Source organism: Nelumbo nucifera, chromosome 1 (genome assembly GCF_055504915.1).
Source record: "Nelumbo nucifera cultivar China Antique chromosome 1, China Antique-T2T, whole genome shotgun sequence".
Lineage (NCBI taxonomy): Eukaryota > Viridiplantae > Streptophyta > Magnoliopsida > Proteales > Nelumbonaceae > Nelumbo > Nelumbo nucifera.
Window position 1 is genome coordinate 103751311 of NC_142649.1, and position 144179 is coordinate 103895489.

A 144179-nucleotide genomic window follows, 5' to 3' on the forward strand; every position below is an offset into this window, starting at 1 on the left:
CTTATTTTTTAATTTAATTAATAAAGTCATAATAAATATGTCTTTTTTTCTATATTTTTATAATTTTCTATATTTATTTCTATTTAACAAATTTTATTACCTAAGTATGACTTTAGGCTCCATTTAGTTTGTGGGATAGGGATGATAAAAAAAGGAATATTCTAAAAACATTCCTTTTTTCTTTGTTTGTTTTGAAGGAAATAGGAGAATGGGATGGAAAAAACGTGGGATGCGGAATCCCAAAAATAAGAATGCGGGGTCGCACTAAATCAATGCAACCTCAATGAGAAAAGGAAAGTCGAGGACCTTTGTGGGAAAAATTATCGAGGCTTGTCAAACACAAAGCTCCTTCGTTTCTCCATCTACTTACTTCAGACATGTTCCAACATTCATATCTCCGGTCACTTTTCCGGCGTTTTTGAGTGGTGGTAAGACCACACTCATTTTCTACATGGCCGATCAGACGATGGGGCCATCAAGATTGATGGCTCGTTGCTTGAATTGCGTTGAACAATCTCAGTACCAAGAGCGACGTCTTCCATTTTGGGATCCTACTGTTGGAAATTATCAGAGGCAGGAACGTCATTGACGTGAACTACAACCCGCCTTCTATTGTTGATTGAGCCCTGCCACTTATCAAGCAATTTGAGTTCACTCCTCTGTTCGATCCCTGGATCGGGCTGCCAGAGGACCCGTCGGTAATGCATCAGTTGAAGGTGCTGGCGGATCAGTGTGTTGGGAAGATTGCCAAGAAGAGGCTGTTGATGGTAAAGGTGGTTGACCTCGAAGAAAGTTTCCTTTGCAATTTGGAACCTGTTGGTACTCGTTATTCAATCTCAACTAGTTCGGCTACTGCAACGAAAATTGGCTCTACCACAAGCTGCAATGCCCGTGTTGCTGTTTTGTCTTTTTTTCCCAAGACCCTCTCGAAGAGACACCTCCCATCTCCATTTGAGGAGCAATCAATATTCAATAATGGCCAAGCTCAGCCAAAGTGATGATACCTTCCTCTTGACTCTTCTTGCTTTGCCATCCCTCTGGTTGAACTTTTGCTCCTCCTCTTCTTCCAGGACCAGGAGGGTTAGGGCTTCTACCACCATAAGCCAATTGCAAAGAGCGGGTATTGTTTAGATCTCAAGTCTAGCAATGAGAATGCATGTTGTTAGATTGTTGAACAAATCCAAGTCTCTGGGTGTGTTGAAAACCACATCGTTGATGCAAAGTAGTGAAAGAGGATTCATGTTTCAGCTGGTGAAAAATCCTCAATTCAAAGGATTGAGCATGCCTTGATGGGTGGTAAGTGTGGAGAAAGGTTTCCAAAAGAAAATACTGGATTGTGGATAGGGAACGATCAACAGCTGCATCTGTAGAATTTAAATGAAAGCAAGAAAATTGATCAGGTAATTAAATTCCCTCAGGGAGAAGTGCTTAGGGATTCTGGTGACAATGTAATTCTCAGTTATTCAGGGCCATCTGGGTTTGGAAATTCTCTAGGGCAGAACTGTTGACTTTAATTCAAGGCTTTGAACTGATAGGCCAGTAGGGATTTATCGAATATGGTGGTTGAGGGGGATTGTCAAGCAGTCATTTTTTGGATGAATTCTCAAGAACAAATACCTTGGCAGTTTAGACAGTTAATGAGATTGGATCACTCCTAACGTGTCAGCTTGAACATCTCATTCATCTGGGCACTCAGTAGTGCAAATATGCTAGTTGATTCCCTCGCAAGATTGTAATTTGTAAAAGGTTATTATATTCTATTGTTTTTGTGCTTTCTTTGGCCTGTGCTGAGAATCTATTGTAATTTCTCCTACCTGCTTTGGTTCTGAGCAAGTGTGGTTTCTTTTCTTATTTAATGAAATTCACCCTGTTGCTTATTGAAAAAAATGACTCTAAAACTTAAAACACAACTAATAAAACACTTGGGCTGAAACCTGCAGAAAATTAAATAACTGAAATACCCCCTAGGCCCTATTATGTAAAAATTCACAAAATTCAAGTTTTGACTTTAGACTTGTTTGTTTTACTTTATACATATGTAGCATTAGATTTGACCTGCATATGAAGGGAAAGAGAAAAATGGCAGTTCTGAACTTTTCCATAAGAAAAGAAAAAAAATGGTAGTTCTTGTAGAAGGCCTCCAAGATTATGATTATAATCAATAGTACCAGGAGAGATTGTGTTAGGGATTGATCTTCATTTAAATTGATAGGTCTTTGGAAGCTCACACATTTAGGGGTCAAAATAAGTAACTAGAGCTATGAAGTACCAGATGATGCAAATTTAGAATATGCATAAGCTTGGCAGGAAAGGAATAAGTTAACCATTAACACCACATTTGTGCTTCTTTTTTAGTATGTCAGGCATTTAAATAAATATATTTCATTCTTTGTTTTTTTGGTAGAAAATATATGTCATTCTAATAAAGTCTTTTATTCTACCATACTATCAAAATAACAATGATAATGATGTTTGAAAATTTATTCTGGGATCTGGTTTCAGTTTATGGACTTCTAGCTTCCCTTCATGGCCGTTCTTAGCACCTTTGTTTATTTAGCCTTTATTATGCCAATTACTTGAATCATTAATTTTTTCTATATGTATTTTATTGTAAATGGTTCATCCAAAGTTGTTTTTTTTTGGCATATGGCAAAGGTGACTATGTAAATAGAGAGAGAAAGAGTTCTACAAGGATGGAAATCTTAAAACAAAAAAGGCAAACTAGGGGAAAAAAGACAGAAGGTGACAAAAAAATTCGAATCTACCTCTGATTATTTTCCCACAAGAAAACATGGGAAAATGAATTTTCTCATTATTTTCCCTTGTATAACCAAACGGTAGAAAGTGAAATTTGCACACTTTCTCATCCCATCCAAATTTTCCCGCAAACCAAACGGAGCCTTATATGTTAATCAACTTGATTCGGATGGTTGAATTGCTTAGCCACTACGTGGATAAAGAATGATTTTGTTTTTGAGTCAGTTTTAAAATATATAGGTTTATATTGTTAAAAATATTGACATAGATCTAATTAGTAGTATTTATTAGTGAAAAATAACTTAAATATATGATTTAATAAGAGAAAATCAGAGTTAATACATTAAGTATAAGACATAATGAAGGGGGATTTAATGAGGTGGAAAGTAATGATTGAAGTTACATTTTCAACCCTTACAAATAGATGGTAATTTTAGTCCAGAAAAACTTTCTCTTAATCCACACTTTTATATGTAGTATAGAGTTTTAAGCATTTATTATTTAACTAGGAGACCATTGATTGACCCATTTGATTCAAATAGTTGAACTATGTATATATATACCACAAATACAAACAAATAGTTTAGTTTTCATGTTAGGTTTGAACACATCGGTTTTGTATTGTTAAAATTATGTGGCATAGATTTAATTAGTAGAATTTATTAGTAAAAAAAAAAAAACTTCAACTAAAAGATCTAGGGAGGAAAATGAGTTTCAATACCATGAGAGGGAATTGAATGAAGTGAAAAGTAATAGTTTAAGGTGGCGTTTGATAAATCTAAAAAATCAGATTTGAAAAGTTAAAAGATATTAAATGTCTGAAATTTGAAAAGAGGCATAGATGCTTTTCTACTTTTTAGAGGATCTGAATCCATAAGTTTGTTTGTGTTGGATCAACCCTTTACCATATGAAATTTACTGATTTTACTATTTTACCCCTAAAACATACTATTTGGAAATGTTGAATTCAGTTTGCATTATCTCATAAAAACTAATTTTCAACCTCAAAATAATATTGAAACAATACAAATAAAAAAATAATAAATTAATAATTTACACAAATAAAATTAAAATAATTTTTAAAAATTAATGAAATAATTAAAAATTACTAGTTAATAAAAATAATTAATAATTAATAAATAATAAATAACACAGGTAAGTTTAATAAAAAATATTAAAATAATTAATAATTAATAAAAATACTTTATAATTAATAATTAATAAAAATATTATTATTATTCATCGAATCACTACTACTGCATGTTGCAATGGCGGTGGTGGTGGTCGGAAGACAGGGGAGAGAGAGAGAAAGAGAGAGAGAGAGAGAGAGAGAGAGAGAGAAAGAGAAAGAGAGAGAGAGCAAGAGAATATAGGGGAGAGAGAGTCGCTGCTGCAAGTTGTAGCAGCAATGGCGGGAAGACAGAGCGAAGAGAGAGAGAGAGAGCAAGAGAGAGAGAGAGAGAGAGCAAGAGAGAGAGAGAGAGAGAGCAAGAGAGAGAGAGAGAGAGAGCAAGAGAGAGAGAGAGAGAGAGCAAGAGAAGATAGGGGAGAGAGAGTCGCTGCTACAAGTTGCAATAGCGATGGCGGGAAGACAGAGCGAAGAGAGAGAGAGAGAGAGAGAGAGAGTTGCCGCTGCAACTTGTAGCGGTAGTAGTGGGAAGACAGGGCTGATAGATAGAGAGAGCGAGAGAGAAAAAGAGGTCGAATGTTTAGGTTTCCTGGGTTTGGGGTTATCAGGGGTAACTCACGTCATTTCCAAAATATTGTAAAGATATTTTGGACTACGCACCAGCTCTGAAATGCGTTTGAGCACGTTAAGAGCCAACCCAAGGTCTACTACTTTCAAATTTGAAAATAAGATTCAGACCAATTTTAAGTGGTAAAAGCAAACAAGAGGTGAGGTCTGAAAAGTAGCATTTTTAGATTCAGACCTCTAAAAAGTGCAATCAAACGACACCTAAGTTATACTTTTTGTCCTCATGGCAAGAGAAGGACCAAATTAAAAAGCAAGGGTGTTTTAATCAAGAAAAGTCCACAAAACTCATTTATTTAATGTGTAGTACATATAGGATTTAGGCGATGTTCAGCACCATGTTCATTTCGTGGACGAAACCCACGGGATGAACACCTATTTGGTTGGCTGTGGACGGGATCGGTCCACGCTATATCGTGGACCGGTCCCGTCCACACCCCAATTTCTCATCCATGACAAAAACTCGTGGTTAAGGCCCGCCCACAATCTATTTTTGATCCCTTCACACTCTCCCTGAAAGGATGAAACCCTATTGTCTGTTTCACATTTTAATATTTTTGTTAATAAAATATTAATTATTTTACCTAATTTTTTTTAATTTTATCAATAAAATAATATATTTAAATATTTTTTAAAATTTTAATTATTTTACTATTGTTTTTATAAAAAAATAATATTTTATTGGTTAATATTAATTCATTGATGCATTTTTCAATATATTTATCATATAAAATGCAAAAATTAGATATTTATGGTTAATTGTGTAGATCATTCATAAAATGTATATGAGATACATTAAAGCAAAAAGTGTGGGTGTGGATTGGTCCACACCATGCCTATAGAACGCCACAGTAGGTGTGGACGGGTCCAATCCACACAGTTTGTCCATAGTTCAGAACAATTGTAGACTGTGGTGTGATGTGGATTGGTCCCTGCCACAGGGTGTGGTGTGGACCATTCCACACTCACCAATTTCTCATCCACACTACAAAACACCCTCTTAATGAGAATGATAGAAGTTAATACTTTAAATGTAAGACTTAATAAGAGGGAATTGAATAAATTTAATATAAATAGTAGCTAAAATTATATATTTTTACCCTTATAATAAAAGGACCAAATTCAACAATGGTAGTATAGATATAGATAGCGGTGAACAAATCTCTGGGGACCAGAAGAACATGAAATTTAATTGAATTGCACGTCAGTACACTATTGCCTTAGTTGTAGTGATCTTTTAACTATTTATTTATTTTGTAAGCACTCCTTCAGCAATCACCATGTTGTTATCTTAGCTTGCAATGAAGACCTTAGGGTTCCAAAGAGGAGGCAGAGGTCCGATTCATTGAAAAAGCAACAATTTATTGAGTTTTATTTATGGTTATGGGAATACAAGTCAATTTGGTCCAATGAAATCCATGCTCTGTTTGGAACGAGTACAAATACAAATATGTATAGTACAAAAAACAAATACATTGATCAAAATATTTGAACATATAAAAAAAAGCACAATGGTGTAAATTTACTTTTATTTTCATGGTTTTAAAAACCAGCCCAAAAATAAAACTAGTTTGCCCACTGATTCTCAGGTCAAATAGTACCGATTGGTCTGAACTCCTGTCAAACGGTTTTTACTATGATCCAAATGCTAAACCACAAGATTTCAGAAAGCAATTCTTCCATACCAAAATTAATGTACGTTATTGGCTTCCTCATTATTGGATTCTCTGAATTTGCATATTTGGAGTCACTTCAGAAGTATATAAGATGAAATGATCAGATGGTTGGGACGAAAATTCATTATTCACCATTATTTCTCAACAAGACATACGACATTGGTAGAAGAAAAGAAGAAAACAAAGTTAAAAGGGCGAATTTGGTGCTCAATTTAAAAAGAGTAAAAATATAAAAATATTAGTGCAAATACATGTTTTGAAGTTCGGGGATTGACTTGACATAATTTTTGATTTTAATAAATTGATATTTTATAAACTGATGAAATAAATAATTTATCAAATCCATATTTGTATAAAAATATGACTTTTGATCTCAATAAATTTATATAAAATGTATTAATAATAGAATAATTATTTTAGTACTTAAAATTTATAAATCTGCACATAATAAGTATCTTAAAATTTTTTATATACTTTTATAAATTATAAACTATTATTTTAATTTAAATAAAATAATATATTTATTATTTACAAAAATAAAAATATTATTTACAAAATACTCAAGAATATAATATTAAATTGATCTATCAAATCCAATAACCTATATTTACATCAGAAAATGGTTTTTATTTTAGAAAAATTATAGAATAAAAATATTAATAATGGAATAATTGTTTTAATAATTAAAAATTATGAATTTGCATATAATTATTTTAACTTTAAATTTAATATAATTAATTTATTTGTGAAATTTGTATGTATTTTCTTAACATATCCACATGCTGGGTCTATCAAACCATTTGACCCAAGAACTGTTTTAGCCATTCTTTTGAATTTTTTAAAATTTTTAAATTTTTTTATCAGGACAAGCTATCCATTCAAATCAGACAATCAGACCGTTTGACACGGGAACCGGACCCAGAACGGTTCCCCGTCCCGTCCGATTTTAAAAACCTTGGGGTGTCACTTCCCCTAAACGAGGGGCAGAGAAAGGGGTGGTGGTCTTGAGGGGAGTCGTGGTTCCCCTATGCCTTAAAATCTCCACCCCTCACCTGCAGATTGCCATCTAAAATTCTTCGAATTCGCTTTCTGGAATTATCATTTACTACTCCAAAACATGAGACAACTGAGAGGGAGTATATTCAATATTATTTTATAAATGAACTCTCTATTAAAACATGAATTGCCGTCTTAGCTCAGTCGGTAGAGCGCATGGCTTTTAACCATGTGGTCGTGGGTTCGAATCCCACAGACGGCGTTTGGGTCTTTTGGCATCTTCAGCCCTTTACAATGAATTGAAGTTTCAAATCCCTGCCAAAATTCTCATGTGTGATGCTCTGCTGCTTTTTCTTAAAAACCCTGCGCCAGTACATTACTAACCGTTTTTTCTTTCTTTTATTTTCATGCACAAGCTAGCATATCGATCGGTCTGTGTAAGCCATGCTTTTAGATGGTGGGACTTCATCAGCTGTAATCAACAGCGCCACTGAGTTAGGGGTGCTCACGACGGATCAACGTCGGTGAGAAAACACCGAAAGACCTTCAGGCGATGGCTGGATTTTGGATTAGGGATGTCTCATTTACCTTCACTCTTACTTAAATTAGTTTGCAGTAAGCTTCACCCTTTTGCTTTTTTAACTGTTTTCGTTTTTATTCATTTCTCTCGCTTCTTTGCATGGGTTGGTTTGCAGGTGGAGTTGTTTGGATTCTGATAATTTGTATTCCTCTTTGAACGGCCCTTGCGTGATATGGGTATCAAGCTAGGGCAACAAAAAAAAAAAAAAAAAGAAAAGAAAAGAATTCGCCAGCTTAACAATATTGTTTTATCTAATTAAGATCTTCTCAGTTGTGGCTAGGACCTCTGCCCTAGCCTCCTCAATGGTTGAAACTACAATTCTCAACATCTTGCTGATAGTAAGAACGTAACTGCAGTTCGGCCAAGATGCGTGCATGGTGGAACCTCTTTGTTCTAGTACTTCTACTGCTCCCTAGCTTAATTGAGCTGATCAGGGAGGAAGAAGAAGTCGAGGTCTGGCCTCCGTACGTGGTTTGCCTCAAATTCTCTCAAGAAATATCTTCAATACAAAGGTGGTGCTTGGGCTGCTGTGCAGTTCCAAAACAACATATATATTCCTCCCTGCAAGCACTCAGCTTCAAAAAGCACTTCATCTTCCCTCTCGACTGGTCAGGGTGACGATGAAGGCTGTCTTGGCGAGGTGGGGTCTGTCCATATGACAGATTCCGTTTTGCCGCTCAGAAGACTATTTGCTCTTATGTTTATTGGATCAAGACTGGAAGTAGTATTTTATACGATCGAAATACTGAAACTGAAGCTGGTATTAATGATGATAGCGCATGCACTGAAAGGAAAGATCAATCCTTCCATTTATCACTCGAACCCCCCATTCTATTTCTTACTACCGATGAATGTATGCCATGCGCATGGGAGTACTAAGTACGCAATTCATGCATGCATGCGCATGCGAGTACTTTGGCAAAAGTATTTTTTTATAAATTTACTTTTATAAAAGTGGTTTTATAAAAGTGTTTTCATTTAAAAGTACTTTTATTAAAGTATTTTTATATAAAGTATTTTCATGTAAAAGTATTTCAGTAAAAGTACTTTCGCAAAAGTAAACATCTATGGCAACAGTTTTGTAGGCAGAATTTCCTTGGAGAATGAAAATGAGCAAGATGGGGCATGATTATTTTTATTCTACAGGCTACTCAATTTTTGTGATGTGGGGCTAATTTTTCTTCTAAAATGAATGTAGCCTATGCCAAAAATTTTGTAACCAAACACTAATATTATTCATTTTTGTCCATTCTTGCATAAAATGAGCAAAAATTAAAAGATTGAGGCCCAAAGCAATGAACCAAACATGGCCTTAAATTCTGAATTCGGGAAGGGATTAAAGTTTCCAACGGGGCAGAGTTTAGAGTGCTATTATTTCACTCGGGATTTCCTACCCACTCTATGGGAGAGATGTGTGGCTCCAATTCACAACGGGTAGAGAGTGGGTAGAAAAAGCGAGTGGGAAATCTGGGCTCCTATTATTTAGTCTAACATTGCTGACAAGGCAATCCTTAAAGCTTTTAAAATTGGTTACTTTGATTACCAAAGGGAGCAGCAGAGTGGGAGATAGAAGAAGTTATTAGAAGGCTGCAAGAACTAATATATAACACTAATTGCATGCATGAAGCAACTCCGGATCTCCTATCCACGAGAACTCTGCCCATGTTTACCCACAACATGCCAGATTAAGTACTGCCCATGAGAACTCTGCCCTCATTTCTAGTATAAGTATAGAGTTCCAGAGGAAATTAAGCCAAGAAGTTACTAATGAGGAAATCTTTAATACTCTACTCTCCATGAAGAATTTGAAAGCTCCGATGGGTTAAATGTTCTTTTCTTTAAGAAATTCTGGAATATTATTGGAGATTCTGTTTGTTTGACTATCAAAGCTTTGTTTGATTCGGGGAAACTGAATCGAAATGTAAATAAAACATTCATCTCTCTTATTCCTAAAACTGAAAACCCATCAGTTTCTGATCCTCTCTCTCTCTGGAGAAGCCTTGAGAACATATTTCTGATCTGATTCAAGAAACAATGGAAGTCCACTCTGACTCAGAGAAATCAAAAGTCGAGCTTTTACTTCAGTCCCCAAGAAAGTTGAAGACCCCTACTGTGGATGATATGGGCTTTTACCAGACAAAGAAAATAGTGGATTCCTCTCGAAAACCAGATCGGTTATCCACTTTGAAGGAACTTAAACAATCCAAATCTATACTGGACAAAAGATTGAAGAAAAAATGTTTTGATACTCTGCTGGTGGTAGATCCAACAGGAACTTCGTGTAGTCTCTCTGATGATGAAAGGCAAGCCAGGGGTGGTTTTTGGACATAGGTCACAACAAAGAAGAAGAGAAATAGGAAAATATACCCTACAGATGGTCCGAGGCCCTTCACTAGATCACAAGCTGATCCAGGTAAGAAAATCTCAACCAGTTCCTCATGAATGGAATTTTCTAAAATATTAGAGGGATTAACAATCCCTCCTTAATTCATAGATTGAAGAGAATTACACTACAACGGTGATTTAGAGCCGGCGGTCATTGTGACCGCCGCTATAGAGATGTTTAAGGTGGCGCACTTCCAAAGACCGCCGCCTACATCGGTTTTAAAGGCTGATGCAGCAGTCTATATTAATACCTTCGGTGGATTTTATAATTAAATCGGAAATAAACCAGTCTAAATTCCGGTTCCATAGACCAAATGCGGGGAGGCAAAAAATTCTTTCTCCCGCGCGAAGGCTCCTATTCGACAAGGCAGAAGTCTTTCCAGCATAGAACCTTGCAGAGGAAGAGGAATTTTGAAGAAGAGAGAAAGGTTAACGAGCAAGATAAATTGCAGAAAGGTTTACGATCAAGCGATTGACTCTTCGCATCTTCTCCAAGCCAAGGGTTTCTGCTCGTTTCAAAAGAGAGTGAAAGAACTAAGAGGGAGCCGCACGGTTGAGTGAAAGAGCCAAGGGTTTCTGCTCGTTTCAAAATAGAGGGTTTCTGCTCGTTTCAAAATAGAGGGTTTCTGCTCGTTTCAAAATCTCCGCTCAGGATGTTGAGGAGAACATCTGCACATTTGTGAAGAAGGGTTTGGATTCAGATTCAGAGTTTGAGGAGCCGAATGCAGATGCAGTACAGTCCACTCCCAACTCCCAAGTCCCACCAGAAGGAAGCCACTAGCAAGAGGCAAATAAATAGAGTGGCCGAAGCTGTGAATTGATCATAGACGGGAGTTCCTAGCCTTGGCCGACGGCGAAGCATTCACAGTGAGTCTTTAGCTCTTTCCGTAGAATTCTATGATATCTCCTCGTTTTCGATTAAAAAGTCTTATATAGGCGTTTGATTATTTCTTGATAATCCTGTTACGTCGTTGGCTCTTCAATTCGAATCAAATAACCGTTTTCTCCTGTTATTTCCCCAAAGTGTTATTGTAAATAGTTTATAGAAATTGAACGTTAAAGCACCAACTGTAGCTTCTCGTTGACTTTGGTGTTTCCACTTCCTCAGATTTTAACCCCTTGCATCTACTCATCTGCTTGTTTAAATGGTCGTACGTAGTTTGGTTCATACTCCCATTCTTTGTTCAATTATGTCCAAATAACTATGCCAGTATTTTTTTGAGGTTCTGTTTACCTATTATCGATGTTTTGTTCCCGGTTTAATTATGTAAATCCTTGGTCTTAGTTGGATGTTGCATTGTTGATTGACTTGATTTTCTCTTATGTCACTGTTATTCCATCTGAATTTTGAATAATAATATCTAATGCCATCTTTGCAATTTGTAGATTGTGAGCAAGATCTAATTCTTATTGAATTAGAATAACTTCTTTTCTCTTTTGCTATTGTTATCCCATATTCCCATCTTAATCAGATTGGTTAGAAAGAAATGATGATAATAAATGGTATTGATATTTGGGTGATCATAGAATAAAGTATCGTTGTTTTGAGGTACATAATTTTCAAGAAAGATCGAAAGAATCCATGGTTAGCATATTGCAAATGTCGATTGATGTTTTCATTTCATTTCTTTTGAAATCTTACTGGATCGTAGAAAACAATTTCCACTTATTTGAATTCATATCCTAGGAGAGTGATATTCTGTATCTGTCACCTAGTAATTCCCCTACTTAGAAATGGAGAAGGAACAAGAACTAGAGTGGCTCGAAGCACAGAAGATTGTCGTAAGTGAAGACCTCATAGCAGCAGCTAAACAACAGCTGGAATTTCTAGCAACTCTTGATAGGAACCGATGTCTCTATGACGGTCCTGTTCTGTACTATGCTATTTACAAGTATGTAGATTAACAAGTTGTTTTATCAATACTTTTTGATTCATGGTTTTCATTTGGCATGTATCTTGGTACATCATGGACTTAATTTCCTTTTCTTTTCTTTGTGATGTTTTCAAATTGTCAGGTGTTGGTAATAGGGATGGAAATTTTCCTGTCCCCGTCGAATACCCGGCTTCCCTAATTCAATGGGGTCAGAGATGGAGATTGCCTTGGCGGGGACGGGGATTGATAGTGATACCCGACCGGGTATGAGGAGTGAATTCACTGCCCCACCCCAAGGGGATCGGGGATGGAGAGTCATTTTTATCCCCAACAGGGATTGGGGTTGGGAGACATGGAGTATGGTCCTCATCCCGTTTCCATTCCTAGTTGGTGACAACCACCTTTGACCTTTGGAGATATGCAGTTTGTATGTGTCCTATTTTAAAGTGTTAGGGACAAGTGGAAAAGGCCATTGCCCAATGTTGGTCCCAGCTATATTTAGGGACTTCAGAAGAAAGAATTGGGTACAGACCTAACTTCCAGCATTTTTAGCTTGTACATGGCTGGTCATAGATTGGAGCTCTGTTTTCAGGGTTGTTAGCCTGAGATTTTACCCTCACATTAAGCAATGGTCCCTACTTAAAGAAAACTATATAAGTTAAATACTGGTTTATAAGATCTACTATGGGAAGATGATGCAATCATGTTATAAGGAATATCGACTGGGCCTTAAAATGTGTCTTAAGCAATTTATAATGATGATGATTACAGTAATTACTAGCTATTTGTTGATTGGAGAAGCAGACAAGGTTTTATCCCTGTTACATAGTTGGACTTGGGCAGTACCATTCATGAAACCCTAATTGCACCCTGCCTACAAATGTGAAAGAAAAGGAAAGAAAGTTCTTCAGTAGATGCAGACCTCAACTGTTGAACCTTCAATATAAATATTGGTTATTCTCAATCTCCACTGTTGATTACTATTTTTACTTCATTCTAGGAAGATAGATTATGTGAATACTGCAATTGCATGTTTGACCCCTATGACTGAATTCTGATGTGTAAAATTTCAGGTACAAGGCTTGCTGGCTTCCCTTGCTTGCAAAACAAGATGAGCCTTGGATTTCAGAAGGCCCTTTGGTTGTGCCTCTTGATTGTGAATGGATCTGGCACTGTCATAGGCTCAACCCAGTATATCTTTGCAAGATAATTTTTCCCTTTTTTTTCCTTTTAAAATTGTGTATAATAAAATTTTCAAATCTGGCTTCATTGGTTTTGTTACTCAGGTCCAGTACAAAGCAGACTGTGAGGAATTTTATGGGAGGATCCTTGACAATTGTAATGTTGTGTCAACCATTCAAGGTGCTTCCACAAAGAAAACTAAAGAAATTTGGAACAGACTGTATCCTGAAGAGCCATACAAGCTTGACTTAGGCATCTCTTTATCAAAAAATATTGATGAAAAGTTTTCAGAGGCTCTTAGATGCACAAAATATGATTTGATTTCAGCTGTTAAAAGGCAGAGCCCTTTCTTTTACCAGGTAATTATGAGGATTTCATGCCTGTTTATTGCACATGCTGATGGACATATTGTATAATTAATTTATTATCTTACAGTACTGAAGATTTAAAACAGTTCTATGGAATTCTTTGTTAGACTTTACCAAGTACACATATTTCCTTTGCATTTATTTCTGTGGTAGGCTACATGAGCATGGAGAGAACTTTCTTATGAAGTGCAATTCTAAAAGAGCTCATTCGTATTCTGCAAGAGGGAATGTATGCGATTCTATCATATTCTGACACTAACTTTTGCATGTTTGCCACTAAATTAATAAATCTAATTGATTACCGTTGTTGATAAAAAGTGAAATATGAATTTTTTCCACCAAGTCTGTCTTTAGATTATAATGGAAATGAAAATTGAGGATAGAAAAGGATTCTTGAATCCAATACCTTTCATGTTCTGTTGTTCAGATCTGAAAAGGGGAAGCAGAATATGTGAAGTAGTGGATGCTGTGCTGCATTTTTTGTCAGTTCATTTTATAATAGAATGAATTGGACGTAGATGTCTTTACATTATTCGTAGAACCATGGAATCCATTCCACTATTTGACTTCTGCACCTCAATCCAAACACAATCATAGTTATTCAAAGACCTATACATGATTGCCATACCATGGCAAGAACTTCAATCTTAGTCCGATTTTCTAACCTGATATCTTGTCCACTTATGTCCAAACATATCCAGGCATCACAGACTTTGATGACTATGAGATAACCTTTAAGTAAGTGAAGTTTGAAGGATAAATATGTGAAAGGAAAATGTTGGGTTTAAAATGTGAATTCAAACAATTTGAAAGAAGAAAATAAATCATATGGGCTATGGGAGCTAGGGTTTCTTAGAAAAAAGAGGAAAGTGGCATAACTTTGTTCTCTTTTTCAAATGGTTTGTACCCACATGCATGGAGGGTGGGGTTCCAACTGATTCAGTTTATAAGGTCCCTGGTTGGTTGTAGCAGAGACTTGGGATCCTGCCACCTTCACTGTGGTCGGGGGCTTATGAGGTTTGGGGGATGGGATATCCTCCCTTTTGTGTAGCCCCATTGAATGCAACCGACTAATTAGATCGTTCAAATTTTGTATTTGTTTTGTAGTTTGACTTGGATACCTTTTCTAATTAGATTTCAGCAACTATTTTTCTGAATTAAGAGCAGTAGGGCAATGCATAGTAGTCATGAATCGCTAGTTGTGTGTCAAAGAAATATATGATACTGTCCCCTCCACAGAAACAGTAAAGAAAAAAGAGAAAATAAATTTCCCATAGAAATGACTTAAGAAACCTTTAAAATTTATGGCATTTAGTAATTTGTAGCAAGTAGGAAATGTATCCAGATGGTGAGACTCATTCTTTGCATATATCACATGATTCACATCTTTTTGCTTGGGTTGTATGTAATCTTCTTCCTGACATTGCCATTTTTTCTAGCACACCCCTGGGTCAGAGAAGGGGGAGATGCCTCAGAGATCCCTGTGGATATATCAGTGCTATCTAATATGCGGCAATTTGTGAAGTACAGCCGGTTGAAGCAGTTTGCACTAAGGGTAAGAAGTGATTTTCTTGGTTGGAAACTTGGAGCTCATTGTCTCAAGGACCAAATATCTTCACCATGACTTGCACTTAAAGAGCTCAATTATTCTTATGTCTGCATTTATTTCATCTTGCAGGCCTTGGCTAGCACACTTGATGAAGAGGAGCTTGCTGATCTTAAAGATCAATTTGATGCAATTGATGTGGACAAAAATGGTTCTATTATCTTGAAGAAATGAGACGGGCATGTTTTCTTTCGTATTCTAGAAACTTGATTAGCAGGAATTCAGCTCCTTTTGTTTGTCATAACGTTGCCTGTTTGTATGCAGGCCCTTGCAAAAGATCTTCCTTGGAGACTGAAGGAGCCACGTGTTGTTGAGATTCTTCAAGTGGTAAGCTAAAGAGAAGCATTGGCTAGCCAACAATATATTGGGATTAGCATTTTGCATTCAGGTCTACTTCAAAGATATCAACACTTGCGTTCTTCTTAGTTTTAACTCCCCCCCCCTTCAAATGCTTATTTGATTTTGTTCCCTTTCATTTCAGGTTCTCCAACACTTGTCTTACTGCACATGGACATGACTATTCACACCCATTAAGTGCCTTAACACTCAATATCAACACAACTTAAGAGAGTTTGAGCTTGCAAGCCGTATATTCACTTCCTACATGGAAACCTCCTCTTCTATGATTACATGGAAAATGGACATTGTATTGTTGAGAATTTTATTTTTTTTAATCTTTTCTATTTGAACAATTGGGCATTGTATTTGAACAATTTATTTTGGATATTATAAAATAATTGCCAAAATTTGTACTAAGTTGGCTTCTCTAGAACAAGGTGCCTCTATTAAAGGGAAGAATACTGTGGATAATATATCTATTGTTCAGGAACTTGTGGCTGATACTGATAGAAAAGTGCAGGGAGGAAATGTGGTTTTAAAATTGGACACAACAAAGGCTTATGATCGATTAAACTGGTTTTCCTTCAAAATGGGTGCTTCTTAGATTTGTTGTTAGTGCAAAATGGGTGGAGCTCATCATGAAAACAGTTCAAAACTGTTGGTTTTCTATATTATGGAATGGAGTGGTGATTGGTTTCTTTAAATCTACTAGAGGGGTGCGGCAAGGAGATCCTCTCTCCCCTTACCTCTTCATATTGGCTGAGGAAGTTCTGAATCAAGCTCTGATTAGATGTGGGAATTAATGAAATGATAGAGAACTGCTATGTTTCCTCTCGAGGCTGCCCTTTGGTCACTCATTGTTTGTACACAGACGACACCATAGTCTTCACCAAGGAAAAGAAAGGGCTCTGGAGAGAGGAATGGAAGTGCTTCACATATATGAAAAGTGCTATAGTCAGCTTATAAACAAAAGGAAGAGCTGCTTCTTCACATTAGCAAAAGCTTCACTAGCCTAGATTCAGATAATTAATAGAGGGAATTACAGGTTTTACTTGTAACAAACTCCCTTTTACATACTTGGGAGTCCCAATTAGTAAGGGAAGACTGAAGTCCATTCAATTTGAGGAATTAACCTCAAAGATTTATACGAAGACGACAGGATGGAAAAGTAGGCTTCTCTCCGCTAGAGGGAAAATGATTCTTATCCGACATGTGCTCTCCAGGATTCCTATTCATATGTTAATTGCTGTAGTAGCCACACCAATGGGAGTACTAGGGTGTATAGAGAAGATTTTTTTCGGAGTTTCTTTGGTTGGATCGGCTGGGAAGCAAGACAAATGACATATATGGGTTAAATGGCAGAATCTGTCTTACCCATTCAAGGAAGGAGGGTTACAGGTTCAAAATTAAGTTAGTTGATATCCACCATTCCCTCACGCTTAAGGCTTTGTGGAGAACGTTATTTCAGCACTCTCTATGGGCTTCGTTCTTTAAAGCCAAATATCTAAAACATCAACACTTCTACATTTCTTCTTACCCCCTATGAGCAACTTGGACCTGGAAAGTTAATTTTGGGTTCATTGAAGAAGTGGTGAAAGGTTCTAAGTGGCTACTTATAGGCACTGGATATGTTAATCTTTGGTTAGATAAGTGGCTAGATATGGGACCTTTGATTGATATGGTTTCCAGAATGGACAAAATAGATACTCAGGTTCAAGTTCAAAACGTTCTAGATGAGAATGAAGACTGGTAATTACAAAATCTCGGGCCGAATGACGAAATGATTAATTTAACTAGAGGCTCTAGGATTCGATTATCCAACAGACAAGACAAATTGATCTAGATAGCTAGCAATGATGGTGTTCACTACCAAGTCAACTTGGAATTTGGTCTGAAATAGATAAGGAGAGGTCGCCTGGGGGGAGGCCATTTAGAGCCATATGATACCCTTGAAGATTAGCTTCTTTACTCGGTGGCTGATGAAAGCAAAAGTCACAAAGTCAGGGTTGACCTTGACATTCAGACTCTAGGGATCTCCATGGTGTCGAAATGCTGCTATTGTAAAATTCTCAAATTGAGGATATGGATCACTTATTTGTTTGAAGTTGCTTGGCGAAGAAAATTTTGGTCTCATTTTAGTACTTTGTTGGCAATTGACTTCTTTCCTCATAAGCCCACTGGGGTAGTGATAAATAGCTGGATATCAGCATGCATCTAGAAATGCACATAATCAATTAATTGGCTAGAACGGTGAAGTCTTTATCCTGTTTGATTCCTTGGGAAATCTGGAAAGAGCGATGCCGGAGGCGGATGGAAGGGAATTTTACATGTTCCCAATAGGTGATTTGGAAAATAGAATGTTGGGTTTAGGAAATTGCAGACCTGGGTAAGGAAACCTCTTTCCTTTCCCCAATATAGAGGCTGTCCCTAAATGGTTTGGGTATTAAAATTCCACCATTGAAGTGCTCTAGATTAAATGTGCTATTACATCCAACCAGCCCCAATGGATTTCTTTAGAGCGGATCTTCATTCTTCAAGAGTAAATCCAGGTTCGAGTGGAGGGGAGGAATAATTCAAGATGGTAGGAACAACTTTGTAGTGGCTTTTCAAAACTGGTATGGAACAATGCGAAGCTTAAATGCTGAGGTGAAAGCTATGCTTGAAGGAGTTGAAATAGCTTGATCCATGGGAATTACAAATCAGTGGATTGAAATGGATTCAAAAATCTAACATGATGTGGTCATGAAGTGTTGTACAACACCTTGGCAGCTATGGTATTGGATGGGCATCATGGAGAACTACTAGGTAGATATGGATTTACAATTTGTACATATTTACAGAGAAGTGAATCAGATCGTAGATAATCTTTTCGAGAGGGGCAACAGTTCAACTAGCAATCTGATTTATAACTCCGTCGAGGATCTTCCAGTTGACACTCAAAAGACTTCTACAACATGATGGTCGTGGTATTCCCTTTTTGTGGTTTAGTTAGGGTTTGTTTTGGCTTATTTTGGAGATAATCTAATCTTATGTGTAGTTAATGTTTATAATACTAATGATCTCTATGTAAATAGATTTTCTCGAGGGGTAAGGCTTTTACGTCTCCCCTCCTAGGTTTCTATTCTTTGAGTAAAGTTTGAGGATTAAAAGGTGGCCTCCCTCCACCAGGAGTAAAGTTTGAGGATTAAAAAAGGTGTGAACAACATCTCTAATTGTTCAAGTTTTGCAGTTGGCAACGGAAATCCAGTTTAATATATATATATATATATATATATATATATATATATATATATATATATATATATGTATAAGACTTTCAGGATACAGCCTCCACCATTCAGACATGTGGCGTTTTAAATTTAGACACAGCATTTTTATGAGAAGTTGCTGCTAAAGTCTATAGCCTATTACCACCATTCAGACAAGTGGCCTTTTCATTTTCTAGAAAGATAGACACGTGACAATTTTTGAGAAATTCCTACTAAAGCCTACAACCCACTATCAAGTTATAACCCCCCACCATTTAGACACACGACCTTCTCATTTTTCTGAAAAGCTAGGCACGTGGCATTTTCTGAGAAGTTGCTGTTAAAGTCTACAACCCACTACCACCATTTTCAATCCATTCATAAAAAATGCATAAAATGTAAAAGTGGTTATCCACAATCACTTCTACCTAGGTTTTATCAATCTCAATTAATCATTAACCCTCTATGTATCATAACAAAAGAAAACTATCCATATTCTAATAATTATTGAAAAACTATTTTTTGAAATAAATATTTCTTAAAATTTAATAATTATTAAAGTATTAATAAATATAAATTTAACATTATTGATTCCATTATGTAAATTTAACATTACTGATTCCTCGTAGTTAGTACGGGGTCATTCACTTAGTTTTGGCATGATAAGAAGCATGAGTCAAGCTTAATTTTTCTTTTCTGGATATTTACTTGGATTCCCAACGTTGTACGTTGGATTCCCATAATCGGTCTTCACGTTTTAAATCAAGCTCATAGATTTTGAGGGTGTTTGACAAGTCTTTCTAGGTAGATCTTTCAACAACATAATAGACGAGAAGACACTAAAATTTTGGGGTCTTGTCTTTAAAGACCAAGACTATTTGGTTCGCATTGTGGTCTATCGGGCTATTAAAAACAACTAGAAAGGCTATTTTCAATGTAGAAAGACCAACAACTTCATTTGAAGCTTCCCGATTTTTTACTTTTTCAGTCTTTCCATGCACTCATTTTCGAGTCTTTTGGTTTATGTGATACCAAGTGGGAAAAGAAAAGTTTTTGGTCTTTTGTGCTTCTTGTAGACTGAAAGACATTTCAAAAAGGCGTGCCAAACACCACCTTTGTTTATATATAGGGTTAATCTCTTAAACTATCCCTAAGTTTTAGGAAATTAATGTTCTCATCCCTATTATTTAGAAATTCCCTTAAAATACCCCAAGTTTTCTAATAATTGACTATATCCTCCTTTGTCGTTAGTATCTATTAACAGAAAGGAGGAAAAGATTATTTCACCCATTATTCTTCTTTAAATTTTCAAAATGAAACATTTGAATAAACCTACAACATTTGAATAATACCTTACTGGTATTGATTTGACAATAACACCTTGTTGGTCTTCTCCATGACAAACTTTCTCCGTTGGCAAAGCTTTTCAACAGATAGAGATATCCAGTGAAACCATCTACAACCCAAAAACAAGATGAGATCATCTCCCTTCTTTGTTGCTACAAAGACCTGTTAAATAGGTGAATAGGAGGGATCATCCATCTCCCATCAAAAACTAGATTTTGAGGATACCATCTTAGCCATTAGCTCTTACTAGTTCCATGTCCATTTGCTTCAATATCACAAGAAATGATGGGGAAATTCCCTTCTGTGTTCTTGACCTTTAACCAAAGAATTTGTTTTTACCCACAAGGTGGATGTTGAGTTTTATTTGAAAATTTGAAGAATAATGGAGGGCAAAATTGACCACAAAGACTAATATTGGGTTTTAAAAAAATTCTATACATTACATAGTGTCACATGGGAATAGATTGTGATGGAATGCTAACACGCACTAACAGTAGGGAGGATTTAGTAAATTGTCAGAAAACTCGGGATACTTTAAGGCAATTTTTAAATAATAGGGTAGAGTTAGTCATTTTCCTATAACTTTAGGATATTTTAAGAGATTTACCCTCATCTGTAGTACATATTCTGATCTGATTAAAGAGATTAGTATTGCATGATCGTTAATTGCTTATTTTTATGAACAAAAAATTGGTAATTTGCCTGCTTATTTAAAGGATGAAATTGGCACAAGAAAAGTGTTTACCTTTTCTATCTAAAAATATAATGATGGGGGCAGTAGAAATTTCATCGTATCTGTCACTTCAAACAGAAGGGATCTGTTCGTACAATTTCCCCGAAACGTTGAGGGAGTTTTTTGAAAGGCCGTAGTGTAGGGGGAGGTTAGAGCATTCGTGAGACACAGGAAGGGATTAAGTAATTTACCCTTCAACAAATACTGTTGTGACTAGTGTCATATGGTGGTAAGGTTCTTATGCACTTAGCCACTAATTTGAGTACATCTGACACCAAGAAATTTAATTACTTAGTGCATGTTGGCCATCGTGGCTTGCTATTTTCTATTTCATCCTTCAACTACATGTTTGAAAATCAATGTAGAAGAGAAATCTCAAATTTACATCAAGGACAGAACCTGTACATCACCACCTCTGATTTCAGCCCAGGGGCTCAACAAGCAACCTTAAGGTTCCTAAGCGAACCCTAAAGCAACAAATTTGACTTCTTGTCATTCCTGTCCTTTCTAAACAAATGATAGCTGACAAAAACACATATAGTCACCTTATCTATACAAATGATGCAAAACATGTAGCGAGGGAAGAAGGCATATACAGGAGAGGTCACAATTTAGTAATTTTCTGTACATGTCAGACCTTGCATTATCTGGGATTGGTTTTAGGTGGACCAAGCGGTTGACCTTCTGATCCTTGACTCTTTTCCAGAATTTTAAGTTCATTTGCAATCTGGATACGCCTTTCCTTCAAGAAGTTGAGCCGTGTTGTCAGCTTTGTCAGAGCATTGGATGCAGGCACAATTACCTGTTGTAACTAGTAACCATAAGATACAGAGTCAGCGCAACTTTATTTGATTCTGATCAACCAATCCAGGAGATATTGAGGGAGCCTTCGCAATGTAGAGTTAGCTTATGCCATTTTTAATAAGAAAATCCTACTTATTGCCTGAAATACTAAAACATCTTGAGGTGTTGCTTACAAAACAACAATGGGACTAGCATCCTGATTTAATGAAGAGACTTACCTCACCCCTTGCACCAGACTTCTTAGCATTTGAAGCAATTGATCCAATTACATCCCCAATAGATGAACCAAAGGCTCCTATAGATTTGATACTGTTTTGAATTGTTGTATCCAACTGATGCTTTTGAGGCTGCTGCTTGTTTGAAGAAGACGGTAAATCCTGCGACTTCATGTTGTCACAGTCTTCTCCAACCATGTTAATGTTCTGTTGAACATAGAAAATCCCTAGAGTTAGACCATCCAATTGGCAATTGATCTGTTTTCGTTTATGTAAAGAAGCTTGAATTAGAAAAGTCTTTTCATGACATCGACAAAAACATGCTTCAGAAATATCAGTTCTTTGCATAGGCGAGGCTAGCAGAAACAGATGCACAATAAAGAGTGAATTGTAACCCTATCATATCACAAATTAGATAGGTCTTACAAAACAAAGAAAACGGAGAGGATAAAAAGGAAAGGAAAATAAAGGAAGAAAACCTGATGAAACATACTATAAAAGATTGATTACCTAAATTTGGTGCATGCTCTAAAATTTACCATTGTTATATGATATAAGAATAAAATACATGAATATAAAATTGTGTAAGAACTGTTTACTCTTGTTCTCTTAATTTCTTCAAACAACTAACAGGATTGGGCAAAACACACATCAAAGAATAGGTAATTTGACCCCAGTGTTGGGATTGACTTCATTAATCCTGTTTTTCTCATATCTGTTCTTAAGCAATGCCTTACACGAATACATAGACATGTAAATCTTGTAAACTGCAACTGCTTCAACCAGCATCCTTTTTCAGAACCCCCTGATCTGAACACCCAATCTGCAGCAATGTAGTCCCTTGTGGTTCTACTGATGGTTTGTTTGCACATGATCAAACCATCTAAAAATTGTAGATTTATTTTGTCATCATTTAGAGGCATTCCTAGTCAATCTGACATTTTTTTTTCTACTTTTCTCTTCCTTTAAAAGTATTGAACAACCAATATAAATATATTGAAGGAACTTGTAATACAGTACTATCTACCTCAAAAGCCTTGAGGCAACGAGAAATCATACCAGGAACTTAAAAACCAAATTACTGGGTTCATCTTCCAGAGGAATACAACTGGAAGACTAGAGAAAAAACAATAAGCTACCTCATCATTGGCTCTGGACTTCTTGGGGTTAGATGAAGCTGCATTTCCAGCTACATGTGGCCCAATAGTAGATGAAGTGGAAGGGACCCCTACAGATTTGGTATTGCTAGAACTTGCGGAATCCAGTTTTACCATCTGAGGCAGTTGTTTGTTTGTTACGGATGGTAATCCTTGAATCTTCATATTTGAACTGTCTGTTCTGACCAAATCAGTATCCTGTTGTTACATTGAAGGTGTTCATCCCTGGGGTTAGTATGGACGATGAGCATTTCAGATACACATTTCTAAATGGCAATTGGAATTTATTATTAGAAAATTTATCTATGATATTGATATGTTATTTTGTTATTTATATCCAAAATCAAAGGGATGAACAAGAGTATTTACTGTTAGGGACTGTTTGGAAATCATAAACTTGGACCCGTAGGGGATAAAACTGCAGGTTTGGATCTCAAAATTCTGTCCTTTTGTAAGGTATAACCCAGAGGTAACGTGCTATAAGGAGTTACAGAAACAAACAGTAAAGCAGGACCTAAGAATGTAAACTAAGAGTTTCTAAACTAGATCAAACAATGAGAAACAACCAAGATACATTTAAAAAATAAGTAGGAGGATAAAATAAGGTCAGTAAGTCTGGTCATACCACAAGTAGGAGACAGCCTAATTCTCATTAATGAAATTCCTATTAAGCTAAAGATCTCTATGTCTAAATACTGCATTATCTATATTAAAAACGAGAAGCTCTTTCCTAACTTTGTAGTTATTTCAACCGTTCTGTTTTCACAAAGCATTGTAGGACTGGTTTTCTTAGTTGGTTCCTGATATAGAAAAATGAAAGGACAGGATTCCTGTAGCCAACCACAAATGGTTGGGATGGCTAAGTTGATAGTAGATTTAATTTTCTTAATTGAAATTTATTGTATGTCCTGATTGAGTTTTCCGTTTTTTTTTTTTTTTTTTTTTTTTTTTTTTTTTTTTTAATTTTCTTGATCATCTCTTTGTGCAAGGAAGAGATGATCAAGGGTAGATCCCTAGGGGAGTGCCTTTAGGCGATGAGTTTTTCAAAATAAAAAAAATTGTAAATCCTAGGGTAGATCCCTAGGTTTTATAGTAATAAGTAGTGATCTTTAACTAACAATCACCATAGTTCTCATGAAATAAGTATAAACCCCATAGCAATAGATATAAAGTGAACATATTTATGAGTAGAAAAATAAGGAAAGAAACATAGAAAACATAAGGGTTGAGCCCTTGTTTTGGTCCTAGGAAGAAGAAGAAGTCCTATTGATTATTCTTGTGTGCCAATTGGATAAACTCTTCAAGTTATTTTTTACTTATCAATCCAGGTTTTAAAGTCCTAATGGGTTCAAGACCATGTCACTGACTTGTGTCTCAATAAGAAAATAACGAAAAGAAACTAGTATAAGAATAACGATATTAACACTATAAACCCAATATATGATTAGTTTAGTCTAATAATATCTATTGCACTACTATTAGCAACATAAATAAAAATAAAATATTGTATGGTGTCTTACATATATGTGGGCGTTTTGGTGAGACGACCCTCCAAGAAGAGACCTGTATTGATTCTTATGTACAACTATGCTAAGCTGTTGTATTTATTTTTATGTACAAGGCTAGATGTATACATATACTATAAGAGACCTGTGCGATGCACAGGCTGGTGTTAAAAGATGCCTATGTTTTTTCTTTTTTTTTTCCGGTTTTAAAAGATGCCCATGTTTGGTTTTGGGAACTGAATTGATTGTGGGCTAATTTAAATAGATCCTTTTACCAAAAAAATAAATAGTCCCATGTTTGATTTTTTTTATTATTTTAATTAAAAAAACCACAAAATTCTAAGGGTGTTGGGAAGCAATGTGAAGTAAGAAAACATAGACAACTGCAATTATAAGTATATAGTATAGATAGATGCATTTTCTGTTTTGATAAATTTATTACAAAGTATAAACCGGATTTAACTTGTATTATAAAAGATTAGGATATTAAATAAACAATAAGCCAGAATAATGAAGGCATACCTCACTTTTTGTTGACCTTTCATGAAGGTGTTCTGTTTCTTGCATTTCAGCATCTTTCTGTCTTCCAGTTCTGTATCAAGGAAATATTTTAGAAAGTTTGTGGAGGTACAATCCACCAAAAAAAGAGAAAATAGATAAGGGTTAGAAAAGTCAACTCATCCACACTTGAATTCCTAATTATAAGTAGGTACATACTGAAGGATAAATCAAAGAAGGCAACTTGAATACTATTCATGCAAGCATTCTAATTTTAAAGTGATAAATATTTAAAACAGACTTCAGGTGCGTATGGCTCTTCAAGGGCCACAAATACATCTAAAGAGCATTACAGTATTATCTCAATGTGTTTGGAGGGTGGATAGAGTAAACATACATCAGCGAATGGAATTCTCCCTGATATATTAACAAATAAAATAGTGCTTCTGAATTGATCTCATCCTTTACTGTTTCACTTTTTTTTTATGTAATTACTTAACATTTCAACAAAATACCTATTGTATCAACAGACAATTCAATACGTCAGCTGTCTCAATTTCTGTTGGTGCTTCCTACCTTCCTAGAAAGGCTAGAACATTACTTGAGATCCTAACAAGCAGGGATTTGCATGGTCTAAAGAAAACAGGGAAGATAGCCTGGAAAGCCATCCCTTCAGCAATAATATGGATAATGGACAGTATGAAAGGAAAGGATTGATATTCTTTGAGAGTACAGTTTCTTAAGATGACTGAGTTCTTCAAACAGCAATAGCAATGGAAATTTGGTTGTCTGTGGAAAAGATGTTTCAGGGAAATCCCTCCAAATTCTCACTTTTCAGTGGCTACCTTTTTTTTGAATGCAGTGTTTTTATCATTTTTGTATGTAAGGTGGTTTTGTAAAGTCTCTCACTGTATTTAAGCTGACATTTTGTTTGTTCTCTCTTAGTTATTCAACTTTTTACAAAAAAGAAGTTTAAAACATGTCCCAGTTTAGAAAAAAAAGGGTGAAGACAGCAGAAAGGGACAAAAGAGAAGTAACTTACAAGGAAGCTTGATGATTAGAAGCGAGTTGGTGTTCATAGCATGAGCCACTCACAGACCCATGATTTTGTTCTTGTTGATTAAGTTGAACAAGGGGATCAGCAACTTTCTGCTTCAAATCAACAACATATTGTTCTGTCAGAGCAATTTCCTCAAGTTTTGCCTTTGTCTTTAGCACACTTAAAATTATAAATCTGGTGTGCATATGAAATAAAGATCAATATGGGGGAGAAATTCTGATTGATTTCTAGACTAACCATCTTATCTAAGTTGACTGAAACATTTGAGTGCCCCATTGGCTTATCGAGCCCAGCTTCCAAAGATGCTCTGAGATCTCTTTCTCTTTGCAACTGCTCCTGCAGCCTTGCCACCTATTATCACAATAAGCACTTCTCATGTTATAACCTCAAGGATAGTAAATGTCAAAATAAGATGAAAATATCCAGTTTATATGAAACTGTAATGGATTGGTTACTTGGAATTGAGTGAAAAGGAGACAATGCTAGCTACACTATTCTGTGAAGTTAAGTTCAAGCATGGCCACGGTAGAGACCACAAGTGACAGCCCACATCTACAGTTACTAGCTGATGATGTTGTTAGAAGCATGGGGAAAGGCCATTATGCTCAGGTATTTATAATAAATACCCAGAACCTTGGCTTTGTTTGACATATTAATTACAATGCTTTTTAATGAACAAGCTTGTTTCATTATCTATAATCCTGAAAAATCCAACAAGGCAAAGTCTCTCATACTCATGGGTGATGGAAAATGAACTCCTTGTCCCTACCCACTCTTGCAGTAGGTGACTCATCAATAGGAACATTCTTATTAATGCCACCTTCTACTATGGCATGATTAGCCTAAGAAGAGGGTGGGCCATGCAAATCGTAACAAAAATTAATAACTCAGTTTAGCTGAACACTTTAACTGCGTAGCAGGCAGTGGAACCAATGATAGCGCCCCAAACCAGTGTTTTAAATACATGGGGCCCACAATGAGGGGTTGAATGTTTGTGGGTCCCATGTATTTTATCAAGGTGTGGAGCACTATTTTTGGTTCCACAGCCTGCTGAACAACTATTGTGTTCAGCTAATCCTATCTCAAAAATTAACTGTATGATCTAGTCCCAAATGGGCACTCTCGGACTTGACCATGCCCACTACTGTTCCTACCACCACCTCTTGCTTCCCTACTAGCACCACTAGGGGTGCAACTTGGGCGGGTGCAACTTGATCCCAAACCAACCCAACCCGCAATTTTACATGGCTTGAGCTTGGATTTTCGGTCCTCGAGCTAGGCTTGGGCCCAAAAGTTTGGACTTTTTTATTTTTCAGGCCAGGCCCAAGCCTAACACTAAGGTAGCCTGAACTCAGCCCAAGCCTGACCTGTCTATGTACATAAATATATGCATATTTTCTTTTGATAAACCATACATATATGCATACATGCATACATATATACATATATTTATATTAAACTTTAGTGTGGGCTGATTTACAAACGTGAGCCTGGCTCGGAGTTGAGCCTAAACAGAATGCATCAAATTTTAGTTTGAGCTTAGGCCAGGCTTGAGACTTAAGTCCAATTCTTAGGGTTGGGCTTGGATTGAGCTTAAACCCAGCCCAACCCACCTGACTTGCACCCCTAAGCACCATGACCGCCCCTAAAGCCATGACCAACACCTCTAACTATACCCCTTCCACAAAAGCCTTCACCATCACCACCACCACCTCTGGTAACTGCTAAGGCTGATTTATCTTACATAGTGGTGTGCTCACTACGTGGGGTGGATTCAATGTGAGAAAACACCTCTGAAAGAGAAGGAAGGTCATTACTTCCTAAAATTTGAGCTTTCATTGGCTCAAACTCAGATCTCGACCCTAAAAAAAATTTAGCATCATCCAAATGTTTTCCCTGCCCTTGTTGTACCTTCAAGTCTATAGAGAAAGGCTGATAAACATTCAATTCATTCCCTAAACTCTTCAAAGAAGCATAGTACTCTTCCACACTTTTATCTCACTGTTGGAGAGTAAAGTAATCCTAATATAATTGCTAAACTCTCGGGCATTGTCCTATCCGGAATACAATTGCCTAGCATGCTCCCAAATTTCTTTTGTAGTATCCATAAACATAAGACACATTTATGTGATTCTTCATACTCTTCCATAATGAAGTCATAATTTGTGCATTTTCTTGCATCCATTCACTGTGCCCTTTAGATCTACTCTTTGGTTGGTCTTCCATAATGTAATTCAGTTTGCCCCTTCCAATCAAAGAAACTTCCATCGATTTGGTCCATGGTACATTATTTGTGCCATTGATCTTAATAGTAGTCAGTTGGACATACATTAGGTCTAATTGTACTACCACTGCTGATTTAGAAGTTAGAACCACTAGCGGAAGAAGCCATTGAGAGAGGAATCACAAGCAATTAGGAAAGTAAACTATAGTCATCCATAACAAGGAAACAAACCTGTTACACTACGTCTCAGCACCGAAAAGAAACAAGGAACCACACAGCCACTTGGTGATGGAGACCGCTTTGAGACTGAAGTGTCACATAGAATTCATACTTATTTTAGGCATAGACAAACATTAGTTTAGAGATTACTTTGATTAATGCAAAATTTGGATTTAATTGTAAAATTTCTTCTTAGCAGGGGGTTATTTGTAATTTTCATATTTGGTAGGGATTTAATTGTAACTTTTAGTTTCTAGGTTTCTTATAAATTTACATTATATGTTAGGGTTATATTATGTTATGTTTTGAAGAATAGAAACTTTTGAAATTTCTTCTTCAACTTGTCCTCTCTCTCTCTTCTTCCTCCTGTTTCTTCTTCTTTTGTTCTAACAGGTGGTGCTGCATCAGTTTGGTACTAGAGCCTGACCCACGCCTCCATTGTTTGCTCCTTTGTCTTCCCCAACTCTTGGCTGAACCAGGTAGCAGCTCACCACCACTCCCTCACTCTCTTAGTCTCTTCCGCTACCTCTCTCTCTTGTTCTCCCACTCTCTTCTTATCTTCTTCCTCTTCTTCCACTCTCTTAGTCTATTCTTCTTTTTCTCTTCTCCCAGTCCTATTTTCTGCAACCAAACCTTGCAACAGTCATTGCCTCACTTTCTCTCTCTCTGCCTCTTTTCTTTCTTTCTCTTGTTTCCTTCCCCAATTCTGTTTTCAGCAACAGAGCCTTAACAATACCTGTCTCACTCCAATGGTTTTTCCTCTCTTGTTGTTCCCCTCTCTGTTCTCCCACTGCCTCTTTCTTTCCCACTTTCCTTTGTTTCTTCTTGTGTTTCTTCTTCTCTTTCTTTTTTCCCCTTTCCTGCTGTTACAGATAGTAAGCACTGCCCTTATATCCTTTCTTCATTCTCCGCTTCCTTTTTCCTCTCTTTTTCCCCCTTCCTTCTCTCTTTTTCGTTTTCCCTGCCGCTGCAACAAAGCAACAAATGCCACTGTCCACAACTATTCTCTCTCCCTTTCTGTAGTGATTGAATTGACCACTTTCATCCGTCTCCCATGGTGTTATCACTCTATAACAGCAGCCTCTTCTCTTGGTAATTCCATCATCTTTACTTCATAGCACATGTAACCATACGAGACTTTGGAATGAGCTTGTTGTAGCTGAGTTCAGAAAAGCTAGAGGTCACTAGACCGAAGGATTGATTATTCAATTCTGGCTGGAGTTTTAAAAACACATCACAGTTGATTATTCAATTCTCTTCCATTTGGGTTTTGGATTAATTCCTCTATCTATTGAGTAAGCTGGTCATTACTATCAAGTCCTTAGAAATTTTGTAAAAGCCGAAAATACATACATAACCATCTTACCATCAGTAACTTGCATATTATTGTGTGCCTCATCTTTCTTTCATTCAAAAAAAGGCAGGCCTCTTATTTCTATAGTTATTTACCATATATATCTTACACCTATATTCTTGTGTGAGCCTAGCATAATTTTTTTTTTTAATTTTAGATTTTCCAAGAGTGCCTTGCATTAGTTTAGAATTTTAATTACTTATTTGTGATATTTTGTCTGTATTGGTATTGCACCCTTTTACTTTCATCCTATTATCCTTACCTTAATACCCTATCATCATGGTACTTTCTACTAGAGAAGCCTTGACCAAAGTCCAAGAAGAAACAAAAGCAATTTTTGAAGAAGAGATACAAACCCTTAGTTCAGATATAAATGCCCTTAAAGAGTCTATGGCTGAATTAATGAAACAGATATTTGTATCCATGGGAAATCACCTTGTTGAAGACTCAAGGAATGACCCCCAAGAGTTTACCATTGGGCATAATTATCGAAATGGTCAACCCATAGGTTCTAGTGCTCAACAACTGGGTGTTCTCCCAACCCCAACTACTAGGATCCATCAACCACAAATGAATATGGGTAGGGAGAGTCAAGTTCCAAACTTGGGACATACATGCAATCACATAGGATGTTAGGCCGTGGGTACCGTACCAACAACCCACAAGAATTAGATGATTAGGACGGATTTCTGGAGAGTGACTTTGAGGATCACCCTAGACATAGGCAATATCACAATAGACATCAGGATAGATTCCCTCCACATCATCAAGGCCAGATTCAAGATGACCAAAGAGATTTCCGTGAGGATGGTGAAATCACAAAGGTCAAAGTGGATGCCTCTAGCTATGGTGGTAGATTAGATCCAAGTGCTTTCCTAGATTGGTTAGCAAATATGGAAGACTACTTTGACTGGTATAACATGTTTGATACCCAATGCATTCGCTTTACCAAGATAAAGTTAGTAGGGTCTCCCAAGCGTTAATGGCAAGAAGTCCAATGGGACATTCAGCGTCTAGGTGAGGCACCCATCACTTTTTGGGCTGAAATGAAAACTGAAATGAAAGAAAAATATATTCCCACATATCATAAAAGGCAATTATTGGAGCAATGGATGAACTTGAAACAAGGGTCGTTAAGTGTGCCTGATTATCTTAACCGATTTGAGGACTTGTCTATGAAATGTGATATAAGGGAAGAACAATAGGTGACCCTCACCAAAACAAGGGTCGTTAAGTGTGCCTGATTATCTTAACCGATTTGAGGACTTGTCTATGAAATGTGATATAAGGGAAGAACAATAGGTGACCCTCACCAAGTTCATTAATGAATTAAGACTTGAATTGAAAAGAGAACTGAATCTACATTCTCTTAAGACCATAGAAGAGGCTTACCATAAGGCCTTAGAGCTTGAAAATTTCCAAAAGCTTTCTGCCTTTCAGTGTTTGTCTTCCCAAACTGGGGAGACCCAAGCACCCAAAACCAACACTGTCTACTAGTACTAAATCCTATTCAAAGAGCCAACACTAACACTACTTCTAGTTCATTATATAAAGGGTCTGACATTCAGTATTTTAGTTGTGTAAAGGACATGTAACTTCATGTTGTCCGAATCGAACTTTAACCATAGGCATAGATGTAGAAGAGTCTTTTGAGGTGAAGATGTTGATAAAGTTGTTGAGTCTTTAGCCCTTTGAGACTGAATTTGAAGAGGACCAAGGTTGTGTCGGTGATCACCACCTTAATGTTATGAGGTGCATCTTGTCCACTCCTATTGAGACAAATGACTGGAGGTGTACTAGCATTTTTTAAGCCTATTAAATGTGGGTATGCTATGTGCAAAGTCGTCATCGATGGAGGCAGCTCCATGAATGTCGTATCCAAATCTGCCATATTTGGTAGACAATGTATGCTCTTAGCTCCAATCAGATTGATCTATACTAACATTTATGTTTAAATAATAAGAGTACATTATTGTTTTATGTTCAGATTGGTGTGTTTTTGTGAATTACTCCTTAAACTGGGCAATTATGAGACTTGTGTTAGTTTAGAATGTTATCAGCCATTGGATAGACTTGGGGAGTTTGTCCTAACAAGGCTGACATTGGTGTGCTGCTGAATTAGTGGACCAACTTGTCTCAGCTGCTAGGGTTAGACCCCAAGCACAATCAGTTGGTGTTTGGAAGAAGTACTAAACCTGGACTAATTTTCAGTTATGTACTGGGCCTTGGAGATAGATGGGCAAAACTAGAAAATTGCACTTAAACCTAGACTTGATTATGATACTACACTAAGTCTTGGACTGAGCTACTTTTGATATGCCAACCAATGAGATCCATCAAGGGACAAATACTTGGCCATGTTCGTAGTTTAGGACATTACTTGAGTGGGTGATCAAATTGATAGGATCAACTCCTTTGCCAGACAAAGTGAATATCAGGGTTTACACTCTTTCTCCGATGAAAACCTAAAACTGTCGGTAGTAGATTTCAATAGTATTTGAAATTGTATTTGCAAAATGTATTTATACATATTGTTGACAGGTGTATTATATGTACTATACGCAGGTTTAGTGCCCGCAGGGGTATTTTTGTAATTTTGTAGACCTCTTGTGTTGTACGGCAAGTATAGTATAAATACAAATGCTTCACTCGACTGAAGCTGTTCTTTTGAGGCCTTAACTCAGTAGCCTCTTCTTTCTTCTTCTTCTTCTTCTTCTTCTTCTTCCTTCTTTCCCTTCTTCTTCTCCTTCTTCTCCTGCTCAACATGGTATCAGAGCAGGACCGTCCAGGTTTGGAAAACAACCGGCTGAGGTCTCTCTCCACTGCTGCGTAGAAGCTATAGTCCTGATGCTCGAAGACAAGGAAGAGGAAGCATTCTCTAGTGCTGCGGTTAGTCTCCACTGCCGAGTAGGGTTCTGCTACAAGAAAGCTGACTGTTCAACTCTCTAGCGCAGAAAAGGGTTCTGCTACAAGTTTTTTTCTTCTTCATCTTTCATCCTTCAGCCCAAGGTGTTGGTAACTGGAGTTGCTCGGCTAAGAAGACTGTAGAAAACCATCCAAGATGTACGAAGGAGGGTTCTGACCTGAAGAGAAGTTTGAGTCCATGAATGTACTACCTACTCACAGTTCGGGTGACCTAGGTACTGAACTGAATTTTTTCTGTTTATGGTTCTCTTCTTGCACTCTTTCGATGGACTGTTAATGTCCCAAAATCTGAGTAGGGACTGCCCCCCTTCCTCCGATTGTGTGTTGCTCTATTCAGCTCTCTAAGGGATTGTTGATGAACCCTAAACCCTAAGTGACTGTTCGGCTGCCTTGGAAAGTGGATATCAGCCGATTAGGTGTGGTGAACCACCACTCGTATTGCTGTTCCTACTGAAATGTTTTTTAGCTGAGAAGCTGCAATAAAGTTGTAAAACTGTAGGTCATTCAGACCTGGTTACACTGCAAGTGCAGTTCGTATATTGTTCTATGGACTCCTACACAGTGTAGGTCATACAACCTAGTACTGCAGCTGCAGTGTTTGTGCTTGGTTCTCTGTGAAACCGAAAATCAACAAGTTCCTAGTTGTGGACTGTAGCAGCTCTGTAAGGCGGTGTTTTGAACCTAGAAGCATGAATAGTGAAGATTCAGCTACATCCAGAATCTCTACAATGCTGAATGGAATGAGTGGGAGCAGTGACCTATCCTTCCCTATGGCTGTTGTTCCTCTTGATGGGTTAAACTACCTAGAGTGGTCAAGGGGGATCAAGCTATACATAATTGCAAGGGGAAAAATAGGCTACATAAATGGAAGAATCAAAGAACCACCTTCTGGAAATGCAGAACATGATAGATGGGATCAGGAGAACAATATGGTTATGCCATGGATTTTGATCTCCATGCAACCGCAAATAAGGAAGAATTTCATGTGGCTGAAACTGCAAATGGGATCTGGGAACAGGCAAAATCCACATATTCTGAACTTTGACACTATGCCAAGATTTATCAACTACAAGCAGCTTCATCTACTTGTAAACAGGGGGAGAGGAGTTTATCAGTTTATTACTCTAACTTGACCATTGTTTGGAAGGAGTTGGACCATTACCAGAATATTGATTGGAAGTGTGATGAAGATGCAAAATTGTATAAGAAACTTGTCTCACAACAAAGAGTGTTTGCTTTTTTACATGGTCTCAATCCTATCTATGAATCCATCAGAGTACAGATTCTAAGTTCTAAGGATCTTCCTTCAATTCCGGAGTTCTATGCTCTTGTCCAGTCTGAAGAGAGTAGGAGGAACTTGATGAACAGCACCGGAGTGGCACGGGGTTTACTACTCCACATGAATGTTCCCAAACGATTTTGGCTTGAGGCCGTCCTTTGTTCTACATACCTCATTAACCGAATGCCCTCTCGTTGGTTGGAGTACAAAGCCCCACATCAGCTTCTCTTTCCTAAGGCCCCTCTTCTTTCTATTCCTCCTCATGTTTTTGGTTGTCAGTGCTTTATCCAAAACCTATCTCCCACCCGGGGAAAATTGGACTCTCGTGCTATCCCGTGCATATTTCTTGGCTACTCATTCTCTCAGAAAGGGTATCGTTGCTTTGATCATTTTTCTCGAAAATTCTATGTCTCCATGGATGTTGCTTTCTTTGAAGATGAACCCTTCTTTCCTGTTTCTCCTCAGGGGGAGTGTAGGCATGAGGAGAAACTGGTTCAACTTCCTCCTCTTCCTACTCCTTCTCCTTCTCCCCCTTCTCATTCTGATCCTCCACCTTTCCGTGTTTTTTCTCGTCGTCATAAAGGCCAACCAAGTTCAAGAGCTATGGAGAATCTAGAAGCCGTACCTCAAGTGCCATCAAATTCCTTGGGGGAAGATCATACTCACTCAGGTAACTTGACTCCCAACCTCCCTGTTGCTAATGATCTTGACCTTCCTATTGCCCACAGGAAAGGTGTTAGGTCATGCACCACTAAACACCCCATTTTCAACTTTGTTTCCTATGAGAACATCTCACCTTCATTTCGTGCTTTTCTTACCTCCATTGACAGTATCTCTATTCCCAAGAATGTGGCAGAAGCTCTCTCAATACAGAATGGACAAAGGCCATGAAGGAAAAAAATTGATGCCCTTCATAAGAATGGCACGTGGGAATTTGTTGATCTCCCTAAGGGAAAGGATCCAGTTGGATGTAAATGGGTGTTCACTGTTAAGCATGGGGCTGGTGGAACCATGGAGAGGTATAAAGCTTGTTTAGTGGCAAAGGGTTTTACTCAAGTATATGGAGTTGATTATGCAGAAACCTTTGCCCTTGTTTCCAAAATGAACTCTATTAGAGTACTTTTCTCTCTTGCTTCCAATTTGAATTGGGATCTACATTAGCTCGACATCAAGAATGCCTTCTTGAATGGTGACCTTGAAGAGGAAGTTTATATGGTTCAACCCCCCGGTTTTTTGGCTCAAGGAAGTGAACAAAAAGTGTGCAAGTTAAAGAAGTCTTTATATGGGCTGAAGCAATCACCAAGAGCTTGGTTCAGTAGATTTCATACTGTAGTTCAGCAAAGGGGATACAAGCAATGTCAGTCAGATCACACACTATTTGTAAAAAGAGTATAAGGTAAAATGGCTGCCCTAATAGTATATGTGGATGACATAATTGTTACTGGTGACTGGAAGGATGAAATTCAAATTTTGAAGGGCTTCCTTGCCACTCAGTTCAAAGTGAAAGATCTAGGACCCGCCAAATACTTCATTGGAATTGAGGTTGCCTGATCAAAAAAGGGTATCTTCATTTTCCAAAGGAAATATGTCCTAAATTTGCTTAAGGACACTGGAAAGATTGGGGTTAAACCAATTGACTCTCCCATTGACCCCAACCATAAGTTAAGTGACAACCAAGGTGAACCTCTTAAGGATGTGAAGCAATTTCAGAGGCTTGTAGGGAGATTGTTGTACCTCTCTATGACTCGTCCAGACATAGCATATGCTGTTGGTGTCCTCAGCCAGTTCATGCATGCTCCTAGGTCCACTCATCTTGAAGCAGCGGAGAGAATACTGCGGTATCTTAAGAAGTTCCCAGGTGCTGGTTTATTATTCCAGAAACATGGACATTTGAGAGTTGAAATTTACACAAATGCGGATTGGGCTGGATCTCAAAGTGACAGAAGGTCTACTAGTGGTTACTGCACCTTTGTAGGAGGGAACCTTGTTACTTGGAGGAGTAAGAAGCAAACCGTGGTAGCTAGATCCAGTGCTGAAGCTGAGTACCGTGCAATGGCACACGGAGTAGCCGAAGGTACTACATGATAAAACAAAGCACATTGAAGTTGACAAGCACTTTATCAGAGAGAAAATCATCACAGGCGAAGTATGCACTCCATACATCAGCTCTGAAGACCAACTAGTAGACATCTTTACAAAAGGGCTAAACCATTCCAGACACCAAGGTCTCTGTGACAAGTTGGGTATGATTGATATCTATGCCCCAACTTGAGGGGGAGTGTTGACAAGTGTATTATATGTACTGTACACAGGTTTAGTGCCTGCAGGGGTATTTTTGTAATTTTGTAGACCTCTTGTGTTGTACGGCCAGTATTGTATAAATACAAATGCTTCCTTCTTTCCTTTCTTCTTCTCCTTCTCCTACTCAACACATATATTATGATATTTTCTAAAAAAGGTTTACAAACGGTTTTAATCCCAGGATCTATCTAAGTAGGGGGTATGACTGCATTTTGCAGTCAGGGAAGAGGTCCTTCCTTTTGAGCAGTGTTTTGATTATTAAGGGATGAGAGGTCCTTCCTTTAGGGCAAGAGACCATTAGAGGACTGATAACTTAATGGGCTTTATCTCATATCAGTTCATCATCCTTGGATTTCATAGGGTAGCTGAACCCGAGAATCACTTATACTTATGTGTTGGGCCCAAATTGAGCCCAACTTGTTTGGCTCAGGGGTCACTGTCCTCGTGCAGTGAATTTGGCCTGTCTCTTTCTAAACATAAACCAAACCCATATGGACTTGTGTGAGACCTTTGTAGGTCCCACGTCATACAATAATCAGGCTTAAGAGGTCATGCAATGCCTATGCATGTGAACTATTAAAGAAAATGGGCCTTAGGCTCATTACTAGTATGACTGGTTAAAGAGGTCACATGACAACTTGTCATGTGATATGGGTCGAATTTGGGTACGGAAATGGCTATGAAGCTCCATTCTTATGAGCGGATTAAGTCCTAACACAAATCTGATTTGGGTTAAGATCTAATCCAATTAGGATAGAGATCTATATAAGGGATTAGAGAGGGAGGGCAAACCATGCATTCTCACTTCCCTCTCTTGCTCTCTTTCTCTTCTCCCTTGCACCCAAAAGCCCTTCAAACCGACCATAGTGAGGGCTGATTCCCATCAGTCCTCCGCTATGTTTTTGAAGAAAAACATCAGAGAATATCAGGTTCACATAGCTGCATCAAGCCCAAGCTAGTTGGAGCTCAATTTGTCTGGAAAGGTGTTGCTCAATCGATTTCACACATACAACTACGCCATCTTCAGTTGGAGGTCGATTTGGGTTTGATATGGGTGTGAACCACCACTTTGGGAGCTGCATATTGTGGACTTTGTATCAGGTATTTTTAGTTATAAATTAGGGTTTCAAATCTGGTCCAAGTTTGGTGCAAGATTGATCCAAAAAATCAGATTTCAAAACACCGAAAAATCGATTCTCGGGTTGGGTTGGATTTTATTTTTTATTTTTTTAATTTCGGTCAGCAACCGTGACTGGTTCGACCATGTTTAATCAAGCTTTCAGTCCTTAGAATATCAAGAATGAAACTCAAACCTGAACCACACCCACAACCATATAGAGTAGCTTGGGTAGATAAAACTTCTTTACCCATAACCTAGAGGTGTTTGGTTTCCATCCAAACTGGTGATTATTCAGACAAGATATGGTGTGATGTTCTACCTATGGATGTTGCTCATGTCTTATTGGGGCATCCATGGTTATTTGATATGAATATTACCCATTATGGATGACCAAATACATACATCATCAAACTCGATGGGAAATCTATCCTTGTGAAACCAACTAAACCATCTGAGAAGGATAGATACAAAGAAGATGCTAGGTTTGCTACTATAAAGTTAGCTATAAATTCACTTGAGATCACAACCCTATTGAAAGAATTCCAGGATGTAGCCCCAAAAGAGTTGCCTAACCTCCCACATTATAGGATGAATCTAAAGGAGCATATTGAATTGTAACGACAAGTGGATGAACTTTTAGAAAGAGCTTTCATTCATGAGAGTTTAAGTCCATGTGTTGTGCCAGCCCTATTAACCCCTAAGAAATATGGAACTTGGAGAATGTATACTGACAGTCGTGCAACCAATAAGGTCATAATTAAATATAGATTCCCAATACCTAGACTTGATGATATGTTGGATCTCATGGTTGGCGCACAATGATTTTATAAGATTGATCTTTGAAGTGAGTATCACCAAATTTGTATTAAAATTGGTGATGAATAGAAGACTGCTTTTAAAACAAAGGATGGGCTTTATGAGTGACTAGTCATGCCCTTTGGCTTGACTAGTGCGCCTAGTACTTTTATTTGATTTATGACTCAAATTTTCTGGCCCTTTTTTGGAAAATTCTTGGTGGTCTATTTTGATGACATTTTAATCTACGATCATTCTAAAGAAGAACATCTCCATCACCTTATTGAAGTTCTTGGAACATATCAAGCTGAAAATCTATATATGAATTTGAAGAAATGTCTTTCCAATACACCTTGGAAAGACACCTTGCATTTCTAAAGAAGAACATCTCTTAAAATTGTCTTTCCAATACACGTCGCATTTCTGACACTTTGAACCTTGGCTGCAAGCACTCCGATTAAATAGATTGAATTTATTCAAGAATACAAAATTGTCCTAAAACATTGTGCGAGTGTTGAGAGTAAACTTGCAGATGCCCTCAATCGTGTACTCATTGTCCTCCAAACCATGAGCATCAATGTGATAGGTTTTGAAAAGTTGAAAGACGAGTATCCTTCTGGCCCAAATTTTGGTCTCATTTTCCATGATGTGCAAAGTGGCAATCGACACAATTATCATTTCCCATTGCAGAATTTTCTTATAACAATTCAGTCAATTGATCAACTAGAAAAACACCTTTTGAGATTGTCCATGGCTTTACTCCTTTGTACACCTACTGACCTTGTTCCTTTACCTCTTGATGCTCGTACTTTTTCTTTTGTGGATTCTTTTGCCCAACATCTCCATGATTTGCATGCCAGTATAAGACGAAAAATTGCTTTAAGTAATGAGAACTATAGATTTGCTGCACATCGTAGAAATCAAGAATTCAATGAAGGATATTATGTCATGGTTTGTGTACATCTTGAGCGTTACCCAAACTACTCCTAAAGTTATATGCCTGAGCCAATGGCCCATTTCACATCATCTGAAAGATAGGACCTAATGCAAATGAACTTGACTTGCCTTTGGACATGGGATTTAGCTCAACTTTCAATGTGGAGGATTTGTTTCCGAATTGAGGCACCATCGAGCCTCCTACTCTACCTGCAAGTGTGCCCACAACCACTACTTCACCTTCGGTACCTGTACCTGTTCTGCCCCGAGTATGGTCTTCACATATCGAGCAGATCAAGAGTATTCTCCAAGATGAGATTACCACTTCTAGACTAGGTGGTTATCAGCATTGTCTTGTGAAATGGAAAGGTCATCCTGATACCGATGCTACTTGGATTTTAGAAGAGGAACTTCGTCACCTAGACCTAGATCCATTGGAGCAGTATTATTCCCTTATCTCTCCTGAGGAAAGTTCTTTTCTGTCGAGGAGAATTGGTGGAGATCACTTTGAGACCAAAGCGCCACATAGAATTCATACTTACTTCAGGCATAGACGACATTAGTTTAGAGTTTACTTTTGATTAATGAAAAATTTGGGTTTAATTGTAAAATTTCTTCTTAGTAGGGGTTTTTGTAATTTTCATATTTGGTAGGGATTTAATTGTAATTTTCAGTTTCTAGGTTTCTTATAAATTTACATTATATGTTAGGGTTGTATTATGTTATGTTTTGAAGAATAGAAAATTTTGAACTCTCTTTTTCCTTCAACTTGTCCTCTCTCTCTTTCTCCCTCTTTTCTTCTAACAAGTGGTGCTGCACCACTTGGAGCACTAAGCACTTAACACACTCATAGTTGAGTTACTGCCACACCACAGCACACCTCATGCACCAAACAGTCACACATTCCAACTCTCCCTCTTAGTGTTGTGGCAAGGAGGGAGCTCAGGAAACCACCAAGAATACAATAACTGTCACCACTTGAGGCTTTAAAGCCTCCTTTACTAAAGGGTGATCAGTCCTTTCAAGGTCTTTTCCTTTCTAAAAGGAACAAATGGAGTTCTGTCATCCTAGGGCACACAATAGGCATGAAAAGCAACGAGGTCAACCCCTACAGCTCTAATACCATACTATAGAAAGAACAGTTAAAAAAAGAGAAGAAAAAGGTGAGAAAACAACAGTAGAAAAGTTCAGTTGAGAGAAAGTAAGAGAAAAGAAGAGAAAATGAGATGAAAAAGGGTTTTCAAAAGAGAAGAATTGAACATTTTCTCTCTATCTGTCGACCCAAGGAATGCTCAGCTTCTAATATATTGACCGAAATTACAATACTACCCTCAGTAAGACATCTATAACAAATAGACTAGAAACAAAGGAAAACACTGATAAAACTGCCCCTATTGACTATAACAGGGTGAAGAGCAACTTTTTTGTTTTTCTTTTTTTGGGATCAAAGATATGAAAGTGGTATTGACTCCCAATTAGATAGCTCCCCTATTGTAAAATTCACCACCAGACCTCTATTAAGCAATCTTTTATGATGTCCCAAACATAAATGTTTGTATCTCAATATCAATATAACATGAAACAATTGACAAGAAATAGACTTGAGAAAAGAATGTAGGTGGAACATTTAAAGAGGAAATTATTAAGAGTTTTCTATTATTGGAAAATTACCAGCTTCGCTACCAATTTCAAAGAGCAGAAAGAGTATATACGAAACCATTGATTTGATGCACAAGAAAGAAAAATATGCATATCAGCTATCAAAGAGGCATATCTGTTCAGGAATATTATTTAGCTGGAAATTGCTGTTTCTAAACAAAACCAAAAGGAAAAAAGGATCTACTATCTAATATATACATCTTGCTCCAAAGCTAAACGGCGTTCATGCAAAGCCTTCTTTCGTCTTTCCAGACTTTCTTGAAGAATAGCATTCTCTTTTGCCTAGAATGGAAATAGATGGATATTAGAACAATATTCCACAAGTAACATCCTACAACTTTGAAAGAACTATGAACTGTAGAAGGACCAACCTCTTTGGCAATTTTATTTTGCAGTTCAGTTTTAGTGTCCTCAAGCCTCTGAATTACAATCCTAGATGATTTTCAACAATCAGATGAACAGAATAAATAGGGTTATGTGGTAGAATCAAATTTAAGAAAGACTAATCTTATAAAGTGATAGTCCCAAATAGATTCTAATGATGCCACAAACAAATCTAATACAAAGATGACAGTTATGAATTCAAAGAAACACACACAGCATTAACAATATTAGTGACAGAACTCATCTGACATATGGTTCCTAGGTTGACAGTTATGAATTCAATCATTTGTCTTTGTAGAGAAGATGGGCCAAATGGCCCATAACCCACAGCTTATGTTTATGTTTTATGTTATGTTTAGTTTTATGTTTGTCTTATTCTGTTAATGGGCCTTCTCTTTATGGGCCTGTTAACATTAGTTTATGTTTATGTAATTAGCTGCCGCACAACTAAGGGCTGTACGAACAACTCATCTCTCTAAACCCTTCTCGCATCTGACTTCTTCTTCTTCTTCTTCTTCTTCTCCTTGCTGTTTTCTCTTTTTTATTTCACAATTCTTTAATCAGTCCTCTCATTCTTTTGGGACTGTTTTTCTTCTTGGTATCAGAGCAGGTCCCTTTTTTCTTCCTTTCTCCTTTTTCTTTTTTTTCCCATACACAGTGTGTATGGAGAGCTGAATCGAATGAGTGATTGAAGAAAGTATTCAGCCCAGTTGGTCGTGGTTTTTTGGAGAAAAGGAAGATGTCTAGTTCATTATTCTGATAGTCTTTGGAGTTTTTTGCCCAAAACCCTAATCAACTGGAGAGTTCTGATTGCAGGTCCCATAGGGAGCTTCTTCACCTTGGCGCTCAGTGACTAAAGGGGTCCCATTTCATTTTCTTGAAGATCAATCCATACCTAGTACAGTTCAGTGAAGCCTACAGGGAGCGGCTGCAGTTTTCCTATTTCTCATGGGTTCCGGGTGAGACACAGCTGGCGGCTAGGGTTTCGTAAAGGTTGATACTTGGTGTCTATTTTTTCTGTCTTCATTATTTCCCATTTGAAGTTGTTCGAAGTTGTTTTTGAGGAAAATGGATGTCTTTGGAATGGAGAACAAGTTGGGCTCAGAGTCCAGACAGGTTCCAGTAGCACCTGGAGATTCTTTATTGACTGTGACCACAGTCAAGCTTGATGGGACTAACTATCGAGCATGGTCACAATCAGTAAAGATAAATGTTTGTAGTAGAGGCAAGTGGGGATACATTTCTAGGAGCAAGAAAGCACCTCAGGAAGATGAACCATTGTATGAGAAATGGTTGCAAGAGAATTACACTGTTATTGGGTGGTTAGTGAATTCGATGCAACAACAAATTAGTCAGCACTATTTGTGGATGAATTCATCTATGGAAATTTGGGATAGTGTTGCTGAAACCTATTCACAAAAACTTAATGTGGCCAGGGCATATAAGCTAAGAAGTGATGTGAATAATCTAAGGCAGGGGGAGAGACCTTTAGCAGTATACTTCTCAATACTGAAATCCTTGTGGCAAGAAATAGATCTCATGGAAACAGTTGTCTGGGAAGTACAAATGATGCTGAGACATACAAAAAATTAGTTGAGAGGAATAGGGTTTTTGAATTCCTGACGGGGTTGAATCTAGAGTTCGATATTACTAGACAAAATATCCTAGCTAAGGATAATGTATCCTTGTCTCAAGCTTATGCCATGGTGAGCAGTAAAGAGAGAAAGAGGATGGTCCAGGTTCAAGGGACTATTCCGGGTGACCACTTTGCTAATATGGGGCTGAAACCTAAGGTGACTACAAGTGGTACAGGGAAGAAGGAGGTTATATGTGAGTACTGTAAGTAACCCTGACATACAAAAGATAAATGCTGGAGCTGCATCCAGATCTTATTCCACCTCATTTTCAAAAGAAGGTTGACAATGGGAAGACTGGAAGTGCCAATACAGCCACAATTTCAGACAATGACAGGTGTTCTACAGATGAGAGGGCTGCTAGTGAGGCTGTGATGAAGGCAGAATATGAGAAATATGGGAGGATGATTAGCCACCTTGAGAGTGTAGCCACTTCCTCCAACTCTTCATCCAATCCAACTACATCTGCATTTGCTCATTTAGGTATACGTGCTACCGCCAATCATACAACCATCTCAGGTAATCGTAGGATCCCTTGGATTATTGACTTTGGTGCTTCTGATCATATGACCAACATTTCCACTCTATTTAGCTCTTATGATTTGCTTTCTGGCCGTGATAAGATTACCCTAGCCGATGGCTCTCTTGCTTCTATCTCTGGCAAGGGAGTCATTAAGGCTACATATTCCCTTTCTCTTTCTTCTATCCTTCATGTCCCTAGACTGCATAATAATTTGATGTCCATGGGTAGCCTAACTAAATCCTTAAACTACATTGTAACCTTCTTCCCTTCTTATTGTGTTTTTCAGGACCTGAAGTCTCAGAAAGTGATTGGGAGTGGCCATGAGGCGAATGGAATATATCTGTTGAATACTCCTGGACAAAGCCAAGGGCAGCCTGAGAGAGTTGCTTTTGGGTCTACTTCTTCAGAGTCTTCTAGTCGTGTCATGTTATGTCATTTTCGTTTGGGTCATTTATCCTTTTCTGCTTTGAGTCATTTATTCCCATAATTGTTGAAGGGGATTAACTTGTCTAGTCTTTTTTGTGAGTCTTGTGAATTATCAAAACATTGTAGAAGCAATTATCCTTTGAGTAATAAAAGGCCCACCTTTCCTTTTCATATTGTACACTTTGATGTGTGGGGGCCATACCACTTACCTTCTATGGGTGGCTATTGATACTTTATTTTGTTCATTGATGATTTCTCCCAGTATACTTGGTTATTTTTTATGAGATCTCGTGATGAAGTTCCCAAGCTTGTAAGACATTTTCATGAATTTGTTCTTACCCAATTTGATACAAGGATCAAAATATTCAGATCCGATAATGCAAAAGAATATTTTGAAAAGAAAACCTCTTATCTTACTGGCTTTGGGGTCATCCACCAGAGCTCTTGTGTTCGTACTCCAGAACAAAATGGAGTAGCTGAAAGAAAGAACCATCATATAGTTGAAGTTGCAAGAAGCATCTTGTTTGCCTCACATGTTCCTACAAAGTTCTAGGGGATGTTGTTCTCACTACAACCTACCTAATCAACCGTATGTCATCCAGAGTTTTGGGCTTTAAGTCTCCTTTTAACCTTCTTTACCCAGATAAAGACCTTTTTTCTCTTCCTCTTCATATCTTTGGCTGCACTTGTTATGTACGCATTTCTAGTACCCAGAAACACAAATTTGAACCCAAGGCCCATAAGTGCATCTTCCTTGGTTATGCCTCCACACAAAAGGGTTATTGTTGCTTTGATCCTAGTATTGACACTCGATATATCTCAATGGATGTTACCTTTGCTAAGTCCACTCTTTTCTATGGTTCACCTCAGGAGGAGCATCGTTCCCAGGGGGAGTATTTGTCTCAGTTGTTTGCATTTCCTCTTCCTATTCTTATTGAGTCTCCTTCTATTCCTAATGAGTCAAGTTCCAATGTTCCTAATCCTCCTCCATTACCTCCTCGTCCTCTTTTTAATCCCAGGTTGTACCAACGACAAAGGACCAGGAGTGAGCAGATTGTTTCCTTTACATCACATGAGCCTCCTACACTTCCAGTTGTTGAAGAGACAATAGGTACTGATACCACCACATTGCAGCCTCCCTTCCCAGATCTTGATGTCCCTATTGCTATTAGAAAAGGTAAACGGAAGTATACTACACATTGCATTTCCAAACATCTTTCCTATGGCCTTCTTTCTCCTTCATATTATGCCTTCCTTTCTTCTGTTGCTTCTAACCCTATACCCAGGTCTGCATCAGAAGCTCTTACTACACCAGAATGGAGGGATGCTATGAGAACTAAGATAGAGGCTCTGCACAAGAATGACACATGGGAAGTGGTTGATTTGCTTGAAGGGAAGGAGCCAATGGGTTGTAAGTGGGTGTATACCATCAAATATCATGCTGATGGATATATTGAGAGGTACAAAGCTAGATTGGTTGCAAAAGGCTATACACAAACTTATGGGATTGACTATCTGGAAACTTTTGCTCCTATTGCAAAGATGACATCTGTACAGGTTCTGTTATCCTTGGTAGCTCATTCAGACTAGCCTCTTTATCAAATGGATGTGAAAAATGCATTCTTGAATGGAGAACTACATGAGGAAGTTTATATGTCCCTCCCACCAGGGATGTATGGTACAAATATGAAGGGAAAAGTGTGCAAGCTGAAGAAGTCTCTCTATGGGCTCAAACAATCACCTAGAGCCTAGTTTGAGAGGTTTAGGGCTGCTCTTGTACACTTTGGTTACACACACTCAGTCTGACCATACCCTCTTTGTGAAGAGGAGAGGTTCATTGGTAGTATACCTTATAGTCTATGTGGATGATATTGTAGTGACTGGCACTAATGTAACAAGGATTGATGAACTCAAATCCTTCCTTCATATAGAGTTTGCGATCAAAGACCTAGGAGAGTTGAGGTACTTCCTAGGTATTGAAGTGGCTCGATCTAAGGATGGAATCTTTATTTCTCAATGCAAGTATGTGCTAGACTTGCTCACTGAAATATGAAAATTGGGTGCAAGACTAATGGCTACTCCTATTGATATGAGTCACAAACTTTCTGCCACTAATGGAGAACTGTTGAAGGATAAGGGAGTGTTTCAAAGGTTACTAGGGAAACTACTATATTTGTGTATGACTCGCCCTGACATTGCATATGCTGTTAGCTGCATTAGCCAGTTCATGCATGCTCCCAGAGATTCATTCACATATGGCAGCAACAGAGAGGGTTCTACGTTACTTGAAGAGTACTTCGGGGAAAGGCATTCTTTTTTCCAAACATGGTCATCTACAGCTAGAAGCCTATACAGATGCTGACTGGGCAGGTAACATTGATGATAGGAGGTCAACTTCGGAATACTGTAGTATGGTGGCAGGTAATATTGCTTCTTGGAGAAGCAAGAAACAATATGTGGTTGCTAGATCTTCAGCTGAGGCAGAATATAGGGCTATGGCCCATGGAGTTTCTGAGTTACTTTGTCTCCGATCTTTGATGAAGGAACTAGGTGTTAAGTATGATAAACCACTAATGTTGTATTGTGATAATCAGGCCGCCATTAACATTGCCCACAATCCAGTGCAACATGATAGAACTAAACACATTGAAGTTGATAGGCACTTCATCAAGGAAAGAGTGACTTCTGGAGAAGTTTGTCTACCATTCTTCTGAATAACAGTTGGCTGACATTCTTACCAAGGGAATTTCAAAGGCCAAGCTTCAACATGACACAGGCAAGCTGGGCATGATTGACATCTATGCTCAGCTTGAGGGGGAGTGTAGAGAAGAGGGGCCGAATGGCCCATAACCCACAGCTTATGTTTATGTTTTCTGTTATGTTTAGTTTTATGTTTATGTTTTATTCTGTTAATGGGCCTTCACTTTATGGGCCTGTTAACATTAGTTTATGTTTATGTAATTAGCTGCCACCCAACTAAGGGCTAACTTGTAAATTACTTAAAGTTAGTGATTAAGTTAATGAAGTAGATTAGGGAAAGGAGAGAGCTGTACAAACAACTCATCTCTCTAAACCCTTCTCACATCCGACTTCTTCTTCTTCTCCTTGCTGTTTTCTCTTTTTTATTTCACAATTCTTTAATCAGTCCTCTCATTCTTTTGGGACTGTTTTTCTCCTGTCTTGTAGATCTGCTTCTCCCTAATGTTTTGTTCCATCAATGCATCACAAGCATACTACAAAGCTAGCAGTCTAAGCAGGAAAAGTCACATTTTAAGTACTAAGTTCTGAGATGGAATCACAAGTTGCTATACAAACAAGATGCAAGAAAACCAAGGACACTTGCTTTATGCATGTAAACAAACACTTTAGGCAAGTCATTGATGCATCACTTACTCCTCATCTTCAATAACATAGTCAAAGGATTCCATGGAAACGTTCTTTCTAGCCTGGAAAATCAAATAGATATAAGAATGTCAATTACCAATTGCACATGGTAGGTTATATAGTTACATTAGAAAAATATAAAAATAATAATAGAAAAGTAGTAAAGCCATATTCAAATCAAATCTAAGGGATGGGTATAGAAACATCAGAAATACAACCTCACATCACGAATACTGGGAAATATAAATACTCACAGGGGTACGTCCAAAAAGAGTTCGACGTTTGGAACCAAGCACTGTTTCATTCTGTTTATTTTGGGTTTTTGTAATGGAGGAGTGACTATGATCAATTGACTCATTGATAGCATTTAAGGCAGGGATATCCTCCAATGATTCACTATCAGCATGCACCACTGCACTAGTGTTACTTGAATTTTGCAAATTGTCACTACTTTGTACATTATCGTGCTTTGGCAATGAATCTTGAGGTCCATTTGATGTCTTCTGTTGAACTTCAAGATATTCACTGGATAAAGAAGGCTTAGAGTGTAACTCAGAACCTTCAGAAACCTGTATCCAAAATAGGAAATTTTGTAAATATGGCATGAGAAGAGGCAAAAGAAAAGCAGCAAATAGAATGAAATAGAAGAAAATCCAAAGATGGACCAAGCTCCAAATTTCAGTTGACAGTAAATGCGGGATAGCAGGTGTTCATTCAGCTTTGGATTCCTTTATTGCAACCAAACTTGATCAACAGAAAGATCAAGTTCTGTTCTAATGATCCCAAAATAATAAAATTCAATATTGGAAGTGACATTTTCATGAGGGTGAGCAGTTTTGGAAACTACGAAAATTGATTAAACTCTTGTTGTTTGAACTGATATTTTTAAGGTTACATGTCACCCCATTAGAAACAGGTTATGTTTAAAATTTCCTGAATATGAAGTATCTTGGGTGGAAGTATTTAGAAAGGCTGCAAACAGTTAACGTGAAAAGCAGCTATTAATTGTTTCATCAACAAAATTAGTAGCCCCATTTCCGCTTCTTCCTCTGTTTTACTTTGGTTGCACTCAAGAGCTAGTAAAAATCCTACTCAGTGCTCTAGAGTTCTGTGGTTTTATATCATATTTTGATTCAATATATAAATCAAAACAAGATTAGACACATTAATTAGCACCCCTTTGCAAATTGGATAGTCAGGAAAGAGATCAGTCATTTGAAACCAATCAATTGGAGGCTCATGAATAAAAAGAGAAAATTCGTCAATATTCATTATGTTAACTAAAAACCCTCCAGTATTAATGAGCACCAAATGAATGTTATGGGCAGTAAAAATATGTCAGAACAAACACGGCCAAAAGATTCCAATTATTGATGAGTTAATATCACCATCTTAATATGTCAAGGTGTCCATGTTAAGTATAGGAACGAGCCTTATCATCTCCATTGCTACTGTGTTCACTGCTGGTTTCACTTGATGCATGTTCAGGATCATCTTCCCTATTCCCATGTTGTGAATCATGGAACCCACCATCTTCAACTGTCCCATCGTCATCACTTTGCTCCTCATAATCACTGCCATCCTCCATATCAGAATATAATTCTGAAGAAATTGAACCATCTTCCAATTGGTCATCCTGCAAATGCTTTCATTTTTTCACATATTACAAATACACTGAAGGTAAAAACACAACATTGAAATTATAAAAAGATTAATCATTGGAATAATTTATCAAGAAATTAAAAAATTATAGGAACAGAACTTTTTTGTCTTAAAATATCAATTTCTAAACAACTTTATATTCTTTTGGGAAAGCTTCAGTAGCCATCTACTACACTAGATATTATCTTTGTGCTTTTCAAAATATTATAACAAAAATACACCAATTCCCAAGAGTCTGTAGTGATAGAATAAAAAAGTTTTCTAAGTGATGGCGAAAACAAATATCAGCAATTACAGATATTTGTCATTCTTCCTGATAATATCAGCAATTAGTTGATAAATTCTCTGTTTGTTGATAAATTCTAATTGCTGATATCAACTAATATCAACTAATTGCTGATATTAGTTGATAAATTCTAAGAATGGCTCCTAAGGTTTGTCATTCTTCCTGATAATGAAACGGCAACCACCTAAACAGAGAATTTATCAACTAATATCAGCAATTACTTTATGCAGTAACTTACCTCAAATATGTTGTCATACTCCTCTAGAAGAGTTATTACTATGGCTTGAGCATGGTTAGCTGCTGCAGCAGCCTGCATAAGTTGAACAGAACCATCACCACCTAAACTAAAATCACTTTCAAGCTCACAATCTCCTGCCAGAAGGGGACGAAGAAGCAAAGGTGCCATGCAAGCTGCCACAGCAGATAAGCTCATCCTATTCTCAGATTTGTGAGAAGCTACTCTTTGCATCATCGTCAGAATTCTGAACCCAAAAGGAAGAAAAAAATTAATGAATGGACAAATGCAACTAATTGTGTGATCAATGTAAGAGTTCAAGAAGAAGAAATAAAGATATACATAAAACAATACCAGAAGACTATATCACGTTGGACCTCCACAACTTATAGCACAGTAAGAGAGGATTTTTTATTTTGCTCATAATTAGTTATCTTGCAGAAAAACATAGTGATAGTTACAGTGGATATGAAGATAAATTAGTGCACATGGAAGAAAACACAAAATCTATAGTTTTTGCAGTTACAGATGAAATGAAACATAATATCAAAGATTACCTTCATATTTCTCTTCACCCTTTCTTGTTCTATGGATATAACATTTCCCTACATCTCTCCAACCCTGGTCCAATCATTTTACAGACCTTGGAAGGTTTTAAATTTTGATAATTAGAAGTGCTATAGGATTTGATACAGGAGCTGCAAGCAATGAAAAAAATCCAGAGAAGCAGAAAAAGTAGAAACTTCAAGGAAACTTGATTTATGAGGATAGCCATCAACTCTGGGGACTACAACTCCAGCTACCCTATCTGGGCACTTCAATGGCACCCTTCTGGCTGCACACCTCATACTTCTGTTCTCCCCTCAAAATCGCTTTCTCTGTCTTATCTCTTTCTTTACTCTTCTACTTTCTATCTTCTTCTATCTTTTCATAAACAAGTTCCATGAATGAGTGAATCTCCAACAGAATTGCAACGTTTAGAGAGAAAAAGAAAACTTCTTAAAATAGAACAGGGATATTTTAGAATTTATTTATGGGGCTGTAAACTCTTTGTTTCAAATCCAGTTATGGGTTAAATATTGTAATCATTACACTAAACTAGGTTCACTAATAGGATTTTTTTTAGTTAGTAAAGCCATAAGTCAAAGAGATCACATCATCATAAAGAAGAAAACTGTAAGGAGGTGACAAATAGCTGTTAGGTGTCAAGTCACTAAGGTTTCTTGTTTTTTGATCAACAACAAGATAAAAAAATATTATACATCATTTTAAACAAGATTGAGGGCATAAATAGGCTATCCCTCACAATGAGATATTAAGATTTAGAACTTCACGCAAAACAACTGATTCCTATTCACCCCTTTCTTAGCTAAACCATCAGCCAAGTTGTTAGATGATATTGGAACCCATTGAGCTTTCACCTGTACATTCCTTGTTAACCACTTAAACTTCTTCATCTCATCCCAAATGTCCATAATGCTTTTTCCTCCTTCCTTAGCAAGATAATTATCACCTTAAAATCTCCTCCAATTAGCCCCAAGGAAAATGCTTTTGCAATCCCTTCATCTCTTATCACCCCTCCCACCCCAAAAGAACCTGAGTTTCCGTTGCTACTTCCAGCAAAGTTAAGCTTGAGATACCACCCACTTCCTTAGGATGCCATCAAATGAGAAAGGATTGAAAACCTCAAAAGGTTTTATCCAAAACACTGCTCTTATCTTGATATATCCAATCACTGCTTCCCTAGATCTTTTTTGCTCTTTGAATATCCTTTCATCTCTTTCTTTCCAAACAGTCCAAACAATAGCAGCCCTTATGCATCTCCACATTATTACATTATTCTTCCCCTTCTCCTTTTGTGTCTCAAAGTTCCCTAAGAGAATAAGTCGACCAACAAGCCAGATGAGCCAACCTGCACCCAAGCAAAGAAACCATTCCCAAATACTAACAATAAATGAATGGGAGATTATTAACTTATAGTTAGATTCATCACAAGCAGTCATATAACATGTCATAGCCTTAGTAAGAAAATCTGCTAGCTGAAGCCCAAAGAGACATGAGGAAGGAAAATGCGGCCTACAAGGAGGAGATCTCTAATAAAGTGATAATCCACTTCAATATGCTTTGTTCGCTCAAGGAAAACAGGGTTGGATGCAATCTTGATAGCACTGAGATTGTCAAAAAAGAGAGGAATTGGAGACAACAAATCAAAATGAAGGTCATGGATGAGGGCCTATAGCCACAGAATCTCACTACAAACTAGGGACATGCTCTATACTTCAAAGCTCCTAGGGAAGTAATGAAAGAGCATACCTGGAATCAATATTAGACATTTATTAATGTAGTTTGATGATATCCTCTCTGATCTTGATGGCTGATCAGTATTAGAATAAAACATTTTGTAAAGAAATCGAGAAAGAAAAAGAAGGGAAAAGAACTGAAAATCACACAATGGGCACCTAGAATCACTTTAGGTTTTATGAAATGGCTAACCATAGCATGATGGCCAATCTCCTTGAGAATAGAAAATTTTCAATCTTGCCTCTCATATTTCACCTCAAAGAAACTAAAATAACTCTTAGTAATAACTTTGAAAATTTAAACAAAACTAAACTATGATTGGAAAAATCGCAAATCAAATTCCTAGGGTGGATCCTACAAAATCATAAAAATACTGAAATACCTCCCAACTCGACTCAACTCAAGAAAACCTTATCCAACTATTTAGGATGTCCACCATTCCACTCTAGTATCATGTCCACTATCAAATCAAACCATTTAACCATATCAACTTGTTGAGAATATTCAATATGATGTAAGGGGTTTTTTTTTTGAGTTTTTTCCTCTTTTGTATTTGGGCGCCCAAGTAAGGGAAAACTTGTACTTTTCAGCAAAAAAATAAAATCTTTCTCTCTGGTGTGAACAGTATCCTGAGACACACCTTCCTAATTCTCTTCTTCTCTTCTTCTCCCATCTCCTCCTCCCTTCTCTTCTTTCTTTCTTGTTTTGGCTATACCTTAAACAACTTGGTATCACAACCACATCTGGATTCAGGGTAGACTTCTTCTGGTTTTTGTTACCCTAGAGGCAACCTACTGATGTCAGACTGCAACTGGATGATGTCAGTAGTCCATACAAGTGGCAGCAACCATCCTTGAAACTGGTATGGTCCAAATCATTAGGGATTTTTTGGTATAGGTTTCACCTCCATGCAAAACTTCTGTGATTTGTTATGATTTTTCCAAAAGGAAATTCACAGAAAATTCAGATTTGAGTTTGAGGCTGTTTCAGTTCCTTTAATGGACTGCTTCTCCTACAAGCCAATTTCATTTGGCTCGTTTTATATTTCTAGGAAGGCGGGAAGTGGTCCCATCATTTGGCTCGTTTATATTTCTAGAATTTTTTTTGGGATTTTTCTTCTTCCTATATTTTGCCTGCCCTTTGTAAGATCTGAGGATCAACTTGCCAACTACTTTACTAAAGGAGTTCACAAGCCAAAATTCGATAGTAACCTAGGCAAGCTGGGCATGATAGATATCTATGCTCAGCTTGAGGGGGTGGTGCTGAGAATATGGAATATGATGTAAGGGCTTTTTTGGGTTTTTTTTCCTCTTTTTTATCAGGGTACCCAAGCAAGGGCAAACTTGTACTTTTCAGCAAAATATAAAAGCTTTGTCTCTGGTGTGAACAGTAACCTGAGACAGACCTTGTAATTCTCTTCTTCTCCTCCCTTCTCTTCTTCTTTCTTTCTTCTTTTGGCTTCACCTTAAACAACTCTCAGCTGATGTCCTTTTTTCTACCCCTAATTCTTCTAGACCCTTTAACTCAATATCTTTTTTTTTGTTGAAGAATAAAGATAAATTCATTAAAAGAAAAAGAGAATACAAGAGAAAGGTGATAAGAAATCACCTGAGAGAAAGCAATAGACACAAATACGAACTCACTACCTTTGACACCAAATTACAGCCAAACATAACAAAAAATACAAGAGAAAGGTTGCTGTTTCCATTCTTATATAATTTCAAGACCACAATGGATCTATGATAAGATCGTTTATTTACAACAGAATGGTATACAAAGTCAACAGATCTCAACCAATGCAATAGGATTTATGGCTACACAAACTGTTGAGGGTAGTTCTAGATCTGGTCCAAGACGAACTATTATAGGGGATTTATTGAAACCATTGAATGTGTCAGAATTGAGAAATTCTATGGCTCAAATCTTTAGTATTCTCTTATTTATCACCTGTGTCCCTCGATGGGTAGAAATAGAAAAAATGAGTAAGATTTTAAACGGTTTGTTTATGTACAAAGTAACAAACATTATGATTGGATTAATGCCAAAAAATGAAATGACCCCTCCCCCGAATTCCTTCGGGTTGTGAGACACATTAAAATTCAATACAAACTAAGTCTTGAAAATGAAAAAAATAAAGAAAACCAAAAAATGGGAGGGAGGGGTCAAACTTCTTGAATGAAAAAACAAAAGGCACACTTCCGGACACCTTCACACAGCTCCTTGAATCGCAGAACCCCGACATCATCTCCCTACTACTTGCCCTCGAACACTCCATCCTGCCTATCAACATCCTCATTCTACTTCTTTCATCCCTTCCCAATTACTACTTTCCCCAAACTCTCTTCCTTCCTCTTTCTCTCTAACTCCTCAAAAGCCTTCTTAAATTCCTCACCTCCCCAAAAAAATAAGCCAAGGCTTTTGCCAATCTCAACTTCTTTCTCCACTAACTTCTGAAGAGGCAAAGATCTGTTCTTTTTCGCCATTGAATTCTCGTCAACTTCAGATCCTTCAAAACTCTCTTTCTCATCTTTATGCACCTTACCTAGATGGGGATCCAATGATTGAGCTTGTATCATTGCTCCACAAAGACCAGAGTCTGATGGAGAAATGCCTCTCGATCCTTTTCTTTTGTAAACCCTTTCAAAACTTTTTGTAGGTCCTGCCCCCGCTCGACCAACAAGCTTCAACTAGGAAAAAATTTTTGTTACATGAACAACATGAGTTCTAGAAACCCGTGCTTACTTGCTAGTTAACCCATTATCTAACTCCACATTCTTCTCATCAACCTTGCTCTTCTGACCCAAATCGACACCCAATCTTCCAACCTTGCTCATCAACCTTAACTAAATATGCACATGATTAACCCATTTAGTATATTTTTCCTATTTATATTATAAAATACATTAAAAACAATAAATTTCTGTAATTCTATCCCATATTTTTAAAATCTAAACTATTAACATACTTATACATTTTTATGAAAATTTGGGCATATTTTCATATTCTTTGAGTAAATCTGTGTCTAATACAGATTGGTGTAGTATTCACCTATTATAATTCAGCCTGCCCTTGAATTCTGTTAGAGTGATAACAGCAGAAATAAAAGAAAGAGGGAAGGAGAGAGAAGAAGAAGAGAAGAGAATAGAAGGAGAGAAAGTTCTGGTTCGAACAAGAGAGAAAGTCGGTCTCTCCCATTCAGCCAGATTTGTTTTTATATTTCTATTAATCTGGAAATGACACCTTTGCCCCTACTTAAGTGAGGGGCATAAGATCTAACATAACTTTACACATCAGCAACTCAAACATAAGTATAAAGACAAAAATACCCCTACATAGTCGACATTAACACTCCCCCTCAAGCTAGTGAGTATATATCATATAATCCCAGCTTGTTACATATGTAGTCCACTCTTCCCTGACTCAACCCTTTGGTAAACTAGTCTGCCCACTGGTTTCCTATGTTAACATATGCAGTGTCTATCACTCCACTCAGCACCTTCTCTCTCACAAAGTGACACTTGACCTCTATGTGCTTGGTTCTCTCATGAAACACCGGATTAGAGGAAATATGGATTGTAGCCTGATTGTCACAGTAGAGCTTCATTGGAGTGTCAACAGTGTATCCCATCTCCAGTAGAAGGTTCCTTAAGCCACACTAATTCACAAGTAGTATGTGCCATAGCTCTATATTCTGCCTTTGCACTGCTTCTTGCCATAACTGTCTGCTTCTTACTTTTCCATGTCACCAGATTACCCCCAAGAAAAGTACAATAGCCTGTAGTAGATCTCCTATCAGATATAGAACCAACCCAATCAACATCAGTATATCCTTCTATTTCAAGTTTTCCACCACTTCTATATATCAAACCACGACCAGGAGCCCCCTTTAAATACCTCACAATGCTTAGAACTGCATCCCAATGTGGAACCCAAGGTTTCTGCATGAACTAATTTACCACACTAACCGCAAATGAAATGTCTGGCTGAGTAATGGTTAGGTAGTTTAGTTTACCCACAAGTCGTCGGTACCTGCCAGGGTTTTCAAACTCTTCACCCATATCACTGCTCAGCTTAGTGTTTGTTTCCATAGGTGCTTCAGCTGTTTAGCACCTAACAAACATGTTTCTTCCAGCAAATCAAGGACATATTTCCTTTGACACAAGTTAATACCATACTTAGACCTTGCTACTTCTATCCCCAAGAAATATTTTAGTTTACCAAGGTCCAGTAATAACAATATCATCTACATACACCACCAATAGGATCTTTCCAGCCTGGGATTCATAACTGAAGACGGAATGGTCAACTTGGCACTATTTCATACCAAACTTCTTTACCACCTCATTGAACCTACCAAACCATGATCGAGGAGACTGTTTAAGTCCATAAATGGCCTTCTTTAGTCGGCACACCTTACCATCCTCCCCTTGAGCAACAAATCCCGGTGGTTGCTCCATATAGACCTCCTCAAGCAAATCACCATGTAAGAAAGCATTCTCGATATCAAGTTGATAGAGGGGCCAATCATACATAGCAGCAAGAGAAATTACAACACGAAATGAACCAATCTTAGCAACCGGGGAGAAGGTCTCTGTGTAGTTAATACCATAGGTTTGGGAGTACCCTTTGGCAACCATTCCAGCTTTTAGCTGCTCTACACTACCATCAGGTAAGTACTTAACAGTATAAACCCACTTACAACCGACAGCCTACTTACCAAGAGGAAGAGTGGTGAGGGCCCATGTATGATTATGAGTTAGAGCTGAGAGTTCTTCTTCCATTGCACGGTGCCAACCTAGAGAGGCAAGGGCTTCCTGGACATCCTTAGGGACAACAACAGAGGATAACAAGGAGATAAATTGGTGATGAGAAGCAAAAAGGTGAGTGAGAGAAACATAATTAGAAATAGGATGAAAGGTACAACCGTGTTCACCTTTTCCGCAAGGAAATGGGAAGATCAAGTTCAGATACTGGGATTGGGGCTGGTGTGGGGACAACTACCGGATCTATCGACGATGATGGAATTGGAGGAGGAGCTGGTACATGTTGGTGATGTGTATACACTTGACAAATAGATGGCCGTTCAACAGGTGGTGGCATCGGAGGCAAGGACTTGGTCACAGCTGGAACAAGAGGAACAGAATCCACAACTGGAAGAGGAAGAGGAAGAGGAAGAGGAGGAGGTGATGAGGAGAAAGAAACATTACTTGACCCCAAGAAAAACGGAGTAGACTCAAAGAAAGTAACACTAGCACACACAAAGAAACGTCGAGAGCTAGGATGATAACACTTATACCCTTTCTGAGTCCGGGAATAGCCAAGGAAGATGCACTTAATGGATCGTGTGTCTAACTTGTCCCTTCCTAGCCCCAGATTATAAATGAAGCAAACACACCCAAAAACCCGAGAAGAAAGAGGAAATAGAGACAAGGTAGGAAACAAAGTGGTGAATGAAGAATGACCATCAAGGATAGACGTGGGCATCCGGTTAATCAGGAAGCAAGAACTAAGCACCGCATCACTCCAAAAAGGTTTGGGGACATTCATGTGGTGCATGAGGGATCAAGCAGTTTCCAAAAGACGACGATTCTTTCTCTCAACCACCCCATTTTGCTGTGGGGTGTAGGTACATGAAGTCTGATGGATAATGCCATGTTGGTCCAAATATTCTTGAAATGATGTAGAGAAATATTCACGGCCATTATCGGAATGAAAAATTTTAAGGTGGACACCAAATTAGTTGCAAATTTCAGCATAAAATTTTTGGAAAATGGCAAACAATTCACTCATTTCTTTCATTTAATAAAGCCACGTCATCCTTGAATAATCATCAACAAAAATGACAAAGTATTTATATCCATTGTATGACATTACTTTATAAGGACCCCAAACATCTGAATGAACCAAAGAAAAAGGACTCGACATACGTTTATCAACCCTAGGACTAAAGGGAACACGATGATGTTTCCCCAACTGACACGACTAACAATCCAAAACAGAAAGATGACTCAACAAAGGAACCAGAGACTTCAAAACTTTCAGCGAAGGATGACCAAATCAATAGTGCCACTGGAGAGGAAAAAGAGATGATTGGATAGCTATCGTACTTCCACCACCATCAAGATAATACAATCCACCAGCTTCATGCCCTCCACCAATCTTCATCCCCATCTTGAGATCTTGAAAAACACACGAAGAAGGGGAAAAAGTAATAGAGCAATTAAGAGACTTGGTCAACTTACTAACTGACATAAGGTTAAACGGAAATTAAGGGGCATACAAAACTGAGGATAAGGGTAAAGGGTCCATGTTAACATTACCAACACCACAAATGGAGGATGTGGAACCATTAGCAAGGGTAACAGATTGTGGTGTTGGGCAATGAGAGAGAGAAGAAAACACACCTGGAGTTCCAGCCATGTGATCGGAGGTTCCAAAGTAAATAATCCAGGGATTGGGTGTGGATGCCAGACAAGCCATACCTGAGTGTGCAAGAGTGGCCATTGCTGAATTCAGCACACTGCACACTAAACCACACTGCAACTGAACCACACTGTTTTCAGCACTTATTATTGCTGAAAACTGCACTCTCTACACCACAACCATACCACACGACTACCTGAAAACTCACCACATTGTTTGAGGATCACTCCCCCTTTGAATCACACTGAAATTTGCATAAACCCTAACACACTACAACCTGAATTCTCACCATACAATCTGAAACAAACTTATCATTTGATTCACAACAAAAAGCTGCATAGAAACCTTTTACCTAATCACCAGAGAATCAGACCACACTAGGCACCCACTGCATCACACGAATCAGCCCTCTTCTCTTCACCGATTAAGGGAGGGCTTCTTACAAACCACAACAACCAACCATGAACTACACAACTGGAGGCATATAAACCTCCAAGGGAAGAGGGCGATCACTCCTTTTCAGCCCTTTCCCTTATCTCCAACTGATGGCAAAGAAAACAAGAGAAAACCCTAGACTGGGTGCGCAAAGAACAGAATTCTAGGCAGTTTCGATTTGCTCAGTTTGGCTCTGATACCATATTAGAGGCCTGACCTTGAATTCTGTTAGACTGATAACAGCAGAAATAAAAGAAAGAGGGAAGGAGAGAGAAGAAAAAGAAGAGAAGAGAATAGAAGGAGAGAAAGTTCTGGTTCGAACAAGAGAGAAAAGTCAGCCTCTCCCATTCGGCCAGATTTGTTTTTATATTTCTATTAATCTGGAAATGACACCTTTGCCCCTACTTAAGTGAGTGGCATAACACCCCAAAATTTTTTCCCTGCCTTTGTGCATCCTGCTCTAGTCCTAATTGGAAACATCTTCCACAATCTTATATATGAACTTAAATAAAATAAAATAATACCTTTCATTCATTATGTCACATATACGCATCAACAACCAGTTTGTGTTCCTCTTATTATATGAGTTGATGGTCAATTATTTGAGTAATCATGGTTCTATTTTCATTCTCAGAAATATCACTGAGTGCATCTAATGATTTCCTAATTTTTCCATAACTTTAATAAATTTTATCCTTTAAATATGAACTTTTCAATATGTCCAAAATTTTCCTATTTTTAGCAGTGTTTTAAAAACAGACCCAGAAACAAAATTGCTTTTCCATCCAGATGGCAGCTCAGCAGCTTGACATCTAAAGAAAATAGGTCAACTTGTTATATCATAAATTAAATAATAAAATATAAAATTAGATAAAATTACAGGAAACATAGAAATTTTGAAGAAAAATTGTGCATATCTAATATTATATATTTATCATATTAAACAAAAATAAGTGTGATAAATGAAAATTACTATTATTAATAGTTACAGTATCTAGGTTTTATTGAGAAAGAAAACAAGAAGAAGAAAAAGAGAAGAGAAGAAGAGAGAAAGGTTCGAATGGAATTTTATACTATTGAGAGAAATTACAAGAAAGCCCTCATATAGGTACCCAAACACAAAAGAACAAAAAGACAAGAATACCCTTGCTTCCAAATAATCTCAACATTAATGATGAAAATGGTGATAAAACATATAACAGAAAAAGAGAATCAATGTCTAACACATGACCCACTAATCGAGTCAAACAATTCAACAGTTCAATTGGTCAGGTCACTGAGTTGTTGTCTGAGTCAACTGTTTTTTGCAAGTAAGCAGTTTGGAGGTTAAACGGCCCTAGAAATATGGCTGGGTAATGGGCTGACTGGTTTGACCAGTCAGTTCAACAGAAGGTTGAAAACCTTGCTTTAGCATTAATGATAATACCACCATGATCTATGGAAAGACCAAAGGAAACTATGGTTCAACAGAAACAAGTTAAAACTAGATGCTTATCTAATTGTCTTCAAATATGAGGGGACTAAATCAAATTTCATTTACATAATTAGAAACTCTAAGAAATGTGAATATTAGACAACAAAACTAGCACATCAAGTACCTTTGTAGTAAGCGGCGATTTGGCTCCGGGAATGTATTACATATTGCTTCACGCATAGCATCGACTTTAGCTCCAGGTTCGGTTCCTAATCAGTATTGCAATTTATCCAACAATAAGAAATCAGAAACCACAAGAGTATAGAATCCTTTTTATTAATAGTTAGTTTTTTTTCAAATAACAACAGAAAATTTTATTAACTTCAAACTGAACGGTCTACCATCTCTACTCACCCAAGGAAAGAGCAATCAAAGCAATGATTGACTTGATAGCTGTTAGAGTTGCATATTAGAGAAATTCTAGGTAGAACCTACCCATTTACTCGCCCCTATAATTTATGAACATCTATGGGAAGTTTCTAAATATTAGAGCAATCAAATATATTGTAGTTTGGCATAGACGGACAAAATGGTTGAAATAGGAAAATTTTGCAGAAAGGAATGAACAAGAGATGTAATTTTAGAATTTGCAAATAGCTTATGATATGACAATAGTAAACACATTTTTCAAAAAGAACGATGAAAACTTAATAATTTTAAAAGTGGACCAAATGTAAGTCAAATAGATTTTTTTCCTTACTAGGAAAACAAAACGAATGATCTGTAAGGATTGCAAAGTTATTCTAGGGGAAATCTTAACCACATAAAATAGAATGGATGGTGAAACTGGATTGATGTAGCCAACCCCATATAGTTGGAATAACTTAGATGATGATGATGATGATGATGATGTAAAATACAGAAAAATTTACATAGAACAGTTGTCCTTTAAGTATGTTGAATGAAAGGCCTCTTTTTTTTCATGTTGAATGAAAGATCTCTAGTGAAAATTTTGTGAACTATTGACGGTTATAATGGCTGCTTGCAGAATTAGATAGAAGATATTTTGATAAAGAAGAAAGAAAAACTGGAATAATTCAATAGAGAACCTAGAATACTGCAAGGGGGAATGCCTTACAACTCTTAGCATAAGCTATAATAACTCAAACAGACTCAATTAATTCAAGTTCATCCTCATCCATCCAATAATGAAATACTAGAGAGGTTGAAAGACTGATGGAAAAATAACCAATATATGCTAATGATGAATAATAAAATTAGATATTGCCAAAATAAATACTTACGACATGCATCTAATAATGCATTGCAACATGATGCTGGAACTGGATATGATGGTATCTCCCGAAGGATATACTGGAATAGTATAAAAAGTAGAAAATATATTAGGAAATGCATATTTCTGAGGATTGTCATAAGAAAAAGTTTGAAATTCTGTCATTTATTGATTTTAAGAACAGAGTACCTTGATACAATCACCAATGACATGTGCATCCTCGTCAGGAGAAAACTCAGTTTTCCCTGGAAACATTCAAGATGTCTAAGAACAATGCAGTATTTATATAATAACTGTGAACAAAGGATGAATGATGAGAAATGGAAAAAAATAAAATTTTGCTTCCAATTAATGGATTAGAACAAAACCTTCTCAAAGACAAATCATAACAAATAAAGCATAAAAGCTACTCCAGTTCATATTTATTTTCCCAAAGAAATAAAAAACGAGAAGAACCCTGATGAGTTCAAACTGACAGACCCTGCTCATATTCCTGAATTCGGCGTTCAACATCATCAACATCAGCAGCTTGTCGTAAGATACCTTCTACTTTAACACCTGTTCAAGGAGTCTAGAGAAGCTCAGATTCAATAAACTGACACAATAATATCTTTACAATTTGTTACTTATTTATAGAACATTTATGCTATTTGTATTTTTTTCTTCCATTGTCTACAAAGAACAGAAAACCAAGTATAGATGATAATTTTGAACATTTTTTAATATGTAATATCTAAAGTCAAATTCTCTAGAAACTATGTTTAGTGAAGTCAGAATAACTTGAAAAAAATACCTCTAGTTTCCAATAAACACAATTATAAACTTCAAAGGATTACCAAAGACAGGATTCCATGAATTGTTGCTGGATATTTACACTCAACTTGAGTGTTGCAAGACATAGTTCTATAGGGTTTGTCCTATCATTGTATTAGTCTTCTTATTTTATTATTGGGCTTTGCAGGTCTGGGCTTACATACTTTAAACTCATCTTTTATACCCACCTAATGAGGGGTATTTTTGTACTTGCAATTTTCTTTTTACCTTAGTTTAAATATCAATTAGGGTTAGGCAGAAGCTAAGCTGCTGTCCACTCTTCTATTCTCTCTTTTCTTCCCTTTTCTATCTTCTATTCTTCTTGCTCAGAACCTTCAGTGTGCTTCCATGAATGTTTTTCAAGTTGATTGGATCCATGTTGATGTGGTGTAAGAGCTATTTGTCACCATATTTGAAATCTTCGAGTTGCCTTATTCAAGAGTTTCCTTGGAGGACTAGTTATCCATGTTGCTACCAAGGTTACATTATTTCAAGGTCTGCAATTGAAGTGGATATTGATCCAGTCCAATTCAAATGTGATTCATGTATAGTGGAGTCAAATATCCAATAACAATAAACAGATAGAATTCGAATATTCACATAGAGTTCAGTTACTAATCAGATCAAATTCAGATAGACCCCAATTTGAACTCGATATTAATCCAACTCAATTCAATTATAACATCTATTAAATATGCATGTGTACATATCTTAACAAATGTACTCTTTATAAAATTTTAACATGTATATATTCTTACAAGGATATTTGAAGAAGTTAAGCCCCATTATGTCTTATTACAATCAACAAAGAGAAACATATAAAACCATAAAAAATCCCTAGCATGTTAAGAAATGCAAAGTTTTGTAGAAAAGCTGTTGTGATGCTTCTGAGTTTCTCACTGCTGCTTCCTCCCTTTTACTAAGTTGCTAAGAGCAGGATGAGTACCTTTCCCCCAAACTAGTGACCCGCTACCAACCATGCCAGTTAAGAAATAACTTGAGAAGATGGGAACATAGAAATCAAATAGGGCTCTGTTTTTCATCTTTTTTTGTTCTTTGGTTTTCTAGATTTTATTTTCAATTTTCTAAGGATTTATTTCATAGCAATACCTAACACCTGTGATCTGTCGGTAGCATTTAACTAGTAGTAACATTCACTGACCAGCCACCAAATGGCAAGGCATCCAAGACTAATCCTTTTCTGTTTGCATGCAATGCAGATTGCTAGAAACTTTTCTTTGAATATCATCTTTTATATATTTTTAATTTTAAAATTTACCCATTTATGGTGCAGGGAAATTCACCTAAATTCAACATAAACTCCTATTTTAAAAAGTGTTTTGAAGATTTAGTTCCATGGCTTTCCAGTTTTATGTTTAAATGGAAAAATCATTATTCCAGAGTTGGAATTTTTTCATTTATCTTTTTATTATTTCATTTCTTTAACTCTATTTTCTTCCTAATAACTTCAGTCATACTGCTGTTTTGGTTCATATTCTATGGGATTTCTAGTTCTTTTTTTTTTTTTCTGAAACCAATTACTATTAAAAAAGAACTCGCATCCAATTCCAGCAAACCATCAACAAAATGAAACAAATAAAGTTGTAATGTTAATAAGGGCAAATTACAGGCAGCCACCCTGCACTTACGGGGTGGTGATACTTAGCCCCCCAAACTTTGTTTTGCAATGAAGACGCCCTGGACTTCTGAATTCCAACACTTTTCCCTGTCTTTTGCATTCTGTTAGTTAACTTCATGGAATATTCCATTGAACATTTCGAAAACCACAAACTACCCTTTTGATTCAGTTTTTCTAAACTTCTAACTCTCACATGTTTTTCTCAACTTTCTTTCAATAAAGTTTATCTTGACAACACCTTGAGAATATCAGTTTATCAACATCTTGAGAATGATTAGTGCTTTAGAATGGTTATTTTCAAAATTTTTATATTTGTTGTTGTCATCCCATAGAATCTTGAATGGGTAAGTTAGTAATTTTAGTTTCACCTTTAACCCCATCAGCGGGTCAGGGGGAAAAGTGCTGGAATCCATAAGTTCAAAGAGGCCTTTGTCACAACACAAAGTTCAAAGGACTAGATACCACCACCCCTGCCTCAAACCCCTAGAGCTCTTGAAGTGAAGAATTGGAGCTCCATTAGTAAAAACAACATATCATTTCCAAGTCCAGCTTGCGTAGTACCCCCAGTTCATCTAACTTCAACCTTGAGTCAATTAACTCATTGGCCACAAGAATGTCATCAAAAATTTGTCTCTCAGGCATAAATGCCCCTTTGGAGGAAGAAATGATGTTAGAAGCACTTGTTTAAGTCTAGTGGCTAGTATTTTAGGAAGGATCTTGTAGAAACTACCACAAAGGCTAATAGGAATATAGTCCTTGATGCACTCCACCCTCCCTTTAAATGAAGGTTGTTAGAATATTAGAGTGATGTTCGGCTGATAAGAGTTCTTATTAGCCCATTCTTATGTTTAACTTATCTTGTAACTGGGCTTGTGTTAATGGGCCTAATCCTGTTTAATGATTTAAGTCATCTGGGTGTCCCATCACTAATCAGGGGCATCCCAGTAATTTCTTGTACCTTGTACTATATTCATCTATAAATAAAGGACTGGTCGACTGGCTAGTACAGTTCGACATTCTCTTCAGTTCTGTGGTTCTCTTCTCTTCCTTGCTACTTCAAGTATAGCTCTTCAGATTACAAAGGTGTTATTTAGACACCTCTCAAAAGAGCCATTGTCATGGAAATCAACAAGATCTTGGAGTAGATCTACTTTGTTGGTCTCCCAGCAGCACCTGAAGAATTCAAGGTTGAAGCAATCAGAACAGGGTGCCTTATCACCATCAAGGTTTATGATTGCATCCCACAGTTCATGTTCTGTACTGTAGCTTCAAGAGCTGCTTGCTAATTATTGGAGAGCTTGGAGCTACAGGCCATCATAGTGCTATTCACTAAATGAATCTAAGTTTTCAACCAACCTGCCATTGTTTTTGACTCTAGTAATCAAATTTAATTTGGCTAAGGCATTTGCTAATTTGTGTAAAAAGCTATGTCGTTTTCACCCTCTTTTAGCCATGTTATGCAGGCCCACTGCCTCCACGTGATCTCTTCCTTGTAAGAAATTTTGTCAAAATGCTTCTTTGAGTTGGCTCTTTGCTTCTTCTCCTCGAAGGAAATGCACTGCCACTTTTCTTTTTTATCAATTTCTCAGATAGCTCCTAAGCAGTCCTCTTTCTGCTTGGATAAGGAGAATAGAGTAGATTTCTTCCACGTCTTAATGTCCCTTTTGAGGTTATGAAGCTTCTTTTCAGAGATATGGGAGCACTACACTGAACATTCTTATCCTTGAAACCATCCTCTTCCAGCCAATGGTATTCAAACTGGAATGGACCGGGGGCTCTAAAGAAGGAACCGCCAATTAACGTGATAGGGGAGTGATCAGAAAGAGGCCTAGGGAGGGCCTCTTGATGAGTGGCAAGGAAGTTGTCCTCCCAATCGGAAAAGTGAGGAAATGGTCCAGCTGAACAAGGTTACAAGGGCAGGTTCCTCTTGAATGTTAGTCCAAGTAACACCTTTCAAAGGGGGATCTAGAAGCTCACGGTGGTTGATAAATGAAGAAAATCCTTGCATGCCTGAAGTGATTCTAGATCCACCTTTTTATCAAAAATATGATACTAAAGTCTGCCCCAGTGCACCAAAGAAGAGATTGTTTTGTTTTTGTATGTCTTCTGCCCAGAGCAATTATCTTTTGCATTCTCATTAGGTCCATAGACAGAGGAGACTATGCCATGAAACCATGAGGCCACAAGCCAATCCTATTACAATTTTGTCATTTTCTATTCATTGATATTGAGTTCGGTCCTTAGGAGTCATTTGTCTAGTTATCATAGTCACGAGTTCAGCAAATATGAAGTATGGTTTTTACAATGGCTCAATAACCATGCTTAACACCCTCCCTGTAATGTCATTGCTTAAAACATCAAAGTATCAACTTCTATCAAAAATACCTAAGTCTCAGGTTGAGAAGCATACATATTCAAATATGTACAATGCAAATACAAGGTTTAGAAATACCATATATAAGGTTTTGCAATGTACAATATAAGATTAGTTCCTAATTTATATAAAGCAGGAAAAACATGAACCAGGAAAATTTGTAGTCCAGACATGGAGATGTCTGGTCATCAATAATAAGTTCCTCATATTAAATAAATATAATACAGTAGATAAATATTCATGGAAAAAGTAAGCCAAAAATAAAAGTTTGACTTTTGCTTTAAAACTTGGAATGATGAAGTGGCAATGGTTATATAGAAAATAAAACTTCAATATCATATTGAAGAATTCTTACCATGCTCTTCTATAAACTGAAGTGCTTTCTCCAAGAAGGATGGAGTTCCGTCAACATCTTCTAAAGCAAACAATACAGGCCTACCAATAACCGATGACTTCGCAGGGTTCCTATCCTTCCCTAATAATAAATTGAAAAAAAAAAAAGATACAGAAAGGTTAATGTCGAGTGAAGAACCAAGTAAGCAAACTATTCAGGTAAAGACCATTGTATAACCCATTAACGACAAAATTTCCAGTCTAGAACCACTAGGGAAGCTCTTACCAACTTGTCCTCAACACAGCAGTAGACTCAATAAAACTAATAAAACTGAATGTAAAAAGTGATTTCAGGTGAGAAAAATAGAAGTGAGAGAAAAGAGAAGAATGGAATAACAGGTTTTAAGGCAAAAAAGAGAGAGCCCATTGTCTTATATATTCTGCTGTAATATAAAGAAAAATTACATTCTTGCCCCTAATTAGGAGACCACACTAATAGAAGTCAATGAAGAAATAAAACAGGTCAATAGCCCACTAACTACTAGCCCATAATCACTAAGAAAATAAAACAAAAAAGAAAAACAGCAGAAAATTAAAGACTTTCACTTTTTTCTACATACTGCTTACCTCTTATGCAAAATAAGAATAGTAAATGTATTTTCACTAAAAGTACAGGTTTTTTTATGTATATGTCACAGTAATGTTCATGCCGCAGGTGATAGCTGGATTTATAGAGATATGCAAGCAGCTTAAGCTTATAATTGAAAATTATACAGCAATGCAAAAAACCATATAATGTAGGCTACAAGGCATCCAATACATATGAAAGTTGAAGTTAATCAATCACATACCCTGTTCACCATCAACTGAATCAGCTGGATCATTCCGGAAGATGCCATTTTGTCCCATTGTTGCACTTGGTGCTTGAGACAAGGCATTCTCAAGTGCAGCCTTCCACTCATATAGATCCTCAGTAGTCTCAGCCTAGCATATAAAAAATAGTTAAATGGCAGTGACAACTCCAAACTTGAAAGAATAACAATAGAGCTCCTTGTACTTTTGTGAGAAACATTGGCTGAAAATAAGGTGGCAAAACAAAATCACTTACATACAAGGATGTAAATATCCCAAAAAAACCTCGAATCAAAGAAGATTGTCAAGAAAGAAGAGAGGAAAAGGTAAAACAAGGGTTGCACATTGATGGAGAGGGAGACATAAAAACGTTACTCTGACTCTTCAAAAGTTACACAACTCAAATTCACATTAAATCCACAAGACAGATAACAATTAGAATAAATATCAGGGGAATTTTGTTTCTACAACCAAAGATTTGAATACTGGATGGCATGTCAACAGCCCAAACTTATGTGCATCTCAAACTTAATCTTTTAATATGACCATTGGATTAGGATGAAATTTGGATATTTTGAAACTTAAGAAGTCTAACGGAAATCTCAAGCTAATTGAACTATAGCAAGGCTTTCATCAGAAGAGGTTACTGTTGCTGGGTTTCTTTGACTGTTAATAGTTGGTCAAGGTCAAAATCAAACATTTGACCAATGGGCTCAATACCTTGGACCAATTGCCCCACAATAAGGAGTTTATGGTTCAAATTTCATGTCAATTGGGTTAGTAGTAAATTACAGTTTGCCTTTCAATTTTGGAGAGTATAATTTGCCATTCTGGTGTCTCTCAGTAGTGTCCAACAACCAGGTTTAGTTTAAGTAACTAATATTAATGTTTTATAAGGCTTTAAGAGATTATAAAGGCTTCTATTATTATTCACACCATTGTTCATTTTTTGTTATTGAACTGTTTCTCTTTTCAGCAAGAAAGGAATTGACCTTCTTCTATTGTTGTCTCTAGCCGACTGCTATTGAGAACTGATTTGTCTGTTCTCAATCTACTTCTATTAGTTGCTGTAAGAAATCTTCCTCTATTATTTGTGTGCTAGTGTGCAATTTTTGGTTACATTAAATCTGGCACCAACAAAGGAAACTCTTTTCTTACTATGTAATCAATGTTTTAATCCAATCTGGAAGCTGAACTGGTTTTTCCCTCCAGGTCAACAGATCAACCCGTGATGTCATAACAACTAAAAAATAAAAAATAAATACAAAAAGTCAACAGATTAACACTCCAATTTAACAGTTTTTTGTAATATGGCAGGTCAGAGGTTGACCCAAACTGGAACTGTGACCAGGTCACCAGGTCGATGATGGGTTGAAAACACTGCATATTATCAAAATAATTGGCAACTTTCTTCTACACTAGGGGCAAATGTTTGAAACAGTGATTTATAATACAAAACAGAGAATAACCAATCAGCCTTTCACATTAAGGTAAAGAGATCTTTCATAACATAATAAGGCAAAAGAGGGAACTAAAGTTGGCAGTTGGAATCTTATTGTTAGTTCTTCATGGAGGACATTAAAGCAAAAAGATCGTATTATTTGGTTTCAATTTTTTTCTTGAAAGTAAACTAGAAAAATGTAGTTTATGAAACCTTCGTGGAAAAAGTAAGAATAAGAGAAACCTATGAAGCATTTCCAAACAAAAAAATTTAAGAAGAAAACGGGAAAAGGAAATACCTTGAGTGTAAAAGTTCGCCCATCACGACCATCAGGAAAAAGCACAGTTAAGAGTTTTTTATCAGCTCTGACAACCACACTACACGATTTGTGCATGAAAATATTAATAGCTAATAGCAACATACTTTCAAGTAAACCTATCTCAACTAGATGGAATCACCTAGTTGATTGCAACTGATCTGAATAAATATGAAACACTGAGACAACCAATATGAGAAGTCCAAATAATAAGAAATGTGGAATTCAAAGAAGTAGCCAACCTGCCTGAGTTGTTTAAATCAATACCACCCAATGTCAGATTCACCTCACTCCCTTTTTGGGAAACAAGACTCTGGAAAGTAAAAAGCAGTCAATCAACATTTTATAAATTTGCTATTACAGAAAGCCTAATGAGAGAAAAGTAAATAACTAAACTAGTCAAAGAGAATTAGACATGACCAAAGAATTATACATGAAAAAGTTTTCAACAAGGTGGTAACCATTATTCATATCATGATCAAGGTGAAGTAAATAAGTTTTAGTAGTTACAGAAGGTCTCAGGTTGATGCCTACTGTTAGCCTTTCTCATGTGGAGCTGGAAAGGAATTCAAGGGTTTACAATTGACTGGACTAGAGATGGCAGTGAGGCACCTTTCGTTCTATGATACCATATCAGGAGGCTTAGGACCATAGCATCTAGAGTGAACATATCATTTAGATAGATCCAGACATCAGCAAACTCATTGGCTGATAGCATGAATAGAGGAGTGAAGAGGACTGACTTGTACAGGTCATTCCCTGGATTTCTTTCTTTTTTTTCTTTTATCTTCAATGAATAATCAAAATTTTCATTCAAGTATATGAATGAGTATGTACAATAAAAGCACAAAAGCCAAAAAAACAATTTATGGTATACTGCTCTTTAAATCCCAATGCACAGAACCACCTAAACAAATTCTCTACATCTTAATTTGAGAGCAAGAGTCTAGCTACCCTTACTTTTTTGTTCCTAATTATTTATTCAAGATTAATTTTTATAGTTTCTTGAGAGGTGCCTTATTTCCTAAATATATAGGGTTACTTCTCTCACTTTTTCCTCTGACTTACAGTTTCAATCTTACAAAACCATTGTGCACCAGCCATGAGATACAACATATCATCAAGCCAAGGTATCAGGAATCTATATTTATATGTGATCTTATTGATTGCACAACTATCTATATACATTCTCTAAGACCTATCTTTCTTAGGGGTTAATAGGGTTGGCACAGCACATGGACTTAAACTCTCACAAATGAAACCTCTTTTTAAAAGTTCATCTACTTATCATTGCAATTCAGCATGCTCCTTTGGATTCATCCTATAATGTGGGAGGTTAGGCAACTAAGATCCTGGGACTAATTCAATGGCATGTTGAATGTCCCACAAAGGTGGTAATTCACTTGTCGATTCTTCTAGGGCCACATCCTAGAATTCCTTCAATAGGGTTGTGATCTAAGGTGAATTTGTAGTTGACTCTACAGGAGCAACCCTTGTGTCCTCTTTGGCAACAACAATCAAGACTAGACCTGACTGCCTGCCTTTTCAAATTCTTTTCTAATCAGAATGTGCAAAGGTTTCCTTTCTGGAGGGTCAATTGGGAAAACCTTTTTGGATATATTCTTCTCAGATGGTTTAGCTAGTATCACAACAATAGATTCCCATTGTGCTTGATGATTGTCATCCATAATAGGTAACATTCATATCATATAACCATGAACACCCCAATAAGACATGAGAAACATCCATAGGTAGAACATCACGCCAAATCTTGTCTGAATAATCACAAATTTGGATGGGAACCAAACACCTCTCGATTATGGGTAGAGAAGTCCTATCTACCCAAGCTACTCTATATGGTTGTGGGTGTGGTTCAGGTTTGAGTTTCATTCTTGATATGGCAGATTTGGACAAGACATTCATGGAATTGCCTCCATCAATGACTACTTTGCACACAGCATCCCTACATTTAAAATAGTATTGAAAAATACTAGTGCACCTCCAGTCATCTATCTCAGTGGGAGTAGACAAAATGCACCTCATAACATTAAGGTGGTGATCATCAACACAACCTTGGTTATGGGTAGAGAAGTCCTATCTACCCAAGCTACTCTATATGGTTGTGGGTGTGGTTCAGGTTTGAGTTTCATTCTTGATTTGGCAGATTTGGACAAGACATTCATGGAATTGCCTCCATCAATGACTACTTTGAACACAGCATCCCTACATTTAAAATAGTATTGAAAAATACTAGTGCACCTCCAGTCATCAATCTCAGTGGGAGTAGACAAAATGCACTCATAACATTAAGGTGGTGATCATCAACACAACCTTGGTCTTCTTCAAATTCAGACTCAGAGGGTTCCTCTAAAGACTCAACAACTTGATCAACATCTTCAACCTCAAAAGATTCTTCTACATCTGTGCCTATGGTTAAATTTTGATTTTGACAATGTGAAGCAACATGTCCTTCACCATGAAAACTAAAACACTAAATGTTAAACACTTTTTGTCGTGAACTAGAAGTAGTGTTAGTGTTGGTTCTCTGAACAAGATTGTTACTACCACTAGGCATTATTGGTTCTGACTATGTAGGCCTATTGGTCCTTAGAAAAGACACTGACTTGGACATGGATTTGAGTGCTTGGTTCTCTCCAACTTGGGAAGACATTTTCCAAAAGGTAGAAAACTTTTGGAACTTTTCAAGCTCTAAGGCCGTATGGTAAGCCTCTTCTATGGTGTCAAGAATATGCAAATTCAGCACCCTTTTCAATTCAGGTCTCAATCCATTAATGAACTTAGTGAGATTCACCCATTGTTCTTCCCTTATATCACCTTTCATAGACAAGTCCTCAAATCGATTAAGGTAATCAGTTACACTTAATGACCATCCATTGCTCCGATAATTGTCTTTTATAATATGTGGGAAGATATTTTTCTCTCAATTTAGCTTTCATTTCAGCCCACAAATTAATGGGTGCCTCACCTAGACGCTCAAATGTTTCATTGGACCCCTTGCCAATAACGCATCTTGGTAAAACGAACACGCTAGGTATCAAACATGTTATACCAATCAAAGTAGTCCTCCATATCCACTAGCCAATCTAGGAAAGCACTAGGGTTTAATTACCGTCATAGCTAGAGACATCCACTTTGACCTTCTTTGCAATTTCACCATCCTCAAGGAAAGCTCTTCAATCATCCTAAATCCTACCTTGATTATGTGGAGGGAATATATCCTAACGCCTACCACAATATTGTCTATGCCTAGGATGATCCTCAAAGTTACTTTCTTGAAATTCATCCTCATCATCTAGTTCTTGTGGATTGTCAATACGGTACCCACGGCCTATAACCCAACTGGTTCGCATTTCTGGAAATATGTCCCAAGTTTGGAACTTGACTCTCCCTGTCCATGTTTTTTGGTATAAAGTCGGTTGGGTGATAAATGGAACCAATAACATGACCAGTACTCGGGTCAAACAGTTTGACTGTATAGGTCTATGACGTTTTTAAAACCTTGGAGGACAGAAAAGAAGTCAAAGAGAAGAAGTCAAAATTTTCTATTTCTCAAAAATATAACATAACCCCTATACATAATGTTAGGCTTTATAAGAAACTAAAAATTGAAATTTACAAGTAAGAATGCAGGGCACACCAGTCTCAATGTGATCTCCATCATGGGGTGGGGGACTAAGGCTCAACTTGGAAGCTCATGTTTAAAAGCATAATGCACATTTTCAATAGTTGAGGTACCTTATGTCAAAAATGCATGTTTCATACATTAATTGAAGTAAAGTTCCCATTAAGAGCCATCTAAATACCAATTCTAAGACTTCTCAATATGATGCTTTTAATTCATCTAGATATTCTTCTCATACGAAATATAAGCATTTGCACATATCTATAGTCTACACCTCATTTCACGTCTTTCTTTTCTTTTTGATCAGAAATTTTCAAGTTTTTTTCTTGAAATATGAGATTTGATGAGGCTTAAGCCTCAGGCCTCAAGGTTTACACTTCATGCATAAAAAGATCCAAGCACCTTACCTCACACATCTAAGTTAAAAGCATAGATTCTAGCAGTTACATCTCAGGCAAGTAAAGGTTGAAGATGATTCCATGCTGACGGTGGGATGGATAAATAGCAGCAGCCAAGGGATACGGAGTTAAAGAAAAGTTTTTGAAAGAGATTAGACAGTTAGTCATAGAGGTTGAGACTTCATTTATATGGGTTAATAGATCAGCTAATGATTTGGTGGATGCTCTCTCCAAGCCAATGTTTTAAAACGCAGAGGCGTGATGCGAAGTGTTCCACTACCAAGAGGCGTGAGGCATAGTTCAGAACGCAAGAGGCGCAAGCCTCCCAAACACAAGAAGGTGTAAGCCTCCTTAAGAGGAGAGGCATTAGGAGGAGGATGAAGAAGAAGGGGGGATCTCATTTTTTCTTTATTTTTAATACAAATCTTTTATATTAAGAAGAACAAAGATGCATAACATTAGTTGAACCCCCTAACTCAAAAAAACAAATTGGGCTGCATCAAAAAGGGGGTGGGGGGTCTGGGGGGCGAAGCCCCCTAGCCGAAGGGGCAGGGGACAAACCACTTTCTTTCCCCTTATCTTTTCTTCCCTTCCCTTTCCTTTCCTTTTCTCTTTTTTTCTTCTCTTTCTTTTTCTTTCCCTTCCCTTTCTTTTCCTTTCCTTTCCTTTCCTTTTTTTTTTCTTTTTTCTTTTTTTTTTCTGTCTTTTTATATCAGATGTGCATGAGGCGCATGAGGTGTACACCTCTTGCACCTGAGGCGTACGCCTCAGAGGTGTCAGAGCCTCTGGCATACGCCTCAGGGCGTTTTGGGAGCTCTCCAAGCAAGGGCATCCAGGGAGCAATTTTTTGGACTTCTTTGATTGCTTGGTGACATTAAGGTGTTGGATCAGTGGGAGCCATTTTTGTAAAATCAATTTGTATAAGTTTCCTTTGGTTTAATAAAAGTCATTTTGTTACTAATTAAAAAAAGCAGTGATTCTAGCTGCTAGAAATTAAATTTACAAAAAAGAATTGACATATGGGAACTAAATCATTTTAAGGCTGTGTTTGGTTTAAAGGTAGGGAAAGGACCCTTATCATTTGTACAGGTTTCCCTTCCTTTCCCTACCTTTTCCTTCAAACCAAACACAGCCTAAGGTTTAATGAGTTTGATCATCATGGTAAATGTGCATATTAGTAAGAAAATAGGAACCTAATGATTGGAAAAAAAGCAATGTGTGATGAAGAACAAAAAATAAGTAAATATAATATTGTGCCTACTAAACCAATTATATGGAAAGAAAAACTCAGAAAATGAAAACAAAAATAATAAAACAATTGCTTACTGGATCACTTCTAAAGAAGACCAATGATGTGCGTGTTAAAACAAACCATCTTTTCTTCCATGATGTCCATCCTATTCCTGATATGGGGAACTACAAAGTATTAATTACTGATAATGTCATAATCCTAACTAAAAGAGAAATTTTATTAACTATAGAAATGAGCAAAAGATTGTAAATGCGACAAACAGAGTAAAGAGGCAAGAAGTGTACAAAACAATGGGTGTGAAGACAACAGAAGAGAGCAGGCAAAAACCTTGCATGGCAGAGGATTTTATTTTGTAAAGAATTGGGATGATCTGGCTATATGTATCCTTTGTGTAATTTGTAGAGAAGACAGGTTGTTTCAGAGAACTGAGTATCTTTTGTGCAAGATTTCCTTGCCCTCTCTTTTGTTAACATTTTTTATCAGTAAAAAGATTTCACTAAACATTCATGAATTTAGGACAGTCATTAAAGGAATTTCCCACCCCATACATCATACTACAACTTTGCCCAAAACAAGAAAGGCCTGTCAACTCCCTGTTTTGCTAACACATCTGCCATCCCATTGGCAGTCCTTGCCCAGCTTAAAGTAGAATTAAACCTCTTTGCTAGGGTATCAATTTCCCTAAAGGCATATCTGTATTTCCAAGGGGCTGAGTTGATTTTCTTGGTCCAATTGATGACTAGTTGTGAGCAATTAAGTGTCAGAAATGTCAATACTCAAGTGTATCGGAAAGGCAATTCTAAGAGACGTATCGGGATACTCCTTGGATACACATGTGTATCGAAGAAAAATTAAGATATGCATGGAAACAATATAAATACTTCAACAAATCATAAAAATACATCAATAACACTAAATATATGACCTTAATGAGGTATGAATACATTAAATTAATATATTTTAATGTGTTTTATGAAGAAATGCACCGTAGTCAATTATAATTTTCACTAAAAAACACTATGCTTAACTATAACTCATAGACTATAATTCTTAAGTTTTAAGGGATGGGAAAAGCCCAACTATCCTATCCAACCATAAAACATGCATTGGCATAACTTCTAAGTGAAAATATAATTAATAATTATTTTTTATAATTAATTACTATCTATTTTTTGTCAACTAACATAAAATAGAATAGCAAATAAAGAAGAAAATAAGAAGAAATAGAGGAAACACCAAGATTTAACGTGTTTTGGCTTGGGAGCCTACACCCACGAGAAGAGAGGGAAAAATGTCTATTATGAGAACAAGAGATATATGGTTGACCTCTCTGCATACTCACAACCAAATATCCACTCTCACTCCACCCTAATCTCACACAACCAATGACTTAAGTAAGCAAAAGATCCAATTATATCAGAATTTCACATAGGCCCCTCTTCCTCCCATAAATACATACAAGTCCCCAATATTTATCAACATTACAAATATACCCTTATAACTTTCAACACCCTCCCTGAAAGTAAACCCAAATATGATCAAATACAATATATTTCTCTACACCCACCCTCAAACTCAAGGTGGGGAAACCAGCTTGAGTTTTCGAGTAAGGATGTTGAAGCAACTTCCATGAAAATAGGTGTACTATTGAAGCAACAACCATGAAAACTTGAGATGTTGAAGGGGCCTCTTAGAAACCAAAGTTGGATGTTAGAAAGCTGAATGAACTCATGTTGGAAAGCCAAAGTAGAGCCAAGTCAAGGTCTAGTAATCATCAAACTAAAGTTGGCCAATAGAAAGCCAACACATATCATGCCAAAGAATCAAATTTATCCATCATAAGGCTAATCACAATCAGCGAATTGAAGAACCAACCATTTCAAACAACTAGATCATCAAAAATGCTAATATAATACCCAAAACAGAGTTGCCTAACGGAAAGCCAACTATGCTGAACTCCATAAACCAGAGCAAAAATTTAGAATTGATCAACGGAAACCCAACTATGAACTCCATAAACCAAATTGAGGAATCGAAGTTGCCAATCAGAAAGCCAACTAGATAAAGTGAATCAAAATCACATGTCACCAAAGGAGATCAAGACTCCAAGGATTTCTTCAACAGTAACTAAAAACTGATGAGCATAATAAAGGATCATTGCTGAAACATTTCATCAAACATCTTCCATGCAAAACATGTGAGGTAAACAAACCAAATATTAACTGATGATAATAGATCCATAATTCACCAATCTTGAGAGAAATATTGTATTTGGTTGTATTTGGATATATTTGTAATATTGATAAATTATGGGGACCTATATCTCTTTATGGGAGAAAAAGGGGCTTCTGTGTAATTCTGATATATTTTGGTATCTTGCTTATTTAAGCTAGTGGTTGTGTGAGTTTAGGTTTTGAGAAAGAGTGAGTGAGGAAGAGAGTAAGAGTGTGTGTGTGTGTAGCCTTTCCTCCCATGGATGTAGCCTACCAAGCCGAACCACATTAAACCTTGGTGTTTCTCTATTTCTTCTTCGTGTTTCCTCCTTGAGTTGCTTTTATATTTTATGTTGGTTGACAAGGTATCAAAGCTATTTTATGTTGTTTAACATGGTATCAGAGCAGGTGATCACTAAATGTTGTTAAAATTCGTAATGGCGTAGTGTTCATTGCAAAAAGAGGCAGTTTTGGTTTTCTTTCTATGACATAATTTTGTTAGGATTACTACTGATTGCATGTCTATTTTTTTTATGGAATTTGATTTTATTTGGAAGTAAAAAACAAAAAAAAAACATGGGAACAGAGCAGGTGTTCCAGTTGCTATGAAGGTGTCCTGTTGCTATTTTTCATGTTCAGTTGAGGTGGTAGTCAACTACTATGAAATCTCTTCATGTAGTAGTCGACTACTAAGAACAGGATACTGATAGTAGTTGACTACTACAAAATCTCTTCATGTAGTAGTCGACTACTAGCCTTAGGATGCAGTATTTTGTGAGTTGGCATTAGTTTTGTGAGTTGAAAAAGGGGCTTTGATGCCTCAAGTTGTGGTTGTTTGTTAGTTGATTGAAAAAGGGGTTTCAATGCCTCAAGTTGTAGTTGTTTGGTGCTTGGTTGGAAAAGAGGTTGTGATGTCACAAGTTGTAGTTGTTTGTGAGTTGATGATGGTTATGTGAGTTGAAAAATGGGTTTTGATGCCTCAAGTTGTGGTTGTTTGGTGCTTGGTTGGAAAAGAGGTTGTGATGTCTCAAGTTGTAGTTGTTTGTGAGTTGATGATGGTTATGTGAGTTGAAAAATGGGTTTTGATGCCTCAAGTTGTGGTTGTTTGTGAGTTGATGATGGTTTTGTGAGTTGAAAAATGGGTTTTGATGCCTCAAGTTGTAGTTGTTTGGTGGTTGGTTGGAAAAGGAGCTTTGATGCTTCAAGTTATGGTTGTTTGGCGGTTGGTTGGAAACGGGGCTTTGATGCCTCAAGTTGTAGTTGTTTATGAGTTGGTGAGTTGGAAAAGGAGCTTTGATGCCTCAAGTGGTTGGTTGTGATTTTGTGAGTTGGAAAAGAGGTTGTGATGCCTCAACTTGTGGTTGTTTGTAGGTGATGGTTTTGTGAGTTGAAAAATGGGCTTTGATGCCTCAAACTGTGGTTGTTTGTTGGTGGTGGTTTTGTGAGTTGAAAAATGGGCACTGATACCTCGAACTGTGGTTGTTTGTTGGTGGTGATTTTGTGAGTTGGAAAAGAGGCGGTGATGCCTTTAGTTGTGGATGTTTGTGAATTGGTAATGGTTTGTGGTGTGGTGATAATTTTGTTGGTGAACGTGTGAAGCTCCCTTGATGTATCGGTGAACTGTTGCTTCAGAGGTCCCTTCAACACCTCAAGGTTCATGGCTGCTACTGCTTCAATAGTGAACCTATTTCCATGAAGGCTAATGGGCCTTGTCTTTATAGTAATGGGGTAGCTAAATAATTTAGAGGTCACTTGGATCTACAAGAATGAACACAAGAAATATAAATGGCTGACAAGAAACATGACTGTTATAGTACAGTGGGTGGGGAGATCAGCGAATGCCCTTGGGGATACTTTGGAAAAACAAGGGACAAATAGGGAAACACTATTTTGGGCTAAACTGTAATTTTATAGTAGCACACATGTATTCTTTGCTATAGTTCTTTTGGTTCAAGTTTTTTGTGGGTTCCATGTCTTTGAGAGGTGGCAACTCGTGCCTTCCCAAGGGCCTATACTAATGAAATGTGATATATTATTTATCAAAAAAATGAGCCATGTCTTTATGGGCCTATTAACTTTTCTTATTTTATTTTTAATTATGATTATGAGCTGGCTGCCCATTTAAGGGCAGATCTGTAATTGTCCTTATTGAGTTAAGTTTAATAAAAGATTAGAGGAGAAGAGGAGAAAGTGATTGAACAATCTTTTTCCTCTCCTTTCTTCATCTACTTTTTCTTTTCTCTACTTTTTCTCTTCTTTCTTCTCACCTTTTTCACAAATAATCTAAGATTTATTTTTTGATTTATTGGACTGAATCACATCTTGGTATCAGAGCATCGTTCCTTTCTTCCTTCTTTTTCTTTGTTTCCCATACACCCTTCGTTTAGAAGAGTGTATGGAGAGATAGAATGCTGAATGTTTTGAGATCATCTGAGCCTAGTTGGTAGAGAGTTTGGAGAGATAGAAACTGACTTGGATTGCAAAGAAATTGAGGCTGTTGTATTTTGCCCAAAACCCTAGCCGACTAGAGAACTTTCTAGTTATAGGTTAAAGAGACAGTTTGACAGTGGCACTCAGGGTTTGGAAGGTCACTTTTAATCCCTAATAGAAGGCGGTTGAGGTTGGAGACTGTTTGGAGAGCTCTAGCAAGAGTGGCAGTTGTTCTTCCATTTCTCCCATGGAGCTAAGTGTAGTGAAACCCTAATTTTGGGGACCTTCTTGTGTGAGACTGGTTATAGTTGGGTCCATATAATCCAAAATCATTATTTTTGGATTTTCGTTTGACAAATGGAGTAGTTTGGAAGTGAGATGAAGCAGAACCCGATGTTCGTGGTTGGTCCAGCAGATTTCGTTCCGACTGGGGTGACAACAATTAAGCTGGATGGAACAAATTACTTGGTCTGGATACAGTCCATACAGATTTATGTTTGCAATAGAGGTAAATTAGGCTATCTTACAGGCAGTAAGGAGAAGCCAACAAAGACTGATCCTACATATGAAAAATCGATGCAAGAGAAATACACAGTGATTGGATGGTTAGTTAACTCAATGCAGCCTCACATAAGCCAACGTTACCTTTGGATTACTTCGGCTAAGGAAATTTGGGATAGTGTTATAAAAACATACTCATAGAAACTAAATGTTGCAAGAGCCTACAAGTTGAAGAATGATGTGAAGAACCTAAGACAAGGGGAGAAGGGTGTAGCAGCGTACTACTCTATATTGAAGTCATTATGGTAGGAGATTGATGTAATGGAGATAGTTGTGTGGGAGAAGGATGCAAAGACTTATAGGAAGTTAGTAGAAAGAAACAGGGTGTTTGAGTTTCTCATAGGACTCAATCCTGAGTTTGACATTACTAGGCAGAACATTCTAGCTAAGGATGATGTGACCCTTGCTCGGGCATACTCCATGGTTAGTAGTGAAGAAAGTAGGAGACAAGTACAGTTACAAGTACTTCCACCACCAAAGCATTTTGCACATGCTGGGATAAAGCCAAAGGGGCAGACTAAGAAGGAGGTAATATGTGAATACTGCAAGAAGCCGAAACACACCAAGGATACCTGTTGGAAGCTACATCCTGATCTTCTCTCAAAGAGGTTTCAAAACAGCAACAATACTGAGAAAATTTGTCAAACTATGAAGCCTAAGAATGCAAATGTAGCTATTGTTCTTGAAGGTGGACACAAGGAAAGTGAGGAAAAGTCTCTAATAGAACAACTAGCAGCAGTGAAGATAGAGTTTGAAATGTATGGAAAGCTCATCAACCATTTGGAGACTATAGTTGCAACATCTAACTCCTCAGGCAATACCTCTTCATTTACCTATGCTCACTCAAGTATCCATGCTTCTACAAATCATGCTACTTTATCAGGTAATTGTAAAATCCCTTGGAGTATAGATTTTGGTGCTTTAGACCATATGACTAGCATATCTAATCTTTTTTATTCATATCAACTCCTTTCTGGCCAAGAGAAGATATCCCTTGCTGATGGATCTCTTGCTTCCATCTCTGGGAAATGCTTCATACTCCCTTGTTTTATCCTCTGTTCTTCATGTTCCCACACTTAACACCAATCTTTTATCTATTAGTAGTTTGACTAAATCTATGAATTGTAGCATAACCTTCTTTCCTACCCATTGTGTTTTTTAGGACCTGAAATCCCAGAGGACAATTGGGAGTGACCATGAGGCGAATGGAATATACTTGCTGAATGCACCTGATAAAAGTCTTGGACCACCTCAAGGAGTTGCTTTTGAGTCTATTTCTACTGAATTTGTTGACCGAGTCATGTTATGTCATTTGTGTTTTGGTCATTTTTTCTACTTTTAGCCATTTATTTCCAGAAATGCTTAAAGGGATATCTCTGTCTAGTCTTCATTGTGAGTCTTGTGAACTTGCAGAACATTGTAAACATTCCAATTCAGTGAGTAATAAAAGATCAATTTTTCTTTTTCATATTGTGCATTCTGATGTTTGGGGGCCATATCATTTACCTGTTATGGGGGTTACAAATATTTTATCCTTTTTGTTGATGATTTCTCTCGCTTTACTTGGATTTACCTTATGAAGTCCCGAGATGAAGTACCAACTATTGTGCAACGGTTTCATGAACTTATTCTTACCTAGCTTAACACTCGGATCTAAATATTCCACTCTAATAATGGCAAAGAATATTTTGAAAAAAAAAATCGTTCATCCTATTTTGATTCTTTAGGGGTTATCTATCAGAGTTCTTGTTCCTACACAACAAAGTGGAGTAGCAAAGAGAAAGAAACGTCATGTGGTTGAGATTGCTAGAGCCTTCCATTTTCCTCTCATGTTCCTGTTAAATTTTGGGGGGATGTTGTCCTTACATCTACATACTTGATAAATCGCATGCCTTCTGATTTTGGGTTTGAAGACCCCCTTTAGTCTTCTCTTTCCTGATGAAGATCTCTTTTCTCTTCCTCTTCGAGTTTTTGTGTATGTCTGCCATATTCATGTCCACAACCATCAGAGACATAAATTTGAACCTAAAGCACACAAGTGTGTTTTTTCTAGGATATGCCTCCACACAAAAGGGATATTGTTATTATGATCCTATGTGTAGCACTCATTTTGTTTCTAGGGATGTCACATTTACAGAGTTTATCCCTTTCTTTGGAATTTCTCCTAAGGGGGAGCATTCTAAGGAGTTGTTTGCTATGTCATCGACTATTCCTCTCCCGGTTCCTCTTAAGTCCTCGGTTGAATTTTCTACTACTATTGGATCTTCTACCATTAAGTCTTCTTCAAATGTTCCTGCTCCCCCTCCTCCTCCAACTCATCCTCCCACTTTCACTTCTCATCCCATTGTCTAGAGGTGGTACCAAAGACAAAGACTCAGATATGAGCAAGTTGTTTCTCCTCCTTCAACTGAACCTCTTGCACCTTCCATCACTATTGAGGTATCAGATCAGCCATCCTCTTCTATTCCCACTAATACCTTCCCAAATCTTGACCTTCCAATTGCCCTTCGAAAAGGCAAACAGAAGTATACAGCTCATTGCATCTCCAAACACCTGTCTTATAGCCTGCCTTCCCCAACCTATTATTCCTTCCTTGCCTCTGTTTCTACACATGCTATTCCTAAGTCTTTCCCAAAAGCTTTATCTAAACCAAAATGGAGGGATGCTATGATGACTAAGATAGATCCTTTGCATAAGAACAATACCTGAGACATTGTGGACTTACCTGAGGAGAAGGAACTGGTTGGTTGCAAATGGGCTTTCACTATTAAGTATTATTCTGATGGTACTATTGAGATATTTAAGGCTCGACTAGTTTCTAAAGGTTACACTCAAATGTATGGTGTTGATTACCAGGAGACTTTTCTCCCTATAGCTAAAATGACATCAGTTCGGGTTTTGACTGTCACTTCATCAATTTGATGTAAAAAAATGCATTCTTAAATGGATATTTACATGAGGAAGTTTATATGTCTTTACCTCCAAGGATGTATAGGAAAGAAATGAAAGGGAAAGTGTGTAAATTGAAGTCCCTTTATGGCCTCAAACAATCTCCTAGAGCCTGGTTTGAGAGATTCCATGCTGTCCTTATTACCTTTTATTTGTATAAATTTCTTGGGATTAAATTCATCATTTGATGTAAATTTGGATTTGATAGATTGTTTATTTCATTTAGTTATAAAATGCTAATTTTAAATAGTATTTCTTTTAATTTTTAGTTGGAATTGTTAATCATATATATGTATTGATTGTTTTGATGAAAACAAAGTTAATAAAATCTATTTAGTGGCTTAAAGTAGTGCTAAGAGATTTGGTGCTATCATTAATTGATCTGGGTTCAAGCCACACTATAAGCATTAAGAAACTTTTTTTAGTAGAAAACGTTTGGTCAAGGGATTTAACGGGTGGGACGGGTCGGAACAATTTTAACGGGTTTGGGAAATTGAGAGGAAAAGTTAGACAAGCTTGGGACGAGTTTGGAATTAGGAATACATAGGCGGGTTCGGGAACGGGTAGGGCAATTTGCACGAGTACCCTACCCATTGCCATTCCTAGGTCCAAGGATGGTATCTTCATTTCTCAGCATAAGCATATTCTTGATCTCCCCACTAAGACAAGAAAACTTGGTGCTAAGCCGGCTTCTACACCTATAGACTTGAATCACAAGCTCACAACTACTGATGATGAACCGTTGGCTAATAGGAGAGTGTTCTAGAGACTGCTTGGAAAGTTATTGTATCTCTACATGACCCGGCCGATTATCTCCTATGCAATGAGTGTTTTTAGTTAGTTTATGCACATTCTCCTCAAGATAGTCATTTGGCTACTACAGAGAGGGTCCTATGTTATCTAAAAGGTACTCCAGGGAAGGGTATCTTGTTTGCTAAGCATGGGCACATGAAACCGGAAGCATACACTAATGCAAACTGGGTTGGATGTATTGATGATAGGAGGTCCACCTCGGGCTATTGTACTATAGGGAACATTGTTTCATGTAGGAGTAAGAAGCAGTTTGTAGTGGCTAGATCCTCAGCTGAGGCAGAATACAGGGCAACAATGCATGGAGTTTTAGAACTATTGTGGCTTAAATCACTTATGGGAGAATTGAGTGTTGACTATGAAAAGCCAATTATGTTATATTGTGATAATCAGGCAGCCATCAACAGTGCACATAATCCTGTCCAGCATGACAGAACAAAGCACATAGAGGTTGACAGACATTTTATAAGGGAGAGAGTTGCTTCAGGGGAAATTTGCCTGCCATTTATAGGTTCTGAAGAGCAGTTGGCTGATGTCTTGACGAAAGGTGTTCCAAAAGGGAAGCTGATACACTATGTAAGCAAGTTGTGCATGATTGATATCTACGCTCAGCTTGAGGGGGAGTGTAGAGAGGCTAGGCTGAATGGGCCCTAGTACATCACTTTGTTATCTTTTGCTTTTATCTGTTATGTTTGGTTAATGGGACTTATCTTTATGGGCTTGTTAACTTTTCTTATTTTATTTTTATGTATGATTATGAGCTGGCCACCCATTTAAGGGCAGATCTGTAATTGTCCTTGTTAAGTTTAATAAAAGATTAGAGGAGAAGAGGAAAAAGTGATCGAACAATCTTCTTCTCTCCTTTCTTCTTCATCTTGTCAACTTTTCTTATTTTATTTATAAGTATGATTATGAGATGGCCACCCATTTAAGGGCAGATTTGTAATTGTCCTTGTTGAGTTAATTTTAATAAAAGATTAGAGGAAAAGAGGAAAAGTGATTGAACAATCTTCTTCCTCTCCTTTCTTCTTCATCTACTTTTTCTTTTCTCTACCGTTTCTCTTCTTTCTTCTCACCTTTTTCACAAATAATCTGAGATTTATTTTCTGATTTATTGGACTGAATCACATCCGTTTTCCCACCTTGAGTTTGAGGGGTGTGTTGAGAGAAATATTGTATTTGGTTGTATTTGGGTATATTTGTAATATCGACAAATTTTGGGGACCTAGATGTATTTATGGGAGAAAAAGGGACTTCAGTGTAATTCTAATATATTTTGGTTTTTTGCTTATTTAAGCTAGTGGTTGTGTGAGATTAGGGTTTGAGGAAGAGTGAGTGAGGAAGAGAATAAGTGTGTGTGTGTGTGTGTGTGTGTGAGAGAGAGAGAGAGAGAGGGAGTTATATCTCTTGTTCTCATAGTGGATATGTTTCCTCTCCTCCCATGGATGTAGGCTACCAAGCCGAACCACGTTAAACCTTGGTGTTTTTCTATTTCTTCTTGTTTCCTCCTTGAGTTGCTATTCTATTTAATGTTGGTTGGCATAGTATTAGAGCTATTTTATGTTGTTTAACAACCAAAATAGTCCAAATATCAAACCAAGCCACAAACAAGATCAGACCAGAACCGGTCATAACAATGAGAACTATTATAGAAATTTTGCACCATCAGATGCTAGGGAGCATAATCCACAAGACAAGGAGGGAAAATATAAATCCTTCCAAAGAGCCAACAAAAGAATAAAGCCAAAAAAAACCCTTTAACAGCATTAAAAAGAAGGACAGGAAGATGCCCTCATATACCCACCAGATCAAATTTCCTTGCTCAAATGACCCTTTGATCTTCTTTCTCATATAAAAATGACAAGAACTCTAAAAATCTCAAGTCTAGATTCCACCAGGTATGAGAGAACCAAAAGAAAATCCAAATCTGGTGTTACTTTTTCCTAGTTTCCAAAAGAAGCAACAAGAAGCAATATCACCCCGAGCGTGATGAAAAATACTCACAAATATTCCTCATTGAATGGTAAAAGTCCCTAAGAGATTTCTTCACAGATTCAAGCATCACAATCCTTGCGTGAACAGTAACCGTGAATAGTAATGTGAATAGTAACCATGAGTAGTAACTTGATTGCTAGTCATGGTTCACTAAACTTGATAGTAGCCTAGTAGGGGTGGATTCGACCCGAGCCAAGCTGAATACTTGGGTATTCGAGCTCGGCTCACTATTAGGCTCAAGCTTGACTACAAGCCAAGTTTTTTCTAAACAATAAAAATTATAAATATAAAAATATTTTTTTATTTTACATACAAAAAATTAAGAATTATAACAATTATTTATTATTATACATATAAAAATAAAAATATACATATAAAAAGTTTTCATTTTACATACAAAAAAATAAGAATTATAAAAATTATTTACTATTATACATAAAAAATAAAAATGTTATGCAAGAGAGAAGAAGAGAGGAAGAGAGAAGAGAGAGAGAAGAAGGGAGAAGAAAGATTTGAGAGCCAAAAGAGCTGCTGGCGGCGCCAACTTTTTATATATACTAGGGCGATAGGAAATAAAAAATAAAAGAGGAAAATTACAATAGTACCCCTGCGGTACTATACTTAGAGAATAAATAGCTTTTAACACTCCCCCTCAAGTTGGGACATAGATGTCAATCATGCCCAACTTGTCACATAAATCATGATGTCGTGAGTAGTGTAACCCTTTTGTAAAGATGTCTGCAAATTGATCTTCAAAGCTAACATAAGGAGTACACACTTCCCCTGTGACAACCTTTTCTCTAATGAAGTGTTTGTTGACTTCGATGTGTTTAGTTCTATCATGTAGCACTGGATTAGTAGCAATGTTTATGTTATCACAGAATAGGGTCATAGGTCCGCCCACCGGAAAGCCCAACTCACTTAACAAAGTTTTTAGCCACATAATTTCAGCCACAGCCACTCCATGTGCCATTGCCTGATATTCAGCTTCAGCACTAGATCTAGCTACCACATTCTGCTTTTTGCTTCTCCAAGCAACTAGATTCCCTCCTATAAAGGTACAGTAGCCACTAGTTGACTTTCTGTCATTCAAGGATCCTGCCCAATCTGCATCAGTATACACTTCAACATTCAAATACCCGCGCTTTTGAAACAACAAGCCTGCACCTGGGAACTTCTTAAGGTATCTGAGAACTCTTTCTGCTGCTTCAAGATGAATAGTCTTAGGAGCATGCATGAACTGGCTAAGAACACCCACTACATAAGCAATGTCAAGTCGAGTCATAGATAGATATAACAATCTTCCTACAAGTCTCTGAAACTGTTTCACATCCTTGATAGATTCACCTTGACAGTCACCTAATTTGTGGTTAGGATCAATAGGGGAATCAACTGGCTTCACTCCCAATTTTCCTGTATCCTACAGTAGATCTGGGACATACTTTCTTTAGGAAATGAAGATACCCTTTCGTGAGCGGGCCACTTCAATTCCAAGGAAGTACCTTAGAGGACCTAGATCCTCTACTTCAATTTGGGTAGAAAGAAAAATTTTCAACTTTTGAATTTCATCCTTCCAATCACCAGTGATAACTATATCATCAACATATACTATCAGTGCTGCAATTTTTCCTTCCCCTCTTTTCACAAACAATGTGTAATCAGATTAACACTGCTTGTATCCTCTCTGCTGAACTGCTGCACGAAGCCTACTGAACCATGCTCTCAATGATTGTTTCAGCCCATATAATGATTTATTTAACTTGCACACTTTTTGTTCGTTACCTTGAGCCCGAAAACCAAGGGGTTGTACCATGTATACTTCCTCTTCAAGGTCACCATTCAGAAAACCAAGTGATAACTATATCATCAACATATACTATCAGTGCTGCAATTTTTCCTTCCCCTCTTTTCACAAACAATGTGTGATCAAATTAACACTGCTTGTATCCTCTCTGCTGAACTACTGCACGAAGCCTGCTGAACCAAGCTCTCAGTGTTTGTTTCAGCACATATAATGATTTATTTAACTTGCACACTTTTTGTTCATTACCTTGAGCCCGAAAACCAAGGGGTTGTACCATGTATACTTCCTCTTCAAGGTCACCATTCAGAAAGGCATTCTTGATGTCGAGCTGATGAAGATCCCAATCAAGATTAGCAGCAAGGGAGAAAAGGACTCTAATGGAGTTTATCTTGGCAACGAGTGCAAAATCAACTCCATACACTTGTGTAAACCCCTTTGCTACTAAACGAGCTTTATACTGCTCCACCGTGCCATTAGCCCTATGTTTAACTATGAAAACCCATTTACATCCAACTGGATCCTTTCCCTCAAGAAGATCTAATAGTTCCCATGTGCCATTTTTATGTAGAGCATTAATTTCTTCCTTCATAGCATCTGTCCATTCAAGCACCGAAAGAGCTTCTACCACATTCTTAGGGATAGGAGCACTGCCAATGGAAGAGAGAAAGGCCCAAAAAGAGGGTGAAATGTTTTCATAGGAAACAAAATGGGAAATGGGGTGTTTAGTGGTGCAAGATCTAATGCCTTTCTGGTGAGCAATAGGAAGGTCAAGGTCATTAGCAACAGAAGTATCAATAGCAATAGGGTCAAGAACATCGATAGGAACCAAGGTACCTGAATGGGTATGATCCGCTCCCAGAAAGTTTGATGGCATTGGTGGTACAGCTTCTAGGTTCTCCACAGCTCTTGAATATGGTTGACCTTTGTGACGACGAAAGAAGACACGAAAGAGAGGAGGATCAGGAAAATGAGGGAGTTGAACAAGTTTCTCCTCATTCCTACACTCCCCCTGAGGAGAAACAGGGAAGAAAGGCTCACTCTCAAAGAAAGAGACATCCATGGAAACATAAAACTTCCGAGAAACAGGATCAAAGCACCGGTATCCCTTCTGAGTGAAAGAATACCACAAGAAGATGCAAGGAATAGCACCAGGATCTAATTTTCCACAAGTGGGTGACAAATTTTGAACAAAACAACAAACACACGAGGAGGAATGGAAAGAATGGGAGCCTTAGGAAAAAGAAGCTGATGTGGGGCTTTGCACTCTAACCAGCGAGAGGGCATATAGTTGATGAGATAGGTAGCACAAAGGACAGCCTCAAGCCAAAAACGTTTCAGGACATTCATATGAATTAGTAAACCCCGAGCCACTTCAAGAAGGTGTCGGTTCTTTCTTTCAGTGACACCATTTTATTGTGGTGTTCATGAACAAGAGCTACAGTGAAGTGAACCATGCGAAGCAAAAAATTCCGTGAGATCACTGTGAAAATATTCTTTGGCATTATCTGATTGAAAATTTTGGATTTTAATTTGAAATTGGGTGAAGATCATCCGCTGAAAATCTTGGATAATTTTTTGTACTTCATCCCTGGTTTGCATGGGATATACCCATGTATATCTAGAGTAATCATCGATAATGGTAATAAAATACTTGTAGCCACCCTCAGATGGTAAAGTAACAAGGCCCCAAACATCAGAATGAACAATGTGGAAAGGAAATTCAGATTTATTATTCTTTGAAGAAAAATGAGTTCTACACTGCTTACTCAATTGACAAGTTTGACAAGTAAACTCTGACACTGACACTGACTTAAACAACTCTGGAAACACCACTTTTAAAGACTCAAAAGATAAATGACCAAGACGACTATGCCATAAATAGACCTGACTCTTACAAGACTGACTCTTAGACTCTGTAACTTGAAGACCAACCTTATTCTCCAACATGTAAAGCCCATCCCCCATACATCCTCTACCAATCGTCTTCCCCGAGGTCAGATCCTGGATCACACAGTAAGAAGGAAAAAAGGTCACTGAGCAGTTTAAGGAATTAGTACTACTTCTAACAGAGAGCAAATTAATGGAAATTTCAGGACATGTAAAACATTAGACAAGGTAAGGCCAAAGGGAAGAGAAATGGTTCCTTGACCAACTATGGTAGAGTATGATCCATCAGCTAGTCTTACCTTGTCTCTGCCAGAAAGGAGGTGATATGTTTGAAAATAAGAGGGCGTACCAATCATGTGTTTAGATGCTTTAGAATCAATGATTCAAGGAGTGTCAAGGGGATGAGATGCTACATGGAAAGTTGTGGCAGAGTTACCTGATGTAGATGCAAATGAAGTTGAGGGAGGAGCATCCATCTGATGAATTGCTCTACCATAGAACTCTAAATGGTCACGTAAGGAATTAATAATATCCTCCCTTGGGTCAGATCCAGAGGCGTGTGTCTGAGTCACAGTAGTAATGGGGGGCTGATTCTCTTGAGAGGCCATGCATAGTGTGCTTTCTTGTACCTTGCTGTCCTAACATTTTATTCAGATCTGAACCTTGCTTCTTACTCAAATCTTGAGCCCATTTCAGCTTCCCATGAAGATCCCAGCATGTATCTCAGGTGTGTCAGGGTTTCTGGCAATGAATACACCATAGTTTGTCTTTGTCATCCGCCTTTTTCTGAAATTCCCCCTTCTTAAAGGTATTTCCCCCACCTGTACTTACACTCCCTTTCGCTACCAACCCAACTGCATAACCTCCAGAGTTGTTCATCAAATTCCTTCTACTTTCTTTTAATTGTACTAGAGCATAAACTTCCTGGACGAAGGAAAGATCCTTACTACCTAGGATCTAGACTCTGATAGATTCATATGCAGGATTCAAGCCATGTAGGAAAGCAAACACTCTTTGCTGGGAAACAAGTTTCTTGTATAATTTTGCATCTTCATCACACTTTCAATCCACACTCTGATAATGATCTAACTCCTTCCAGACAGAGGTCAAGTCTGAATAGTACACAGAAAGGCACATCTCCTACCATTGGTTTCCTGTATTAACATATGCAGTGTCTATCACTCCATTCAGCACCTTCTCTCTCACAAAAGTGACAGTCAACCTCTATGTGCTTGGTTCTTTCATGAAACACCAAATTAGAAGAAATATGAATTGCAGCCTGATTGTCACAATAGAGCTTCATTGGAGTATTAATGTTGTATCCTATCTCCTATAGAAGGTTCCTTAGCCACACTAATTCACAAGCAGTATGTGTCATAGCTCTATCTTCTGCCTCTGCACTGCTTCTTGCCACGATTGTCTGCTTCTTACTTTTCCATGTCACCAGATTACCCCCTAGAAAAGTGCAATAACCTATCGTAGACCGCCTATCAGACATAAAACCAACCCAGTCAGCATCAGTATACCCTTATATTTCAAGTGTTCCACCACTTTTGTATATCAAACCACAACCAGAGACTCCTTTTAAATACCTCACAATTCTTAGAACCACATTCCAATGAGGAACCAGAGGTTTCTGCATGAACTGACTTACCACACTAACCGCAAATGAAATATCTGGCCGAGTAATGGTTAGGTAGTTTAGTTTACCTACCAGTCGTCGGTATCTGCTAGGGTCTTCAAACACTTCACCCATATCACTACTCAGCTTAGTATTTGTTTCCATAGGTGTTTCAGTTGGTTTAGCACCTAACAAACATGTTTCCTCCAGCAAATCAAGCACATATTTCCCAAGAAATATTAAAATTTACTAAGGTCCTTTGTTTGAAAATGTTCCTGTAGAAAAGTCTTCAACCTGTCAATGCCCATTTTATCATTCCCGGTAATAACAATATCATCTACATACACCACCAATAGTATTTTTCCTGCCGGAGAGTCATGACTGAAGACAGAATGATCAACTTTGCACTACCATACCAAACTTCTTTACCACCTCACTGAACCTACCAAACCATGCTCGAGGAGACTGTTTAAGCCCATATATAGCCTTCTTTAGTCTGCATACCTTACCATCCTCCCCCTAAGCAACAAACCCTGGTGGTTGCTCCATGTAGACCTCCTCGAGCAAATCACCATGCAAAAAGGCATTCTTGATATCAAGCTGATACAAGAGAGATCACAACACGAACCGACCCTATCTTAGCAACTGGGGAGAAGGTCTCTGTGTAATCAATACCATAGGTTTGGGAGTACCCTTTTGCAACCAATCGAGCTTTCAGGCGCTCAACACTACCATCAAGCAAATACTTAATAGTATAAACCCACTTACAACAGAGAGCCTGCTTCCTAGGAGGAAGAGCGATGAGGTCCCAAGTATGATTATGAAGTAAAGCTGAGAGCTCTTCTTCCATTGCACAACACCACCCTGAAGAGGCAAGGGCTTCCTAGACATCCTTAGGAACAACAACTGAGGATAACAAAGAGATAAACTGGCGATGGGAGGCGGAAAGGTGAGTGAGGGAAACATGATTAGAAATAGGATGAAGGGTGCAAGTGCGTTTACCTTTCCGCAAGGCAATGGGAAGATCAAGATCAGATACTGGGTTCGGGGCTGGTGTGGAGACAACTGCCGGATCTGTCGACGGTGATGGAGCCGAAGGAGTAGCAACCAGTACACGTGGGCGATGTGTATATACACTTGACGGATAGGTGGGCGTTCAACAGGTGGTGGCACTGGAGGCAAGGGCTTGGTCACGGCTGGAACAAGGGGAACAGAATCGGCAACTAGAAGTGGAAGAGGGGGAGGTGATGAGGGGGAAGAAGCATCACCAGACCCTAAGAAAAACGGAGTAGACTCAAAGAAGGTAACATCAACGCACACAAAGGAACGTCGAGAACTAGGATGGTAACACTTATACCCTTTCTGGGTCCGAGAATAGCCAAGGAAGATGCACTCAAGGGATCGTGCATCTAACTTGTCATTCACGAGGCCCAGATTATGGACGAAGCAGACACACCCAAATACCTGGGGAGATAGAGGAAACGGAGACAAGGTGGGAAACAAGGTAGTAAATGGGGAATGACCATTGTAGAGGAGATGGGCCGAATGGCCCATAGGCTGTCATTCTATGTTATGTTTATGTTTTCCTCTGTAATGGGCCTTATTTTGGGCCCATACTCTTATATACTCTGTTTTTGTAATTTCTTGCCCACCCAAGGGCATCTCTGTAATAATTCAAAGATTAACTTAATAAAATGTTTTAGAGTGTTAGAGGGAGGTTTAGTTCGAACCTCTCACTCTCTAACTCTCATTGCCGCCAGCTCTCTCTCTCTCATCTTCTTAATCTTCTCTTGTTTGTTTTCTGGTTTTGCATCTAATTTCAAGCAATTCTATAGTTCAAGAGGGTTGTTTTCAACTTGGTATCAGAGCAGGCCAGAGCTTGGCGTGACCCTCATGTGGTTCTAGTCCAGCCAACTGCATGAGGATGTTCTAGGGCTGGAAGTTTAAAGTCATTCGCCTGGTTCTTGGAGGTCATTGGAGGGTGCCCATGTCTCTACCCACTTGGAGAATAGTTCGGTGACCAGGAAGAATCAGAGAGAAAGGTGTTCGGCCTGATTTGAAGCTCAAATCAGAGATTCACATACTGTAAGTTACCGCAGTTATTGCTGGGTTATTTTCTTTGCTTGGGAGGGCTGTTAAAGTACTCGAAACCCCTCTCCATTTTGCCCTACTGTTCGGCTGTTGCTGGACTGATTCAACTCAGAGATTTCTGGGTTATTTTGGGGAGCAGTTCAACTGTTGTTGGACTGTCAAGTTGCTGAAACTGGTTTGGACTCAGTGGTATTAGTCTCTAATTCAGCCCAGCCTTTTCTTGGACCTATACGAAATACTATTGAAGTGGTTTCTACTAGTTATCAGTAGGGTGTTAACTACTGCACACGGAGTGTTTGTTAAAAGGCCTCTTAAGGACTGTGGACTGTTATTTCTTCTCTTTGGAACAACGGTTGTTGGGGACCTGGAATACTTGGTGTCTGGAGGTCTACTGGTTGCCCCTTGAAGGCTGAAATAGTATTTCTTCGTCTAGAAAGAGCTGCCACCAAGCTTGGCTGTCACGGTTGTCAAGACTGAACTGATTTTGTGAGTTGTGTGGTGTTGCCGATTCAGATCAAACCAAGTTCATCAAGAATCCCTACACTTTGAGAAACTTATTAAAACCCTAATTGGAACCTTTTTCATGATGGACTTCTCAGACCTTGAAAGCAAGAGTGCTGCTGAATATGGACAGACTTTGGGAACCCTAGCCGATTCTATGTTGACCGTAACTACAATTAAACTTGATGGGACCAACTACATGGCATGGTCATAATCAGTGAAAATCCATATTTGTAGCAAAGGAAAATGGGGGTTTGTTTTTGGGAGCAAGAAAGCTCCCCAGAGGACGATCCATCTTATGAGAGATGGATGCAAGAGAACTACACAGTGATTGGGTGGCTTGTGATTTCAATGCAGCCACAGATTAGTCAACACTATCTTTGGATGAACTCGACTAGGGAATCTGGGATAGTGTTGTAGAAACCTACTCCCAGAAATTGAATGTTGCCAGAGCCTATAAACTGAGGAGTGATGTGAAGAATCTAAGACAGGGGGAGAAACCCCTTGCGGCATACTTCTCAACCCTGAAATCTTTATGGCAAGAGATTGATCTGATAGAGGTTGTAATATGGGATACCCCCAATGGTGCTGAAACATACAAGAATTAGTTAAAAGGAACAGGGTCTTTGAGTTCCTAACTGGGATGAATCATGAATATGATATCACAAAGCAGAACATTTTGTCCAAGGAAAGTGTTTCATTGTTGCAAGCATATGCTTTGGTCAGTAGTGAAGAGAGTAGAAGACAAGTACAGGTTCAAGGAATTGGCATCAATGATCATTTTGCAAATATGAGGGTTAAACCCAAAGGGGTTATAGGGGCTCCCAGTGGCACAGGAAAGAAGGAGGTGGTCTGTGAATATTGCAAGCCGAAACACACCAAGGACAAGTGCTGGAAATTGCATCCCAGTCTTGTCCCCATTCGGTTCCAAAAGAAAAATGATAGTAGAAAGACAGGGAGTGCAAATGCAGCCATGGGTACAGATACAGAAGTTGAGTTTGCTTGTGCACAGTTGGCAGCCATGAAAGCTGAGTATGAGAAGTTTGGAAAGATGATCAGCCATCTTGAAGGTGTAATTTCATCATCCAACCCTTCTGGAAATTCAGCCACCACCGCATTTGCTCACCAGGTATAAGAGCTTCTGCTAACCATGCATCTACCCCAAGTAATCCTAAGACCCCTTGGATCATAGACTCAGGTGCTTCTGATCACATGACCAACCTTTCTACTCTGTTTGTTTCGTATGATTTGTTTCCTGGTCGAGACAAAATCACCTTAGCTGATGGTTCTCTTGCCTCTATTTCTGGCAAGGGAACTGTCAAGGCTACAGACTCCTTACTCTAATCTTCCACTCTTCATGTACCTAAATTAAATATCAATTTATTATCTGTAAGTAGCTTGACCAAGTCGTTGAATTGTTGTATAACCTTTTTCCCTTCTCACTGTGTGTTTCAGGACCTGGAATCTCGAAAGGTGATTGAGAGCGGCCATGAAGCGAATGGAATATACTTGCTCGACACTCCTGGCCAATGCTTTGATCATCCCAAGAATGCTGCCTTTGGTTCTACTTCAAAGTCTGTCAATCGAATTATGTTGAGTCGTTGTCGGTTGGGTCATTTACCTTTTTCTGCTTTAAGTCATTTACTTCCCGAATTGTTTAAGGGAGTCAGTCCAGTCTCAATTGTGAGTCATGTCAGTTGTCAAAGCATTGTAGAAACAATTACCCTGTGAGCAATAAAAGATCTTCTTTTCCTTTTCATATTGTGCACTCTGATGTGTGGGGGCCTTACCACTTATCTTCTATGGGGGGCTACAGATATTTCATCCTGTTTATTGACGACTTTTCTAGATTCACTTGGATATACCTAATGAAATCCCATGATAAAGTCCCAAGACTTGTGAAGCAATTTCGTGAGCTTGTTTTAACTCAATTTGATACCAGAATTAAGGTTTTCAAATCTGACAATGCAAAAGAGTATTTTGAGAAGAGTTTATCCTTGTATCTCTCTAACATGGGGGTTATTTACCAAAGCTCCTATGTTAGAACCCCTGAACAAAATGGAGCTGTTGAAAGGAAAAATAGACATATTGTTGAAGTTGCAAGGAGCCTTTTGTTTGCCTCACATGTTCCCACAAGATTTTGGGGTGATGTTGTTCTTACTGCTACCTATCTCATAAATCGTATGCCATCCAGGGTTTTAGGGTTTAAATCCCCCATCAGTCTTCTTCATCCAGACAAGGATCTCTTCCCGATTCCTCTTCGTGTGTTTGGTTGTACCTGTTATGTTCACATTTCAAGTGTCCAGAGACATAAGTTTGAACCAAAATCCCACAAATGCATCTTCCTTGGTTACTCCCCCACACAAAAGGGTTATTGTTGTTTTGATCCAAAGACCGACACTCGACATGTCTCTATGGATGTTACCTTTGATGAGCTTTCTCCTTTTTATGGTTCCTCTCAGGAAGGACATTGTCAACAGGGGGAGAGTCTGTCACAAGTATTTGCTCTTCCTCTTCCTATCCCAGTTGAGTCACTTGACAAGCCTATATCCTCACCAAATGAATCAAAAGAAGATCAGCCACTTCATTCCTCTTGCCCTAGTGCCCCTATTTCTTTACCTCCTCGTCCTACCCATAATCCCAAAGTGTTTCAACGGCAAAGATCCAGGAATGAGCAAGTTGTTTCCCTTACAACAGATGAGACTCATACATTCCCAATCACAGATGAGATAACAGGTACTGCTTCAGCCTCTTTGGAACCATCTTTCCCAGATCTTGATGTCCCCATTGCTGTTAGGAAAGGAAAGCGGAAGTGCACTGCACACTGCATTTCCCAACACCTTTCTTATGATCTACTTTCTCCTTCATACTTTGCCTACCTCTCTTCAGTTGCTTCTAACTCCATTCCTAGGTCTGTGTCAGAAGCTCTTGGGATTCCAGAATGGAGAGATGCCATGAAGTCTGAAATGGATGCTCTACACAAAAATGATACTTGGGAGGTGGTGGATTTGCCTGAAGGGAAGGATCCAATTGGGTGCAAGTGGGTCTTTACCATTAAATACAGGGCTGATGGGACTATTGAGAGGTACAAGGCTAGACTTATTGCAAAAGGCTACACACAGACATATGGGATTGACTATCTGGAGACCTTTGCCCCTGTTGCCAAGATGACATCTGTGAGGGTTCTCTTATCTCTGGCAGCTCACTTTGATTGGCCTCTTTATCAGTTGGATGTAAAGAATGCATTTCTGAATGGTGACTTACATGAGGAGGTCTACATGTGTCTCCCTCCAGGAATGTATGGGAAAGATATGGAAGGAAATGTATGCAAATTGAAGAAATCATTTTATGGTCTCAAACAGTCTCCTAGAGCCTGGTTTGAGAAATTTAGAGCTGCACTTGTTAAATTCGGCTATGTTCAGACACAGTCAGATCATACTCTCTTTGTGCAGAAAAGTGGATCTCTAGCAGTGTATCTTATTGTGTTTGTTGATGACATTATAGTGATTGGTGATGATGCCTCAGCCATTCGGGCCCTTAAGTCTTTCCTCCGTACAGAATTTGAGATTAAGGATCTGGGGGAGTTGAGATACTTCCTTGGCATAGAAGTTGCTATCCAAGGATGGGATTCTTATTTTTCAGAGGAAATATGTCCTTGATTTGTTGTCTGAAACTGAAAAAATGGGTGGTACACCAGCTGCAACTCCCATTGATATGAGTCACAAACTTTCAGCTTCGGATGGAACATTATTGGAAGACAAAGGGGTCTTTCAGAGACTTCGGATGGTCTCAAACAGTCACAAACTTTCAGCTCCTGTACCTGTGCATGACTCGGCCAGATATTGCGTATGCTGTCAGTTGTATTAGCCAGTTCATGCATGCTCCTAGAGATACTCATATGGCAGCAGTAGAATGAATTTTGTGCTATCTGAAAGGCTCTCCAGAAAAAGGAATTTTATTTACCAAGCATGGTCATCTGAAACTTGAAGCCTATACTGATGTTGATTGGGCTGGAAATATTGATGATAGAAGATCTACTTCAGGGTATTGCAGTCTGGTGGCTGGTAATGTTGTCTCTTGGAGGAATAAGAAACAATCAGTTGTGGCCCAATCCTCCGCCGAAGCAGAGTATAGAGCCATGGCACATGGAGTCTCTGAATTGTTGTGGCTATGGTCCTTAATGGAAGAACTTGGGATTGATCATGACAAACCCATGATGTTGTACTGTGATAATCAGGTTGCCATCAACATTGCTCACAACCCAGTACAACATGATAGAACCAAACATATTGAGGTTGATAGACACTTTATTCGAGAAAGAGTCTCTTCTGGTGAAGTGTGTCTTCCATTCATAACTTCTAAAGGACAATTGGCAGATTTCCTCACCAAGGGTATTTCCAAGGCAAGGCTTCAACATGACACTAGCAAGCTGGGCATGATTAACATCTATGCTCAGCTTGAGGGGGAGTGTAGAGGAGATGGGCCGAATGGCCCATAGGCTGTCATTCTATGTTATGTTTATGTTTTCCTCTATAATGGGCCTTATTCTGGGCCCAGACTCTATACTCTGTTTTTGTAATTTCTTGCCCACCCAAGGACCTCTCTATAATAATTCAAAGATTAACTTAATAAAATGTTTTAGAGTGTTAGAGGGAGGTTTAGTTTGAACCTCTCACTCTCTAACTCTCATTGTCGCCAGCTCTCTCTCTCTCTCATCTTCTTAATCTTCTCTTGTTTGTTTTCTGGTTTTGCATCTGATCTCAAGAAGTTCTATACTTCAAGAGGGTTGTTTTCAACTACCATCAAGGATAGACGTGGGCATCCGATTAATCAAGAAGCAAGAAGTAAGCACCGCATCACTCCAAAAGGGTTTGGGAACATTCATGTGATGCATGAGGGATCGTGCTGTTTCCAAGGGATGACGATTCTTTCTCTCAGCCACCCCATTTTGTTGTGGGGTGTAGGTACATGAGGTCTGATGTATAATGCCATGTTGGTCCAAGTATTCTTGAAATGATGAAGATAAATATTCACGGCCATTATCAGAACGAAATATTTTAATGTGAACACCAAATTGATTATGAATCTCAGCATAAAATTTCTGGAAGATGGTAAACAATTCACTTCTTTCTTTCATTAAATAGAGCCACGTCATCCTTGAAAAATCATCAACAAAAATGACAAAATATCTATATCCATTGTATGACATCACTTTATAAGGACCCCAAACATCCGAGTGAATCAAAGAAAAAGGACTCGACACACGGTTATCAACCCTAGAACTAAAGAGAACACAATGGTGTTCCCAAACTGACATGACTCACAATCTAAAACAGAAAGTTGACTCAACGAAGGAACCAAAGATTTCAAAACTTTCAGCGAAGGATGACCAAATCGATAGTGCCACTGGAGAGGAGAAAGAGATGACTAGAGAGTTGTTGATGTTCTTCCACCACCGTCAAGATAATACAATCCACCAGCTTCATGCCCTCCACCAATCTTCATCCCCGTCTTGAGATCCTGAAAAACACACAGAAGGGTAAAAGGTAATGGAACAATTAAGTGACTTGGTCGACTTACTAACAGACATAAAGTTAAACGGAAATTTAGGGACATACAAAACTGAGGATAGGGATACAGGGTCCAAATCAACATTACCAACACCACAAATGGAGGATGTGAAACCATTGGCAAGGGTAACAGATTGTGATGTTGAGCAATGAGAGAGGAAGAAAACACACCTAGAGTTTCAGTCATGTGATCGGAGGCTCCAGAGTCAATAATCCAGGGATTGGGTGTGGATGCCAAACAAGCCATACCTGAGTGTGCGAAAGTAGCCGTGTTCTGCTAAGATGTGGATTGGACAAACCTCTCATACTCATCACGGGGAACACTCACCATCTCCTTCCCGGAACCATCTGTGGATGTAGGAGGCATCTGATCAGCTGAACGATTCTCCTGTCTGAAACTAGAACTAGTGTCACTAGTCATGGCATGATTGGCCTAGGTTGAGGGTGGACCATGCAAGTCATAGCAATAATTAATGGTATGTCCATCCAATACCACAATGAGTACACCTCCTCGGACCCGAGCCACGTCCTCTACCACGGGCTCCCCCTGAATCTCTACCTCCAGTACGACCATCACCACGGTTATATGTGGATCCACCACCACCACTCCGGCCATATACCGGACCACTGCTACCACCACGGCCAGACCAAGCTCCTCGATCTCCACCTCTAACACCACGGCCCCTTGACACTGCAACGACTGATCTATCTGTGACATTAGAATTCTCAGTAGATCCAATAGAAGTCCTCCGAAGTCGAGCAAACACTTCTTCTAAAGAAGGGAGAGCTGACCCTCCTAGTATCTGAGCCCGTACTGGTTCATACTCAGATTTCAGCCCCACCAAAAATCAAGTCACATCAAGTTGTTCTCTCTGTTGTTGCTGAATTTTGACATCAGAAGTGAGGGGGTGATAAACATTCAACTCATTACGGATGTTTCTCATACTAGCATAGTACTCCTCAAGACTCTGATTGCCTGTTGTAGATTAAAGTATTCCTGATATAGCTGATAATACTCTGGTTGTATTGTCTTGACCAGAATACAACTTCTTAGCATGGTCCCACACATCTTTGGCAGTGTCAAGAAACATGAAATTTACGCTAATCTTGGGTTCCATATTATTCCATAACCATGTGATAATCTGTGCATCCTCTTCTTCCCAGCCTTCATACTCATGAGAATTAGTGGAGGGTTTCTCCTCCCTTATGTGTTTCACCTTCTTCTTTGCTTTCAGAAAAACTTCTACAGATTTAGCCCAAGGTACATAATTCTCTCCATTCAGTTTAATGGAGGTCATTTGAACATTCGGGTAGTCAGTAGGTATCGTCACATTAGATTTGCTATCACTGTTATCTCTCATTGCTGAATTCTGTTATCACTGAATTCGGCACACTGCACACTATTTGATCACACTGGTTTCAGCACTTGTTATTGCTGAAGATTGCACTCTTTACACCACAAACCCTACCCTACGACTACCTGAAATCTCACCACTATATGAGCACCACTCCTCCTTCGAATCACACAAAAAAACAGCATAAACCCTAGCACACTACAGTTTGAAATTCCATCATACGATCTGAAACATAATTCCTATTTGATTCATAACAGAAAATATGCATAGAAATCTCTTACCTCATCACTTGAAAGACAAACCACACGAGAAGAAAACCAGTCCACACAAGACACCCACTGCACCACACGAATCAGCCCTCTTCTCTTCATCGATTAGGGGAGGGCTTCTTAGAAACCACAGCAACCGACCACACAAGACACAACTGGAGGCATAGAAACCTCCAAGGGAAGAGGGCGACCACTCCTTTTCAGCCCTTTCCCTTATCTCCAATCGATGGCAGAGAAATCAAGGGAAAACCCTAGATTGAGTGTGCAGAGAACAGAAATCTGGGCAGATTCGAGTTGCTTAGTTGTGCTCTGATACCATGTTATAATTCGGCCTGCCTTTGAGTTCTGTTAGTCTGATAACAGCCAAGAAGAAAGAGGAAGAAAGAGGGAAGAGAGAAAGAAAGGAGGAGAAAAAGAGAGAAGAAAAGTCTAGTTCGAATTAGGGAAAAGTTACTCTCCCATTCGGCCATACATGTTTTTATATTATTAATATAATGGAAAAGACACATGTGCCCTTATTTAAGTGAGGGAGACTAGTTCTAATATAATATTACAGATCAGCAACCTCAACATAAGTATAAAGACAGAAATACCCCTACACTAACACTCTTCTTGTAGGAAGTTAGAAAAGGTATTGCTCAAAATGGACTTCAAATCCAAAGGTGGTGTCTACATGCATCCAAAGAGAGCAAAAAACCATTATCTACTCTACTAGCCACAAAAGGATAGGAGATTAGTAGATGGTATTGGGTTTCCCCACTCACTTTACAGCAGAGCCAAACATGTGGAGACAAATACCAAAGTGGTCTGTTTTCTCGTAGTGTCACTAGTATTGATTTTGAGTGATAAACCTCCCAGAAGAAGGCCCTCACTTTAGGTGGGATTGGACCATTCCAAACTTCTTTCACTGAAAAACTAAGGGGAAGGGCCATGGAAAATAAGGGAACCGAAGAAGGAAGCACAAAAGAAGCTTCTTGAAGGACAATACGACCAAACTTTAGCATCAGAACTCAAAGGATCCACCACCACTCCCTAAATTAATTCCAGTGGCTGAATACTCAAGGTGATCTCCACCTCCCTCAAGCCTCATATAAACCCAAATTCCAACTTCCAAGATCACCCCTGAGGAATGAGAAGCAAAATGGGAGATGGTTTTATTTTTAAGACCAAGGAATTCAATCTCAAACATTCATCTCATGTAACTCAACCTAAAAGGCAAGAATGAATAACCTTAAAGATGCCACCAGACAGCTCATATCCCACTGTGAATTGACCATAATGTATGTTTAAATTGCATGATCTTGACACTTTTAAGCTAAGAAACCAAGTAGCCTATCTAGTGATCCCAAAAGTGTGTTAAGTAATCAAATTTTGACACACCAAATTCAAAATACCCTCCAGTCCTGAAGTGAGGAATGACAAAATTCAAGTTAGATTTTTGCATGGCAGTCTAGTACTATCTTCTATTTAAAGTAGGATATAATAAAGTTCAGACTATATATATATATGGGTGTGTATTAATTTTCCAATTTATATATATGTATACATATAGCTTTTTTATATTTAGTTTGTAGCTCTTCATATGTCAAGAAATTTCCATTTATATTTGTCCTTTCTTGCTTGCTTGCTTGGATTTCATAAAGCATAGAAATTGCAACAAAAAATAACTGGTAGTTTGCCTTACAAGTAGGGATGGCAATTTCATGGGAATTTCTGGGTACCCGACCCATCCTGACCCTAATAGGACCTTTTTATCAAAACCCTATTGAGTTTGGAATGGGTTTGGGTTTTGACCTTAGGGTACCCGGTACCCAAACCCAATTCTGTTTAACGCAGGTACCTGCTCCCAATATCTGATTATAAACCTGTATATATGTTTATTAAACATATCTTATATATTTTATAAGAAATAATATACATAGTAAAAAGAGTTGAGAGAGGATTCAAACCCTTGCCCTTGTATCCTATCAGAGGCATCTTTAGCACTAAACTACTGCACCATTTCTACTTAAGAGGAGCATCACATTTTACTTACGTGATGTAAAATCAAGTGCAATACTAGAAGTACTAGAAAATGCAAAGAATATTCAAGAGGCAATTTAAAGAACTGTATCTGAATTCTAGATATGCTTTCGATACAAATAGATACAGTGGAAAAATTAAGAGACGCATGGATAGTTGGATGCATCATGGAAATTCAAATATATATTAAAAATATATGAATTATATATAAAGTACAGTTCTAATAACTCTATACATAAGAAACATGTATTTTAATAGTTTATGACTTTATGTGAAGTGTAATTTCACCATAAAAATGGGAAGTGTAAACTATCAGAATATCCCAAGGAAAAGTTAGCATAACAAACTAATATTTCTACTATGATCATGTAAAAGGTTACAAAATTTAAAATAAATTATGCTTAATAAATAATGGTGATATGTCATAGTAGAAATATTAAATTCTCTTATAAAAGTAATCATCAAAAAAATCTCTTAAGTGGATAATTGAGATTATAGAGGCAAATCTAGAGCTGGTTTGGTTACAGCTAAAGACCTGGGTATTTGCAAACAGATGTAATATGGTTGTTTATCAATGCTAGTTTAGCAAGATATCTTGGAGCAGTCTAGTGGTCAAAATACTTATGTTTAAATTAAGCAACTTGGGTTCAAATCCCTTTATCAACATAATAGTTTTATATAGGACTTGTTTTAAAGACTTAAATGGAATTAATATGAGATAGAGATAATTAATGTTATAAGCGGTGCCTTATATAATGTTAGTTATGGAGTCAATTATGGAAAACAGTGTTAAATAGAGTCAATTATGGTGAGTTTAATAAGCATTAATTAAGGTAATTGAATTTGAATTTCAAATTTGAAAAATAATACTGACAACAGATATGCATAATCAGGTCAGACGGGTCATAACAGGTTTAGCGGGTTTGGGATCAAGGGTAGTAAGCGGATTCAGGAATGGGAAGGGCAATTTTCACAGGTTCCCTACCCATTGTCATTCCTACTTACAAGCAAAAGCATAAAACCAGAAACCCTAAAGACATATATCAGAAGAGTAATTAAACTTTTGAAGTAGTTGACCCAGATAGTTGCAAGAAGGCTTAGTTGAATTGAGTTGTAAATCAAAGTATTATTTGTAAGTGTAAACAAATAAAATACCAGGTACCAATTTGAGAAACAAAGCAAACCTTTTGATGATATGAAAAGTGGGCCACTCTTGAAAACCTGCATAGGAATATACGGTTCATAGTAAAAATAAGTTTCAAGTACTTCACAAATCAATAGAACAAAAAAAACATATTAACAAATTAATTTGTCACACTGAATAAAAAAGAGATGTAGTTGAAGAAAACTGAAGAAAACAGACCTTGAGAGTTCAGCAATGAGGGTTTTGAGAGTGAGAATTTCGAACATTACTCCCTCTCAGCACCCTAACACTATTTTATTAAGATAAATTTGAATAATTACAAGGAGGCCCTTAGTTGGGCAAGAAATTACAAAGAACATAACATAGAAAGGATGGGCCCGGAATAAGGCCCATTATAGAAAATAACATAAACAGTAAGAAAGAATAAACAGCCTATGGGCCATTCGGCCGATCTTCTCTACACTCCCCCTCAAGCTGAGCATGGATGTCAATCATGCCAAGCTTGCTAGTATCATGCTGAAGTTTTGCCTTGGGAATGCTTTTGGTGAGAAAATCTGCCAACTGTCCTTCAGATGAGATGAAAGGAAGACATACTTCACCCGAAGAGACCCTTTCTCTAATGAAGTGTCGATCAACTTCAATATGCTTAGTTCTATCATGTTGCACTGGATTGTGAGCAATGTTGATGGCAGCCTGATTATCACAATACAACATCATTGGATTGTCATGTTCAACCCCAAGTTCCTTCATCAATGATTTTAGCCATAATAGTTCAGAAACTCCATATGCCATGGCCCTGTATTCTGCTTCAGTTGAAGACCGAGCAACAACCGATTGTTTCTTGCTTCTCCAAGAAACAACATTACCAGCCACCAAGCTGCAATACCCAGAAAAAGATCTTCTGTCATCAATGTTTCCGGCCCAGTCAGCATCGGTGTAGGCTTCAAGTTTCATATGACCATGCTTGGCAAACAGAATTCCCTTTCCTGGGGAGCCCTTCAAATAACATAGTATTCGCTCTGCTGCTGCCATATGAGTGTCTCGAGGAGCATGCATGAATTGGCTAATGCAACTGACTGCATATGCAATATCTGGCCGAGTCATGCATAGGTACAGAAGTTTCCCAAGAAGTCTCTGGAAGATTCGTTTGTCTTCTAACAATGTCCCATCTGAGGCAGAGAGTTTATGACTCATACCAATAGGAGTAGCAACTGGTCTAGCACCCATATTTCCAGTTTCAGAGAGCAAATCAAGAACATACTTCCTTTGGGAGATAAGAATCCCATCCTTGGATCGAGCAACTTCTATGCCGAGGAAGTATCTCAGTTCCCCCAAATCTTTAATCTCAAACTCTGTATGGAGGAAAGATTATAGATCATGAATCCCTGAAACATCATTACCAGTCACTACAATATCATCTACATATACAATGAGGTATACTGCTAGAGGTCCACTCCTCTTCACAAAAAGAGTATAATCAGATTGTGTCTGCACATAACCAAAGTTAACAAGTACTGTTCTAAATCTCTCAAACCATGCTCTAGGGGACTGTTTTAGTCCATAAAGGAATTTCTTCAGCCTACATACATTTCCTTTCATATCAGTTCCATACATCCCTAGAGGAAGAGACATATAAACCTCCTCATGTAATTCATCATTCAGAAATGCATTCTTCACATCCAATTGATAAAGGGGCCAGTCAAAGTGAGTAGCTAAAGATAGAAGAACCCTCACAGATGTCATCTTGGCAACAGGTGCAAAGGCCTCCAGATAATCAATCCCATATGTCTGTGTATAGCCTTTTGCAACCAGCCTGGCCTTGTACCTTTCAATGGTGCCATCAGCTCGATATTTGAAAGTAAAGACCCACTTGCAACCGACTGGATCCTTCCCTTCAGGCAAATCAACCACTTCCCATGTGTCATTCTTGTGTAGGGCATCAATTTCAAACCTCATAGCATCCCTCCATTATGAAATATTAAGAGCTTCTGACACAGACCTGGGAATAGGGTTAGAAGCAACAGAAGATAGATAGGCAAAGTATGAAGGATAAAGCAACCTGTAAGAAAGGTGCTTGGAAATGCAGTGAGCAGTGCACTTCCGTTTTCCTTTCCTAACAGCAATGGGAATATCAAGGTCAGGGAAGGATGACTCCAAGGGTGTTGAAACTGTACCTGTTGTCTCATCTGTGACTGGAAGTGTATGAGGCTCATGTGTTGTAGGAGAAACAACCTGCTCATTTCTGGATATTTGCCTTTGATACACCTTGGGATTGAGGATAGGACGAGGAGGTAAAGGTGGAAGAACACTGGGACAGGGAGAATGGAACGACTGATCCACCTTTGATTCATTTGAAGGAGAAGCAGACTCATCAAAAGACTCAACTGGGACAGGAAGAGGAAGAGCAAACACCTGTGACAAATCCTCCCCCTGTGGACAATGTCCATCTAAAGAGGAACCATAAAAGGGAGAAAGCTCATCAAAGGTGACATCCATTGAGACATACCGAGAGCCAGTCTTTGGATCAAAACAACAATAACCCTTCTGTGTGGGGGAATAACCAAGGAAGATACACTTGTGGGCTTTGGGTTCAAATTTATGCCTTTGGACACTTGGAACATGTACATAACAGGTGCTGCCAAAGACACGAAGAGGAATAGGAAAAAGATCCTTGTCCGGATGAAGGAGATTGAAGGGAGACTTTAACCCTAAAACCCTGGATGGCATACGGTTTATAAGGTAGGTGGCTGAGAGAACGGCATCACCCCAAAACCTTGTAGGAACATGTGAGGCAAATAAGATACTTCTTGCAGCTTCAACAATATGCCTATTTTTCCTCTCAGCAACTCCATTCTGTTCTGGGGTCCTAACACAAGAGCTTTGATGAATAACCCCCACGTCAGAGAGATAGCAGGATAGGTTCTTCTCAAAATATTTTTTTGCATTGTTAGATCTGAAAATTTTAATCCTGGTATCAAATTGGGTTAGAACAAATTCATAGAATTGTCTTACAAGTCTTGGAACTTCATCACGGGATTTCATCAGGAATAGCCAAGTGAACTGAGAAAAGTCATCAATAAACAATATAAAATATTTGTAGCCACCCAATGACAGTGTAATTTTCTTGCATCCACTTCTCGTATGATGGATCATCTTCTGGGGGAGCCTTCTTGCTCCCGGAAATAAACCCCCACTTTCCTCTACTACATATATAAATCTTTATCAATTGTGACCATGCAAGATAATTAGTTCCATCTAGTTTAACTGTGGTCACATTGAATAAAGAATCACCTGGAGTCCCCTGAACCAGTCCATATTCAGCACCAATCTTGTTTTCAAATTCTGAGGAGTTCATCGTGTAAACACTTCAAATATGATTTCAGATGACTTCTACAAGTGTACCGAATGAGGATGAGCAAGGACTGAGTTCAACTAACCTCAAGACAGCAATACACAAGGCCAAACTACACCCGGAAGTTGCAAGAACCAAGACTAAAGTAGAACCTTGGTTTGGCCTTCAAGAAGTAATCAGAAAACTTCTAAGCACTGTGCACTCAATCAAAGTTCCTTTTCTAATCAGGGACTTCAAGGTAATCACCAAAAAATAGCCAAGAAGAGTAAATACCAGTCCGTATTGATGAAGAGGCCTTTTTACAAACACAGTGTGGGCAATAGAGAAGACCCCACTGTCAAAGGTGAAAAAAAAGTCTCAAGAACAGTCCGTACAGGCCCCCAAAACACAGCCAAAAAGAAGCAACAATTTGCAGCACTGAATCCAAGGATGTTTCGGCAGTTTTGACAGTCCAAAAAGGAGTGAAAACAACCCAGAAATCTCTGGGTTAAACCAGATTAAAAGATAGTCGAATAGCTGTACAGAAACAACCCAAAAATTTTGGACACTTCAACAGTCCAAACACGGAAAAATAACCCAGAAATCTGAGCACAACTTACAGTATTTAAGCTTTAAATCAGAAACCAAGTTGTTGCCCTTTTTTTCTCTGATTCTTCCTGGCCACCGAACCCCTTCACAAGAGATTTGAGTCTTGGGCACCTTCCAATGACCTCCAAGAATCAGGCAACACGAGCTGAAGTTTCCAGCCCTAGAATACTGAAGTTCAGGCCTGCTCTGATACCATGAAGAAAACTGAAGAAAACAGACCTTGAGAGTTCGGCAATGAGGGTTTTGAGAGTGAGAGTTTCGAACATTACTCCCTCTCAGCACCCTGACACTATTTTATTAAGATAAATTTGAATAATTACAAGGAGGCCCTTAGTTGGGCAAGAAATTACAAAGAACATAACATAGAAAGAATGGGCCCGGAATAAGGCCCATTACAGAAAAGAACATAAACAGTAAGAAAGAATAAACAGCCTATGGGCCATTCGGCCCATCTTCTCTACAGTAGTATATGCATAAACTTAAGCATCTTAGTGCTCTTTTCCCAGTCAATTCCCATACTTGAGCAATTGAAACAGAAGTCTTGCCAAATATAAAGTAGATAAATCCAACAAGAAAATACCAAAATGAAAAAGCAGGATTCCCATTACTCAAATGACTTGCAAGAATACCAAAAGTTTGTTTTGATGGATATTACCTATCCTAAATCCATTCCATGCTTCATTGCAGTCTCTTTCAGAAAAGAATGGTAGTCTTGGAAGGAGGATGATCATTTCTCTCCCTCTTCATATTATGACTTCCCTTCTGTTATTTCCAAATTCAATAGATAAAGGCCATGGTGGCAAAAGGTAAGATACCAATAAAGGAGAAATAACTGAAAGTCTATCTGGACATAATACATTGGAACATCACTACTAGTCCTTGCCAGTTCCTCAAAATTGATGTAATTTTTCTCTCTCTCCTCTTTTTGACCTTGTAAACCTAATTCTTAATTCTATTGATGATTTTAGTCCTCCAGTTTATCTTTGCAAAGATAAACATGATTATATGGTACCAAATATACTATTGATATCTAGAGTCCTACCACCTTTCCACAACTCTTTTGGAGTGCATGTGGTCTTCTATGAATCTTCTATCCAAAATGAGGAATGGCCATGCATGAAAAAAGTATTTGAGAAGATAATGGATATTCCTGAAGGAAAAGGAACATCAGGTTGCTTTAGATGAAGACCTATTTGCATGAGTTTGGATTTCTTATGCATGACCAGATCTATTTAAAGGTTGCAATTAGTGCAATTCACAATCCTAGCCAATTCACAAACATAAAGGAAAAATCACCATGCCATCAAAGAAAGAAAAAGTTCAGTGTGTTGTTGCCTACTCTGACATTTTTCTTAATTTAGGTTCTGGTTTACGTTTAAGATATTATAGCCAATGTTTGTGGACGTTTAGCTTATCTACATTGTTTCATAAAAAATTGTAGAGAACACTGATGTGGTCCCCACTGTGTTCGTTTGGCAGCATACTTCTATTAGTTATGTCAGTGTTAGTTGGTAGTTATTTCAGTTTGTTATTTCTGTTTTATTATTAGTTTATTTGCCATGTAAGCAATAAGGGCAATTCAGCCCTTTTACAATTAGTCAACATTTATAAATATTAAGAGTGGGTCGGCTGATGTCAAGACCAACCCTCTCTCTTTTCCAAAATCTCTTCGTGTGCTTCTTCTCTTCTCTCCTCTTCTTCTTCTCTTCTGAAATTTCTTCATTCTTTTTCTTTTGAATTCAAGACTTATTGTAGTCTTGATCGACTATTTGGTACTGTTAGACAGTTTTGTATGCCCTTAACTTCAATCAGAATGATGTACTTTATGAGTTTATTGTAAATGAATAAAAGTGCATATTTGATTCATGTTCCCTTGATATGTTTTCTGTGTAATACCCTTAAACTGGACACTTAATGAGACTCGTGTTAGTTTAGAATGTTCACAGCCAGTGGGTCGGTCTGGGGAGACCTATCTTGTCAAGGCTGACACTGTGGTGCCACCAAGTCGGTTGGGGTGGCCTGTCTCAGCTGCCAGGGTGAGACCCTAAGCACACACAGTGTAGGATTAATTGAATCTATGAACTGGACCAGATTTCCAGTATTGCCCTGGACCTTGGAGATTGATGGGCAAAGCTGGAAAGTTACACCCGACCCCTAGACTCGATTATGATACTACACTAGGTGTCGGATTGGGCTGTCTTTGATGTACCAATCAATGAGATCCTTAGCGGGGGTCAAAACCTGGGTATGTTGCGAGAATTCATCTGAGTGGGTGATCATAGTGACAGGATCAGCCCCTTTGTCGGACAAAGGTAATGATCGGGGATGCACTCTCACTGATGGAAACCAAGACTGCCGGCAGCCGATTTCAACCATTGAGATTTGTTTTGCAAAGTATATTTTATGAGATATAAAAGTATATATATACTATGGTTTCTAAAATGTTTGCAAGAAGGTTTTAATTCCCGGGATCCATATAAGTAGAGAGTGCAACACTGTTCCTTGTAGCCGAGGGAGAAGTCCTCTCTTGTCGGGCAGTGTATGATCATTATGGGCTGAGAGGTTAAGTGTAAGACCATTGAGGATAATACCTGATGGGCTAATCTTGCATCTGCCCACAGTCCCTGGGTGTTACAAAGTGGCTTGGCCGAGGGACCACTTAGGGTAAGTGTTGGGCCCATAGAACCCATTTGATGGGTTTCAAGGGGTGCACTATCCATAACAGTGTATTCGGCCAGGCCTTGTAACAAAAGCTGGGCCGAACCCATGTGGCTGATGTGTAGATCAATGCTTGGGTCCCACGCCATACAAGGAAGCCCAACTGGGCAGCAGTTAGGAAGGTTAAGTGAGTACATAAGCTCAATGGGCCTAAAGCCCATTTCGAACTAGGCTATTTATTTAGTTAATTAAATGGGTGAATTCTGAGATAGAATTAGCAGATAGACCCTATCCACTCAGAGAGTCCAGATCTGAATGTGATTCAGATCTAGAAACCTCCTAATGAGATTAGGAGAAAGCTAATCTAATCTGCAGATAAGATAACCTATCACCTAAAAGGGGTCTTATCCAAATATGATTTGGATAAGCAGCTCCTAATTGGATTAGGAGCTAATCTTTTTAGATTAACAAAAGAAGGAGGGGGCGGCAGCCTTTAGGAGACACACATCATCAGATTTTCTTTAGTGCTGAAATCAAGAAGAGAGAATTCTGCACCCTGCGAATACTCTCTTGCCGCCTCCCTGCTCTTGCCGCCCTGTTTGCCAGTTCGATCTCCAGTTGGGGGAGAAGTCAAAATTGGATCTTGACATCAGTTCTTTGAGAAAGGATTGAAAGGAACCTGTGCTCACGTACCATCTTGCTGATTCTTGCGAAGGACAGAGTTCTTGGAGAAGAACACTACTGATTCTGCTCCATCCTGCACTGTGCCATCTTCAGTGGGAGCAGTTTTTGGATCCTTCCTTGGGCGTGAACACCTCCATTGGGAGATACTACTTCTCCATATCAGGTATAATTCTCTCCTACTCCTTTTGGTTCAGATCTAGTTCAGTTTAAGGTTCAAGAATGATCCTTGAAAATATGATTTTCTAAATAGGGAATGTGATTCCCAGTTGAAGGGAGAGAAAAATTTTTGAAATTCGCCCCTTATTCCGCAATCTTTGGGCGTCCATGGGATGGATCTCTCATCCCTTCAGGTATCAGAGCCAACCTAGGAGCTCTTATGTTAGTCTAATTAGATTGACTACATGAGAATCTCCTAGGTTTAGAAGCTTTTCAACAAAGAAGGAGGATCGGTTAATTCTTGGAGGTCACAAGTAGTGTGCAGCTGCTACTAAGAAGATTGTAGAAGGCTGGGAGAGTCCTAGTAGTCAGGAAGAATCAGAAAAGGCTTTGGATCCTCAAGATTACGGTTTTGCATCAGACAGAAGGTGGCGGCCAGAGATTTCCTTTCATAAAGTAAGTTTTTTCTTGAGAATAACTTTGAAAAAAATCATCTTGGTCTATTCTGAGAGGTGCGGCTGGAAAATCTGTGTTTTTCCTTTAAGGTTTTGAGAGAAAACCTTGTTGTTGGTTTCAGATCAGATTTTGAATTGGTTTCATACAGAATTATGTTTTCTTTGTTCTTTGGAAGACCTAGGCCGGCTTTTATCAGTTGTTTGGATGCTGTTTTTCTATTACAGTAGTTTAAAAAGAGTTTTTTTTTATTAATTCTTGACCAAGAATGGAGTTCAAGAATCAGGGGGAAGGTGTTTTTGGGACTAGCAATTCTGGTAACATGTCTGAGAATGCCTTTCAAATTACAACTGTGAAGTTTGATGGATCAAACTACTTAGAATGGGCTTCAATCAGCCATAATGGCTACTGGGGGTAGAGGAAAACTCAGCTACTTGTTGGAAGATGTGAAAGAACCAACTAAAGAGGACCAAACTTATACCAAATGGGTTTAGGAGAACTATTTGGTTATGACATGGCTGTGCAACTTTATGCAGCCACATATCAGTTGGAACTATTTGTGGGCAAAAACAGCCAAAGAAATCTGGGATGTCATGAAAGAGACTTACTCCCAACCCCTTAATGTTGCTAGGGCTTATGAATTGAAGTGTAAGGTTAACAACCTTAAGCAAGGAGAGAAACCAGTCTCAGTTTACTTCTCTACCTTGAAATCTCTATGGCATGAAATTGACCACCTAGAAACACTTGAGTGGGAAAGTCAGAAGGATGCACTGACTTATAGAAAGCAAATTGAAACTAATAGGGTTTTTGAATTCCTAGATGGTCTGAATCCTGACTATGATATTGTGAGACAGCAACTACTAACAAGGGTCAGTGTGACCTTATCTCAAGCCTGCTCATTAGTGCATAGTGAAGAGACTAGGAGAAATGTTATGATGCAGCATCAGCCCTTCCTACCAGCCTTGGCAGCAGTTAAACCTAAGTCTGGGGGTGATACAGAGAGTGATATAAAGAAGGAAGATAAGCGGGATCTAGTGTGTGAACATTGCAAGAAACCTAGGCATACTAAAGACACATGTTGGAAGCTGCACCCTCATCTAGTTCCAGCAAAACTTAGGAACAAAAGGGGTAATGCTAATATGGTTGTTAATACTGATTGTGCATCCTCATCGAGCACAAAAGGCACACCTCTAGACACCCTAGCTGCTGTCCGGGCTGCCTTGACTCAGTTGGAAAAGGAAGTTGGGAATTCAGCTCAATCATCTTAGCTGCCATTAGCTCCTCCCACATCAGCCTTTGCTCATTCAAGTACTCGGGCCTCAGCTTATCATGCTTCAGCTCCAGGTAACACTGAACATTGTTGGGTAATAGACTCAGGTGCATCTGACCATATGACTGGCTTGCCTTCACTGTTCACTACCTATCACTTATCTTCTGGCAGAGATAAAGTGTCCATTGTTGATGGTTCCCTTGTTCCCATTTCTGGCAAGGGAGACATCAAGTTGTCTAATACCATTTCCTTATCTTCAGTTCTGCATGTTCCTAAGCTTAATAGTAACTTGCTTTCAGTCAGTAGCATTACAAAACATCAGAATTGTTCAGTAACTTTTTTCCCTGACCGATGTGTTTTTCAGGACTTGGAGACAAGGAAGGTGATTGGGACTAGCTGTGAGACAAATGACATCTATCTGCTTGGAGAGATAGTGAAGATAGGAAGTCTTTTGTTTCTCAGTCTGTTAGTCAGGTTATGCTTTAGCATAATCGGTTGGGTCATTTATCCTTTCGGTCTTTGAAGAGTTTGTTTCCAAATTTATTTGAGTCTGTTCAGATGTCCAATTTGAGATGTTAGAGTTGTGAGCTTGCAAAGCATTGTAGAACATCTTATTCATTGAGTAATAAAAGAAGTAGCAATTCTTTTGATATTGTGCATACCGATGTTTGGGGCCCGTATCACATCACACTGCTATGGGGGGATACAGATATTTCTTGTTGTTTGTTGATGACTATACCCGTTTTTCATGGGTTTACCTTGTGCTTTCTCGAAATGAGGTTCCTACTTTGACCCAGATCTTTCATCAGATGATTTTAACCCAGTTTGGTATCAAAATCAAAATCTTCAGATCCGATAATGCGAAAGAATACTTTACCAACTCATTAGCCTCTTATTTGCTTAATCATGGGATTATTCACCAAAGTACTTGTCCTTATACTCCACAGCAGAAGGGAGTTGCTAAGAGGAAGAATAGGCACATATTGGAGGTGGCTAGAAGCATTATGTTTAACTCCAATGTGCCTATTCGTTTCTAGGGAGATGCTATTCTTACAGCAGTGTATCTCATTAATTGAGTTCCTTCACAGGTTCTTGACATAAAGCCTCAATTTACCCTTTTATACCCCAATAAAGAATTGTTTATTGTTCCCCTTAAAACCTTTGGTTGCACTTGCTTTGTTCAAATTCTTGGACCTCATCGTTCCAAATTTGATCCTAAGGCCTCCAAATGTATTTTTCTCGGTTATGCACAAATGCAAAAGAGTTATTGCTGCTATGAACCTACTTCTGGGAGGAGATTTGTCTCAATGGATGTTACCTTCTTTGAGGAGGTACCCTATTATCCTAGGGTTTCTCCTTAGGGGGAGAGTAGTGAGAGTGGGTTTAACTCATCAGAAGTTCCTTTACCTGTTCCATTGAGTGATGAGGGATGTAATGGGGAGGGTTGTCAGAGGTGTCAGGATTTGAGAGTCTATCACAGGCGGTGGAGGCAGGTTGATTTCGGTCATCAGCAATCCAGGCCAGCCCCAGTTCCTTCTGCGGATCCAGATCTAGGTACCACAGTCCCTTTATCAGATCCAGGTCCCACTAAGATACCTTCCACTGTTCTAGATCCAGGTACCACAATCCCTTTATCAGATCCAGGTCCCACTGAGATACCTTCCACTATTGCACCCTTACCTCCTTTGGATGACCTTGATCTCCCCATTGTAGTCTGTAAAGGCAAATGGCGTTATACCACATCCACAACTCACTAAATTTCCCAGTTCTTGGCCTATGGTCGTCTGTCCCCCTCTTATAGGTCCTTTCTCACATCCATTGTTGATATTCCTATCCCCAGAACAATGCAAGAAGCCTTGTTAGTTCCTGAGTGGAAAGATGCAATGAAGGTTGAAATGAATGCTCTTTTGAGGAATAATACTTAGGAGCTAGTTGACCAGCCTAAAGGGAAGAAACCGGTTGGATGTAGATGGGTATTTACTGTGAAACATAATGTTGATGGTTTCATTGAAAGGTATAAGGCCCCGTTAGTTGCAAAGGGATTTACTCAGACTTATGGTATAGATTACTTGGAGACTTTTGCTCCAGTAGCAAAGATGACCACTATTAGAGTTTTGTAATCCCTTGCAGCCAGTTACTCTTGGCCCTCGTTCCAGATGGATGTTAAAAATGCCTTCCTCAATGAAGACTTACAGGAAGAAGTCTACATGCAGTTACCTCTTGGATTTTATGATGCAGAGACAGGAAAGAAGGTTTGCTGGTTAAATAAAGCCTTGTATGGACTAAAGCAGTCCCCCAGAGCTTGGTTTGATAGATTCAGACAAGCCCTTGAAAAATTCGGCTATGTATAAGCCCAGTCAGACCATACATTGTTCATTAAGAAAGTGGACTCTTCCTTGACTTTGCTTGCTGTATATGTGGATGATAGTGTAATGATAGGGAATGATAACAATGAGATTGAGTCTCTTAAACAACTCCTTCATCAAGAGTTTGAGGTGAAAGATCTAGGAGAGCTACGATACTTCTTGAGTATTGAGGTAGCTAGATCTAAACATGGGATTTTTGTTTCTCAAAGAAAGTATGTTCTAGATCTATTGGAAGAAACTGGAAAGTTAGGTGTTAAACCTGTCGATACACCTATTGAATAGAATCACAAGATCAGTGCAGAGGGTGGAGAGAGACACTTAAAGATAAAGCTATGTTCTAATGGTTAGTTGGAAAACTCCTCTCTCTTTGTCTCACACGACCGGACATCAATTATGCAGTCAGCGTTGTCAGTCAATATATGCACTCTCCTAGAACTACTCACCTCCTTGCAATTGAGAGGATATTAGCATACTTGAAGAAGTGTCCAGGTAGAAGTATATTATTCAAGAATAATGATCACATGAAGATAGAGGTTTATACAAATGCTGATTGGGTTGGGAGTGTTGATGATAGAAGGTCTACCTCTGGATATTGTGCTTTTGTAAGAGGTAACCTTGTCTCCTGAAGGAGTAAGAAACAAAGTGTTGTTTCTTGTTCTAGTGCTGAAGCTGAATATAGATCTATGGCTAATGGTGTGGCTGAAATCCTATGGTTGAAGTCATTATTTGAGGAGTTGGGTATTACTTATGAGAAGCCCTTAATGTTGTATTGTGATAATCAAGTTGCTACTAATATAGCTCATAATCCGGTACAGCATGACAGAATTAAACATATTGAAGTAGACCAACATTTTGTCAGAGAAAGGGTTTCATCTCAATAAGTGTGTCTCCCGTATATCACCTCCAACATGCAGCTTACAGATCTTCTCACCAAGGCTGTTCCAAGGAAGAAGTTAGAGGCAGACCTATGCAAGTTGGGAATGACAAATATCTATTCCCAACTTGAGGGGGAGTGTAGAGAACACTGATGTGGATCCCACTGATGTGGTCCCCACTGTGTTCGTATGGCAGCATATTTCTGTTAGTTATGTCGGTGTTAGTTGGTAGTTATTTCAGTTTGTTATTTCAGCTTTATTATTAGTTTATTTTCCATGTAAGCAATAAGGGCAATTCAGCCCTTTTACAATTAGTCAACATATATAAATATTAAGAGTGGGCCGGCTGATGTCAAGACCAACCCTCTCTCTTTTCCAAAATCTCTTCGTGTGCTTCTTCTCTTCTCTCCTTCTCTTCTTCTTCTCTTCTGAAATTTCTTCATTCTTTTTCTTTTGAATTCAAGACTGATTGTAGTCTTGATCGACTACCAAAATTAAAAAAAAAAAAAAAAAAATCTAACAAAATGATGACTATCATGGGACGGTCCAATTGAAACATACACACCAGCAGGGTATTTAAAATAAATATCTTTTTATGATTAATGTTTTTTTGCTTTTATTAATTAAATTAAAAAGTGATGCATTATAATTCATACATCAGTTGTATACCCGTGGATATGTTTAGCCACGGTTAACCATCCACTTGATTCCTTCATATAATTTGTTACAAACTCCCCCCTTGGGTTTTTATCCCCAAAACATTTTCATTCTAGATGCCCCTTGTTTTGGTAGTGCATCTACTAGTCCATTGGTTGACCTTGGTACCCATGAAACTGTAACTCAATCACCTTCTATTATAATGTGTGATGTGTCTATATCTCATAGCCTTGGCCCTCCCAACACCTTCTAGCATTAGCCCATAACTCTGTTCTATTTGAATTTATGGGGAGAAGGTCCTTGTAAAAGTTTCAAGAAGGTGCACAAAAGGAAGTCAGGAGAGGTAGATATCTTTTAACCAAGGGAGGTTTTTTTATGAGTAACTGAAATAATTTCATTAAAAACACCAAACTGCTAAAGAGCAGCTCATGTTACAACATAATGCAACATTCAGCCATAAAAAACAAGAGGAAAACAGCAGAGAGGCATTGCACAATACAAGTTTACAAATTACAGCTCCCCACCCGGTCCAGGGCACTCCCAAATTAGACTTTCCCTACCACCACCTGCTTTAGTTAGTTAGTAATTTGTTATATTTTCTTATGTTCAATTTTGAGGGGTAGGGATTAAAGATTGGTCAGTAGGTTGTTTGGGTTATGGAATTTGGCTTGGTGATTGAATTGTGTTGAGTTTCTTCAGTGGTTTTGGGTTGGCTGATGGTGACTGGGCTGCAAAGCTTGTATACTGCTGGTATACATTTTTTTATATGAATTTTTATTTTTACTATCAAAAGATATCTATATTTAAAGAATGAGTTTTATGGAGTTAGATTACTATATTATATTCTTAATATAAAAACTTATAAACAAATGCACTTGCAGTTAAGGTCAATAAGAAGATAAATCTTAAGTGCCGATATCCTTCTTGGCTTTTAGTGAACGAGTAGGCTCTGGAGATGGCATCAGTTGGAGTGATCGTGGAGTCCGGAAGTTGCAACAAATGCATGCCACGTCAGGAGGTTTGTAATTCATTGGGTTTCCAATAGTGACAGTGGGCCTTGGAGATTCTCTCACTTTTTGAACAAGATCCGGGAGTTGGCATCAAATCTTGCTTGCAACTATAGGTGGATCCCAAGGGATTTGAATGTTCTGGCAGATTCTTTAGCTAAGTCTGAGGTGGGCAGAGATGTTGTGTATAGTGCTAATTCTTTGCCATTGTAAATAGCTTGGGGTTATTGGATGGCTGTATATCCTCTTTTTGTAACCCCCCCCCCCTTCCTTTTGAATGAAAGTAACCTTTTCTCAAAAGCTTGGACACCCAGTTTTTTTTTTTTTTGATAACTCCAAACTATGTTTTCTTTTTCTGATAAATGGAAAGAGACTTTTTATCTCTAGAAACTGATGGAGAGATTCTCCAAAACAAAGTACAAGGATACGCTACCAACAGAAACAACAGTAATATGACAGTAACAAGTAGATCCACCCATTACACAACGAAAGAAGAATCAAAAACAATATTGTTCCCCCAGTTACTGCAACGATCATTCTTGATCCCAACAAATTGTTTCAGGACACCAGTCACCAGTCAATCAAACCATGGTCATCTGAATCCTGCCAATCATCTCCCCTACTGAGGATACCTTAGAATCAAGGAATCTTGCTATTTCTTTCCTTCCAAATTGACCAGCATATCACAAATGGAAGCAAATTCCAGAGTATTTTCACTCTTACACTAAAACCAGCCACCTTCCACAGTGAGATCTTATGCAAGCATAATCAGTATTTGATGTTTTTTTTTCTTCTAATGTTCATGTATTAGAAGGATAATCCTACTTTTCTTATTGGAAGTGATTGTTAATAGACTAAATTGTTTCAGTATCTTTCATTAACTAACGAGATGCACTGAAGGAAGAGGGTCCTTTGAGTCAATTTTCCACGGCATCCCTCAATACTGATGTTTAATTTCCTTCTTAAGTCCTCTTCCTTAATTGGCATCATTTAATTCGTAATTTAAATGTTTTTACAACTCAACAAAACCACAATTCCATAGCTCTACAATCTAAAAACTGGATCAGAACCTAAACAAAATCGGAAATGGAGCATTCAATTTCACTAATTTGATAAAACCAGCGTTACAACAGATAAGCCAAAACAAGAACGAAAAAAAAATAGCAAATTACCACGTTGCCAGGACGAGAAGTTGGCCCAGAAGGTGCAGATGTTGGACCGCCATCTCCCTGAAACAGAAAGTCATACATTATTATGACCCTTTTTCGACGAAAAACTCCCACTAACCATCGTACATTATCCAAATTCCAACTGGTCCCGTTTTCGCATGTTCACAAAAATAACTTCACCACACTAAATGGAAGAAGGGAAGAGATAGGGGGAAATGATCCATAATGCATAGGATTCGTCATTCGATTAAGCGTCTTCAATCATACCTGAGAAGAGTCTGCATTTCTGGTAGCCATCCTCGGTTCTTATTCACATCCCAAGGGATCACCTAAGCAAGTTCGTCCACACGCAGCAAAAGCCTGCACTGCCATGGACCAATTTCAAACATACAACGTATAAAACAAGCAATATATAAATTTTGAAATACGAACTATCATTAACATCAATGAACAGATCCACCGGAAACAAGCGACTTCGCCGGAATCAAAAGATCGAAACTCCGAACGACGAGGCAACCGGAGTTAATAAAATGCAGACCAAACACCAAATAAATAAAAAGGAACGATAAATGTAGCTCAAATACCTGGTAAGGGCGTCGTTCTCGAATAAAGAATGAGAAAAAACAGTATATTTGGTGACGAAAGACAGATAGAAAGGAAAGAAGAAAGGAGGGAGGGGACGAGAGCCGCAACGAAGTGTCCTGTGTCCCTTTCTGTCTCTGTCTCTCTCTCCCCCTCAACGCCTCGGTCGTCTCAGATTTTCCAACCGAAACCCGTTGGACAAGCAACGGACTTTAAACGGCCCCTCGGATTGCGGGGTTCTGAAAGCTCCAAGCCCAACCGTATGTCTGTCTCTACATGTGTACAAACGAGATCAACAGATTTCTCGTATTGGAGGGAAAAACATCGACGGTATTTGTTGTAATTAAGGATAGATCGTGTCGACTATAATCCAACGACAACGAGAAATCTGAAATTTAATATTTTAGGGTCATCACTGAAATTTTGTATTTTAGGATTATTGACTAAAATACCCCCATATTAAAGCCTATATTTTACTAAAACATCCTCTACTTTACGATCAATTTATTTAATTGATCTTTCATAACAATTTTAACCCTAACATCCATTCAAAATAAACTAAAAGCAAAGATATCATTTTTGCTTTTAATAAAAGACGGACAACCACTCTATTTTTTTCTACTTAGTTAATTTTGTTTTATATGCAAGAAAGAGTTAGGAATATTTTTGAAATGAACAACCATAAATTCATACCCTTGAACATTTTCCACTCAGTTGAAGAATTCTTTGAAATAAATAATCATGAATCTATGCCCTTGAATTTTTCCACTTTTTTTACGTAACAATTTTCACTTAATTTAAATGATCATATTACTATTTTCATATAATAAACATAAATAATTCTTAATCAATGGTCCATTAAATAAATAGATTGAAGGGATATTTTAATAAAATACAAATTCTAGGATAGATTTAAGTAAACCTGTGAATGACCCAATATTTTATTACTCCGACTTCAACTTGCTATGATGCCGAAAAAGGCATGAGAACCAGTCGCATATCAAAAAAGTGCGACCACAATTGGCATTGATCAAAATTAATGGAAGTTCTGATTGGTCAAAGTTATTCTTATATTTTAAAAGTTGTTGTCCAAATGTGAAAGTCACTGAGTCATAACTCATAAGCGATGCTTGGAAGGAATATTATGGCTGGGGCTGGTATGTCCGTGAATAGGGGTGGATTTGAGTCGAGTTGGGTCAAATACTTATAGTTATTCTATTCCAGCCTTTCGAGCCTAATATATAGAGTTATTTATTAATCGAGTCGAGCTCGAACTCGAGTTCAGATCCTCCATTAACTATCCAAAGCAAAGTTTGGCGAGGTGGGTCAAGTTCAAATGTAGCAAATGGACTGGAATCGCCTACGAAAACCGAACTGGGAGAGGCGTTTCCATCAATCTCAGATCATTCAATCTCTCCGGACTGATTGATTCCAATTTGTGCCAATGAGAGCTTTGCCCTCCAACATTCTCTCCTCTCTGCTCTATAAAACCCACCAAGGGTTCTGATGAGGGCGGATTTGGCCCTTCAATGATATTGTGACACATGACACCTTAGAACAACTAGGTAACACTCGGAACCACTTAAACAACAACTTACCTTAGCCAAGTTGATGGTGTCCCACCTGGCGGCCTGGCACGGGCGCCAACCTGGCAGCCTGGCACAGGCGCCGATCAGGCGACCTAACTAGTAGGATAACAACTCAGCCTGACACGCCAAGTCTGCAACGGATCGAGCTCGGATATCCAGACCACCTCGGGACAAGTCCACCTCAGACAAGTCTACCTCGGGATGAGTATACTTCGGTGCCAAGTCACATCAGGACCACCTCGGTCCCAAGGCACTTCGGCATTCATATCAGGTCGGATCTAAAGAGCACGAGCTCAGGCAATGCTAACCAACCACCACATGGCAACCCCGGGGATCTCGTCAACGTACTCCGCGTCTTATGAGATCATACCTTATAACGGCTAATATTATCTTCCCACTCCCCGATTCAGGCGGAAATGGCCAGCCTTACCGATTGGTAGCATTATCCCCAACTAACACGGAAACGGATCCTGTCGCAGCGAGAATTCCGGAGCTACTCCACTGAACCCGCAAGGACTCCAGTATATAAAGGCTTCACCCCCCAAGGGTGAGGAGAGGCGTAATAATATCATTTTCAGCTCACAACCAAGTGCTAACTTAAGCATCGGAGCGGTGCCGTCAGGTAAACAACCCCGCGTTCTCTGGTTCATCTCTTGCAGGTTCATCGAGCCCGTCGTTGCTGGTAGCCAGATCATCTCCTGTAGGGAGCAGCCAAATTGCGCTACATCATTTGGCGTCGTCTGTGGGAAACGCTACAAAAAGCTAAGTTCTCATCCTCCGAAAGGCTAAGTCATCTTCTTCCAGAAAGCTAAGTTCTCACCTTTTAGAAAATAAAAGCTCTCACTTTCTAGTTTCCATTTTTTATGAACTCAAAGACTATGCAAGAAGTTGATGGCCAACAGACTAAGCAACTCTATCAACTTTATTTCAACTCGGATAAAGCCTCATCAGTCCTCTTCGCGAGGTACCCTCTACAACGATGAGCTCTTCGTGGCTTCCACGTGAGTAGGCGGCCAATAGACTACATGGACGCCCCTGCCGGTCGAGCCTCCCAAGGCTCTCGTGCGAGCTGGTGACCTAAAGTCAGTAGTGCTGCCCCCATAAGTCGAGCTCCTAGTAGTTTCTTGTAGGAGTGGGTAACCGACGTCACTAACGAGGCTGATGCAACGCAGCCGTAGCTCTAAGGTGCCGAGCTGATAAAAGACCTCGACACCACATAAGACCCAGTCGCCTCTTCGGCATAGGCAAAATCAAAGATCAAGGAGAGTGGATTACGAGTCTCTCCCAGAGTCTAAGGGCTAAAGTGCCGAACTGGCAAAGACTTCGGCACCACATAAGACCCAGTCGCCTCTTCGGCATGGGCAAAATCAAGGGTAAGGAGAGTGGACTGTGAGTGCTCCCAAAGCCTAAGGAATTGAATCGACACTTACGAGCTCATCGAATTAGTCATTTCAGGCCAAAAGGAGCAATCTACTCCCTTCGTCGAGTTACTTTTAGCTCGGGAGTGGGGGAAAAATGATGAGGGCGGATTTGGCCCTCCAATGATATTGTGACACATGGCACCTCGGAACAACTAGGTGACACCCGGAACCACTTAGGAAACAACTTGTCTTAGCCAAGTTGATGGTGTCTCACCTAGCGGCCTGGCCCAGGCGTGACTTGGCGGCCTGGCACAGGCGCCGACCTGGATACCTGGCGGCCTGGCACAGGCACCGACCTGGCTACCTGGCGGCCTGGCACAGGCGCCGACCTGGCAACCTAACTAGTAGGATAACAACTCAGCTTGACACGTCAAGTTCGCAGCGAATCGAGTTCGGATAACCAGACCACCTCGAAACAGGACCACCTCGGGACAAGTCCACCTCGGACAAGTCTACCTCGGGATGAGTATACCTCAGTGCAATGTCACATCAGGACCACTTCGGTCCCAAGGCACTTCGGCATTCATATCAGGTCAGATCTAAAGAGCACGAGCTGAAGCAATGCTAACCGACCACCACATGGCAACCCCAAGGATCTCATCACCGTACTCCGCGTCTTATGAGATCATACCTTGTAATGGCTAATATTATCTCCCCACTCCCCGATTCAGGCGAAAATGGTCAGTCTTACCGGTTGGTAGCGTTATTCCCAACTAACACGGAAACGGATTCTGTCGCAGTGAGAATTCCGAAACTACTCCACCGAACCCGTAAGGACTCCAATATATAAAGGCTTCACCCCCCAGGGGTGAGGAGAGGCGTAATCTCTGCTCTCTAGCTCTCTCACAATCTAATATCATTTTCAGCTCTCAACCAAGTGCTAACTTAAGCATCGGAGCAACCCCGCCAGATAAACAACCCCGGATTCTCAGGTTCATCTCTTACAGGTTCATCGAGCCCGTCGTTGTTGGTAGCCAAATCATCTCCTGCAGGGAGCAGCCGAATTGTGCTACATCAAGTTCTTATCTTCATCTCTTTTAAATGAAATGAAAGTAGAAAAAGAAACCAAAATACAGATAGGCCTCTGCCTCCCTCCTTTACTGCCTTCCAAATGTTACAGAATACCCAGAAAGGATTTAATGCTTTGTTGAAAACTTTGAAAATCGTTTGTGCTTGTTTAATAGAAGAGGTTGTTGGCCTTTTGTGCTTTGTTTAATAGAAGAGCAATATCATCATTTAACGGAATCGGTGGAGGGAATTACAGGGTAGTTCGGAGATGGAAATGGGGGAAATGGGTGTCGTAGCTGTTCATGACCAGCCTGAAGACACAACTGGCTATTCTCATCCCTGTTCAATGACATGAGTTACAGTCAAACAAAGCCCTAAGACACCACCGTTTTCTGATTGATTTGCACAGAACAGTGGCACCAGCACAGGTGTTCGGCACCAATGCCACCGCCAGTGCAGGGGAGCCGATGAAGCTACCAAAATCCCTCACAACGGCCTCAAAAGGAAGGGGACAAGGGTAATATTAGATTAAAAAAAAAATTTAAAAAGTCATGTAGTGTTACATGTGTAAGGGAATACTAACATATGCTAACATCAATGTAGAGTTAATTAATTGTCAGAAACAGTAATGATAACAAAGACAATAATTAAACAGTAAAGATATAATTTGTCACTTAGTTAAATAGTAAAGATAGTTTAAGAAATTTTTTGAAATTTTGTGATGACAAAATTTATTCTTCTATATTTAAATTTATTGATAAAAAATGAGGGCAAATAGGATAATTAGTTATTGATATTAAATGAATTGAAAATAGTTAATTTTAAGATATTCAATGCATTCAATTATCTCTCATTAAATCAAACATTTAGGCTCAGTTTGGGAGGAGTATAAATACAAATTTGTAGAGTGCAAAACCTTATATTTTGTATGTATTTGCATAGTACATATTTGTATTTGTATTCCTACCAAATTGAGTCTTAAGGTATTAATTTGCATTTACCTTCATTGAATCATATATTTAAGGCTTCTTTGTTTCTTATCATCATTAAATTCTATAATTAAATACATACATAATAAATTAATAATCTCAATAACATAAAACTTATACTTTTAAAATCTACCTGGAAAAAATAGTATTTTCATTTAGGTGGTGGTAAGAAATCAAACCATTCGGGTCAAATGGGCCAATCCATGTTGCCAAAATTAAATAATAAAATTCAAAAATATATAAAATGCAAAAATATAGAAATTAAAAATATGAAAATGTTTTTAACATCATATATTCGACATATTAAACAATAATAAGTATGATAAACAATGTTTTAAAAACCGATATGGAGGCCAACCCGCTTTTGCATTCGGGTCACAAGTAACTAGTTTGACTGTCAAAGTCAAACCACTCTACGTCAACACCGTGTGTGTGTGTAAAAATACATATTTTATCAATAGATAGTATAATTATGCTTTGCATATATCATAGTTATGTTATACATATATTACATATAATATACATATTATATTTATTTATGTTTTTTAATTCCATTTTAAATTTTGTTATTTATAAAAAATATTAAAATTTGCAATTTGGTGCCATTTTTTTCACAAAAATAGCAAGGCAATGTGCATAATGCCCTTGGGACATATAGATCTTGAAAAGTTACTCAAAATAAAAAAAAAATAACCCCAATCGAACATTGAAGTGCAAAATTATGATTTCCAAAAGTTTACACATAATTAAGTGCGCAACCTACGACTTGGTTACTAGGTTAAATGGGTCAATGGTTGAACTGCCCAAGTTGGACAGTTTTTAATTAAAAAGGGGAGTTTCAACAGAACCAAACCTAGAATCAAGGTTGAGTGATGGTTCAAACGGTTCAATCGGTCAAGTTAACAACAAGTTGATAACATTGATTATAAATAAAAAATGTTTTTATTAATAATGGAAATGAAATGTAAAATTTAAAGCCAATTGAAAGTAAAACTATTTTCCTATTATCTCTCACTAAATCTCATATCTAAGGTATATTCTCTTATTAAATCCTATATTTAAGATACATTTTTCTCATCATTAAATTGTACTAATTAAATCCATAACATTAATTTTAATAACACAAAAAAATATTTTGAAAAATAATTTGAAAACAAAACTATTTTCTTCCCTCTCGGTGGTGGGTAAGCAATTCAAACATTTGAGGTCAAATCCGTTAATAAATATTGCCATAATTAAATAATAAAAAAATAAAATATATATAATACAAAAAATAAAAAGAACTCGGCATGTCATTAATATTGTATATTCATTATACTGAATAAAAATAAGTATGAAAGGTAAGAAGTATTTTTGTAAATGATGAAAATGGAATGCCAAAAATAAAATCAACCTAAAAATGAAATGATGTCATAGTTAAATAATAAAATTTTAAAAAATAGAAAATACAAAGAATCGCAAAAATAAATATTATACATAAATATAATGTTATATATTAATAAAAAAATAAATATTGGATATATATATATAATATTATACATTCATTATATTGAACAAAAATAAATATTATACATAAGATATAATTTTATCAATAATGGAAACATAATACAAAATTTAATGTCTACCAAGAAATCAAACTATTTTTCTTTTTGAGTCGAGGGTTAGTGGTTTGGGTCAAATGGATTAATCAATGATATAATAGTTAAATAATAAATATTTAAGAAATAATAAAAAAAGTATAAATAATTAAAAGAATATATAAAAATTATATACTAATTATGTCAAACAAAAATTAAGTGTAACAAGTAAAAACTATGTATAAAATATAGATGAAATATATAATTTAAAATTGATTTGGAAACAACGTTATTTTCTTATTTAAATGGTGGGTAACTTTTCAAAGAAGTTCATGCCATAACTGAATATTAAATATTTAGAAAATGATAGAACACAAAAGATAAAAAAAAATATAGAGTTTTGTCAAAGACATTTTGGAAAATTTCTAATGTTATATAATCATCATATTAAATAAAAACAATTATTTTTTTAAATCAAAAATGAAATACAAAATTTAGTATAATAATAATAATAAATGTTATTATAATTTAAAATTTCTACATGTGCATGTATATTTAGTATAAATATTTAAATTTATTTTTAAACATATTGTTATCTTTATTAAGTTTTAATTTAATATCTAAAATTCAAGTAATTAATATAAAAAAAATTCATATATACAACACACATGCTGTATTGGCAGAAATGTAAAAATAAAATTTCTCGACCGACTCTCGCACAAATTGAGGCATTTATATGTTTTATCAAATAACAATTTGAAATAAACGTTATTCTACTATGCAACGATGAATGGCCACGTAACGAAACACAGTGATTGGTTGAGCGTATTCTACTGGATCAAGAATTCAAGAAGACGTTTAATAGTTGGGTACGTGTGGTATTACAGAAATTGCTTGAGTCTGGCTTTGGTTGACGGGACATGTGCCGGATTAATGGTTTTCACGTGCCTAAAGCGGAGTCCTACCCGCGTGCATCCTTTCCAGAAATCTGTAAGCACGTGGTCGGTGGTCCTGCGCATGAAAGAGATCTAATTATGCATTCTTCTCTTTTTTTTCTGCCTGCCATTTGAAGAATGAAGACAGACTTTGAACTAAAACGACAGATACAGGAATGATGTTCCAGCTTTTCCAAACGAGTGTGAGGGTAAAATTGGGATATGGTCCTCACAACGACCTTACAGCCTTTACAGGCATATCTCATCTCATCGTATCATCGTATTTTTCTGCTCCTCACAAATAATAATATATAATAATAGAATATTTTCCATGAATAATAATTAATAAGTACGGGAGATATTCCTTATGCATTATAGAATGTATGTGTAAAACGCCTATAAAGCACCAGGCGTGAGGAGCAGATCCGGTCTTTAAGTTGAGATGTACTTGTGAGGTTGGTGTAAAGCGCATGTGTGAAGAACAGATTTGGTCTCATGCGGATAGGGATCTGCTACGGTGCTACCAGTAAAATGCTCCCTAGTTCCTACACTGTCTAAACAAGTAAACATGCCACTGCAGCCGCATATAATGGCCGGTAGAGACGCTGTTAGCACCGTGTGTGTTGGTTGCTGATCCCAAGTCGTATTAAATGCCATAATTTGTGAAGGGTCAACCAATGATAAAGTTATTATAGGATAATTACAAAAAATAACAAAATACATATACAAAGTACAAACAAGAAAATATATATCGGTACAATTACATAATGTAATATAATATAATATTTTATTTATTTATTAATGGGACACGTGCGATACACATTAAGTCAAAGTTAAACAATAATAAGAATATAAGAATAGACAATTGTTTTTATATTTTAACTTTTTAAATAATTAGGCTGCATTTGTTTTGTGTAAACTTCATCAATGTAAAAGTAATTGATGGAATTCAACACTAATGGGTTTAAAATTAGTGAACCATAGCAACGTTTTTAAAGTGTGATAATCGATATAATAATACATCAATTTTGGAAAACTAAACTGATGGGGAGGTTTACATCAATTTTTGATTTAAACCTTACATTGAAAACAAATGCGTGAAAATATGGACCGGGAGTGGACTTTTACACTGGCTTTTGTTTATACTGAAAACAAACACAACCTTAATTGTTGTTCATCAATCTTAATCGTTGTTCATCAAACTGATGAAACAAATGCAACTGGGAGTGGAGTTTTACGTCAATTTGCATTTACACCGCAAACAAACACAACCTTAATCATTGTTCATCAAACTGATGAAACTGACCAACTCGACCCAACTCAACCCAAGTTGGTCGGTTTTCTAGTATTTGCAATTGGCTTCAATTCAACAATTTCCCAACCCAACCAGGTTGGATCAGTTTTGGTTTGGCCATTTGTAAACTGACCAAAACTGAACCAACCCAACCATAGCTACATATTAATATTTTATATTTTAAATATAATTTTTAAAATGAAAGAGGGAGAATATTCCCATATTTCTAAGCCTAAACTATTTTATATTGTAAATTTAATTTTTTAATAATACCATTGTAATTTTTAAACTTAAATTTAACTTTTTAAGTTTAAATTTTTTGAACCGACCAACCAAAGTCCAAACCAAAAATCGACCCAAACCAATACAACCCAAGTTACGTTGGCCGGTAAATTCTAGTAATCTATCATTTTATGGAGTTTTACTATTTTGTGTTATTTGTGCCTGAAAGTTGTACTATTTTATGATAATTTTTTATAACTAATGGTAAAATGGTAAATTATTTTGGTTAGTATGTGAAGATTTAAGGTTATTTATTAATATTTTTTGGACATTTCTACCAAATTTATGATAATTTTTAGTGAATATATAGTAATTTTTTTATACATTTTATATGGAAATTTATTAGTAAGTAATGGTAATTTATCATATTTTACCAAATTTTACTATTTTGTGTTAATCTATCGGCAACTTATGGTAAATAATGGTAATTTAAAGAGTTAAGGATAAGATTATCCACTGAAATATAGCTGTATTTATTAAATATATTAATAGGATTTATCAACATTATTTATTAAAATTAAAAAAATATTTATATTTAAAAATAGTATTTGTTAATATTAACAAAAATATTTTAATTTATTAACAGTATCTATTCATAAATACGTTTTCAGTAAGTTATACTCTTATTTGTGGTAATTTTACCAATACTTTGGAAACTTTCTACTATTAAATTTTTATTCACAGTAATTATTAAATTTCTATTTATTAACAGTATTTAATAATAAGCAATTACTAGAAATACTTTAAAAATTACAAAAAGTACTTTGCATATTAGCAAAAATTAACAAAAAACGCCCAGAATAATTTAAAAATATCATAAATGAATACATTTATATTATTTATTAAATCAATAATTTCCAAAAATTACTAATAATTAATAACATATAATTACAGATAATTTATGCCAATTACAAAAAATTCTAGTAATTTCTGTTATTTTCTTGATAAATTAAAATTATTGTTAATTTGTTATATTTACTAATAATTATTGTTAATTTATGGTAATTTCTAGTAATTTGTTATTTTCGAGATAGATTGAAAGTTATTGGCAATTTTGAATAGCTATACTTAATTTCTGGTAATAATTTTTGGTAATAATTAATAACATATAATTACAGATAATTTATGCCAATTACAAAAAAAATCTAGTAATTTCTGTTATTTTCTTGATAAATTAAAATTATTGTTAATTTGTTATATTTACTAATAATTATTGTTAATTTATGGTAATTTCTAGTAATTTGTTATTTTCGAGATAGATTGAAAGTTATTGGCAATTTTGAATAGCTATACTTAATTTCTGGTAATTACTGGTAATAATTTTTGGTAATTTTCAATAATTACTGATAATTTACCAATAAATAATTCAAGGTACATAAAAATAAATTAAAACTACTAAAATTGACAACTAATCTATGGTAATTACCGATAATTTCTAAAGATTTTTGCTAATTTCTAACAATTTCTGGTAACTTTTTATAACTTCTAGTAATTTATGGTAAATTTTGACAATTCACTAATAATTATTAACTTATAATTACAGATAATTTATGCCAATTACAAACAAATTCTAGTAATTTCTATTATTTTCCTGGTAAACTAAAGCTACTGGTAATTTGTTATATTTACTAATAATTATTGGTAAATTCTCATGATTTCAAGTAATTTTTTATTTTCCTGACAAGCTGGAAATTACTTGGAATTTCTAATAATTTTTTATTTTCCCAATAAATTTAATGTTACCGGTAATTTTGAATAGATACGCTTAATTTCTGGTAATTACTGATAATATTAACATTTTATTGATAATTTCTGGTATTTTCCAATAATTACTGATAATTTAAAAATCAATAATTCAAGGAAAATAAAAATGAATAATTGAATATGTGTGATAATTATTGAATATATTCCGTAATTACTAAAAATAGCAAAATTTTACTAATAATTCAAGGAAAATAACATTAAATTATTGAATACTTCTAGTAATACTGAGAAGAAAAAAGTAATAACTAAAGGACTTTTTACAAAAAAAGTTAATAAAGTTCGAAAAATCAAATATGTTTTCAAAAAATGCAAAAACAGTGAACAAAACAAAAAATTAGCCTTTTGGACCAAATTGTCCTTTCTTAAAATTTCACAACTTGAATGCCACTATTCATCGTATTCCTCTTTCCAACGCCACTATTCATTCAAATATATCTGATTTTCTAAGTGGTCATACTTCATCATGTTTAATGTATAATCCCTTTTTATGTAAGCGTTAATGTTCAATGACATCGGGTGAAAATTCATAGAGAAGAAGTAAGAACTTTCTTCTACTTTCAAGTTTCAACTCTACTTTGAAAACTGTACTTGTTCCATTCCATTTTCTTCCACTCTCACCGGATCCATCCATAACGATTGCATAACACAATCAAATGAATCGTACCTGAGAATCCAACATTCTTTCCCTCATCCGACTTCCACCATTTTCTTGATCAATGAAAGTGGTGTGATGGAACTGATGCTATTCGATCCAAGGTGTCTCGAACCAAGATCGTAGTCAGATAGTCCTGCCAACTGATGAAGCCGAGGTGGAAGGATGAAGTCGTGCACCAAGATCTGAAATCAAGAAAATGGATTAGAGGTCCGAGGAGTTGTCCTCCGGGTAGACACTTCGACAATCAAGTCAGTGGTATGAAAGGTAGGTGGTTGGGCCTAGCAGTTGAGAATAATGTTGGTCCGAGCCGAAGAGGCAAAGTAGTAGTATCAAGAGTCAAAAGTCCCTTACCTTGAGTGGAGGTTGCCTATTTATAACCGAAGATTTGTGTCCAACTCGGATGAGGCTTCCGGGGTTGTTGGGATGAGGTTATCCGCCAAGATCTTCGGGATAAGTCCTCTTCCCTGGCGGAGTTTTCCTCCTTATCCATACAGGGTTCCTCTTCTTGGTTGTACTTATCCATCCTGTGTGGTGCCGGCATGTCTGGGGAGATAAGACAACCATGGAGGCTGCCACGTGGCTCCTGGGGCCAGCTCAACCATAACCCCAACACTATTCCCCCAATTCCGAAGTTGAGGAGTGCAGTGCTCGACCGAGGTGTAGCGTGGAAGAGCTTTGCGGTTCTCGGCTAAGGAACTTGAACTTTGGTTGAACGTACTTTCCGAGTTGAGTGACCCGGGGTGAAGCCAGTTTGTTGGGTGAACCGGCCGGTTCAATGCCCATGCCATTTCTAAGACGAGCCGACGGGTGTGTTGTTTCATTTCCCCGAGGCTACACACGTGTTGAGAGCGGAGGTGTCGTTTCCTCTTCCTGAGTTGTCATAGGGTGGCATTGAATCAACGACATTGATCTATCTTGATCTAGGTCATTGGGACTCCTATAAAAACGAGATGGAGAGCCATTTCACTTTGTCATTTGCGAAGAGTCTACTCTCTAGAGTTCGGCAAGAAGTAGTCCTCAGTTGGTTCTTCTGTCTTCTGCAATGTAATCTTTATTGTCCGGTAAGATGTCTTCTTCCTCATGCTCTGATTCTTCCTATTCGTCTTCTTCTTTTGGTTTGAGTAGCGAGTCCGAGCAGGGGTCTCTTGTCGAGGCTACCGTGCTCATGATCTGTGAGGCCAATGGCCAGGGGGCCAAGGTTGACGGATTTGAGGGTGAGACTGTAGAACTGGAAGAGGCCGCGGTCTGGGGAGCCGAGGCTAAGGTAGAGTTAGTGTCCGAGGAGGGTCCCGTCGTCCCTCTGCGGCTCGACAGCCGCTTTAGGTCTACTTTGTGCTGTCTGACTCTCGGGGATCTAGCCTGAATCAGGGCCTTGTACTGCATTCTTGAGAGTACGAGATAAGGTGTCCATGAGCAAGCCACCTCAGCTCAGCCTGGCGAGCTCTGTGTCTATGAGCATAGCTTGATGGGTGGGCTGAGGTTTTCATTGAGTGAGGGAATAGCCACGGTATTGAGGTGGTACCATGTCCAGTTGATGAGAATAAAATTTGTCATATCTTTATCCCTTAATATTCAGTATTTTACACTTAATTGGTACCTAATTGGACTCATTACTCTTGTATTTCGATTCAGGGCAAGCAAGAAGGCGATTGGAAGAAAACAAGGCTAATCGGATGATTTTGCATAGTTTCGGCACCGATCAGTGATCTGGGCATAACTCTCAATTACCGACTCCGATTTGGACAATTCAAGAAGCACTGGAAAGATAAGGAAAATGCCCACAACTTTTATGTGGGTTTTGGCAGAATCGGTCTGCATCGAAGACGAATTCGGACCCAAAGTCGGAGCAATTTCGTAGCAAGGCCCATTTGACAAGCTGAATCCCACTTCGTAGAAAAGTCTTGAAGCAAGCCCGAATTGTTAAAGAAGCCCAGTTCGAATTCAAGACCCAAGAGTCCCATTAGAATAGAAGATTGAATGTAATCTCAATAAAAGAGTTTTATCAGATTTAAATTCTCAAATAGTAATCCTAAAAAGATATGAGATAAGAGTTAGGTAGGATAAGTTCAAATTAGAATAGGACTTTCTAGTTTGAGGATAATCTCCTTAAGGGAGTTGGAGAGCAGTCCTCTCCCCAAATCTATATAAAGGGGGGGCGGACCAGCACCCAAGGCATCAAATTCCTCCAAGAGAGCTTCAGTCTTCAGAGAGAGAAAGCAGCAACCAAGGATGAAGAAGCAAGAGTTTGCTCCCCTTTCTCATCTGGAAGCTACGATTTCATCATGAGTGTCTGTAAGTTTTTATTTCTGGTTGAAGGGTTAGGGAAGCCTTGATTCTGTAAGCATTGTGAGATCTAATTGATTTTTATTTCAGTTCATTATTTATGGGTATTCATATGTTTTCTGCGAATTAACTATGAAGATTATTTTTGTTGATTAAGCAAGAAGGGCCCCTTGCTCATTTAATGAAAATAATCTATGGCCGATTGAACCTCCAATTTCATATATGATTGGTAGGTTCGATCATGGTGGCAACTAACATAAATTGATTGCAAAAAAGCTTTCGATCTATGTTAGGAAAATGCATGATCTGGTTTAAACAGTCCGAGTTTGTGAGATCGCTGACCAGAATTGGGTCTCTCCCCTCTTAATGCTATTAATAGGTTAAATCCTAAGAGCTTGTTTAGGACTGTCTATTAATAAGGGAAGCAATCAAAGAGCTTGTTTTGGTTGTCGAATAATAAGAGTAGAGGTTGGCTGTTAGAGCTTGTTAATAGCTATAACCAATTTATTCATAAACATATGAATCTATCTTTGCATCAAGGATCAATGCTACGAATCAAAGCTGAACTTGTCCCTTCAATCGAAAGTTTTTCTCCCGTCGATTTAATCTTTTGTTTTCTGTTATTTTCTGCTATTTACTTGTTTTCTTTAGCTTTACAAATCCCCCTTAATCCATCTACTTGGAAATAAATCCACCCAATCCCTGTGGAGAACGACCTTGCTCATCACTATCTGCAAATTATTAACCCAAAGTATACTTGTTCATGGGCCGGGTGGCCTGATGGGCCAGCCCGACCCGGCCCCCGGACGGGCTTGAACATGTATATGGGCCCGTGGGCTTGACCTCGGGCCAAAATTCCCGGCCCGCAATAAATTCGAGTCGGGCTCGGGATTTGCCAAAATAGCCCGGCCCGAGCCCAGCCCGGCCCGGCCCGATTTATAACTGAACCTAAGTAAAAACCCTAGTCCCTAGTTGAGTACCCTCTTTTTTTCTCCTCTTTGCCTCTTTCTCTTCTCTTTTCCAGCCGAACCCTTCTTCTCCAATCTCCACATCCTCCACAGTCCACACTCCACTGTTCTCATCCTCACACTCTCAGGCAGCCACAACCGGCGAGGCGGCGAACGATCACCGGCGCAACAACTCCGGCGACGGAGGTGAGCTCTCTCTCTCTCTCTCTCAGACGCGAACTAATCATTGTCAAAATCACAGGTCAAGCTCGCAGCTCACAGACCACAGTCACCGACTCACCGCAAACTCTCTGGCGAATACAATCACCGGCGGCGGTGAGTCCTCTTTACCATTTTATTCTATTACAATATTTAGTGTTTACTCTTTACCATTTTATGCTATTGTTTGTCTTACTGTTTACAATGCTATTGTTCTATTACTGTTTACAAATTACAACAGAATCTGCGACAACAATAGAATCTTAACTATTTGCTCAAGTCTTCGATACAAGCCTTAATGCAGCTGCTTCTTCCAAACAACTTTGACATTGAGTACCATCACTGACCATTCCAATTGTCATCTTCCACACTTGACACTTCCTCGTGTGGTGTATAAATATATACCGGATTAAATAACTTGTTGCCAACCGTCCAAGTATAAATGGTGAAGGTTGATCATTTCAATAAGTAATACACTATAACACTAATACATAGACAAAACAACTTGATATAAGATAGAGAAACTCACTGTCAAGCAACATCACCCACGATCATCATATATCATTCTCACTGTGCAAACAACTAGCCATCCTTTATATTAGAATTAGAAGGTCTTCCAATGTTGAATTGCCGGTTGCCGCTCCAGCTCTTTCAGCAGATCATCAATAGCCATTCGGTCTTGATGAATCAACGCCTCCTCCCACCAACTTTCTTTTCTTGTAAACCTTCACTTTATTTATTTAGGAGTTAGGACGAACGAGAAGAACTTCAGCAACACAATTAATATCCAATTGTGCTATATGTTGTCACAACTTCTATTAGAACTCTGAGAGTTGGGAACTCGGGTTTCTCCAGTTTTGGATCCATTCATAATTTCATCTTTCCCATCATCTTTTGGGTCCAGATCTTGAGTGGTAGGAGAAGACAGCAACTCATGGTATGGTGCTGCTAACATGGCAAGTTACTCGATTAATATGATGGAAATCATGATAGGAGGGTTTTCGGATACACAGGTGACAGGACAATTCAGTGGACACCAGAAAGAGGGTTTGCATGTGGAACCCATTCTCACTCTGCCAAGGGTGCCTCTTTCCTTGTCAGTGGATAAAGTTTTCTGTAGATTTTCAGTGGGGTTTTGAAAGTAAGCCTACGGTTCTGTTTTCCAAATTTACTTACTGCTGAAAACAAGGCAATGGCGGCAAGATACGTTCGGAGATCATGCACGAGGTGGAAGTGTCTGAAGACATCATTGCGTCTAGTGTTTCATGTAGCTAAAGTTGGTCTGTTGGTGCTGCTTGAAGAATTGGTGGGTATTAGCATCAATCTAGTGTTTCATGTATCAAATTTTCATACTGCAGTCAAAGGGTTCATCTTTTCTTTTCTTTTCATTCATTCATTTTTTTTTTTTTTTTTTGCTATTTTTTGAGGGAGGTTGCATTGAGGTTGTTGGGGGTTGGGGTCCATGTGTGCTGTATCTGATTGTAACCTGAATCTGGGCCACAGGGAGTTATCACTTCAGAGAGCTAACTTACTTTTGGTGCTACAAGTCCTAGAGGCTCTATGGAAGAGTGTGGCTTATGCAGCAGTGAAATGTCACATTCTCAGAAGGCTCGCTGTTGGTTGATGTGCTTTTCTGATGCTGATAATGATCTAAGCATCAATACAGGGCTTCTTCTTTAGAAGAAGAGGGGAGATTCTTAGATTATTGGAGGTGGTGTCACTGATGAATCTGAAATTGGGGTTGCTAGAGGAAGCGAAAGAACCACAAGTACATCAAGCATTCAAGGTTGAAAAACTATTACCAATTAAGGGAATCATTACATAAATGAATGTTGTAAAGTCACTGGGTTTTTTCTTTTTAGGTGGCAAAGAACTACTAAAGTTATGTTCAGAAGGTTGGGACTTGGAAGATGAAGAAGATAGAATAAGTGAAACTAGGGAGGCTGGCTTAGCTAAGGAAAGGACAAGTACAGAGGCTTTGGAACCTGAAAATGTTGATGAAGTTGAGGGGCTACTCAAGGTTGTTAGGGGTTGGGTCCTTGGTACATGTTGTAACCGAGATCATTTTTCCCCCAAGCATTAAGGTTGAACTCAACTCATTTATATTGAATTTATATTCTTTTTTAATGTAAATAAATTATGATTTATATTGATTACTGAATTCAGAATTTATATTCCTTTTTTAATGTAAATAAATTTTGATTTATATTGATTATTGAATTTAGAATTTATACTGAATTTATATTCTTTTTTTATGTAAATAAATTCTGATTTATATTGATTATTGAATTTAGAATTTATACTGAATTTATATTCTTTTTTAATGTAAATAAATTCTTATTTATATTGATTATTGAATTCAGAATTTATATTGGATAATCTGCAATTGGTTTTTTTTTTTTGCAGATTCGGAAATTATATTCTTTTTTAATGTAAAAAAATGATTGTTTTTCTTTTAGTTTTTTATTTATTATATGTTTGTCTTATTGATAAAATTAGAATTCATTATGTAGGTTATTTCATATTTAATAATTACTATTATGTCAATGGCAAGTGAAAATGCGGCTGTTGGAGTAGATATAGTTGATGATGACTATCAAGAGTTTGACCAGACTTCCACTAAGAAAAGATTGACATCTAAGGTGTGGGAAGAAATGGAAAAGATTAATTCGGAGAAGGCACGATGTAAGCACTGCATGAAAATATTACAAGGTAAGTCAAGTAAGGGAACTACTCACTTGAAGCGTCATTTATAGCGTTGCCCTAAACGTAGAATTCAGGACATTAGACAGTACAAAGTAACTATTCAATCAAACACTGATGGGAGTACTTTGAAAAACTACAAGTTTGATCAACAAGAGTCTCGTAGGGCATTATCAATTTTTCTTGTATGTGGAAAACACCCTTTTACTACTATTGAAGAACTTGGATTTAGATTCTTTATTCAATCTATAAATCCTGAATTTAAAAATGTGAGTAGGCATACTGCTAAAAGAGATATCATGTCTAGTTATGTGAAAGAGAGAGAGGGTGTGAAAAGTGATTTGTCTAATATACTTGGTCGGATTTGTTTAACTTCTGATAATTGGAGATCTAAGCACACTGTGTTAGACAGTTTTGTATGCCCTTAGCTTCAATCAGAATGATGTACTTTATGAGTTTATTGTAAATGAATAAAGATACATATTTGATTCATGTTCCCTTGGTATGTTTCTGTGTAATACCCTTAAACCGGACACTTAATGAAACTCGTGTTAGTTTAGAATGTTCACAGCCAGTGGGTTAGTCTGGGGAGACCTATCCTGACAAGGCTGACATTGTGGTGCCACCAAGTCGGTTGGGGTGGCCTGTCTCAGCTGCTAGGGTGAGACCCTAGGCACATACAGTGTAGGATTAATTGAATCTTTGAACTGGACCAGATTTCCAGTATTGCCCTGGACCTTGGAGATTGATGGGCAAAACTGGAAAGTTACACCCGACCCCTAGACTCGATTATGATACTGCACTAGGTGTCGGATTGGGCTATCTTTGATGTACCAATCAGTGAGATCCTTAGCGGGGGTCAAAACCTGGGTATGTTGGGACAGTCCGAGAATTCATCTGAGTGGGTGATCATAGTGACAGGATCAGCCCCTTTGTCGGACAAAGGTAATGATCAGGGATGCACTCTCACTGATGGAAACCAAGACTGCCGACAGCCGATTTCAATCGTTGAGATTTGTTTTTTGCAAAGTATATTTTATATGAGATATAAAAGTATATATATTATGGTTTCTAAAAGGTTTGCAAAAGGTTTTAATTCCCGGGATCCATATAAGTGGAGAGTGCAACACTGTTCCTTGCAGCCGAGGGAGAGGTCCTCTCTTGTCGGGCAGTGTATGATCATTATGGGCTGAGAGGTTAAGTGTAAGACCATTGAGGATAACACCTGATGGGCTAATCTTGCATCTGCCCACAGTCCCTGGGTGTTACAAGGTGGCTTGGCCCAGGGACCACTTAGTGTAAGTGTTGGGCCCATAGAGCCCATTTGATGGGTTTTCAGGGGGTACACTGTCTTCAGCGGTGCATTCGGCCAGGCCTTGTAACAAAGGCTGGGCTGAACCCATGTGGCTGATGTGTAGATCAATGCTTGGGTCCCACGCCATACAAGGAAGCCCAACTGGGCAGCAATTTGGAAGGTTTTTTGAGTACATAACCTTAAATGGGCCTTAAGCCCATTTCGAACTGGGCTGATTTGATCAGTCATTTAAAGGGGGCGAATTCTGAAGTGGGTCAGCTAAAAGGATTGGGCTTAGACCCTATCCACTCAGAGAGTCCAAGATCTAAATGAGATTTAGATCTGGAAACCTCCTAATTAGATTAGGAGATAACTGATCTGATTTGCAGATAAGATAAGGATTATCCCTTATCACTAAGGGACTTCTAACCCAAATATGATTTGGATTAGCAACTCCTAATCTGATTAGGAGCTGATCCCTTTGAGATTATAAAAGGGGAAGGGGGCGGCAGCCTTTTACATGATCAACAACATTCTTCTCTTAAAGAAAGAGAGATTGAGAGATTTCCTACATACTGCGAATTCTCTCATGCCGCCACCTTCCTGCCATTGCCATTCCTTCAGTTCGATCTCCAGTTCTTGGGAGCAATCAAGATTTGATCTTGATCTCAATCTTTTGGGAAAAGATTAGTTGGAGCTGTACTCACAAGCCGTCCAGTTGATTCTTGCGAAGGGTCAAGTTCTTTTGAAGAACGTTGTTGATTCTGCTCCATCTTTCACTGCGCCATCTTCAGTGGGAGCAGATTTTGGATCCTTCCTTGGGCGTGAACACCTCCATTGGGAGATAGTATTTCTCCGTATCAGGTATAATCCTCTCCCACTCCTTTTGGTTCAGATCTGGTTCAGTTTATGGTTCAAGATTGATCCTTGAAAATATGATTTTCTAAATAGGGAATATGATTCCCAGTTGAAGGGAGAGATAAATTTTTTTGAAATTCCCCCCTTATTCCACAATCTTTGGGCGTCCATAGGATGGATCTCTCATCCCTTCACACTGATGATGAATTCATGTGTATAACTGCTCATTGGATTGACAACAATTGGAAGTTACAGAAAAGAATTATTCGCTTTAAAGCTTTGGCACCTCCTTTTGATGGACTATCTTTAGCAGATGAGGTGGCCATGTGCTTAAGCGAATGGAATATCGATCAGAAAATTTTTAGCATCACATTAGATAATGCTAGTTACAATGATGTGATGGCTAACTCTTTGAAATTGAGATCTTTAATACATAAATCTTTGGTGTGTGGTGGTGATTTTTTCAAAGTTCGGTGTTGTAGCCATATTTTGAATCTTATTGTGTAAGCTGGTTTGAATATTGTTGATGATGTTGTTTCTAAGATTTGGGATGGTGTGGAAAATATAAAGAAATCAGCTGCCCGGAAGCATAGATTTTATGAACTTGCTGAAAAAAGTTATCACTTAAACACAACTAGAAGATTGAGGTTAGATATGTGTGTGAGATGGAATTCAACTTATTTGATGCTTGAACATGCCATTTATTATAAGCAAGTCTTACAACATTGGGGGCAAAGGGATAATATTTTTAAAATGTTTATGCTTTCAGAAGAAGAATGGGAAAAAGTGGATAAACTTCACAAGTTCTTAAAGGTTTTTTATGATGTTACTTGCTTGTTTTCTACCACTAAGTACCCTACTTCAAACATTTACTTCAAGGGAGTGTGGATGATTCATAGACATTTGATGTTAGTGAGTAAGGAACCTCAGAATTTTATGATTGACATGGTTGGAAAAATGGAGAAATTTGATAAATATTGGGTTGAATATAGTATGATTTTGTCTTGTGCTGCTGTGTTGGATCCTCGTTGCAAGATTAGGTTAGTGGAGTATTGTTTTGATAAACTTTATGGGGATGAAGCTGAGGAGCATGTTAATGCTATAACTAAAACTCTCCATGATTTGTTTAATGAATACAAAGAAAAATTTTCCTCCACCTCCTTTATTAGATCTTCTAGTCAATTTGACATGAGTGAGAGAAATGATGATGGTGATGGGTTTGAGGATTATGAGCAATTTTTGAATTCAAAAAGAAAGATTTAAAGTGAAAAAACTCAGTTAGACCTTTACTTGGAGGAATAAAACCTTGATATCAAAGCAGATGTTGATGTTTTGGAGTATTGGAATAAGAGTTCACTTAGGTATCCTGAATTGGCATCAATGGCTCCAGATATTTTGGCTATTCCTATTTCCACAGTTGCATCCGAATCTGCATTTAGCATTGGAAAGAAGGTGATCAATCCTTGGAGAAGTTCACTTAAGTCCAAGACAATTCAAGCTTTGGTTTGTCTTGAAGATTGGCTTCGTGCACAAGGCCTTGTATTAGGTAATTTTTTTATTTATTGTTTATTAAAATATATGATTCATTGATTTTTTTCTAATAGATTTTCTAATTGTATGCAGGGGGATCAAGCTTGTTAGGGGCTTCTTCAGGATCAAGCTTGTTAGAAGAGGATGGAGAATCAAATAGTAGTGATGATGATGATGAAAATGTTGAACTTGATGATATGTTTTAGGTATTATAATAACATATATTTCCATTATTTATTTGTCATTTGACATGATAACAAATTACATATGTAACATGGGTACTGAATTTATCACTTATTTTCTTTTGTAAGATGGCTTGGAACTTGGAAGTTGGAATGTTCAATCTTGTTGGCGAATTCAAGAATGAATGGAGATGGCTAGAAGCCTAGAACATGTTTTATTTGATATGGTCATATGGGCAATGAAGTCTTTTATTTTATGTTTTAGAATGGCTTGGAACTTGAGAGTTGGACTATTCCATCTTGTTGGTGAATTCAAGAATGGATGGAGAACATGTTTTATGGATTTTGTTTGTCTTATTCAGATTATTTTTTTATGACTTCGGAGGAACATGAACTTGAAGTTATATGAATTTAGTTTTAGTGTGTGATGCTATTCGTAGGAATATGAACCGATATGGTTTGCTCTTATGTGTTTTATTTCAAGTTTGCCTTGGTTGTATAGAAACAACCAAACAACAGGGAATATATTAAACAACCTTAAAGAAGGTTGTTGATTTACTTGATTGTAAGAAAAAAAGAATGAAATTAAAATGGGTTATGTGATGTTCATTTGAATAATTTTTTTTATTTAATAATGTAAAATTGTGTTTATTTAAATAGGGGAAAAAAACATCGAAATTAAAATAGATAATGTAGGGAAAAATTTTAATTTCTTTTATTAGGTCGGGTTTTGGGCTCGGGCTTTGGGCTTTTTATCAGGGCCAGGCTCGGGCCCAAGTTCTAGGCCCGTTGGTTGAGCCGGGCTTGGACTCGGGCCTAACATTTTTCCGTTAATGAAGACTAAAAGCCCGGCCCGAGCCCGACCCATGAACAGGTCTAACCCAGAGCAAGACTATTTATCTTTGGTTGGGTTCGGCACCCACCACCAGTCGATCCAATTGATGTCTTACTCCTTTAGGTACTTAGTCAGCCTTCTCTATTACTGCCCGGTCCACGACCTTGAAGTTACCCTACCGATGTTTGTCCACTTTCTACATCTGAAGAAACACTAGTATGGCTACTATTATTTCTCGACTCGGTAGCATAACAAGGTGCTTGTCGGGGCTCTGTCTTCGGTGAAGCGCTGGAAGGAAAGATTTTTATTCATGCATTGCCCTGGAGGCTAACCATTTCTCACTGAGCTTCTTAAGCCGAGGACTAAGGTGAAGGTGCCAACCGAGGCTGAGCTTTCCGAGGAGGAGTTGGCATCTATAAGGCGGATTGAGAGGATTGACATGCTTGAGTACACGCCATTCTCAATGTTGATCCATGCCAAGATGATGAGCAGCACGACCGACAAATACAAGTCCGATCCGTAGGTTATATTAGGTTTTCCTCTTTGCTTTCTGAGATCTTTTCCTTGGTATTGATTTCATGCTCGCTTGTGCAGGTATTGAGATGGCTAGTTTTGAGGATATGGCTCAGTGTATGAGGGCCGTGGCGAAGAGGACACGGTCAAGCAAGACCCCAGGTGTGCAGCAACGGGTCACCAAGCAACAGGGGCGGTCAGTGGAATGTACGCCTTGGCAAAAAAAGAGGCCGAGGCGAGGTAGTGGTTGTCGATCCAGAGGAGGTCGCACCTTAGTTTGATCATCCGTCACCGCCGAGGGAGGGCGTGTCAGAGCAAACTGCGGAGGAGGGATCGATGGGCGCATACATGTAGTAGTGGAGTGTCCAGCCGGAGGATGTGCTCGAAACGGAGGGGCCCCCGAGCAGCTTGTCCGGGGGTCTGATGCGCCCATCATCAGGCAGAAGATCAACAGTCTAACCAGCAACTCTCTAGAGAGTGCGGCCCCTTCTCTTTGGTTGTCCACTACTTTTTTTTGTCGTACTGATGGTCGATTGTTTGCAGTCTGTCTACTTGGTTGTCGGCCTCGTCGGTTGTCTCCGCACGCTGCGATGCCTTTATGAAGCGCGAGAAGTGCCGCAGTCGAACAGGGACCAGCCTCCCCAAGACCCACCACCAGCAGAGCGGCCCATCCGTGGAGTGATCAACATGATCACAAGTGGGTCCATTGTGGCAGGATGCAACACCTCAACGGGAAAGAACTCAGTCTGGAAGCTTGTGCATGAGGACGAGAACCCGCCTAAGCGCCCTTGCATGGAGGAAGTAATCTACTTCGCCGAGGATGACTCTCTCAGGATCCAGTATCCGCATGGTGACATCCTCGTGGTCAAGTTAGTGATAAACAACTTCAAGGTAAAGCAGATTATGGTTGACTCCGATAGCTCAGCAGGCATCATTTTTCTGGAGGCATTTGAGCAGATAGAATTGGGGCAGAAGGACCTGCAATTGGCCGACATTCCCTTGGTCGACTTCAACAAAGAAGTGGTTTGGCCTCTTAGCTACATAAGAGTGCCAGTGACATCGAGCTTGCCACCAAATCTGGTGCACTTCAACCACAACTTCCTAGTGGTCGCGACTCCCTCGCCCTATAACGCCATCTTAGGCCAACCGATCCTATAAACACTCAGAGCCGTGGTGTCGACTTATCACCTGTTGATGGAATTCTCGATGGACTATGGAGTGGGAGTGGTGGCCATGCTCAAAGGCAAAGGAAAGCAGGCCGCCGATGTCAACTTGGAGCCACCCTGAAGAATAGTGGCGAGAGAGCTCATCCCATGGAGGACACCATCCTGGTTCTGGTCTTAGATACCGACCCTGCGAAGATGATGCATATTGAAGCCCACCTCACGGAACCACTATGTTCTGAACTGGTAAGATCTTTAATTAATAATTTAGATTTTTGGTTGCTCGGTAGCAGAAATGCCCGTCATAGACCCCTTTGTCATAACTCATAGGATAAATGTTGGCCCTTCAGTCAGACCAGTTCGACAGAGAAAAAGGAACCTCACCTAGGAGTGGTGGAGGATAGTGGATGAGGAGGTAAGGATGCTCTTCGCAGTAGACTTCGTTAGAGAGGTTGTTTGTATGCCCTTAGCTCTAATCAAATTGATGTATAGATACATTTATTGTAAATGAATATAAGTACATTATTGTTTCATGTTGTCATTGTTATGTTTCTATGAAGTTGCCCCTTAAGCTAGAAACTTATGAGACTCGTGTTAGTTTAGAATGTTCTCAACTGTTGGATTGACTTGGGGAGTTTATCCTGCCAAGGCTGACACTTATGTGCTACCGAAGAAGTTAGAGCAACTTGTTTCAGCTGATAGGGTTAGACCCGAAGCACATGTAGTGTGCGTTTGGTTGAAA

General features: G+C 38.0%; 2 protein-coding genes and 1 non-coding gene across 13 annotated transcripts; 2 read left to right on the forward strand and 1 right to left on the reverse strand.

The window, feature by feature from the left end:
* The first annotated feature begins 7371 nt into the window (after positions 1 to 7371).
* TRNAK-UUU (transfer RNA lysine (anticodon UUU)) lies at positions 7372 to 7444 on the forward strand. Its single transcript has one exon. It is a non-coding gene; the product is annotated as a tRNA-Lys (tRNA).
* Positions 7445 to 9637: 2193 nt separating this feature from the next.
* Positions 9638 to 15962, forward strand: LOC104608598 (glycine-rich domain-containing protein 1-like). Of its 3 annotated transcripts, none has more exons than XM_088890853.1 (7): positions 9641 to 11014; positions 11835 to 12039; positions 13095 to 13212; positions 13308 to 13562; positions 15011 to 15126; positions 15250 to 15565; positions 15659 to 15962. In XM_088890853.1, the coding sequence occupies exons 2-5, from the start codon at positions 11882 to 11884 to the stop codon at positions 15092 to 15094; spliced, it is 615 nt and encodes a 204-aa protein (XP_088746979.1). In that variant the 5' UTR covers positions 9641 to 11014; positions 11835 to 11881; the 3' UTR covers positions 15095 to 15126; positions 15250 to 15565; positions 15659 to 15962. The 3 variants fall into 3 exon arrangements, 2 of the variants coding, with proteins under 2 accessions (XP_088746979.1, XP_088746985.1); XM_088890859.1 differs by having other exon boundaries at positions 15250 to 15504; XR_737117.3 differs by lacking the exon at positions 11835 to 12039 and having other exon boundaries at positions 9638 to 11014.
* Positions 15963 to 21131: 5169 nt separating this feature from the next.
* Positions 21132 to 119578, reverse strand: LOC104608599 (rho GTPase-activating protein REN1-like). Of its 9 annotated transcripts, none has more exons than XM_010274631.3 (25): positions 119399 to 119578; positions 119082 to 119174; positions 118818 to 118874; positions 103620 to 103656; positions 74432 to 74508; positions 69307 to 69377; positions 69047 to 69125; positions 67307 to 67439; positions 66478 to 66597; positions 61777 to 61854; positions 61486 to 61541; positions 61307 to 61376; positions 60187 to 60271; positions 49433 to 49676; positions 48679 to 48882; positions 47501 to 47815; positions 47256 to 47308; positions 41267 to 41327; positions 41094 to 41177; positions 26321 to 26434; positions 26066 to 26172; positions 25048 to 25117; positions 23003 to 23218; positions 21867 to 22070; positions 21132 to 21655 (listed from the first exon to the last, which is right to left on the reverse strand). In XM_010274631.3, exons 2-25 carry the CDS (start codon positions 119109 to 119111, stop codon positions 21488 to 21490), a joined length of 2733 nt encoding a protein of 910 aa, XP_010272933.1. In that variant the 5' UTR covers positions 119112 to 119174; positions 119399 to 119578; the 3' UTR covers positions 21132 to 21487. The 9 variants fall into 9 exon arrangements, with proteins under 9 accessions (XP_010272933.1, XP_088747008.1, XP_088747003.1 ...); XM_088890882.1 differs by having other exon boundaries at positions 21132 to 21646; positions 26066 to 26175; XM_088890877.1 differs by having other exon boundaries at positions 119082 to 119179.
* Between the last annotated feature and the right edge of the window lie 24601 nt (positions 119579 to 144179).

Excerpts from the sequence above, each read along its gene's own strand:
- LOC104608598 (XM_088890853.1), top strand. The coding sequence starts at position 11,882 with ATGGAGAAGGAACAAGAACTAGAGTGGCTCGAAGCACAGAAGATTGTC. Across the intron at positions 13,213-13,307 it reads ACTGTCATAGGCTCAACCCA|GTCCAGTACAAAGCAGACTG; the intron begins GTATATCTTTGC and ends TTTGTTACTCAG. Across the intron at positions 13,563-15,010 it reads AGAGCCCTTTCTTTTACCAG|CACACCCCTGGGTCAGAGAA; the intron begins GTAATTATGAGG and ends CATTTTTTCTAG.
- LOC104608599 (XM_019199653.2), bottom strand. The coding sequence starts at position 119,111 with ATGGCTACCAGAAATGCAGACTCTTCTCAG. Across the intron at positions 47,816-48,678 it reads GTAGCAATGGAGATGATAAG|GTTTCTGAAGGTTCTGAGTT; the intron begins GCTCGTTCCTAT and ends TTTTGGATACAG. Across the intron at positions 26,435-41,093 it reads GTTTAGCTTTGGAGCAAGAT|GTGGCAAGGCTGCAGGAGCA; the intron begins GTATATATTAGA and ends TTGTGATAATAG.